At 41.9% G+C, this 116,984-nt stretch overlaps 2 protein-coding genes across 7 annotated transcripts in view; both read left to right on the plus strand.

Annotated features, from left to right (window-relative positions):
* The first annotated feature begins 3,097 nt into the window (after positions 1-3,097).
* Positions 3,098-65,934, plus strand: septin9a (septin 9a). 5 transcript variants are annotated; one of them, XM_080487547.1, is made up of 12 exons: positions 3,098-3,461; positions 12,074-12,136; positions 33,528-34,268; positions 57,551-57,760; positions 59,117-59,245; positions 59,421-59,502; positions 60,236-60,373; positions 61,860-61,977; positions 62,437-62,532; positions 62,634-62,730; positions 63,809-63,860; positions 64,568-65,934. In XM_080487547.1, exons 1-12 carry the CDS (start codon positions 3,440-3,442, stop codon positions 64,707-64,709), a joined length of 1,890 nt encoding a protein of 629 aa, XP_080343673.1. In that variant the 5' UTR covers positions 3,098-3,439; the 3' UTR covers positions 64,710-65,934. The 5 variants fall into 5 exon arrangements, with proteins under 5 accessions (XP_080343673.1, XP_080343675.1, XP_080343674.1 ...); XM_080487549.1 differs by lacking the exons at positions 3,098-3,461; positions 12,074-12,136 and adding an exon at positions 16,024-16,426; XM_080487548.1 differs by lacking the exons at positions 3,098-3,461; positions 12,074-12,136 and adding an exon at positions 24,565-24,918 and having other exon boundaries at positions 64,568-65,928.
* A 30,896-nt stretch (positions 65,935-96,830) lies between these two features.
* tnrc6c1 (trinucleotide repeat containing adaptor 6C1) overlaps positions 96,831-116,984 on the plus strand; it is a 40,285-nt gene continuing 20,131 nt past the window's right edge. For both annotated transcript variants that reach the window (XM_080488044.1, XM_080488045.1), the window contains exons 1-3: positions 96,831-96,931; positions 102,736-102,839; positions 104,045-104,066. In XM_080488044.1, coding sequence (XP_080344170.1) covers positions 102,777-102,839; positions 104,045-104,066 — 85 coding nt within the window. In that variant the 5' untranslated portion in view covers positions 96,831-96,931; positions 102,736-102,776. The remainder of the gene's footprint in view (positions 96,932-102,735; positions 102,840-104,044; positions 104,067-116,984) is intronic.

Consider the following 116,984-nt stretch of genomic DNA (forward strand, 5'->3'; position numbering starts at 1 on the left):
GATTTTGTCACTGTGAAAAAGCCTCGCTTTTAGTTCTTCCTTCACTTGTGTCTTTGCGCAAGCAGAGAAAACGCTTGACTGCAGCAGTTTCCAAACATGTCAAAACATGTAGCAGGAAACATCAAATCGTATGTGGTTAAGAGCCCGAGCTACAAAAATAGCGTGTAACAGTAAGAGGTAATAATCTGCTGAAGTTTTACACAGCCAGTAATTCTGATGAGGCCCTTCTATGTCTGTTTAACACGACCTCTGGCAATCAGCTTTGACGCCTCATACTAATAGTTGCACTTGATCAAAGATTAAAAGGTTCTGTTCTTGACACGTAGCTGCATTTCTTTGTCGGAGGATGTTTTCGTAACACTGTTATTCTGAAAAAGAAAAAAGAGAGTGTCACACTTTTCAGAAGTGTGGGCAGGTGTCAGGTGAGAGGCTTACTTTCTGCTTTCATAATTACTGTCTGAATGATGTTTTGAATAACTTTCAGAATCGGTCTCTGTCTTGTGCACATAATTGTTTTTCTCCTTTCTGATTAGCGTTCATAAGGGCTACACTGACGGTCACAGGATGTGGTTGCAGCTTGTTGCTTTGCACAGGTCTCACAAACACAAAGGTAAACATGGTCAGTTTTGAGGAGTTTTTAATCTTCATTATCATGTTAATCCTTTTAAATAGACGATTTTTCCAGAGCTGTGCAAACGTATACTAGATTTAAGAAAAAGGAATATATTTAAAAATCAGCACTGATAACTTTTGGGTGTTGAAACACGCAACTTCTTATCTGCTGCAGAGAAACCATAAAACCATGCTACGATATTGGCGTGGGTAATGCGGTGGAGATGTTGTGTAATTATTGCACTGTGACTATAGCCAGAGTATCCTGTACCAGACACCGCCAAAGCCACTATCCTAACATTTGTGCCATTGTTTATCTGGGTGAGCAACTTTAAATGGATTTTGTTTTTGAAAATCAAGAAGCTGCAGGGTGAATATAATTAGGTGTGTAATTTGATATTTATTCCCACGTAAAATGGCCATGCATGATCATCACGATATTACAAATTACAGCGATCCTAACCACCATATAAATTTGTAACAAATGGGACTAACTGTGTAAATTTTCCAAATATTGCCAGGCACATTGGTTAAAGTATGTATACGCACAGAAGAATTGATTTGAGACCGTTTGAATCGTTTTTGTCCTTAACCATCCATGCTCAGATGAACCAGAGAGGCGTGACCAGGCTTGAGGTGGTTTTGCAGTGAAACTTTTCAGGCTGGCAAAGGAAACAGCAGGACAAAAGTGGATTATGCAGATGTGATGGATGCAGACTGAAAGACTTGAGGACCTCTGCTGGCCGGAAGGAGTGGTGCACAGAAACTAGAAACAGGACTTGGAGCTGAGCTGTGAAAAGGAGTCCAGGCTCAAGGTATTAACCCACTCTCGCGTCAAGTCTCGCAATGGGTGAGGCAATTAGATTGAAAATGATGAGCTCAGGGGTCAACGTGATGTAATACATGAGGAAAATAATGCTTTACAATGCTTTGGCCTCATTTTCAAAACATTAAAAAGCTCCAGTTAATGTACGTGAGCCATGCTCCACACACATGCATGTATTTATCATAAGCCCATATATATAATCTATGAACGGATAATTTATCTTTGTTCATCATAGCCTGCCTTGGTGTGGCATAACCGGCCTCTCTGTCTGGGTAAATTCATAACTTCCAAGAATTATCTGTATTTTTCTGTATTGTGTTATCACAGCGCATACACTCAGTCGATATTATTACTGACACAGCTTCTTCCTTGTGTTTTTTTGGGTCATGCAGCTTGCCGTTCTACCCACAGATGACGTCCCTGATGTGCTTCAGTCAACTTTCAGTGTCAACAAAATGTGAGATGTCAGCGGGCTGCCGCTGCTGCTGTAGGTTGCCTCAGGAAATGATGAAGCTTGTAGACAAGCGAATTTTGCTTGATTTGAAAAAACAAAACAAAAAAACAACAGCTATTTTTTTTTTATTTGGTATTTTGTTATTTATCATTTTATGTTGAGAGGAAATATGTATACATGTATTGAAGATTTACCCATATCCTTTAGTATATTTTGTCGGGTATCCTTTTAAATATACTGTACATGTAGCCTGGACATACAGAATGCTTTATGGCACGAAGGGACTCTGTTTGTTGGGCTAGAAATATTTTGAAATACATGCACTTGTAATTGTTTCGACTCCTGGTTGTGTCAAGACTCTTCCCAGTTAGAATATTGTACTGTTTAGATTCTCTGTCCAGTAATGGAGGTTCCCCCTACAATGTGATTGGCCACTCTGTGTGCTGACCCAGTTGTCAACAGTTAAGTGAGGTCAATCATTGCGAAAAGTTCCCACCAATATTCAGGATATAAATCTCAAACCGGAACGTTAGTTGGACAGGAAACGTAGACCTAGAATAATATGTCACTGATTTTACTTTGAATAATGCATCACACTCTTACGTAAAACAAAACCTGCCCAGAGAACTTTGCATGAACTGCTGCGCCCGTTGTTTTGGCAGAGAGCACTTTGCTCTGAGTCCTCAAACATCTCCTCAGAGCTGATGTTGAACTGCCGATTGCATCAGAGCAGTGAGGAGCCAGGATGAGGACGACGAGGAGGAGAAAGAGAAGGAGCCACCACAAGAGTCACTGAACTGCACCTCTGTGGCAGTATGTGGATTTTGGGATTCTTGTAAACTTGAAGCAGGTCGCCACAGTTGACATTTGAGACCTTTGAAACATTAAAGGCTGTGCGAAACGTTCTGATAGAATATCTGGATAGATGTGGGCTCACCCTGTACGCGGTTCCACCCAGACACTGACAGTGAATATGACAGTTATCCACATGCGCGCAAAACCTCCCTAAACGTTGTGCAACAGAGCAAAGCGCAAAACTGAACACTAAGATCACCCAGCTTCAAAAATAGATCAATTTTGCTTAAAAAGATTACCCACTAAGTGCACTTTAAATATCACTCAAAGACTTAAATCCATTCCTGAGCTTTAATAGGTGAACCCCCCCACTGTTACTGTAAACCACTCCCGCTCCTCCTGGATTGGGCGTGCGTAAGGAGCGCAGGTGTGATTGTTTCCATTTCCAGCGGAGAGTCTCCTCAAGTAGTTCGAAGTCGGGATAAAAGAGGAGATTATACTCAGGAAGATCAAATAAGACAGTGTGTTGACCTTTGCCAGGTGCGTTTTGAAAGTGAATAGCCCAGAAGTGCAAAAAGAGGAAAGGCGCGTCAAGAGAAACATACGCTGGAAAAGTCACGGATACAAACGTCAGTTTGACACACACAAACACACGCGCGCACTTGAGAAAAAAAAAAGAGCGTATCATCCAGAGTTTACACTTCCAAAGTCAAGTCCCACTTCACTGCTAGGAGGAAACGACAGCAAAAGCCATGAAGAAGTCTTCATATACAGGTAAGCCAGTTACGTTGAGAGAATATGGATATGATTAAGCTTGCGTAATCTTGGAAAGTGTAATATTGTTCTAGTCTGAAAAAGCAAAGTGGGTGGCTGTGTAACCATGGTCTAAACAGTGGGAAAATGATTGTCAGAAGTGGATTTTATAGCATGATTAATTACATTTTTATTTAACTACAGCAGGAGTGAACATTTTTTATTGGCATTTTGTTAAATTTCCCTTATTCAGACATGCAGACAACTCATGGAGCAGTGGGTGTGGTTGAGAAACTTTTTTTTTGTTGTCTCAGGTTTGGATTCTCTGATTGACTCTGACATCATGACAGAAAGTGGCCACTAAAAGCTGAGCTTCTTTATTTTATTACGGGAATAAAGGCCAAAATGTTGCCATCAGGTCTTCTCATTTCTGTTTTCAAATTGAACAAGATGTGTATGTGCAAATATGTGTGCCACAGTAGAAGACAGTGAGCTGCTAAATCAGTGGAGATTGACAGACTTGCAGTTGCTCTAGTCTGCCAACACATACTTAAATAATGACCTGACTTACATCACTACAAAAAGTAGCTGGATTTGATTCTGGATGCCAGATGAGTACATGCTGGTGTAGAGGTGATCAAGTAATGGGACTGCTTGTTGTGCTTAAAAAATCTGATAATTCATTCATCTTTTATAACGTATTATCCCGTTGAACGATTGTTGTTCCATTAAAAATTGTACAATTAAATTTGGCAAAACCCGATGCATATAATTGAATTGGTATGACTGCATTATGATGACAATTGCTGTTTCCCAAACTAAAAAAAAACTCCTCAGCAATTCAGGTTACAACCAAGGTTGTTTGTGTAAAGAACACAGTCTCCACTGCACTGTGGACGTGTCCATGTGACATCATTGGATCTCCTCTTCCTGCTGTCATTTTTATTCTTTCCCTTGTCATTTTGCCCTCTTTCATGTCCACCATATTTGTTTTTTTCCATCTCTGCTCACTATCATCTGCATCCTCCTGAAAAACCTCCTTCCCCTCTGTCTCTCCCTCTCTCTAAGCTCTGGGCTCACTCCAGTGTACACAACCCTATCCCGCTGGAATGCCGGCTTTCCCGGCTCCTCTTCCCAGAGCCTTTATGCGATGGAGCGTCCGCTGGTTTTCCATTAGAGCCGAGCACATGTCGGGTCATGCCGCCGCTCTCTTCCTGCGTGTGTGTGTGTGTGTGTGTGTGTGTGTGTGTATGTGCGTGCTGTGCGACGTGTGTGGAGCTGTCACATTCTTTGTCAGAGCTTCCACTTTTGGAATAGTCTAATAACAAAGTGTGTATGTCGTCTGATGTATGTGTGCGTTGTGAAAGGCCTTCCTCTCAAAGGCGTAGGGGTGTTTGGACAAGCATCAGAGATGTGGAGGGGTGACTTTCACAGAGGAAGGTCGGCTCTTGTATCAGCATGTGTGTGTATGTGTGTGTGTGTGTGTGTGTGGCCGTGTATATAGTACGCAAATGTCATTGCAGGTACACATACACAAACAAGGAGGCGCTGCATCTGACTCTCTTGAAGACTAAGCTTCATGTGCAGAAATGTGTACGTAGCACATTGGGATGGATGGTTAGTTGTTTATGCCGTCTGATGTGCTGATGTGTGTGTGTGTGCCTGTGTTCACTCACGCAACCCCTCACCACTGAACCCCGCCGTCGGAGCCCATCCCTGCCTTGCACACCACTCCCTCAAGTCGTTTGGATCAATGAGTAACCCGCATGAATAATAGCCCACTCAAACACACTCACACACACACACACGCACGTACCCACACAGGCACGCACATACAGAGTCACTATTTTCAAAGTAGCTCCATTCCTCCTGGTATGTGCTTTTATGTCCCACTCAAAAAACACACACACACACACACACACTTTATTCCGCTACTCAAACTTGTGTGACAAATGTTTCACTCTGCGCCCCACTATGACTTTTTAGCCTGTTTATACCGGAGAGTCAGAGAGGCTTTCATTCAGAGCCTAAAGCTATTGTTGGATGGTAACTTGAAAGTCAAGCAATAAACTGTGTTGAGACATATTTGCCCTGTCATCTCGCAGAGCATGCCGAGGATGGTCTACCCCTCAATTTGGCTTCTTTAAAGCCTGTGAATAATGGACTAATAACGTATTGGTACACGTGGACATGCATGCACGGTGTGTTTTTCAGTGAGCCAGAGATTTGACTTAGAGTCTCGTCATTGCAAATGGCTTCACAGATCAGCGATGAAGGTTTTTGAGAAAAGCAGATGGAAGACAAAAATGTTGGTTTATTTCTCTGAGATAAATTAAACCATAACGTTCCATTCTCCTTCATCACAGTTGGCCTGTCCATCTTTGATCTTCCTTACATCCTTGTGCGGCGTGCATTGTCCACATCAAAAGAGCAAACCATGCATGAGACCAGTGCTACTTCCCAAAGCAAGGAACACGCTCTAATACCTACTTCTTGTTTGCACATTGTGTTAAAAGATTTATTTCCCCCTTTTCAATGATTTCTTAATGTGCTCTGCGCACAAACCTTGCGATTTCAACACAACTTCTCTCTGTTAGACTTAACCACAACCTAAGATGTAACCACAACTCTTGAAGAAGGTTGGAAAACATACTTCAATTCCAACCACTCAAAGGAAAATGTACTCGGATATCATGCTAGAATACTAGACCAGAGTGCAGGCTGACCAAAACAGACGTGTGCTGCTCTGTAATGGATTTGGGGAGGTGTGTGTGTGTGTGAGACATGAAAGTAACCATCGGCTGCACCATAACACGGTGTCACTGAGATCCTCCGCAGTGTGGAGTCCTTCTGACAACAGGAGCCCCGCAGTCTGCGCCTTGTCTCTGTGCTGTGTGCACGGACCTCCCCTTTCGGAGCCTGCTCTGAAGTGTCCACTTTGCCCTGTGTTTATTATCTGCAGTCAAGAATGCACCTCTGAGATGCTGGCTGCTGTTGGGGGTGTCAACTGATACGACAGACCTGCCTGCACTGTAGGCCCGAAGGCCGGGAGAGCGCCCGTAAAAAAAAAAACGATAATGGCAGGCTCCCGAGAAGTTCTGACGTGTGGTAGAACATGTGCACTGACATCTACGGGTCGGAGAATGATGAAGTGCAGACACACAGGCATTTGTTCAGCAGTGTCAGACCCGGGAGCCTGGTGTTGTTATCTCATAAACTTTCAGACTTTTAGAAATATCTGCAGGAAAAGAAAAAAAAGGTGAAGTGTTTCTGTAAAGTGGAGCCAGAACCCACGCAAAATAAATAGAAAGTCCATTGTTAGGCAGGAGCAGCCTCATCCTGTCATGACATGAATAAATGTTTTATTGCAAGCAGAAATCAGTTTCAGTGTTGGTGATTCATATCAGTGAGAAGAAGGTGTTGGGGAGGTAAAGTTTCCCCAAATTAGCGAGAGAATGTCTAAAAGCCCCGCTCAGTATAAATCTCTCGTTGCGCTGCTCCTTTTTTGTATTGCAACAAACTGGAAGTTCGTTTAAAGTGCTTTGCATCGGCGCGTCTAATCTGTATACTTTTCTTAGCTTGTTTGCTGACTTCAGAAACAAGAGAAGTGACGAAAAGGAGCTCAATATCGTAAAAGGAGAAGAAAAACACAAACTTTGTCCAAACAAGTATCTGTACATGCTTCAGTGTTAAGGTGGAATGGTGCTGTTTGCTTAGCTGTCTGCCCCCATGTCCTCCATGCAAATGAAAAAAAAAAAAAAGAAAGAAATCTCTGCAAACATGTGGATGTTAATACCCTTAAACTCTGTGGTAAGCCCAGGATCTCTTTGCTCCTGTCAGCACATCCACACAGTCAGTCACTCATTCGGTTGTTCACCTGTGACATACAGTAACTGCACATTTCCTGGGGGAGGTTTCAACTCATAAAGCACTCTGGGCAATTTAAGTGACTCTGTGGGATTTAACAACCTCCCAAGAAGGAAGGCTGATCCTTATCTACCACACCAGCATTGTTTTATTGACTCCGGTAGTATCCTGTCTGACGCGGCCCGAAGCACTTTTATATGCTTTAATGTGAACCTGTGTCGGCTCTGGGAAGAGCGCAGCAGGATAATGTGTGTTTTAGCAAAGCTGTGTTGGTTTTCAATGAGCACGATGAGTGAGGAACAGGTAGGAAAAGGTGGAGCCGGCCTATTCCTTCGGCGCCAGAACTGCAGCTATTCATTTGGGAGGAGTGCAGTTCAAGGTCACGGCCAGTTTTCTTCCCCAAACCACGTGTGTCCACATGCGCAGGCGAACCTGTCGGTGTGTGGGTGGGTTCGGCGCGGTCCCCCACTCCGGCGCTGCTGCCAGGTAAAAGTCTTATCGGGGCTGTAAAAACAATCTTGAAAAATGGCTGTCTCGTCAGTCAGTCTATCTCGCTGTCGTTCGCTCTTTCATTCACTCGCCCTCTTTCTCTTCACCCACCCCCCACCCCCGCCCCCCCGGCTCGTTCGCGGGCGGAGTTGTGAAACGCCGCGTTTGCACCGTGTCCTTAAAAATGTGTAATGAGGGCCGTAAAAACACAATGGAACAGATGTGTAAAAGATAAAAACGTTCGGGGAAACAGGTTGGAGTGATGTTAAGCCTTCATATAATTCCAACTCAGAATTGTCTATAGTTGAAACAGCTTTAGATTCCTGAAAGGAACACTTACTATACTTACTATAAACATGTAGCTCAAAAGATAAACAGGGATATATATAGCTGATTACAAGATGTCCTTCAAGTTTTTCAGAATCCTACTAAAGGAATTCATAGATTGCAAATCTTAATTATGTACATAATTTGTATTGCAATATTAATTGAAATTGTGATATTAGATATTTTTAGGGCAGTGCAGGTTAGATAGATAGAAAATGTTCATCAATACGAAGTTTTCTACACCCCCAATGTTTTCTTTTTCATTATTTTGAGTTAAAAACAAGGTTAAAAGACAACATTTATCAGAAAACGTTCTTTTTTTTTACATTGCATTGTCGTAGATACGCTTCAACAGTATCTGATTAATGTCTGAATCAAAACATAATCTGTTGCTAAAGGGAAGGGGTGGAAGTAAAAGAAGACAGGGGGAAAGGGAGGGGAGAGAAAGAGGGAGGGAGGGAGGGTTGGGGGGTTGAGCGTTCCTTCACCTCCTCTGTCCTCCAGCTCAAACATGGAAATCGTGGCCTCCTTCAGCAAACACATAGATCTCAGGTGTGTCCAAATAAGCCAGAGCGTGCATTAAAGCGTATGTCTTGTAAATCATTTCACCCTATCTCTTTGTAGGCTGTCATTTGTGTGTGCGTGTGTGTGTGTGTGTGTGTGTGTGTGTGTGTGTGTGTGTGTGTGTGTGTGTGTGTGTGTGTGTGTGTGTGTGTGTGTGTGTGTGTGTGTGTGTGTGTGTGTGTGTGTGTGATTGATGTTGCGATTCGAGGTGTGTTTAAGTGCAGCACCCTCTTCTCTGTGTTTACCGTCTCTAGTCATTTGACACCAATAACTAATCAGTTCACATATTTGTCCAGGCAGAGCCATGCACTTTACCGGTCATGGTACATGTGCGCTGACACAAGCACATACTCGGCCCCACTAAACATGGCAATTGACATCAATCAGTTGAGGCCTACAGCAAATACACAGGCAGCTTTTAACCGGGTCCACAATATGACTCACAACGGCACTGGGAGCAGTTTTTTTCCATCGGCCGCCACGCTGATCTCATTCTTATGTATCATATGCATGTAATGTCCTCTGTTGCACACAGTACTGCCATAAGGCAAACATAACCTCGGAAGATTACAAATCACCCTGAAGGGATAAAAGACATGGATGATAGTTGTACGTGTGCATGTGTGCACATATACTTTTGTGGCCCCAGACAAGACTGTGCAGGTGAGGTGAGCAGCAGCCCCAGCGCGTGCACACACACACACACACACACACACACACACACACACACACACACACACACACACACGTTTGTATCAACATACAGTTTAACTTTGCAGGTGTCACCCCTTTTTTCGGTTTGTATTCCGGCTTGCTGAGATTAGCTAATGCATATTTGCTTTATGTGTGTCAGCGCTGTGCCCTCACTTCACTTAAAGCCGCACACCACAGGCAACGCTGAAATTATATAGCCGCAGTGCCAAATATCAATTAATCAAGATTTTAGGCTTTCAGTGCTTCAATCGTTCACTTTGTTTAAATGGAAACATTTATTGGCTTCGAGCAGTTTGCCTTGCGATTGTGTGTGGGATTGTGCATGTACGTGCACGTGTGATGTGTGTGTGTGTCTTAGACTCGCATCTTTTGATTTTAGTTCCAGCTGGAGGGGAAAATAGTGTTGAAATATCTCTTTAGCCATGAGTCTCAATCGACTTGACTGCCTATTGTGGCAAAAAAACAAAACAAAGACACTTAAGTTTAAGTTAAATATTGAAGTAAAGACTTTCACTTTGAACTGTTGGTGAATCAGCTCAGTTGAGGACATCATTATAGTTGTAGTTTATTTGTTTGGTCCCAGTGGGTTAGTGCGCAATCAGATACACACTCTTATCAAAGAACTAGGCCACATACACACACCTACACAATCTTCTCACCCTCGGTCTGGATGATTAGTTTCAAGGCCTTATTTAAAATAACATCAGATTATTTAATTACCGACCGGTTTTATTCACTATGTTTCCTCCTACAAAACTTACAGAGGCCCTTGCAGGCCAGGGCAAGTACAATTGAATAAATGCTAACTGATTATGTTCAACAGAATCATTCATATTTTAATTGGATAACCCTCTGCACATCATTCCAGGCAGTTTATAAGTGCAACACCAATATAATCTGGTGAGAAGCAGTTGGGCTCGATGTTACTGTGAGAGCTAAATTAAGTGTTGTGGGAGATTGAGCTGAGGTTGCAGTTACAGTACGTCTTTATTTACTTTCCTCTCAGTGAAGAAAGGGAACCACTCCAAACTTCCAAAGCTGCTCTCTCTCTCACACTCTGCCATGTGTGTGTGTGTGTGTGTGTGTGTGTGTGTGTGTGTGTGTGTCTCTGACGAATCACACAAGCTTTACTCATGTCTTCCAGTCATATCGTGGCACATTCATTCCCCCACCGTCAAAGGTTTGCGGTAGGAAGTATTTCTAAGAACTTGAAAACAGGACGGGACAACTGACTCATCAGCCGCCGGATGAGCAACTTACCTCATCTGAGTGGCTCTGGCTGAGTCGATGCAGGGGAGGCCTTGGCGGTGTGCGTGCATGCAGAAGAAAAGAGCCAGTATGTGGCTGATCTATACGAGACGCGGCATCCCGTTAACAATACTCTGACGATGCATTATCAAGTCATTCTCACTATTAGGCCCATGTTGCTCAGTGTCTTTACATGAAATGTGTGTTTAAATTGAATTGAGCAAATTGATCCTCACCCTCAAAACCTCAGTTTGATTGGTTTTAAGTGGAAATATTTGCTGATATCAACCAAAAGATGTCACACAAACACAGCAAAGCAGTGTTTTGCTCACTGTGAGGAAATGCAGACCAAACGAAACACAGTCAGAAAGTCATGTTATGAGATTGTGGTATTTGAGGTGTGGGATGAGAATCTCTTGTTGTGCCACGTTGAGCTGCAGCAGCATGAAAAGTCAGGGGGTCAGAGGAATACCTTTCCTCAGCGTGAAATCTTCCAAAGAAAAAGGCGGAGGGTAAATCTATTGGCTCATTAAAACGCACCATTTTCAATTGTTGTAAATGTGGTGGAGACAAACTTTGAAATGACCTTTGAACCATTGGTGTAAGAATTGTGACTGTTCCAAATTAAAGCATCCGATCATGAGAAGAGTTTCACGTTCTATTGCCTTGGAATACCGATGGTCATTAACAATTAAAATCTCATGATGTGAAATACATGATATGAACCCGTCACGAGGTCTTGACCAATTCGAATTCCATTTCTTCTTGATCCTGTGAAGCAGAATTGTCTTAACGTGCCACCGTTCCTCCAATCTGAGTGAACGTGAGCTGAGGTCAGACCACCACGGGACAGGTTTGTTTTGCCCCACTAATGATGTGTTGTTGCAACAGTAATCCCTCAACAGTCATTTGCTCTGCGGTCGGACAATAACAGCAATCCTTCAAACACCGGCTCATTCTGTGTTTCCACGTTGTAGTGGTAGATTATTTAGCCTCTGGGAGAACGTGAAGTAATGGTTTTCCATCTGGCGCTGATATGTTTTGTTGCTTTGTTGACTTTACTGGATGGTCGTGTTCAGAGCGGCGCTGAACTGGCAGCAGGTGTTCCTCAAGGACGATTTGAATCCACTCGAATGTGTAATGTTGGACGTGGCCAGGGGACAGACATATACCAGGGTGGGCTGAACAGCTGATTTTCCCTTCAATGCTTTGCAACTATGAGAATCTTTCAGTTCAGTGCAAAACCAAAGCTGCCACCCAGGCTGCGGCAGAAAGTTACTCTTCATATACAGGTTATATATTTGCACTCCTCGAACATGACCTCAATTCATCCCAAAGAAACTCTTCTCAACTAATTCTCACATGGATCGATGATGTCACAGTCTGGTGAATGAATTGAACTCATTTTGTCTTTCTCTTTACAGCACGATCATCCAGCGCTCGAGTGAGAAGAACGGAAAGGGATGTGTCCAACATCACAAGTCCCAGTAAGTAAAATAAAAGTGCCCCAGAGTCATATTCTACCTCAAGGTTTTTAAACTGTGCAGGCGATTCAGACACTACAGGTAAAGGCTACAACTTCTTTGATTTATCAGTTAAAAACCTCTCAGCTGAGGTGCAGGCGCTCCACTTTTTTCCCCAAACAATGACTCCTAATGTAGAGCATTGGCATTAAGAATTCACACTTCTGCTTAAAAGTTAGTATGAGACAAGGTGCCCTTAAAGAAAATTAACCATCATTCTACGCCATGTTGGGGATAACTACCGTAGTTTTTAAATAACTGTAGTTTTTCTTGATTCGATTTCACATCATTTCCCGAGGTATTTGGCGGGTAGCTTGTGCCAGGCATCTTAAAGAGCCTACCAGAAATATTCTGTAAGTTAAGATCTTTTTACTAAGGTCCCACACTGATTCCAAGGTGTTGTCTATGTCTGTAGATTTAGTCTTTGTCACACTGGAGTACGATGTGTTTAGTTCCTCCATGTCTATAACGCAAATATTTATGTCTATATAGTTGTCATCCATCCATCCATCCATCCAGTTTGGGCCTTTGTCAAAGCCAAACACTCCCTCTCCCATCAAACGATCACTGTTTCTGAAGTGTTTCACATACGACAGTGTTTCGTGACCTGCAGCATTGATGAGGTAATGCCAAACAGCTGGGCAGGTACGGTTTCCTGCCCAGATAACAGCTGATTGCAGGCGACAGGACCAAAGTGTCAAAGTGTCTTACAAAGAAAGACGTGACCACGTCATTGTCACTTCACGTCTTGTTTACTCAATCTTATTCGAGTGAAAACGATTTCCTGCTTATATAAATTCACTATCTCGCATTTCAGTCTTTCTTTGTATATTTTCAAATTTTTCTATACCTGTATATAGGTTATAATCTTGTTCAATGACAGTATTTTTTAAATAGTTTACAAATAACCTGCCAATTTTTCAATATCCAATCCCTTTGTTGGGTAAAACCATAAACTGATCTTGTGATGGGCTTTGTGCCTTGTAATGGTGCGCTTAAACAAATTTCGCGTGATGCATGCTGTGTCTTGCAAGATGAGGTCATTTCCTCTTGCATTCATTTAAAACACCCCTGTCTAATGAAAACAAGCTCAGAGCTTGTGCATGTGTACAGACGAAAGAGCTGCGCAGTGACAGTTACTGGAGAAACTGGAGGGTGACACCTTTTGTGTGTATTCATCCAACAGATAGCGAGGAACAAAAGATAAGAAGAATACAGGCAGGGAACAGATTCTGACATGTAGTGCACTGAGACAGTGTGTGGGGGGGGGAAAAAAAAAGTGTCTGAAGATCGATCAGAACAAACGAACAAAGAGTGTGATGATTGATCTAAAGGCATATGTACAATATCATTTTTAGTTTTAATGGAACTGTATTACCTCTTCTGCTCAGTATTCCCAGAGCTGCTCACTATCAGTTTTGGATGTACGAGCAAAGGAAACTATTTGATCTGGCTTGCAAGTGGAACATCTGAATCTGCAGGAACACCTGGAGCAAAACGCAAAGTGGATTTTTAAAGCAAAGGCCCACAAATCAAAGAACATTAGCCTAAGTTCGTTTCAGGGTATGTTCGTGTATGTTCGTGTATGTTTCCATAATCTCACAGATTGTATGTGTGTTTTGCTTTTATTTTATCCGTCTTGTATTTTTGAGCTGCCGTCTTTTATCATCTGGGGATTGCAGAAAAAGACCAGCATGAGGGGAGCAGATGTACAGTCAGACACACACGTGCACGTCGACAAACACGCTGCCACAAGCTAATATTATACACACACGTACAAGACGCTGGGAATTGCTTAAGGCAGCTGATAAGGCCGGGCTGATCAGCAGACCTCCCTGATGTTGATACAGTTGCCACAGGGCATGTCCGGGTGTGTGTGTGTGTGTGTGTGTGTGTGTGTGTGTGTGGGTGTCCGTGTGTGTGTGTGTGTGTGTATATGTGTGTGTGTATGTGTGTGTGTGTGTGTGTGTGTGTGTGTGTGTGTGTGTGTGTGTGTGTGTGTGTGTGTGTGTGTGTGTGTGTGTGTGTGTGTGTGTGTGAGTTTACAGGGCGACGCTCCATACAAAACATCTGCCAACACAGCAGATTTACAAGTCAGCAGGCATTCGCTTTGGCCATTTCATTGGATGAATTACACACACACACATGCACGCACGCACGCACGCACACACACACACACACACACACATGCAATTTCAATAAATCCAATCTTATATGAACTTATAATAGATGAATATGTCCACCAGTGTTGTGCAAATTATTGTGAATGTGTGCCTGAAAACACAAGGTAACTTAAAAATCATCGAGTTACAGGGTTTTCTGGACTATAAGTGCACTTTCTTTCCCAGCTCTTTGGCTGGTCATGTGATTAATAGGTGTACATTTCTGTGACACACAATATATTCCATCATATGATCAACAGATATCACTAACTTCACGAAACTGTTGGAGTTCAGGCAGAGTCTTTCTGTGTGGAGTTTGCATGTTCTCACTGTGCATGTGCGGTTTATCTGGAATTCATGTGTTTCAAAATTGCCAAAATAGGAGTGAATGCGAGTGTGGTTGCCCGACTCTCTGTGTTTACCTAGTGGTGGACTGGGCTCTGTCCAGTGTGTACCCTGGCCTCACCCATAGTTAGCTGCGACTGGCTTCACCACCCTGGAATGGACAGAGCGATAGAGGAGAGACGGATCTTATGTGGGTGAAGCTCATATCTGAAATATACTGAATGTCATTCCAACTTTTATGGTTCCTGTAATACTGTTACTTTATAACAAGCTATGAATGACACTCATATCTAAATAATGAAATGACTCCTCCTTTGTAACAGTGATGAGATAAGATTATTATTGTTACCACAGCCACTTACAAGCAACATTTAAGTTATACATTTACGTTCCACTTAATGTTAATGTCACACACTTCACACTGAATATGTATCAAGCAAAACTATTGATATGACCTCATGGTTTTAGGTCATGTGTGTGTTATCTTTTCTCATTCCTGTAATATTTCATCTGGTGTAGCTGCTCATGCACACGCTTTCGCTTCACCCAGTTATCATGTGAGGCATAATAAAGATATGAGCAGAGTCATAGACGAGAATGAATGATATACAAAGGCACAAACACACTAAACTCCCAACTAACATACACAGACGCCGACAACATGCCCGGTCACTGGGATGGTGTGTGTTGCTCAAGACCATGGACTGACATGTCTGAGTGTGTTTGAGCTCTCTATCAGAACTCAGACGCTTGCCATGCGACCTCTGACCCCTGGCGCTGTGCGAGGGACGTGCCAACAGTCAGAGGTCATCTGAGTTTCCTGAGCACACATTTCAGAGAGCACACACACACACGCACGCATGCACGCACACACACACGCAAGCGAGTTTTCTCTTTGAGTCAACAGTGGTTTCTTTCTGTCCTCATACCGAGACACATTCTTGTCCCTCTTACATTTATGATAGTCCTGGCAACATGTTAGGGAAGTGTGTTTTGATTAGGGTTTTTTTTCCTTTGCTTCCGTGTCATGTTGTTTTTTGTACATCAGTGTTGTTTCAGCGGGCCATCACCCTTTCACCAACGCACAAAGGCAGAACTGTGTCTAATTCATCATGAGGAACTCTAAAGATAGTTAAAGGAGGACATTCACACCAACTTGATAAGATTACAGTTGGTATCAAATGAATCAATGCAGCAGGGCACGCACACACACACACACACAAGCTCGCGCGAGAGTGAGCGGTAGAGTTTTCAAGTCCGTCGGGTTATTTCTGTCTGTAAGGAGCCTGTCCATGTCACATGGTGGAGCTAATGGTTTCTATTTTCAAGATACAATGCTGCTACAGTCTTTTGGGGTGATCTGAAGAAAGAGACGGGAAGAGAGGGAGAGAAAGAGACAGGGAAAGAGGGAGCAGCGAGCGCAACATATGATAAGCACATGGGGATGTCGTAATTCTGAATTCATTAGCAAGACACACTGAAGGAATCAAAGTGGGCAGAGGGAGGGAGAACAGAGAGCCCAGAAGGAAAGAGAGAGTAAGAAGAGGAGGAAGAGGAACAGAGGGAGGGAAGGAGTGAGAGAGCCAGAGAAAAGGGAAGTCTAAAAAAAGGCAGAGAGAGAGGGAGGGAGAGAGAGAGAGAGAGAGAGAGAGAGTGTGTGTGTGTGTGTGTGTGTGGAGTCAAAGAGCAGATACTACATGTGGCTGTGGAGGGAGTGATCTGGTTATGGAGGGGGACAAATTCTCAGGTAAGATAAACCAGGGATCGCCCATCTTTTCTTGAGTGTGGCTCAACGTGTCACTCGGCTCTTTAACTGCGATTCAGTGTCTTTTTCAGTGTGAGCCTGAGTCCATTTTCCCCCTCTATGGTATTTTCCACTCTCTCATTCTGTCCTGTTTGCTGACTGCATGTTTTCTTTGGGGTTTGGAGCTGAAACTGGGAGCTCTGTGGGGGTTTGTGTAGCAGCTTTAGAGGACCTGTTTTGGTTTGTCTGTCTTTATCTGTCCAGTTCCTGTAGTGTTTGCACACTTATCTGTTTTTGGTCTGTCCCCAACATCTCCACCCGTCCTCTGGCTGATTGTCTCCTGTTAAAAGGCTTTTTTGTCCTTGCAGGTTGTCGGTCAATCTGCCTGTCTTTTCGCATTTGTCTGCTGCTTTAATTCTGCACTTGCAAACACTTTGAAGTCACTCAAAAGCAGCAGTTCTCTTTTTTGTGTTTTCCTCTTTTTCCTTTCTAAATTTTCTGCGTCTTCTTTGGCATAAAATCAGGAAAGAGCTCTGTCTGAACAGTACTACTCTTGTCCCCTGTGGCTTTAATCCTGCAATGACCATCAGTCAGTTTCTCCTTCAGTTAACAGGACGATGAAAGCCCTGACTCACTTCACTCGCACCACAGTAAGACTGACCATTAATAAAAACGCTCACATCTTCTGAACTGAGTCACTTGACTTTCCCTGTTTGATGCAGTTAACAATATACACACTGACACAACAGATTGTCCACCGGTGTGTGTGCATGTGGGGGTGTGTGTGTGTGTAAATATCCATGTGTGCTGCGCATTATGTTAAAGCCATCAGTGCAGTTCTGCTGTCTGCTTCTTAATAGTATTTTTATGAGTGAGAGTGTGAGTGTTGTAAAAAAAAAAAAAGCTCTTTGGATGTGAAGCTATCTTAGTGGAAATGGTCAGCTGCTGGCAGCAGCACGTGTTGTTTGTGCGCGTGTGGGCGTGTGTGTCGATGTGGGTGATGTGTGTTTGTAGCACCTACAATGTGTGTGAAATGCGCGTGTAGATGAGATCATTGACAAGCGAGTGTGTAGGTGATGGAGCTAATTTACCCTGCACTCCCCCTTGTCTCCAGGTGCTTCCTTCTCGGAGCTCCGACAGTCTCAACAGGACACACTCTGTATGTGTTTGTTTTATGTTTCACTGTCCACTCGAGTGTTTATGGATTTACATTTCCAAGTGTGCGTGTGCGTGTGTGCGTGTGTGTGTGTGTGTGTGTGTGTGTGTGTGTGTGTGTGTGTGTGTGTGTGTGTGTGTGTGTCCCAAATACAAATACTTACTATATTAACATACTTTATTATACATACTATACTAAACTTGATTTTCCATTTCGTATTTTTTTTTTAATAGATATTTTTGTTCTTCATCTTCTTCTTTCTCGCCCTCTACACGGTTTGTTATTAAGGCTCTTCTCTTTTTTCTTCCTCCTCTCTGACTGTCCGGGGAAATAGCACATAGAAAAGTAAGGCTTACTCTATCTATTGTCACAACTTGTGAATGGAAGACAAAGAAATAGTCATGTAAATACATGTAAGGCATTTGAATTGGATGAGGTGCACTTGACCTCATGCCTGCTTGTGTTTTCTGTTTCGAAGAGAACTGGTAGCCACGCAGAAGAATGATGATTTAGCAGATTGACCGGAAACAGCTTATCCAGCCACAGCCTTATTTACAGACAAACTCTGTAAGTTGTGACAACAGGGAAATACTTCACTGAAGAGGAACTATCACATGTAATAAAAGTATAAAAAGTAATCTAGAAAGTCTTTGGGGGGATTTTTCCATTTCATTTGGTAGTTCCTCTTCAGTAAAGTATTTCCCACAATTTGGAAAAAATGTTTCTTCTACCTCCTTAAAGCGAAGAATTACGGTACTTTTGCCAATTATGTTTCACCCACGGGCCATCTCAAACAATACCATCCAGGATAGGTTTACTGGTGGCCTCCCAGTCAGTTCACTTCTCACTGATCACTCATGGTCATCCCTCCCTGGTGTTCGTGCTGCAAGGCTGCCTTTGTTTCCTGCATTTTTCCCGCCCCACGTGAATCAACAGTGATGATACTCTGAGCGGAAACTCTCCGACAACCACAGAGGTTGTGAAAGCAGCATGACAAAGCAGATGTGTCCCATTAATTGCAGTCACAGTGAGGTCAGCTGATGAGGTTTGAGACTGAAATCTGTGAGACACAATTGTGGCCAGAACCACACTGAGCTCCCGGGATCAGAATATTTGGAATAAACACTCAACAACTTGTCAGAACATTATGCTGCCCTTTATTTAATCCACTGGAGGATGTCATTCTTCTTGAACTGGGACAGAAAAATTGTCTCTTCCAAATGTATTTAAAACTTCACCCACCAGGTGGCGGTGGAGAGGCGAGTAGGCCTTTGAATGTTCGCCTCTCATTTCAATATACAAAGTTATTATTTTGCTGTATTCTGTTTGGACATTTTTCACCAGCCTGCTCACTTTCACAATATCAATATTGATAGATTAAGCAAGAAGTAGGTTTTGTGAAAAAGAAAGTCCCCCATCCTTTATCCCAGTGAAACTCCATTGGTGTTTTGGGTAAGGTTGCCGAGGCAACATGCTGAGCAAAACAATATGGGCCCTGCAAAAGGAGGAGCAACAAAGATGGTGGTGACAATGCTGGGTTGTTGACGTACTAGAGGGAGAGAGACAGACAGAGAGAGAGAGAGAGAGAGAGAGAGAGAGAGAGAGAGAGAGAGAGAGGGAGAGATACCGACAGAGAGAGAGAGAGAGAACAAGAGAAAGAGGCCTATAGAGACTCCTCTGATGCAGGACAGCTGCTTTCAGTATTTACCAAGTCATCCCACCCCATGCATTAGGGAATGAGGGAACACACACACACACACACACACTCACACACACACACACACACACACACACACACACACACACACACACACACACACACACACACACACACACACACACACACACACACACACACACACACACACACACACACACACTCAAGCGCACGCGTAGGCAGCAGCATCTGTGTCGAGACGCAAAGAAAAGCACTGAGCAAAAGCAGTTGGGGAGATGTGTGTGTGTGTGTGTGTGTGTGTGTGTGTGTGTGTGTGTGTGTGTGTGTGTGTGTGTGTGTGTGTGTGTGTGTGTGTGTGTGTGTGTGTGTGTGTGTGTGTGGGTGTGTGTGCTTGTGTGCTTGTGCCATTGCTTGTGCCTGTGCTTGTGCTTGTGCTTGTGCTTGTGCTTGTGCTTGTGCTTGTGCGTACGCGTGTGTGCAGTGCAGGCAAGCCATGTTTCCAACAGGTGCTGTATTTGATTAAAGTTAGCGGAGCCTGGCTGGGTGCTGATGTTTAGCATTTGGTTAAGGGCAGCTGTTGTCACTACAGCTGTGCATATACTTTAGATTAAGCTACTTTACCATGTGCGCCCCGAGGCCTGCTGGAGGAGGGGTGCGGGGTTTATTTATGTGCACGTGTGCACAAAACTATGAAACTGTCCAACCTGCTGAGCTGAGTCTGTAATGCCCCAAATAATCCAGCTTTTTTCACCACGTATTTGAAAACATCTATTAAATTGAACATTTTACAAGCTTCTTGCTTGTTTTTTCGCTGCCATTCTTTCCCACATAAAGATGAAAACTGGGATTTATCTTGTGTAGATTGTGTAGAACTCGTTCTACTTCCTAGTTTCCATTGAGGTTCGGTGTCACCTCATACTGAAAATAACATATATTTTCCTATCTATTCTGCCTGTTGTAATGGCAGGCACACCTCTCCCCACTGCTTTCCTCTACCTATTGTCTGCCCCATCTCTATCTTCCTTAAGAAGCCAGGTAGAGCTTCAGATTGTCGAGGGTTGCTGTGTAAAATTGCTCTAAATACGAGTAGTGGACTCACAGCCGAACCAGCTTTCACCTCTTCCAGATGGCCTATTGGATACGGCCTGACTCATCGTCTGCATCGAGGCCAATAACTCGTTTGTTGTTTTAGGATGAACTCAGCAGGAAGCTGGAGTTTCCTATGTAGAGGGTACTGGTAATGTTTAAAATAACTATGATTGTCAAAACCTGACATGACCTGAAAATAATCGCATTCCATATAAAACTGGAATCCAAGCCTCGTTGATTCAGTGTTTTTGAACTTTTATTTAGGACTAAACTGATAAATAACCTCTGAAATAATCACATAATCGCAAACCTATGGTAACAGTTGGCATGTGCGGCGTTCACCCAAAAACAATTTGTGGGTTATGCCTTACTTAAGAAACATTCAGGCCTTTGGACAGGTAGAGATGGACATCAAATCCCCAACCTTGGTGTTGTAATGTAACCCGATTCACCATCTGAGATACAGAACTCCCCCAAAACTGGTTAAAACCAATTCTTTTTGCTTAAACAGATGATGACAAATGACAAGTGTATAAATTTAGTATTTCCATCATTCTGTGATTATTTTTGTTCTGCTGAATCCCCCCCAAAAAACTGCAGCAATGCAGTTGCGTCACAGACATCCCTGGATGGCTTTCAAATCCCAAGTTTGGTAGTTCATTTCCCCAACTCGCAGCTGTCCGTGTGTCAGAGTGTCCTCGAGCAAGACGCTGAACCCAAATTTGCTCCTAATGGTGTGCGAGCAAACGGCTGTTTGCGTGTGAACTTATGTGAATGTGAAGAAGGAATACGTTTCATTCCAGTAGAAATTCATTTACCACTGCCATCGATTGCCACCGGGGGTCTTGGTTGACCTCGCTGCAGTCTTTCAGGTACACCCGGAAATCAATCTTCCTGGCACCGAGGCGTGTTGATCTGTTGCTTTGTATGCGCGTGAGTGTGCATGGGAGCACTTGTCTCTGTGTCTGTTAAGGGGCTGCTGACATCCGCAATCTGTCGTGACACTGGCATTGCCCCAGCAACTGCCACGCTGGCCTGGCATCCGTTTATAGAAGGTATCTTCCTCTCCTCCCACTTTGCTCCTCTCATTTTTCAGCTCCGAGAAGGGCAGGACCCGCTTTAGAGCCATGGTGGTCTGGGTTTCTTTAAGCAGTTGGCGGCTGTCTCTGTCTTTCTTCATCTGTGCGCTGCAGTGCAATATAACACCGGCAGCTGCCTATACAAATACATTTTGTGTGTGACAAAGCCGACAAGGAATAAGGGCCATGTAGATTAATTATTGTGTATCGCAATCATACACCAAATAAATGTGCTATTGTAAATTGAAATGAGTTAATCTTGCTCTAATTCCTACTCTACTACTCAAAGACTTCCATGATGATGCAGCACGGTTTCAGAGCTGAAAAATACAAAACAATGTCTCATCATTACTGATCTGGCGTCAACGTGTCCTTCTAAAACCTCTCAGTCAGATAAACATTTTGGCGAGTGCACGTCACACCCAAGGTGTGTGTTCTGCAAATAGCAGGTACAGATTGTTTCTTAAGACCACTTGCACATGGCGGGAGTGACTGCACGGCTGCTATGATATGAATGAGGTGCTTCGCGGGGTGAAAAAACATTCTGGTCCTCTCCCTATGTGACAGTTGTTACAGCAGATTGGATTGGCGCTGTCTGGGCTTGCCGGGGCTCGCAACGACACGCAGCAGAGGGAAGTGTTCCTGTCTGTGTGTCTGTGTGTGTTTATCAGGATGTCCTTCTATCTCTGCGTGTGGACAAATATTTGTTTGAAACCTACTTGGCCCGTCACCACAGCTCCTCTGGTGGTTCGGACTGGGTTTCAAGACGCCGTGTTGAATCGGGTTTAATTCAGGGTGAGGGTGTTGGCTGAGGAAAGGCATTTTGTTGTGGTGAGTGGATCAGTGTGAGTGCTGGGGAATTCACTCTGTCAGTAAGGGCCTTCACAAAGACAGATAGATATACGTACGTGTCTTTCTCAGTGAGGGGGTTGGGTGCATGTGTGCGTGCTTGTTTGGATTGTGTCATGTGTCCGCTGGGCATAACATAAATTCTGGGATTTGTATGTTCATTTTAAAGAAATATTCAAATAGAAATAAAAATCACACACACACACACACACACACACACACACACACACACACACACACACACACACACACACACACACACATACACACACAGGAGTGTGTTCGGAATCTGCCACACAGGTGCTGGGGGCAGGACATGCTGTGTGGCTTGAGGGTGTGTCTAGGGCAGGAATCTCCCGGTGTCACGGCCTCTTATCTCCATACAGATTATATTACTGTAAACTAGTGACATGCTCCCTCCTACACTGTTGCCTAGGGTGACAGATTTTATTTATAAGTACAACGCTGACCTCTACTGGAAAGAAGTGACATATTGAGGGAGGCCTCAGAGCTCGAGGAGGTAGGCTGAGGCTTTAGATGTCGTGGATTGAATAGGACAGGAAGACAGGTTGCATATCTGTCACAGAGCTGGCAACACACACACACACACACACACACACACACACACACACACACACACACACACACACACACACACACACACACACACACACACACACACACACACACACACACACACACACGCAGAGCCGCATAGTTTTATCGTCTCCTTGCAAAGCTTAGTGACAATACATTCATTGTGTTGGAGCTGGGGTGTTTGAAAACATAATCACCTTGGTTGAATGTTTGTGAGTTTGTCTCAAACACAATGCAACTTGGATAGTTTGCACATTTCATATGTGGGGAATGTGGTGCATGATGTGGTATTTTTCAGGACTGTTAAGCCCCATTTGTTTCCAAAAAGCAATGTGCTAATGTGCATTCATGCACTTGAACACAACTGTGTTAGTGATCAGTCAAATTAACGAACTCAGCAGTAAGTATCCAAACTTTGATTCCAATGTAAGCAACCATTTGGCTTGCCAAAGGCTTTATGATGAACTGATGTGTCACAGCAGTCTTTGAAGGTTGTGCAGGTTTTCTTCTGCTTTCCAACTCCAATTATGTATTACAGCTTGAATCTGTTTCATATTTGACTTTATAATTTTCTTTATCTTAAAACACTTTTTTAATTTATAATTTCCTGCTATTATGTGATCGTCATCTTAAGACTGATTTGGTTCGAAAACAACACTTTTAATTGAGTTTAGAGTTCTGCAAGAAGTGGAATCTCCCCACATGCCCACACACACTTCTGCTACTATTTAGCTGTTAGTGTTTACAGTGTTTTACTAATGAAGGGTTCAGAGACCAGCAGCAGAGTTTTCCCACTGCAGGCCTGTGGCTGGGAAAAGCTGAATAGTTGCCTCAGGGGGGTGAAAACACTAAGGGTCACACTACTGAGTAACTCCAGAAGGTAAGAACTAAAGTCAAGGAAGATTTCAAATGGCACTTTTGGTTGGAACTGTAAAAAAACAAAAAAACAAAAACACCAGTTAACTGGTTATGAATGTACTCAACTGTTCACAATCATAATGCATTCATTGACGCACAGTCATCCCCCTAATACCACATCCGTCTCAGTTTTTACCCTTCGAGCAGACACACGCACACACACACACACACACACACACACACACACACACACACACACACACACACACACACACACACACACACACACACACACACACACACACACTGACTGATGCCCCTGACCACCCCTCCCCCTCCGCCCCCTGACACAGAGGCTCATTCACATGGTCATTAAGTCATTAGGCTACTTATTTATTGATGTCTGCTTCGAGAGCGACTGAGCATGTCAGACAATCTGCTAACGGCCCGTACGAGCCCGTCCTGACCATATTAGTGCATAGCGTGGACTGGATCTGTTTATCTACCTACTGTATAGCTTTACCACATCGCCGCTGAGACGGACTGAAATGAGAAGCCATACCATTCCCATGTGACTCTAAGGGAGTGTGCTGTGCTGAGCTGAGCTGTGCTGCTGTTATATTCTAAATCTCAGTGCTGGGCCTCACAGTCCAAGTGCAAATTTTGAATGCGAGCGTGTTCATAAGTTGACCAGCCTCAGTTTGGAAATGAGCGGTTTAACAGAGAGAAGCTCGTCTGGAAAGAGGTCTGCAAAAGGGAGGGAGATATGGAGGGAGGGGGAGGAAAGGCAGCGAGAGAGGGAGGGAAGGAGGGTAGGGGGTTGTCATTGCTCGCTCATTCCAAACTCTGGAAGTCGAGAAGGAGGAGAAGAGAAAAATAAGTTGCTGCTTTCATAAAGAGGAGAGATAGAGAGGGGGTTTGGATCACTGGGCTGCTCAACTCCGGTGTTTGGTGTTTTTTTTTTTTTTTTTCTCCTCCTTCCCCTCCTCTCTCTAACACGGGCTCCTAATTTGGGATTTGTTTGAGAGCGGGACTGCGCCTCAGGAAGACTTTTCCTTTGCTGGGGAAAGGGAACCCTGCTCCCTCTCTCTTGCGTGATCCTCATACGCACATACACACTTGTGTCTGATCAAAATGTCTGATTCCACTGTCAACGCTCACTTGGAAGGGATCATATCAGACTTTGAAGGTCAGTTTCTTTCTCTCGTGTGCTCTGTTGCTCCTTTGTTTTTCTTCTTCCTGTCACCCTGTGGAGTGAAGCTGTCTTTAACCCTGCCATGAGGACACTATAGATTGGTTCCACATGTTTGATTGGAATCAAAACGGATCTGGAAAAATGCAGAGTGTGAAGTGTGCGGTGACATCTGTGGTGAGCTGCAGTGTTTTGAAAGGGAAATCATGCTTAAAGTGTTGCTTTTTCTTTTCTTTTTTTTTTTACCCCTCTCCTTAACCGTTTGTTATTTACACCTTGCATGTGTGGAATGTGTGCCAGGGACCGACTGCAATCAGAGAAAAGTGTGCAACTGATTTGACTTTTTTCTTCTTTTTCAAACCAACCTGCGTCACAAAAGAACAAATTCTACTGTATTTTCCACATTTGGGAGGCAGCAATTGGCCATACGGCTGTAAGGTGAACACCTGGATCACTTCCCCCCCTCGTTTTCTTTTTATCTGTCTGCCCCTGGCCCACAGATTCCCCCTGTCATCCCTCTCCTCCCACTCCTCTCCCTCCTCCTCCTCCACCGCCCCGTCCTCTGGCTGTACTTCCCTTTTTCCTCTTTCAGCAGCTCGTCCATCCACAGGCCCCTGCTCCCTCTGGCCTTGCCGGTGGTGGATGCGAGAGGAGCGGGTGGATGTAGAGGTTGACAGGCCGACACTTCTCCCTCAGCCCCGTCTCTCTGTCTTGCTCTCTGTCTCCGGCCTCTCACAAACAGATACCCATTAGGAACGCATCCACACTTGTCCAGAGCCGCTCCTCTGTCAACACCAGTTTGTTTGTGGTATGTACGCTGGCTCTCTCTGCCTCCATCTGCCTCTTTATTCTGCCTTTAGGTCTTTTTAAAACCACCGGCTTTACAGGGTGCAGCAGAGCAGAAAGATAAGTGGCGCTCAGAAATGAGAGAGGCATCAGAGGCGAAGCGCTTGGGCGATGTGGCACCAAGTCACGCTTTTAGACACCCCGCGCTCATGTGTAACACCAACATAATGGGCCAGTGTTGTGATTGTCAATGGTGTGTGTTGCCCCTGGTTGGGCTGAGTGTGTGATAATACCTTTGTGTCACCACCATGCACCATAATGCATGGCCCTGGGGGGCTTAGTCAGTACAGCATGGCACAGATGGAGCCGAGGAGCCCCGTGGGAGTCAAAATGAATCGGGACTGGAAAGTTAATATCTACAAATTCTCATCTTATCGTAAGTGATTCGCTTTTTAATGAGTTCTTTTAACCTCATCTTTGTGTTGAAGCATAGCAACTACTCTTTGTCACATCGTATCAATATAAATATGACCCAGAGAGACCCCCCCCAAAGAAGTGTCTTTAAGGAAATTTTTTTTAATTGTGTTGGGACAGAAAATAACACTTTTTCTATTTTACAACTTTAGTTGAACTGCACAACCTTTTGTCAAAGATGTTAAATTTGGGCCGGTGTGATCAATCAACCAATCAGTCAGTCGGTCTTTATTTTCATAGCAGTTTTCAGCAGTTTCATACCTCTTTCGTGCAATTTAAAGTGCTTCACGAATGAAAGAAAATTACATACAAATCAAGTGAAGATAAGAAAACTAATACAAAACAATAGATGAAAAAAAAGAAGAATTGACATGTATACTGAGACTGATGGTACAAAGTAAGTGAAGTAAAGCTATCTTAAAATACCTTTAGGAAGAATAACAAATAAAGACGATAGTATTAAAAGGCTTCTCAAGTTTATTAGGCAATATCAGGGTCTTATCTCATGTTATTATTGCGTTTCTGAGAGATGTTGTTGAATAGTGGGCAATATTGATGTCGTTAAATTATTCTCACCTCTTACTCTTTTTGCTTGTTACATTTGTTTTAGTGTTGAACTCAATCTCTAAAGTTGACCCTTGTTTAACAAAACAGTCTGATAATAGTCGACTGGCGATTGACACAATGTGCCGCAAAACTGTTATTGAACTGTTGAGAAAACATTGAGACAGTTCTGCTCTTTCTATTAGGGTGTGCACACACAATGTTTGTCACTTTTTCTGTCTTAAGTGGTGTGTTAAGAGTGTTTCACACTATTTCCTGAATGTCCATGAATGTAATGCTTTAGCATGTGGAAGTTGGTGCTTTGAGTTTGTTTACAGTTATTGGATGTTGTCAGTTTTGTAATGGTGAAAGAAAGAAATCGTACAATGAGACTGAAAACAGTGTGGATTGGAGTGGAGTTCATACCATTGTTTGCTATATGGGATCAATATACTATTAATGCTCATCAATTACACCGTATCATATGAATACATTCATTGTTTTGCAGAACTGCAACTAACGCATTCAACTTGCAATATGTTATAGTTTTAAAGCTCTTAAAAGGCAACACAGGAATAAAAGGGACCATTCTATTCGTATAACACGCTGCAGGAAGTGTTTCCTGTGAGTATGAGTGTGTTTGCCACGTCACTGGTGTCTGACACAGAGGGATTCGCTCAGTCGTCCCCTTTGCTGATGTCAGAATGAAGCTGAAGGAGACACAAGGCAGGATTTTCTTGCCCATGAGGCCAGTGACCTCATCTGTGACCTCAGCCTCTGGAACTGACACAGATCATTGAGAAGGCCACCGGGACTGATGAACACGTACATACAGAACACACACACACACACACACACACACACACACACACACACACACACACACACACACACACACACACACACACTCATTCAGAGTTGTTAAAACAGATCATTAAAGGCATTCAATTTATCTTGCATGAAGCAATTTCTATCCAGTCCCACACCAAGGTATATGCATTAACATGAGTGCAAGAATGCAGATTAGACTGTTTTATTTGAAGGTTTGTTTTTTTTTGTTCAGCTGTACAACCAAGACTATTTTCCACTTCTTTTTCCTTTTCGCATCTCTAAACAGCATGTTAAGTGTATTTGCTGGTCCATTGAGAGGAAATTCCACCAGAGTAGATTTCTGTGGTGGGTGAAAATGTCGGGGTAGGCAGCAGAGGAGTGGATGGAAGCGTAGCGGGGCCTCTTTTTACAGATGAGGTTGGGGCACAGGCTGCATGGCACTCATCAACACGTCGCAACTTTCGACATCTAGTAAAAGAATTGTGTTTAAAATGTAATCAATGTGTAAGAAAATGGGCATGTGATTGATTTGATAAAGGAAATAATCTTAAAATTCACATGAAACGAACGCTTAAATGTATAGAATTTTTCATTTCCTCGCCGCAGCCACACTGACTGCTCTTTAATCATGTGTGAGGCCGTTTTTTTTTTGTTTTTTTTAACAATCTTCCCTAAAGTAGTACACCCACTTTTTTTTGTTTTTTTTTGTGGCACAACATTCGTTATTGGTGACCGAGAAAAATTTGATGAGCGTTCACTGTAAGAAACTTAAACTGCCTTTCAGGATGTGAACTGTTATTTCCAGCCAAGTGCCACTTAGCTGTGGCTTTTTTTTTTTTTTTTTTTTTTTTTCCTCAGAAATTCTTGTTAAGCTAGTTAGTGCTCCGTGACCCATAATGCACTGAAAGCGTGCTCTAAATATGTCCTTTCTTTAAAGATCAGATGGGTTTTTGTTAGTAATTGTGAACATTAGAAAGCAGTCGTGTGAAGAAAAAAACAAAAAACTCCACGGGAAGCGAAACTGATCGAGCATGTGAGAGGAAGTGACCTCCGACAGAGGACGACGAGCCGTCCATAGGAGTCTCCATCCTTATCGGCTCTATCAGACTTCTCTATACTCCAGCGAGGAAGGGTTTCCTGCTAATGACAGCAGCGACAGTGGCACTGTTGGGAAGCATTGAGGATCATGTTGCAGAATATAAATGTCCTTGTGAAGCTTTGTAAAATATTTGTGTCTGCATGGTTGACATATGGAGTCCAAATCTGCATCAGTAGCAACTCTGGGATAGACCGCATTGCTAAAATACAGCTGGTCAAAAGCATATTATGATATGAAGGTCCTTTCCTCAGAGTGGTATGAGTGACGTCACTCGTGGTGCAGTTTTGTGGTCTGGACCAAAGTTGAAAAGGAATAGAAAACGTTGCACTCTCATCTTGCTCACTCACAATGGCATTTTTACCATTGCCCCAAAAAGTGGTAAACAAGCACGGGAAAGCAGTGGTGACGTACATGCTGCATCACAACCTCCACAACAATGCCGTGTGCTGGGCCGAGTGCAATAAAGTGTAAGTTGAATCATCGTAGTGGTTTGTTTACCAGCCAAGAACTCACCAAAATGTTTAAATCCCCTTCATTGCGCTCATCAGTTTTGAAACTGCTTCAAGGATACAGGGGCTTTTGAAACTTGTCAAGTATTGTGTTTGGTCCATCCGGAGCTCTGCGGCCCGCTCAGCATTCACACTCCTCGCAAGCGTCTAGTGAGTCACACTAAAGTTCATCTGGACATTCATTTGTTTGACTGCACACATTTGGTGGCAGCTTTCATACTTATAGACTTGATTGAACTTAGGTTTACAGAAAACATTTGTGACGCAACTGCATAAACAGCAGGACAACTGGCATTTGTGCTTACAGTGAAGCCAAACAAACACATCTTAGGTACTTTTCTCAGTAATTTCACTTATACAGCCAGTTTCAGTCTTTCACAATGAGAGCCTCTTTTTTTTTTAGTGAAGTTGATTTCAGTTGGGTTTCTTGCGTGACTTTACCATAAAAGCAGTTACTTGTGAAACTGAAGTGTGCGATATAGTGATTGTCTCAATCTTGCGACGTTATGCATGAATTGAATTCAGAGGATTTATATAGTTTTTTTTCTCTTTCCACTGTCAAACGTACGAGACAAAACTAAATCCCGCTGACCCATTCCGCCCATCAAGTGTCATGCTCAGAGAGGCATAGCAAATGCGACGCTCAGTTGCTACATGCAACACTGGAGGAACTGCATCATGTGCTTTCCCTGGCAGTTTAACGATGTTTCAGCACAGGACAAGGATTCAGCCCATGCCTGCATGAGTGTTCATTAAAAAACATCATGCTTGACTCAGTGTCTTCCATATTTGGTGATTCAGTCTACCCGTACGTTTTGCAGTATTGTTTAGATGGAGCTCACGGTCACGGCGTTCAACAGTGCTGGCCAGATTCAGGTCCAATAGGAGGAAAGCCAGGTAGAAAAGGTTTCCGATGACATCAAATCTGCTGCTTATTTCTGTTGTTTTGGTTTGGCTTGAACATCCGTGCTCAATGCTTTCCACCAAATGGTTTTGACCTTGATGAGAAGCATACTGCACACACACACACACACACATATAGGCTTTGTTGCATAAACCGAGGGACATAAACAATCATGCACAGAGAGGATTAAGACCATCTTAATCATAAAAATGCACAAAAAGACAAATACAGGTATTAGTGTGTGATCTCGCTATCAACTCTCATTCATACATGAACACTGACGTTAACAGTGTTTGGCTCCATCCAGGAAAGATCCCTGTGTTTGCGTTTGCTCTACAGCTGTGTTTACACACTCACACACGTCCAGAGAGAAAGAGAGAGACAGTCACACTGACACGGCCAACGTCTCCACTGTGTCTGTGAGGACGTCACTGCGTCGGCCTTCTGTCACCACAGAGCCCAGTTTGCACCGTTCCAGGCAAACAACTCATTACATCCAATTTCCAGCGAAGGTCAGAGTTTTAAGTAGTCCCCCCCCCGTACTGTAGTTGCTCACTTTCACAGCTCGCCCTCTTTAATTAAAAGTGGAACGGTGCAAGAATAGTTTGTTTGAAGCATGTTGGCAATTCGGCTGCTTTATTAATGGTTAATTTGCTATTTTTGGAGGTTAAAGTTCACAATTCTGTTTTGGATATAATTTCATTGTGGTTAATGTTTCTGCTATTTGCGCAGACAATGTTAACTTTGTCTTGATGCACAAGGACACTTTTTCCACTTCTACATGCTCGTTTTGTCACAAGTTATCAACTATTCATTGTCGTTTCCTGTGATGCTAAAATAGATATAAAAAAAACAAAAAAACATCAGCATTTCAGTTTTGTGGGTATTTCTGGAGTTTATATGTCAAACTATTACACAAATGAACCAAATGATGTATAATGCTAGAAATTGAAGATAAACTTAAATGTTCTTGTTGATTGTTAACTGATGAGTTTAGGTCCGTTTGCTGTCTTAATGTTTAATCAGTATGATCTGGTATAGAAACAAAGCTTAAACAGTGGTGCCTTATCTCAGTATACACTGTGACATCTGACGTATAAAAGGTGCAGGAACATGTCAAGGAAAACACAGAGTTGCAGGAAGACGCTCTCGTCTCATGCTGATGCTTGGCTCGTCAGCCTTGATGCAGGCCAGATTCCTGCACAGGCCCGCTTGTTTATCTGGGACGGGGGGGCCGCGTTACTGCACATTTTGTAGCCGCGCTGGCCTCTGGACTGAGCTGAGGTGAGCCAGGTGTCACCCTCACATCTGACAGCGGACTGGACGTAAAGCCAGGAAGAAAGGAAAAAGCAATTTAGCAAACGGCAACAACAGCGTCAACAAAAAGGCCTCAGATAGGCTGAAAAATCCAAATGCTGTGGATCTCCTCACAACTTGGACAAAGAAATGCAACGAGATGGTGATATATTGCATCCGGAGTACATGTCAAACTAAATAATAGAACATAATATAGACCAAATATTATTTCCTTGTCATAATTGAGATATTGTCTTTTTTTTTTTTTTTTTTTTAAATACCTTGAGGATCCGAGGAAACTTGCTCTTCTGCTTCTCATCTGTCCATTTTGACATGGTACGGTCTGGCTGACTGGCTTTTCTCAAGACTTCTTCAGAGAATATGCCTTTCAAGTGGGCCAGTATGCCTCTATGGAGTCATCTAAAATATAATGCAGTTATGTTATCAGGCTCTTTTCAAAAAATGTAATTAGCTTTTTCTATGACTGCATGATTTGGAAATCGTCCCGTGTTGAGGAAAGCAAAGTTAACACATGTGGTCCAGGCTGAGAGGAGAAGGTAAGAAGCTTGTGTCTAGCCGACCTCAGAAACTCTCATATGAACAATCCCATGTTTCGCATTGTAGAATGTGTAGTTGTTTCCATCCATCTTCTAAATCGCTTTATTCCGTGGATTGTAGTGGGGCGCTGCACCCTACTTGTTACCAACAGTCAGAAAATACAGAGCTCAGCACTATAAATAGAACTGAGGCGGAGGTCTGTGTTTTAAAAATGTGAAAAATACATTTGATACCTTTCTTGAATGCCACAAATATTACATAGGCTGACATTAAGTGTGATAGTGAGAATGCCTCCAGTTCAACTCCCGGTTACCATGAAGCCTTTTCCGTGTGGCGTTTGGATGTTTGGCCAATTTGTCTTTTTTGAATTAAAGGAACTCAGGTTTCCTCTGAAACATTGTCAGTTGTTGACTCTAAAATATGCCAATGTGAGTGTGTTATCTCGCATAATAATGATTAAAAAAAGACTTATATGATTACGTAACAGAAATGATGCAATAAGGTTGAATACAATATAAACCGTAAGGTGGGTCACGTGATCAATTAGCGTCTCGAATCAGGCGCGTGCAGTGAACAGGTGAACAGGTGCGGCAGGGAGAGGATGCGGCTCACGTGGTGTGCTGTCACGACGTCTGATTAAACTCAAGTTTGTGGTTTAAGAAGTGAGGTTGTCCTGGACTTGGTGCTCAGCAGGAATAACGTGATATTATCGTGGAGTGGGTTAGACATGCCTTCTAAAATGCTTTCGGGATACATGAAGCGCGTGAAGACAGGTGAGGTTTGTTCCATCACCGCTGTGACTTTCACGTTTTTTTTTTTTGTTTTTTTTATGCAGTCTTTGTATATCTTATATATTTACTGAATGATAATGGCCCCGCTGCTGTTGTCTAATGTATTCACCTTTTTTTTTTTTTTTTTTTTTAAACTAAACTATTTTGGTCATATTACAGTTTTCTACACTTTAATGGAAAATGAAAATGTGAAAAATAACCTTCCTTTTCAAAATGGGAATTATAATACTTAAAAAAAAATTTCAGATACTAGCTTTATAAGTATCTGTTTTGTTTTCATTGTAATAATAAAGAAAATAAAACTGCATCACAAATAAGGATTTGTGATGTTTTGTTTGCATTTCAAACTAGTTTAACCATAAAAAAAAATTCTTTAATCCTTAAATGGGGAGTTTTCTTTTCAGCATTTCATTGAAAAGCAGACTTTGTCATTCTGGTATTTTGTGGGCAGATTAGTGGCAGTGCTGATCCAACTATATGATATATTGTTATCTGAGACTATGCACAAGGCAGCCTCTTTGTGATTACCATACTTTTGACATTTGTTCACTCTCCCCCAACAAAAAGAAAAAACCTCATGTTTATGACCTGTAAATGCATAATTGGTTTGGGCAGGTTGGTACACTGGCTTCACTGGTTAATTTCCTTGATGATTAAATGGAAGCAGATATAAAAATATATGTTTGTTGGTCTGAATCTGTGCCGGTGTCATCGGCTCCACCACTCTGTGTCCCTGAACTGGATGGAGTATTATAAAAGATGGACAGATGTCCAAGATTTCTTGTCATGACGACAAATATTCTGTGTTTTTGCAGCACTCAAACGGTCATTCGAGGTGGAGGAAACTGACACATCCACACATTCATCACCTCTGTCCCGCCGGACCACCATCCCCCTCCGGGCATCCACCTCCTCCACAACCAGCCAGCGGAGCTACAACTCTGACTACTCCTCATCCAGGGCAAGCACCGAGTCCTCCCATCTGCGCTCCCCAAAGACTGGCATGAGGCGCATTGAGTTGTCAGGGGGTCGGAATCTGGACACGGGATCTTCTCGTCGCACAGAAATGTCCATTGAGGTCTCTTCCAAGCAGATTGATAACTCACCCAGTGCTGGCATCGCCCGCTTTGGCCTCAAGCGACCAGAGGTCGGCCTCAACAGTCGGAGTACCCCTCTAGATGGCAACTCCAATTCAATCTCCAGTGCTGCAAGCAGGCGGGCGGAGCTCAGCGTGACCCGGCCTCATGAGCCCCCCACCCCTCCCAGAAGGATGGATACCCAGCTGTCCTCACCCACAGTCTCTAGGATCCCCGAGCCCCCTCAGAGGAGAGCAGACCCGCTGTCCACCAGCCCAGTGGATGGGACCTTTAAGAAACCAGAGATGCCGGTCTTCAAACAGCCAGACAGTTTGGTGCCAGCCAGCCCATTGGAGAACAACAACAACAACCACCACCACCCACCTGCCCCGGTCGCCCCCCTGCCCTCCCTGGTAGAGCCCCGCATGGAGAGGGTGCAGTCCCCCGTCAGGGAGCCAACCACAGCCCGGACCGCAGACCGTGAGTACCCACTGCGTGTTTTCTGACATCACTTCTATAAAACGGTTGCGATAGAGTGAGAAAGTCTTGCAATCCAACTCTCTCTGTTACTGGTAACTTGGTCGTGACCAGTTTCAACATGGCCTACCTTTTGTAATCCCAGTAACTTTCAACAGTTTGAGGAAGACCGACTGTATGAAGAAACCGTGACTCTTTTAGTTTGCACCTTTTGCTGCACTCTCTTAGGTGAGATGAGACGCAACTGTGGACCTTTTTTACTCAGTCAGTCAGGGTTTGTGCTATTAATATTCTGCTTAATGTTAGAAGTGAGGAGTCCGACGAAAAGGAACGCAAGCATGTGTCTTGTAGAGGTTGTCAGTCTAGACTCTGAATGTAGGTCAGCAAGGGTGATGATGAGAATCCCAGGGCCACTCCCAGGACAGCGGTTTAAAAAAACCCACACAGACTCACTTGAACTTTTTGGGGGGGGAGGGGCTTCTTATGACTTATATTTGTGGCTGAAGTCACTACAACGTCAGACAGGTTGGTTATTTTGGTCATCACTGATGTTTATTGTGAGGTTTGTACAGAATTTCCGTTCATGTGGTGAATTTCAGTGACATGAGATGTTGTTGTGAAAATGCGTGGAGGTGAAATTATCCTCGTCTAGACAATGCTGGGGTTTGACTTTTCAGCCCGTACTCTCTAACCTCACACACATATGGTTCAGAGATGAGGTCAAGCTCAAACTAAGCTCACAGGAAAGGTTTTTGGAGTAACTTGCGCCCCAAGCATTGAGACGAAATGTCCATAGCTGTGGTATGATACTGAATACCAGCGAGTCAATATTTTGTTCAGTTAACGTTTTCGACAGATCAGGTCAAGGGTGGAAGAATTCATCTACCGTTTGGTCAAGTCATCCCATGATAAAACCTTGTATAATTTAATGAATTTTCATCCAGCATGCCAATGATTTGTAGCTAAAGATATCATTACACAACCTCCAATAGTTTTCATGTGTGGGAGACGTTATGTTGTTACTGGGCTTGTTCATTGGAACCAATAGATTAGTTAAGCCCAGCTTTTTCAAATTCACCTATGACCTTCGCTCTAGTAGCACACTATTTTAGCTTTTCCTTTTAGCTGAATTAATACTGAAGATTTATTTGAGGTTTCAATATGCCTGTTTTATAATTTTCTGTTGAATTCCTGTCTATTGTTTCCAAGTTGTGTTTCATATTTGTTTTGTTTTTTTTTTAAATTCAAATGTAGACTTCAGCAGTGTTTGTGCTCAAACCTGGATTTTGTTATGTACGAAATCCCGTGCTTGTTTGCACAGGAGCTTGGAAGTTTCCATATTTGTCACAGATTATTTGCCTTTTTGTGTTTTCCACTCGCTTGTGCTTGCTCATCTATTCCCAAGTATGCATCCGCTATCTGCAGAGAGCTGTGCACTCACTAGTTTAGCAATATCCCAGCGTAGGCGGCTGGTAGGTGATGGATTCCAAGTCTGGAGACCTTGAAGCATCTTACACAAAAATAGCCACACATTTCCACTCATTTAAAAGAACTGAAGACAGGTAGGAGTTGTAATTTTCTCCACGCCTCTTTCTGAATATGTATTCGACTGCTTTTGAGATGCCAGCATTCCACTGCCGGTGAACCAGTAAAGCCATGCGCACTAAATATGAGATGTGACCTCGTGTAAGTCAAAGGGAAACAAACAAGGAAAGGGGAGGGGATTCAGTCTCAACCTCTGCCACATTTGGCTCAGATTACCACCTTCCTGCTCGGCCATGCAAGCAGACGGAGAACCTGCACGAAAGAAGCATGGGAAAAAGCAAGTGGCAGACAGGAGGGGGAGAGTTGGTGTGCAGAAGAGGAAAAAGGGAGCATGCGAATTGAGGAAAAAAAAATCTATTTTAACAAGCACTATAAATGGCGCCCCTCAATCCCCTCACTGAATTCAATGTTCATGTAAAAAGTGATTTCTCAATCAGGAAGAATTCATACGGATAACAAAATGACTATGTAAAGACAGCTACTGATAATTTATTTGCCTCCTTTGTATTTGTCCCACTGGATTCTTCCTTAATGGCTCTGAGAATATTTAAGTCCATATATATATTTAAGTCCAAAAATATATATATATATATATATATAGCCTCTAGGTAAAATGTTTCAGATTCTTGCTCCATGTGTGATGATGGACACCTCTCACCACTTTCAGCTGATATCTGAACCTGTTGCTGCTGCAGACGAGCACCAGCAAAGGTACATATGTAGAATTTATATGTGCAGAATTAGGAAACGCCTTCAAATAGACATTTGAAACAAATTAAGGCAGGGACTTTTCCAATTTTAATAATTGTTTTGGCACTTTTATGGTGAGATGCAGAGCATAGACACAATATGGCAACTGGGCAGTGTTTTTTTTTTTTTCAGGAAGATTTTAAAATGGGAAAAAAAAAAAATCCGTTTTCAGTTTATTTGTTGTTTTCAGTGTCCGTACTGATTCCAGTGGGACACTGACGGTGTGTTTTTATGTTGTCTGTTTGTCCCATGAGAATATTCTTTCTGGGCTTTTGGGATATGTAACCACAAAGTCCCGGTCTTTAACCTTTTTATTTGTTTTTGTCTTGAATGTGTGCTTCTATCTTCACTTTGATGAGAGACTGATAGGAGATGGGCTGTTTTTATGATCAGTTTAATGATTTGGCCGCTCTAATGAGGAGCAGCTGTGTGCGGCAGTGTGGAGATTCAACAGGATGTGATGTCGTGTATACACACACACACACACACACACACACACACACACACACACACACACACACACACACACACACACACACACACACGTTGTGGTTTCCTATTCTCTTACTTGAGCCTGATTTATTTTGTTAAGCTGCTAATGCATGTCCTCAAAGTCAGTAAATCTATTTTTGAAATAGATTTTTGAGATGTGTGAAGTTCAAATTATTGTGATATAATTTGGTTCCCAAGTATGAACCCCTGGCGGACACACACTTTTCAATGTACGTGGATTGTCTAAAAAGACACAGCAGAACCCTGCTAGTCAGAGGGTCTAAACTTTAAACTTCAAGGGATTTTTTGTATGAGTCTGGACAAACTAAATTAATCAAAATGATGCCATATAAATTAAAATGTGAGATTTTTAGGAATTTCAGGACTGTCTTTCATTTGAATTCCTATTTAGAAAATAATTCTCTATCTTATACCAATTATGACCGATTTGAATTGCACTCCAAACACCAAAGAAAGTCCATAATAAAACTAAATCGATACTTGGCTCGTGTTAATATTATGACTACTGATTCCTATGAGTGAAAGACTTATTAATTAAAATGAACCACGGTGTTTTGTGCTTAAGCATTACTTGAAATGATTTATACTGAAAATCACACCAGCTGCTAAACGTTTCAGTAGAAAGATGTTGCCTTGATTGCACATTTCCAATAAAATCTCTCCTGACGCTTTCCAGATGATTGTGTGGGTGTGCGGCTGCACTTTCAATATCGGGGATGTCGACATAATTCCATGCCATCGCCGTACTCCCGCTCATTAGTCACACAGATCTCTCTTGGACTGGGAAGTCTTTCAGGATATTCCTTCACTCTCCTAATAAATGTATCTTGCTCATTCCCCGGTAACTATACAGGAGTGCAAATTGAATTCAGGGAATGTCAAGAAGTCTGTAAAAGACATTCACGCATACAGTCACTAATCAACATGAAGCACATGTTTTTGGACCAAGAGATGAATATGAATTTAAACTGGACACAATTCAGCTTCAGCTTCATCTTGTATTAACATTTTTTTTTATTTTTTTTTATTTGGGGCTGTCATTTCTATCTATCAAAGCCAAACTCTTGGGAACTCTTTTTGAATACCAACAAACACACATATTTGATGCAATGTTTTTGAAATTATATGACTGCATCACTAATTCCTCAGGGTCATTTTACCTGTGTGACTCTGGACTCTTGTCTTTATTCCTAAAGCTGAGTCTGCAAGAACTCTAAATGATGATGACTATCTCATGATTCGTTTGGTCTGGTGTGTTGGCCTGCTGAGCACTGACCTACTCACCACGTTAAAAACTGAATTTATCTCTTTCATACAAACATAAAGGCCTCTTTGTGCTCCCGCCTGGGATTTGGCTGGGAACAAGAACTTGTGAAAGTCACAAGGGAGGGAAGGCATCTTTGATAAAAGCCCTTATCTGTGCGTAGGTGTGTGTGTGTGTGTGTGAAAACCAATCTGATGGTTGCTTTGCAAACGAACAGTTTACTTTGTTTGTTGTAGTGGAACGTCAAGGATTTTATGTGACAAACAAATCTCGCTTAATCATAGTTTCTTTATTAATGTTTTTTTCAATCCTTTCCACTTATCATTTGTAAGGAAACCTCCGGTTTGCGTTAAACTATTTGTGTTTTGGTTCTTATGATTGAAAAGAAAAATATTTTTTTTAAATTTGCAACCAGACACGAACATAGTTGATTTGAAAGCTTTTATTGAACAGATTTGAACACAATTGAAATTAAGAGAGATTGTCTTTATCTACATTGATTGATTGATTGATATGTTTTTTTCAAATAAGGTATGAAAACAAATAAGGAAAAAAAAAGAAAATTAACAACAAAGTTTTCCTCAAATAAATAACAGTAATAATAATAGAAAAATAAATCAAGAAAAATGTCGTCAGATGAGTATTCGAAAGGGAGTGAGAAGAAGTAAAACATATTTACTCTCACCCCTTGTCCCAAAGTAAATAACATAATTAACTTCCTTCCATCTCTTACATACACACACGCACACACACACACGTGTCCTGTGCAGTACATAGAATATATATACTTACACGTCCATTCATACATATCTACAGATAGACATAAACACCTATACTCACACACAAGAACACAGTGCAAGGAAAGAAACGAACAATAGAAATAACCTAAATCATACAAAGCAGTTTGACATTGATTCAAATCTGAGGAATGTATGTAAATGTTGACACAATACAAGGCACATTGTATAGATATGAAAGCAAGTAGGAATTTCTTCACCAACAGCAGCTGTATACTTGAGTACCATTTGGTTTTACCCATTATTTCTGAATGTTTAAAATGTCTCTAAAGCTTAAGAAAATCCCAAACTGAACACATCACCCATTATTCTAAACAAACTGTCATAATATTCACATTCCTTTATAACTCTTTAAATGCTTAATTTTGATTAAAAACAGAAATAAAATGTTGAACTGGAGGCAATTGCAAAGTTTCACATGTGTGATTTGTGCTTTTCAATCCAACCATGTAATGTTGAGCCTTTATCGCAATGTGAACAGAAAATCTTTACAATCAGGCGTCGGAGTCGAAAATTAACACTCAAAGCATGAAACAGAGAAATAAAATAATGATTTTCAGATACCGCAGTGGAGTAAATGCTGGATTCTCGATTGACTTTTTGTGATTGTTATCGTCATTGAGCCGCAGATTGTCGCAGTGCTCTTCAAACGATAACTTAGTATTTGTTCCTGTTGGCTAAAGCACCAAAAATGATCAGCATAATAAGTAAAAAGACGACAACTAGAAGACAATTTTTGATGCACTCACAGAAACCCGAAGTGTCTCTCTGAGGCTGAGACCAGTTGGACTGAAGACTTGATTGTTGTAGCACAGTGTGCGACTGGTTATTGAAGCGTATGTGTGGAACCACAATAAGCAACAACAATCCAAGACAAGCAAGATCATTCCACTGGTGTCGAATGTTCTGTAATTGGTTATCCTGAACATTCGGTCCGTACAGATCTCTGAGGTTCCTCAGTGAATTGTAGTCTCCCCTCATGGGAAACTGTCTGATCTGTCTTAAAAGGTTGGTGGTGATCCGATATGTATGTTGAGGATCATATAATGTTCCTTGTCCATGATGCTGTGTGATATAGACTTCATCTATTACCTGCCTAGTGCCTTGCCATCTCACATTCGGGTCTCGGACTCTGACTATAATCCGAGCACTGTTTCCACGTAATTCTGGGGTCCGGGGATTGAGGATGTGACTTGGCAGCTGCCGCTCTGTGTCTTCAAGAATATTACCAACAGTGTAATAGCAATATCTGTTGCTATTCAGTTTGTTTAACAGGCCTTCATAATTGCCGTAATGATGTGAGCCGAAATCACTGTTTGGGTCAAAGGTCAGGCGTATGACGTCATTATCGATGTCAACGGTGTTGGCAAACCAGTGGAGCAGCACAAGAGCCTGTTTGGATACAGCTTCGCCAAAGCCAATCAACTTCAGATCGTTGAGTGTATTGAGCGGTTGAACCGACGACACCGAGGGCAGAAGAAGGAGCAGAGTCCCACAGAAATTCACAACTCCTGCTGCCATCTTCACCATCCTGTAAAAATATTCAAAACATTACTGATTTCACTCTGCATCCTACTTTGCATCAGTCCTAGTGTGTTTTTCAGAACGGTGAGAATGTGTTGACTTTACGTTGCCATTATTTTATTAGTAACAAAATGTTTTATCGATGTGTCTTCAAAATGAACTGTTTAATATTTATTAGTTCAACACAAAATTAAATCTACCGTATATGCATAGATGTCAAGGTAGATCTTCAAGATGAGAAAAGTAGTTTTTAAATGGTATTTTTACTTTCTTTCTCATTTTGATAAGGTTTAAATATATTTTGGACCACACCATGTGCCCCATTCTTAGATGGCGAGTCTGTTTCAGTGGAACAGAGTGGAAATTCTTCACAGAAATTATTTTGTTTACCTATAATTACTGGCCTGGGAGCTTTTGTAAATTATTATGGTCCAACTATCCGAAGTCACTCACAGATGAGCGATCCTCTGAAGTGTCCTTGAATGCCTCTCACACTTTTCTCTTTTGTTACTGCTGCTGCTGGAGTATTTTCTTTTAAAGTTTAAAGTTTGTCACCGTATTTATATAGACAATATTTTATCAAATCTTATGATTATCAAACTCTCTTCAAACATGCGTCACCTCAGTTCACTCAAACATGCAACCAGGTTGTTGTTCTCTGTCAAGTTAAGCTGCTCATGTAGCTTAATGAATAACCTACTGCTTGTCATTTTTTCTTCTATGTGGCATTGGTCTTTGTTAAAACTAATACAGATCAAAGGTTAATACTCGTACTTGAACTGATCCTTTAAAAAAAAAAAAAAAGGTATTGGTGCATCCCTAGTTTAGTTAACCTTTTTTAGTTAAAAATTCTCCAATTGTGTTACTAATCTGAGGATTACAAAAAGGAGACACAATATCTACATAGTTTTTTCAAAGCTCAGATAAACCAGGAAATGGCAGTAGGGCGGGATCTTTTAATGATCATTATGAATAAGAGCATTTCAAGCAAACAAAACTGATTTCAGTGAAACTCATTATATAACAATTCAGTACAAAAGAAACTATTAGCTCACTGTTGGACATGATTATCACTTATGTTATCGCTTATGCAGCCAACAGCTGCCACAGGTTCAATCCAACAGGTAACAAATGTTATTTCTACCCATCTGAATATTTATTTGCTGCAAAACCCGTCACTTTGAAGAAGGAGACAAAGAAATCTCACCTGCCGGTTGAATAGAAGGCAAAAAAGAAAAATCGAGATCCTGGAAAGGGAAAACAACCGTATGTCTGCTCTCTCAAGATATCACACCCAACAACAGCAGACTGAGGCACAGTCACCTACTTAAGTTGTGTTTCATTGAAAGTGAAACTAAGAGCTATGTGCTGGGCTGTTTGAAAGGACTAGTTACCATAGAGCAGATTGGAATGGAAGAATACAAAGAATGTCGCCATCATTTGTTGGGCTGTGGCATTGGCCTTTGTTAAAGGCAAGACGAGGCAAGGCAAATGTATTTATAAAGCACCATGCAAACACAGGGCAATTCACAGTGCTTTACAAAGAAATAAAAGGAATTAAAGAAAGACAGAAAAAGTTTACATAGACATCAGAAATATATCAATAAAAGAAATACAGTACAGCTTTAAAGCTAATGCAGATCTTTATGAACAGACTGCTCAGTGTTTCCATCTATGAGGCTGACTTGTCACAGATCAATTTAAATATACTTTATATGCATGTATATCGTTGTATACATTTTTTAAGAGGGATGCAAAAGGTTTGTTTTCAATCATTTAATTTTTGAGGTTTTTGATGTTTTCTAGCTTTTACCTTTTTGTTAGCATTGCATTTTCTATTATTAGGGACATAGTTCCAGTATTTAATTTGTGATTAAATAAAATGCAATGACCCACAAAATTCCTGGATTTGAGAGAAGAATCTTATATACTGTTTTTACTGCATTGGATTACACACTTTTAAGGACTGATTGTGTACCACGGTCACTTCTGAGCTATATAACTGAAAGGGTTGGATATTCATTTGCATTATGTGGAATCGTAATCAATGTTGTCGAATATTGGAAAGTCAGTTTTGATACCCCTGCATCCACCTTTTGGGACTAAGAGTACATCTAATTTCTGCTCCCACTTTTTTGCTGTCATATTTCATTGGAGGCATAAGTGCTATTATTCTTGTTGTGTTTTCTCTGTTCTACCACTGTTGATCTGCATTTTGGAGTTCAGCCTCCAGCTTGAATTTATTATAGTATTGAATATAAGACAAGCCCACATTTTTGCCAGGCTCATATTTCTAAAAAGCACAAATCTAGTTTTATTAAGACATGATTTTCGTCAAGGTGAACATAAAAGAAGAAAAAAAGTTGATCGTTAGTCATCAGAGGAACCATAAATGGTGTGTTTTTATTATGTTTCACATTGTTGCTCAGCTGCCTGCTCTGCTGCAACCCTTCGAGTAACCAGCAGGAGGAGCTGTTACCTCATAGGTGTGAGGGTCAACTACCTGTGTATCAGGTATGGAGCGTTTTGTCTGTCCAAATCGACTGAACACCTTCTACACTCCACTGCAAACGTTCCAACAGGAAGAGAAACTGTTTGTACACAGACAAAACACAAACCACATCGGGGAGCAGTTCTGGGGCTGCAGATGCTGCATTCAGCACCGACTGGGGGTTCGTTTCAGTGTTCAACCTAAAGAAAAAACATCACCTTCCAGAAAACTCGATGTGATGTGATGCACACACACTTCTCCCTGTACTCGGGAGGACCCTCAATGCATCGCACACACACAGATGCTTCATATGGGTACACACTGAGCTTTCTCTTGACACTCTGTGGCGGCATCCTTTTGGTGAAAACAGAAAAGGAGCAACCAAAGATACACACAAAGGAAACATTTAAGTTCTCTGTGGTCACCACCCACATTTTTCACACGGCCAGCACAAGAGCATACAAGCAATAACGTTGCTATTGTTGCTGTTCCTCTAGATTTAGTGTGCAGTGGAGCTTTATATTACAGCCTACAATGTTTTTTTCTGCTAACCTCCACATTTGTTCACAAATAGGAGGCGTTTGCTATTTCTATTGAAGGGGGGAAAAGCCTGTCGTAGATTTCACATGATGCACTGTGCCGCTTCTGTTTATCGGCTTTCTGTGTAATGGAAGTCGTTGGGCAGCTGCGAGGAACGCTATCGGGGGTCAGCCAGGCAGTTCTGCACTGGGTCTGCCAATACATGACACCATTTTGGCACAGCGCGGCAAAGAAAAACTTCAGCCCCTGACATTGGCTTTCTGTCACTACCACCCCCATCTCCTCAAAGCCAATATATAGGCCATGCCCCTAGCAGGGGAGCAGCTCTGTAATAAAGAAGTATGCCAAGTTATGCGGGAGCCAACAAATGATGGTGGACTCACAGCATGCAGGGTTTTCAGAAGTGTCTGTTTCTTCAAGAAGACTTGAGGAAGTAGGAGCTTTTTAATGACGAGAAAAGAGATATATTCTATTCATACTGTGTGACGATTCATGTGTAAATGGACATTGATTTATAATTGAGTCAGACTGAAGAAACCCTGCCGGGGGATTGGAATAAAAAAACAAAAAAACAAGAAAAAAAGTTAGTGTGGCTCCAGAGGGGCGGTGACGTGGAAAAGGGGTAAGAGGGAAAGTTTTGTTTGAAGACCAGAGTTAGTGCTTCAAAAAAGAAAATACTACAAGAAAGCAGAGTGGCTTTTACATGATGCTACTGCATTGATTGCCCTAATTATAGCATGTTAATACCACACATTAAAAAAGGTTGCTGTGTGGTTATAAGATGTTATGTTGTTTTAAGTCAGGCAGTGTTGAAGTATTCCAGAAGTAATGTCTTTCTCTGTTCGTGTCAGAATTCACTATTGGTTTCAAACACAAGAGGAAGAGCTGTTGTGTACTTAAAACTAATGCCATTGGAAAAACTAGTGAGCAGAAAACACTTCCTAAACTCATGTTACGGTTTCATTTACATCTGCGCTGTCCTCAGTTTAAATGTTGGGTTTTTATTGGAGAGATACAGTCCAACTTCAGAGAGCGGGACATAAAAAGAAGGCCAAGATTGAAAGGTTGAAAGAGAAGGGGCCCTTGGTTTGGGGAAAATGTATGGTTGTTCCACATTGTAAAAAAACAAAACAAGCGAGGGTTTATTTTAACTCCTTATTTGGTAGGAGCTGCTTTTTCTCACACTTAAAAGGCGATCTGTGTTTTGTGCATTTGGTTTCATGTCAGAGTTTAGAACCGAGGAGACGCTGCTTCGGAGAGGTGTGCAGGTGAAGCAGACGCTCGGCACTGAGGTCCCACAGTGAACCGGAATTATCCAAGTCTGCAAAATTAGTTGAAATGATTCAAACTTTGCATCCTTTGGGTTCTTTTTTCTTTTCTTCTTCTTTTCTTCCAGGAACATGACTGCTCATTTCAAGGAATGCAGCCACACTCCCAAGTGTGTGTGTGTGTGTGGAGCTCTAACGTTGTATTCAAGCCAACGCACTGGTGTATAATTACACTTCCTGTGAGGCTGAAGACAGCTGTTTCCTTCGTCTTTAATCACACAAATATACATACTCCTTAAAAGTAGTAATCAGCCACAGCAATTGGTCGGTTGTCGGGCTTTAGAGAAACAAGAGGATGGTGTATTTCTGAGTGTTAAACACGGTTCATGTACTTGTAGGTTCTGGCCCGTGTTTACCTTTGCGATGCAGCCGAGGGTTGCATTTCGTTCTGACATGCATTTTTAGTATTGCGCCTAATTTTGTGAACACGATCTCTATTTTGCAACTGTCATGTTGTTTATTCTGCAGCATAACTACTATTGCAACGCTGAGCTGAATGTAACCCAAAGCTTGTTGGATTATTTCAGTGAAGTTTCGTCCAGAGTTCCCATGTTTGACTCGTTCTTTTTTCCATCAGATGCGTATGGTGATCTTCACATTTCCCCGGAGCAGTGGTCAGACCATTGTTGACACACTTACAGATAGTGGCTTTTTATTATTTTCTAAAATTCTCTAAAATATCCACCCATCTTCTGTAATCAGCTGGAATCGACTTTGGGTAATATCCAGTTACGAGTTCATCTCAAATGCATGTGGAGTATTTGCATTTTCTCCATAGTATAGTCATAGTATAATTTACTAACTACATTTTAGTTAGTTGGACTGTCTTTTTTTGACACTATGTTCTATTATCATTTCTGACAATATTGCAGTATTCAGGAGGCGTTTGTAGAACTTTGTTCTCCTCATTCATGGATGGCACTGAGCTCCCAAAAGTGCATCACAGTTTGTTTCCAGAAGGAGTAAAACAATAATCCTGGTCGTTTGTCCTGATGTGTGTCTGCTCTGCGAGAGGAATGAGAGGGATGTGATGAATGCAGACCCGAAGGAGCAGATGAGAGGGTTGAGCCGAGTAATTGGGGTTATAAATTATCCTGCAGCTTCAGAAGAGGGACACAAAGATGACCCTGAGATTCTGCTCCACTCGGTGAAGACGCAGACAAGCAGACGTTTTGTTGCTCAACCACACTCGTACTGTTTTACTGTCCACTCTGATCTCTAAAAGTCCAACTGAATACATTTGCTTATGTATTTAGGCGGAGAGGAGGGGGTCGTTTGAAGGAAGTGGGCGTCTCTTGTTGCTTTACATGCTGAGTCACATGACATGCACTGGGTGGGAGGGACAGCTGAGGGAGCTTCCAGCGCCACTGCAGAGTTTGGCCTCGTACTGGATCGCTGCACTTCGACTGGAGACGGCTCTCACACACACACACACACACACACACACACACACATACACGCACGCGTTACACACACGGTGAGTGTTCTGCATACCAGGAGAGTGCGTGCGTGTGAATGTATGAGTGTGTGAATGACAAGTATTTTTTTTTCCTCGGAACATGACTTGAGTTTTCCGTGGTAGTGACACACAAGGTTTTCCCTCAGGCTCTTGTGTGTTTTATAGTTATGGTTAATTGTCGGTGCTTCAGCCTCTAAATGTGTGACAAGCTGTGTATTTGTTTTTTGCATTGTACTTGGAAATGTGCGTTTATGTGTGGGCATCCAGAGAGGATGTTCATCATGTTTTCGACACTTCCTTGTTTAAGGTCAGACGTCTGTTTCACTTCTTCCCTCCCTATTGACATTGTCCACATACTGGATGTGTTCTGCTGTTTCTGACAGTGACAAACTACCAGATAAACTAGTGGGCTCTCAGAAGCAAGTGTGCAGTGTTAAAGGTTAGTGCCACACATGAGGTTAGGAGCCTTCAGTGTGGCAGAAGGAAAACTTTCAAGTTTTGTTTCTGCTTTGGAAAGTACAGTGAATGAATCCTCTTAGCTCACGGTACTCAGTGGGAAGTAGTTCTTATTCCAGTCCAGTTAAGAAATGATTGGTATTTAATGAATATAAAATATATAACAAAAATTTCCCTGTTGAACCAGTTTTGTTACAGATCAAGGGTCTTTATAATTTTCTTTAGTCTCTCCTGTGTCCCACTGTGTTGACACAGTTGAAACATGGATGCGGGAGCGTTTGATTTGCCGGCGATGTGGCAGCAGCGTGGACAAAGCTGAGAGTCAGCATTTTATTGTGCCGGCATTGTTGTGTTGAGCTGACCTGGAGAAAACCAAGCACTGCTCTCTGATCATAGCAAACCAGTGGAAAACACCACCCACCCCTTCACCTTTTTAGAGAGTCACCCGCCTCTGCTTCGACACACACGCACACACGCACACACACTTTTACTCACACGGAGCTGTTGAAAGGAGCTCTGTTGTGGCCCCTGTGAATTGCTGAGCAAGAACAGACACTGGCCTTTTACCAGTCTTTAATGGGACACTGAAAAGGTCACCGATACCTTCTGTTCCTTGCTTGTCTCCTGGTGAGTCGCTGCACTGAGATTCTGTATCTTTCATGGAATTTAGTGTCATACCTCTGAAATGTGAAACATTTCATGAATGTAACCGGAGCTTTCCAGTGTAAAATTAATAATGTTTAATCTCTGTGGCTTGACAATATGTACATTCTCTGAATAGCAACTGAGCCTTTTTTTTTTTTTTTCCTGTGTGTTCAACCTTTTTTCAGTGGGAGTATTGACTGTAGACCTACTCCTGAAGAATGTGAATGTAAATGAACTATAAAATGGAGGAAATTGTACCATTACCAATTTATGGGAATTTAATCCCAGAGGGTATTGGGCAATGCAAACAGTGTTAAAATATTAAAAGAACAAATTTTCCAAAAAGAAAGCGCAGTGTTGAACATACATTCAGTGTCTGTTTCATGCAACCCTAATGTGTCGCAATGGCGCACTTACAACGTATAAAGAAGTACCACCAGGTCTTATCAGGCTATGGTGTGAAGCTCCAACATTTAACACCTATTATGACGTTGTAAAGATGTTAAAAGTGAAGTAGATTATTATTTACTGATTGTAACTTTCAAGCGTGTAGTTTTACTATTACAGAAGTGGTGCAGTACTAAACGGGGAATCTGATTGTCGACAGTTGTTGCATGCAATCAAGTCCTAATGTTTTTGGAACTAAGCAAATTATCACCCTGTTGTTTGTTCTTCTGAAGATAGTACCTCTTATTGTGCTACTGAGTTTTATATGTGGGTCAGTGACTGTCCATAATTGCAGCTCCTGAGGCCTGGAGAGGACCCAAATGACAGACAGCCTTTATGTTGCACACATTGTGTTGTTGGGAAAATAGTAGGCGTGCACACTGAAACCATTTTTCCTTTATCTGTGGCCTTAGAGGCCTCAAGCCTTTCTGAATGACCTGAGCACATGTAAAATATCATATGAATCAAGATATGAATTATATGTGATTGAAGCCAATTTTGAACCGGACACGTAACTGAAATTTCTGATGCGTCTAAAGTGAGGAAAAGTTAATTTTGGGGGGAATGAATGAATAAATAAATCTTTTTTTTTTTGGAGTGGCTCTTTTAAGGCCATTTGCCAAAAATCTTTTTTCCTTCACACTGCTATAGCCACTACTCTTCATCTCAAGTAGCACTTACAGACTTGAGTGTTTTGTCTTGATTCCTATCTGTATACTGACGGATTGGATTTTACAAAAGAGCTTGTCCATATGTCATTCAGAGCTTCATGTCTTCAACAATGTTTCTTAAAACATTGCAAATCACCTCATGTTGCATTTGATGATGCCACGTTTACTCATGTGAACATTAGTTGCAGGAAACTGGAAATATAAATGTGTCTCAAGTGTTTAACTGTGAAAGATTTATGGTGAGATTTGTCAAAATATCCAGCATATCCACTTCTCGGCTGAAACGACCTGTGCATTGAAGTGCAATTTGCTATTTTAGTAAAGATAGAATATTGGCAAATTTTGATTCATCCAGCTGTGAAATGTATATAGTATTGTTAAATAAGATTGTTTCCATTTAAATGTGATTGGATTTAACTAAGAAGGTTGTTGCTGGTGTTTATTGTGCTCTCTATGACGACTGCCATTAATGGAATGTTTTACGAGACCTCTACGGATGGTTGTTGTGTCTGAGGTGAAGCATGTGTGAGGACAGAGGTCAGATTCCAAAAGCTCTCCTTTCGGCCCTGCAGACCCACGCTTCAGCCAACGATTTCACTGATAACACTTTGACCTGCTCACTGAGATAAAGAACAATTCTGTCTAATGACTCTTAACGACTCCCGTCATTGAGCTGCAGGTAATGGCTCCCCAATTCATTATTTATTATTAGGCCTCTTTGCAGATGATTGGCAACTTCCGGCTTCATTAAGCTATTGTGTAAACACAAGAATGGGGTGAGCATGTAACACTTCAGACAGAATAGTATTTTAGTTGGTTGTACAAATGATCAATTTTCTGTAATAAATGTCGTGCTGTGGTTAAATTGCTTTTCTTGATTGCAGATGTTTGGTTGGAAATTAAATAAATGAGGTTTGGATTGGTAAGTTGTGAAAGCGGCACGTGGACCCACATTTTTAGTATTTGTAAAACACACGAAGTTGCAGTGGAGTTGCAGTGATCTGCTTCAGAGGACCTATAAAGACAACAGTCCTCTTGTGCACCACCACAGTGTGGAGACGCATTCCTCTGGCAGTCCGGACAAACCTGTGGGCTTCTACTGTCATTACAGCAATTTACATTTTTTCGACTGTCAAAGCAATGCTCGATGTTGATGCCACTTGCACTTCCATGCATGCAGCCTTTGGTCGTGTCGGCTAAAAGCATCCAAAGATGCATCACGAAAATTAAATGCCACTGGTTTGCCATCATGGTTTGTACGTGTAAAAGATACGATGGTGTCCAAATAAAATGTTTGTCCGGCTAGCAGACGCCCGCCTGTGCCAGGTGACATGATGAGCGAGCCAGACCCCGCAGGGGTCAAAGGGCACATTTCTCCTGAGAACTGAATGATGAGGACTATGGGAACTCGGCCTAGCTGCACAAACAATCTGACTTTAATAACACAACAAGCCATGTTTGCACTGCCACCACACCAATTTCCCCCTTTTATTAACGGATTGACTGTCAGAGGGTGGGAAAATGTGTTTGTGTGTGCATACATGCTTGTTTATGTCTGTCGTAAACCCAAGTGGTCTGGGGTATTGAATTGATTCTGTGCTTGAGGGCTGCTGGAACACCCCGTTGAAAATAATTGAATGCATTTTTAGTCCTTCTGCAGAAGTTTCTCAGCTGTGTTTGCACTATCTCTTCCTCCTATGGGACATCAGCTGAATAAAAGCGAGCTTGAGAATCGTTCAGGAACAAGCAGGAATTTTTCTAGATTTCATGTTGTTGAATTCAATTTTCGGCCCACACTCTCCTCAAGAAGTATCAGGTTACCATCTAAAGATTTCCAGCACTGTTAAGATGAGACACGACTACAAACCTTGTTTGTCCTGTCCGGGAATGTAAATAAAGTAAAAATGGAACAGATGTTTTCAAATAGGGTCCATAAAGCTTTTTTTTTATTTATTTATTTTTTTTTATAACTACAGCAAAGAGCTAAAATCCCATTAAGTGGATTAGTTCACTAAATGTGCTGTATAAATAAACTTTAGAAGCACTTAAAGTACAATGCATGAGCTCAGGCTGCCCTCTCATTTGAAGGGATTGTGTACATTTTCCAAGACAGCAAGACTTTCTGTTATATTTTGAGTACTGTACAAAATATTTCTTCCATACAAGCTTGCAGGCTGTTTTTGAAGGAAGTGTGCAGACAGATTGTCTAAAACATCTTTCAGAATGAAGCACATATCTTCTGTGGATGGAGGCTGGCTCACATTTTCCTGTCTCTGCATGTAATCTCAAACAGACTCTGCAGTTTTTAGACGAGGGCTGTGCGGGGGCCACTACATTACATCCAGTACTGCTAATTCACTTTCATACCATAAGATGGTATTTAATTACATATACAACATATATATTGCATAAGTGGGCTGTATGTTTGAGATTATTGTACTCTGCTGTGGAATAAATCTGAAGCCATTATGAGGTTTTCTTGATGCCATTACATGTTGGAACAGTGCCATTTCTTTCAGACATGCCTCAGACTTTTGCAGAGTCTTGTTTACAGTTGTATTTTAGAAATGCGATCTGTCAACTTTAATTTTATGTTTTTAACCTTAATATATGAAATACAAAATGTAATAAGTATTTCCATCAAATTTGTTTTGGCAATCACTCAAATCAACATAATCAACAGTGTAATATACTACATGATATTTCTGAATAAATATAGTCAGACCTGATACAATAATTTCCCTGGTCCTGTTGCCCCTTGCTATGTTTACATACTGATATTTTATCCAATCTAATCTCTGAACAATATTTGTGGAACAGGGTGCTGTTCTGGCAAAACAAACGCATACCTTATTTTTTGTCTTTACGGCAAAATGTATTGAGGAAAAAAACAAAACAAAAGCGAAGATTTCATGGAATTGAAGTTTTATGGGTCCAGTGAGGGAATTACTGTTTGAGATAACAAACACGGTCCTCTCGGTCCAAGTTTCCAGTCCCCCTCTCCCTGTCTCTCTGGATTCCTCTTGTGTGAGTCAAGTCAGTTTGTACAGAGGGTCAAACCACTGGTTTGTCATAAGCGGACTAACCTCAGCACAGCTCTTTTCCAACCTAAACTGGGAATGAGACCTCTGACCTGCTCACCACGCTGTCAAGATCAACACCCTGGACAGCTGAAGCACGGCTCAGTGGTTCAGACCATGTCACCACTAAACATAGACGACTCTGTGGTTCTTCCTCGTTTGAGTGTCTCTCGCAAAGACAATGAAAAGATCGGGGGCATGTTTAGCTGGTCTCAAATGTTATTCACATCCTACTTCAGAGGAATGAGTGTAGCTATTGAGGAATGTCAGGACTGGAAGTGGAAATAAATCAGTAACTGTCCATGCTGTTTCTTCCCTCCCTCTTAACCTGCCTCCTCCTCCTTCTCCTCTGCCTCCGATCTACATGCCTTCCTCTGTCCCCCTTTCCCTGACCTTATCCCCGCTCCTATTCCTTTTCACTCATCATTATCTCACAATCAACCTCCACATTACTGCCCTCCTTTCTCAGTACTTCTTTCTCCCCACTGCTCTTTTTCCTCCTTTCTGGAAAACTTTGTGGTGTAAGAACACTACCAGTCATATTTACAAAAAGCAAAGCAATCTGTTACGGGGGGAGGGGGCTGTAATTGAAAACAGCATCATGGGAGTCTAGTGAGTCATTCTCTGCCTTTCAATTGGTGATTTATTTATTTATTTTTTTTTTTTTCATAAAACCTTAGAAAATGCATTCTGCATAATCTCTAATAAGTGCATGTAGTACAGCCAAAAGCTTCTAAAATAGCACGGATTTGGCAGAATGAGCTCATGAATTTACAATGTATGGTGTAAGTGTAAGCTTTCTAGCAGTTTCTATTCACTTTAGGCTGTTGGTCATTGTCACACACACCAGTGAGAATGGCTGTCATGCAGAGTGCTTGCACACCATTGGGAGGAAGCCTTTGGTTCAGTGCACTGCCCAGGGGAAAATTGACATTAAGCTCATAGCCAAAGCTACCCCCAAAATGAGAAAACCGTCATGCTCGAAGTTCTGGTATATTAATTCAGTTGAAAAATTCTCTTGATCTGTTTAGTCATCGCTGTGCACATTTGTTTTATGTCAAATGTGCACAATTATCCGACAACTGGTATTACAATTCCGTTCAAATGTTGACAATGTGTGATTGATAATCCATCCCTTCAGTCTTCCATTATTGAAGCCAAAGCACAAATTACCGAGTTGACAAACGGAAATATTGTTTCAAAAACTGGAGCCAGTTAACCGATAGCATTTAGTATTGACACTGAAACCGGATCACAGATCAATTCACATGAAACTTTACAGACAAATTTTGAGTTTGTTTTTTTTCTTCCACACTGTCATCTGTCACATCCTCATTTGACCTGCCGTGAACTGGTATTCTTGTGCTGTTGGGAAGAATGTTTGGAAGAATTGGGTTAATGTCCACCAGCTGGTAAACCACCAGAACCAGACTTTTTTACAGATGGAGGTCAAATGTTTGAACATTTATAGGGGCCTAATCCCTCTAGTTGTCTCCCGATGCTCGTATTTACTAGCTATGAACTGTTTGGAGTCTGTCTGCAGCATGTTGAAAGGACGTCCTGGAGGAGCTGAAGGCACCTCTGATAAATGGTCCGTGTATCCAAATGTTGGCTAATCTGAGGTCTTTCACTCCTCTGGTTCGACTCATTCTCAAAATGGCATCACCGACGGGGGTAGGGGTGGGGTGAGGTGGTGGGGGTGTCTGCTTCGCTCTAGGTTTGACAGTCTTGCATCAACATTGTTACGTTGTGGGATTTACTGTTTACTGAAGTCGATGACTGGGATCTAAACTGTTTACTACCTGTAGTGAAAGTGATTTATTCTCATTGTTGGACAGAGCTGGGTTTTCCACAGTCGTGCTCCAGGACTTTGTGCTTCCCCTACATGTTGTATGTTTGCCAAGTTGTTTACAGCGTTGGACGCTGCTTGACTTGGAGAAAATTAGTGGTTTGCATTCATGAAGGACCGAAAGCTTTGAGGAGCTTCGCTGCTGCAGTCTTGGCAACTGGCAAGTTAGCGGCTACAACGCTTTATCGTGTCTCCTCCATTCATTCACTGTCTTCTTGCCTTTGGTGTTTTTTTCCATTCACACTGGAGATTAGTGTGTGTTTACTACCTGTAAATCAATGCAGACAGCTTGTTGATGCAATTGCATTGTTCTCCGAGTTGCAGCATTTGTTTGAGGAAGTCTTCAAATTAATTGTTTACTCTCCGACAGTTTTCAAACATTCTGACTCAAAACATGTTTTGGCTGGATGGATTTTAATTTTGGATTCATCCAACTACATCTTATCAATGTGGCTGCTTTGGAGAGCTGTAGCCGATCCCAACTGACGTCGGATGAAACGCAGGGTGCGTTTATAACGGACAGTCGTCCAAGCACACTTCCTCACACTTACCAGCTATTTAGAGTCACCAGTTCACCTCGCATGCATGTTATTGTGCTGTGGAAAGAAGCACAGACAAAGCAGAAAAGCCTCGGATCCAAAATTGAACTGGTCTTCACACTGTGAAGTTAAAGTGCTCATCCATGCCAACCTTGAAAGAAAATTTTCTTTGGTTGTTGAGTTGCGGATTTCACATGAGGGTTTTATCTGCAACATAGTTTTCTTTCAGCTCACTGAAGTCCAAATGGTTTGAATGCTATTTTGTTCAACAATGGACACAATGACACTCTCCTCATGACTAAAGGATGAAAAAGAAACGATCTTCTCAATCGTTGAACAAACACAAATCACAAATAGATATTTTGACTTTTCAACTTTCTCAGATAAACTGCTTTCTCAATTGAGAACCACGAAGTTATTATATTATAGCGTTATGCAGGTGCAGCTGCTGTTGAAGGCTATTGGAGTACACCAAGGTTGATAATGCAGCTCGAGTGTCTTTTAACTTTGTTCATTTTATGTTGGTTGCCTTTGATGCTGTCCTGGTGTCGAGTCTCAGGTGCAGATCAGTGGTTACCTGTCAACCTGTGCTTGCCCCCTGGCCAACGTCTCTATTTCCAGCACTTCACTGCCACAAAGGGAGAGAAAAATAAGGATTCACATCGGCAGCAGTGAGGAGATGATACGCACAGTGAGTGCAGTTAACAAATAGACCAAACAACAAAGTTTGGGGGAGTCTAGGAGCTTAATTACAGGTTAGTTATAGAAAGAGAAGAACGCCAGAAAAAGACAGTGGAGTGGAGCAGGAGAGACAACAGAGGACTACCAGATGGAGTGGGGAGGGGAAACTGATGACAGGAGAGCAGAGTCAGTGTGTGGAGGGAGGAAAGGGTGAGGCGAAAATGACACCAGCAAAGCAGAGGTATGGGGACGTGGGAGGCGCAGAGGGGAGCTGGAGGGCAACGAGTCGGAGTAAGTTGCTGACTGACTGCTGGAACAGGATGGGGAAGTGGTGAAGGAGGCCAGGAGAGCTGCTTCCATAGGTGGGTCTCTATGACACATGGATACACACACAATGAAGCACATTATGAGTAAGAGTAGATGTTAATATGAGCTACTTTTGACTTTTTCCACAGCAGTGTTATTCTTCAATGAGTTTTTTTCTTCTTGTTCTTTCATTAATCAGCGCAGTGCCAGTTTAAAGTGTGCGGGCCTTTCTCCAGCTGCAGTGCCGGTGCTCGTAAATTGAATTCCCTCATGTGATACCAGGGAACTGGCATGTTGTCTGGGTTTCTTCTCTTTGCAGTTGATCAAGTGTTTAGCTGGAATCCAAAAAAGCTCTTAAACTTCTCGCAGGCAGGCTGGCGTGTGTGTCCATGCACGTGTACACCTAAAGGTCAGATGTGTGATGAAACGAAGGAAAGACCGAGAGTGTGAGATCCTGTGTATGAGAAAGGGAGAAGGAGAAGGACGCTGGCGGTGTGTGGCTCATGTTTCAACCTGAGCAGCAGCCTCTCTTTTCTCCACTCTCACATTAACAGGACAGTAACGCTGTGCTGCATAGTGCGAGTGAAAGGGAGGCCCCGCGAGGGGCAGCAGCTCCATGACCTGCTGTACTTTCATACATAAACGCCACAGTAATACTGTCAATTCTCCACCTATTCTGACTGAGCACATTGCTACAGACAGGTACAGCCACTTGTTGTATGTTCAGTGAGCATATTGAATGTTTGTGCTGCGATTAGACACACACACACATTTGTAGGCATTCCTTAGAAGGACATTAAACTAATCATTATCCAAACAAACCACTTGAGCCAAGTCCAAAGTACCTTAGTACTACAGAGTGTATTTTCTAATAGTTTTCTGTTGAGTCAAGAGACTCTTGGCATGAGACCAGAATTTCTCTCTGTTTTGAGACTCAGGAGTTTTCGCAGTCTTAGCAGCAGCATCGTGTTGCACCACAGTTGCCCCAGAGTAATTTACAACAACAGCCATCAACAGAAAATCCCATTTTATTGCCCAGAGGGTGGATCTGACTGACTTGTGTGATTTTTGGACATTTTGCAAAACTATGAGTTTTATTGCTGAAATGTATTCCATCTGGTAAAGGATGGCTCTGAAAATCTGTCCAGTAGTATTAACATTCACATTATGTTTAACATAGCACAACCATTAGAATGGAAACAACAGAATTGCGTTGTGGTTCAGTTTGTCTTGTGTTCACTCATCAATCCGCTAAAAAGTACAAACATATGAGGAATCTGTTTCTCTGACGTATGATATATAGAGCATTGTTAACTTTGACACCACTAGTGTGTGCTTGGTTAAATACCCTCATGGGATTATTGCAGTGTTATTGTTACCATCTGAGAACTCTTCATGAGCTCAAACTGTTTAAAGGAGTCAAAACAGCAGTAAGAAATCCTCCGTCACACCTACCATCATTGATTTTCTGCAAGAATCCTGACCTGTGATTAATCTCTCAAGCTTTGTTTATATAGCGCCTTCAAGACCCTAAAACATGTTATAGTGCTGGAAAAAAGACACTAAACAGAGGAATGGGTGCAAATTTATACAGACACTTCTAAACGTGGGACAAAACGTAAAGAAAATCATGTTGGGTATGTTATTTCTTTGTTGTTAACAGTACTTTTGACACTAAAGATATTACTATTTATTTTGCATTTTAATGTTGCAGTCGAGGTGAGCAAAATCTCCTGTCGATGCCAAACAGCTCATTCTGCTCTTTAACTCTTATGAAACATGACATATTGGCAATTGAAGCATTTTTTTCACTTGACAAAGAAGCCTCATAGTGTGTAGAAGAACCATACATGTCCTGGCCTCTCCTCTCCTCATGATGCTCCTCAGCCTGCTCATGCTTCAACCAGGATTGGTCAAACACATACTCACTTCTCACAAAGACACGGGCATTATAAATGTTTCACCATTGAAATAAGAACAAACTTTTTTGTCTGTGTGTAACGGTTACAAACAAGCAACAAAACTAACTAAACAATTTAAAGGTTGTCTTACTTTTGATACTAAGTATATACGTATAGTTATTTTCATATATACTTACATGCATTTACAAAGGTACATGGATACATATAAATATTTAATGCAATATAGGTACAATGGACTTAAAGTTTAATTTGAAGCAGTGCAAAGCCATTTTTTCTATGCATCTCATGCTGCTTGTTACATTCACTCAAAGATTAAGACATTTATGCTTCCATGAACAAAGCAACATTTCTCGCTTTATTTCAGCTTTATTAATCGTTGTGTATCTGTGTCTTTATACAGTTGTAAAGTCCCTTCTTGATTACATGGCAGTTTTGTCCCAATAACCTTTCCCCTTTCTCTCTTTGTTTGTCAACTCAGGACCAGAAGTGTTTTCCAGCTACAGCAGCAGTGCCATGTCTGAGGCAGCAGTGCCCGATGCCCTGGTGCCCCCAGCAGTGAGCGGTCTGTACGGGGAAAAGGCCGGCGGCCCCACGGTGGACTTCAGCTATGTTGGTATTGATGCCATTCTGGAACAGATGAGGAGGAAAGCCATGAAACAGGGTTTTGAGCTCAACATTATGGTAGTAGGTGAGTGGAACATGTATACACTCAGCAGTGAAGTGTACTTTCAGCAGAGATGGGGGAGTTTTTTCCCTCTCACTCTTCTTTTCTCAGCTTTGTCATTATGTTTTATAAGTAGTATCAACTCAGTCAACTCTTTGGAGTCCTGTTATTCAGATAAGATATGTTTCTCTCTAATCAAGTTCTGCCACAAATCAGAAGCTGCAAGCCGTTTTTTTTTTGTTTTTTGTTTTTTTAAGCAGCCACACACAGTTTGACTTAAAAACTCTCTTTTTCTTTGAGTCCTGTGATCAGACACCTTTTAAAATGGGAGCTAATTACATGCCACCGGAGAGTAGACAGGTCACCATAAAACCCAGCCAGTGTCTCATCTGGATGATGTCGCGACAGTTGGTCTGTGTCTCATGCTCAATTAAAACAGCCTTTTGGAGGAGCAGCCTCGGGGCGGAGGGTTGCTTTCTTAATGCTGGGCTTAAACAAGCTTGGTTTCCATGCTTTTTTACATTCACATGAATTACATTTAACCACAAACAAGAGCAAAATGAAAAAGGATTGTGGATGATTCTGTTGTTATATGGTTACACCAAACTTTGACAGTCTGAGCAAAATTTGTGCTCCACGGGTCAAATACAGAGGGAAAGTGTGGGGTTTTGGCACCAGCTCGCTGTAGTCATGGTTGCTCTTGGTAGTAGGCTGGATTAAGGCTCTCACAGCTGCTCCACAGTGTGTTGAAAGTAAAATTTGCCTTTTGGACATGGGAAGCCCTTTAAACCCTCCAGCTGCTGGGGTTTTGTGTTTAACATATAGATCCATCTTTCCATGTAGTGTGCGCTGCTGACAGCCTGTGCATGCGACTTTGTTTGAGAAGCCCATTTCCATAAATCAGCGAAGTTCTGGATGTTGACCTAACCTGAAGTTGAACTGTGAACGGTCTCTTCCCAGCGGGCCCCTCCAAACTCCTCGTCATTAACCCTTGGCAAAGTCAGCATGGCATGCGAAGGTCACAGATGGTCTCCGCCATGTAGACGCACAACTGACGAGTATGACATAACTCAGGTTTTATCCAGATGAAGAGCTTTCTGTCAACTCTCCTAAAAACACAAGTCATTTATCAAATCATCTCATCAAGAAGTGTGTTGGTCATTTATATTTTCGGCTACATGTGTTAGAAAAACGGATCTGGCTTTGTTTGTGCCGACCACTACAGCTGGTCGAAGCTTCAGCCAAACATGTAACCGCCATGGAAAGCTGGCATCGATTCTCATTTGGCTTCACTGTGGCACCAGCGTGTAAACTGTTGGGTAGTGCAAGCTGGCACTGTTGAGGAGTTTTGTCTCATTGGTTCTGCCTCTCCGCCTACAGGACAGAGTGGCCTGGGAAAGTCGACACTGATGAACACGCTGTTCAAGTCCAAAGTCAGCCGCAAGTCGGTGTTGGCTACAGCCCAGGAGAAGATCCCCAAAACAATTGAAATCAAGTCCATCAGTCATGGTATGGCTCAGCTCAGCTCATCCCTTTGTGCCACTTTTTGGACTTTTTTGATTCCATCTGTGCTTTTAATGTCACCAAACTCCTTTACTGAGGGTTTTATTCCCTCTGGTTGTCTTTTTATAATGGATGAATATCAGTTTCCACAATTGATTTGCATGCATTTATTTTTTTGTAGACATCGAGGAAAAGGGAGTGAGGATGAAGCTGACAGTCATTGATACACCAGGCTTCGGAGACCAGATCAACAATGAGAACTGGTATGTCCCAAATTTACACTCACTGCATCAGTTTTACAAGAAAATGATATACAAGAATCAAAAATATATAATATCAATGTGCAACTTTTTAATCTTTTGTAATGGGACAAACCAAGACAAAAAATCTCTCCACGTTTGTGTTTTTTTTTTTTTTAACAAAATTTAAAACATTCATATTTGGATTTTTCCTTTGAAAAACATTTACAAAAGGTTTTGACTTTAGTGGAATTTTAAAGCATACTCGCATAAATGTGATGTTCAATAGTAGCTCACTAATGAAGACTTTTTTTATTTGACTATCCCCCTACTTGAAATCAGACTTCAAAGTGAAGGTAAGATAAAATAACAGGAGAATGCTGATGTGAGAAATTTGTAGTTTGAAATCATTTCACGTTTTTGCCAGAATTACTGTAGGTTTGTTTTTTAAATTATATCAATATTCGATGAAACAATTCTCCATCAATACCACTAGTGGGAGAAAAACAAACTCTGCCTAACAAATACATTTGTGTTGACCTCAGCATCTCACCACACATTCCCCCCCTTTTACCCTCATTTTTCCTGTTGTCTCATGTTTCCTGTTCTTTTTTGTCCTGATCTCCTTATCTGGCTTCCTCGTTTCTGCGAGTTCCTCCCTCTTCCTCTTTGAACCCATCTGCCTATTGTCTCTCTTTCTTACCCCTGCATTGCAGCTCCCCTTCCTCTAACCATCTTCTTAATTCCTGCTACCCAGCTGGCAGCCCATCATGAAGTTCATTAACGACCAGTACGAGGCGTACCTGCAGGAGGAAATCAACATCAACAGAAAGAAAAGGATTCCAGACTCCAGAGTCCACTGCTGCATATACTTCATCCCACCAACCGGGCACTGGTAGGGGCAAATATGAGCATGGGCATGCTCAAAAACACACACAAAATAACATGCATTTCTTAGAAATGTGCAGATTTATTCTCGTTCCCTCGTTGGCACACGAAAAGACGACATCCACGCCTAAAAGAGAATCTGACGACATGTCTCAACCGGGTTACCCGTAACAAGTCTGCAAACACAAATGTAATAGAAAGTGATAGGATAAACAATATACAATTTCTGGACTGCACACTTAGACTTGTAATAATACAGAAAGCCTTTGTTCATTCTTTGGCGTTTCAGTGTGAAGCAGAGTCAGATATCTGACTTATTACTCCTCAAATTGAGCAAACTCCTCCACCCCTCCACTTTTCAGCTCAATGCATGGCAACATATCCCAGAGCTCTCTCTCTCTCTCTCTCTCTCACACACACACACACACACACACACACACACACACACACACACACACACACACACACACACACACACACACACAGAGGAGAGACAGATCTAACTTGCCAGGCCCTGAAGCAGCACAATGTCCCCAGTTTTTTCTTTTCTTTTTTTTTTAACAAAACGCACATCTGGCTCTGATCAAAGTGCCTAATCTACCCTCCCTCCCTGAACTCTCATGATTCAGCCTCTCACCGATCGAAGCTCAGGGGGTCGGGGGCGTGCTCGCAGAAGGAATTAGAGGGAGGGTTCACAGGCGGTCTCGTGTGTCTATCAAGTGATGGATTCACCATGCAATCCTATGCTCATTTTTCCATTTGTGTAACTCTAGTAAACTACAGCAATTGTTTTTTTTGGAAACTGAAGCAGCTGCAGATGATCTGCGTCTTTCGAGCGTGCACACAAAGGCACAGTTGATAATGGAGCGTCGCTCCAGACCTGCACCTCAATTAATTTTTGTGTCATGGCCTGTCCTGTCCTGTCCTGTCCTGTCCTGTAGTGGGGCAGAGGGCTGGTGTGAAACGACCCCCCCCACCCCACCCCACCCTCCCGGCTCCAACCAACAGTGTCTCATGTTGATCCAACATTGCAGATGTCACATGGCCTGGCCAGCAGCTGCTTGAGGTTTGCCTTAAAAAGCCTAATGAGACAGGGACCAGGAAGGATGAGGGAGACGGAGAGTTTGCATGCATGCGTTTAATCAATTTAGCACTTTCTGCCTTTATTCAGTGCAGTCTTGCTTGAGTGCGCAAGACATGTTGACGATCGGTCTTTAGCCAGACTACGATTCATGGCTCCGAGCACATGCAGATGCTTTGTGAAAGTCAATTAAAGTCCTTGGCTTTTAAACAGGCCATCAGCCCTTTCAAACTCATCAGCAGCTTTTCACACAACGGTTCATATGATTAGGTCACAAGGCAAACATTGGAACTAGAGAATACTGGGAGGGAATTCTTGGGAACATCTGCCCCCTGCTGTGCAAATCTTGTCCTACAGTTTCATGTTTATACACGTAACGTCTGCCTTTCTATTGTGTCTCTCGCTCTTTCAGTCTGCGGCCTCTTGATGTCGAGTTCATGAGACGTCTCAGTAAGGTGGTCAACATCGTCCCAGTCATCGCAAAGGCGGACACACTGACGCTGGAGGAGAGGGACTTTTTCAAAAAGAAGGTTGCTGTTTGTTTTTGTTTTTCTATATATATATATATATATATATATATTTGTATATATATATATTTGTATCTTGTCACTCAGACACTGGTCTGCCTCTGAAGATGAGCATTTCTCTCTCCCTTGTATAGTTCTGGCCAGGAGCTTCTCCACTCAATACTGCTGCTCCTTTCATTGTTATGTCTTTCTTATCCCCTCTTTAGCTCTTTAAGCATGTCTATATTTTGTGAGATTTGCTTTGTATACAGACAGTAGACTAATCCCAAACTTTCAGAGCAGATCAGCTATAAAACCACCCTAATTTGTAGACTGTGTAGCTTTGTCTGCTGTCTCTCCAGACTGGAGCAAACATGTTCACATAATTACTCCTGACATTAAAAAGCTTAGTTTGTATCCTCTAAAAACAGTGGTGTGGCTAAAGATTTGCTCCGTGCTCCTGTTTGAACTTGCTCTCCACAGATCAGAGAAGAGCTGCGTGCCAATGGGATTGACGTCTATCCACAGAAGGAATTTGACGAGGACGCAGAGGACAGGATGATTAATGAAAAAATCAGGGTGAGGAAATCTTACTTTAGGGTTCAATCAGTCATGTGGTAACTGTACCTCACTGGAATGATTTCAACTCTGCTCTCTGTTGACCTTTGAACCCGGAGCAGGAAATGATCCCATTTGCTGTGGTGGGCAGTGATCAGGAGTACCAGGTCAATGGCAGGAGGCTGCTGGGGAGGAAGACCAAGTGGGGTACCATTGAAGGTAAAACTTTTTTTTCTATATATATTTCATATTAGCACTCTCACGTTGATCATTAACTTGAAAGTGTATTCATCAGTGAGCAGGCAAACGAGGGGAGGAGGTCACAGCCGCGGTCCGCTCTATAAACAATCCTCCTTTCAGTTTCCAGACAGCTGCCGTGTGCCATGCAGCTGGCTTTGCCCTCAAGCAGACACAGCGTGTTTGTCAGAGGGCAAAGCCAGCTGCCTGGGCTGTTGACTTGATGTCCTAATGTCACACTTGCCCTTTTGTATCACTGGGAATGATAACGTAAGAAACAAGACATTTTAAAGAAGGAAAGCATTTATCATAGTTGCTGTTCTTTGTTCGTTTTTATAAACTGTAGTAAAGCAACTTAAGCCACAGATTCATGATTTTGTGAATTGTTTTATGTTAGTTTTGAACTGATGAATCTTCATTTGTCAGCATTAAAATTACATTCCTCCTTTTTTTTTTTTTTTTTTTTCCCTTCTGTCGGATCACACTTTCGAAATGTAATTACGTTATCCACTCCACATGGGAGACGCCACCCTCAATTGAGAATCTTATAGAGGAGGTTTCATTTCCTGCAAGTTCTTAGCGCACACACACACACACACACACACACACACACACACACACACACACACACACACACACACACACACACACACACACCCACACACCAAATCTCTGCACAGTCGGTTTTATCTCCGCAGTCAGATTTGAAGTAGATTAAGTTAGTCACAGTTTCCTCCTCTGAGTGTTTGAACATAGAAACATTACCTGTGTGTTGGGAGCAACATCTCACTACTAGAATCACTGCCTCCACCTAGTGGACTGTCCAGGAAGCTCAACACACACCCTTCACCTCTGTTTATGCTCATCACTGATGCACTGCTTGTGTCCAATCTGGGATTGATGCACTGCTTGTGTCCAATCTGGGATTGAACACAAGCAGTGCATCAGTGATGAGCATAAACAGAGGTGAAGGGTGTGCTCATCACTGATGCACTGCTTGTGTTCAATCCCAGATTGGATGTATTTGTAATAATTCAACACGTCACTCTGTTTCTTGCAGTTGAGAACATCGCCCACTGTGAGTTTGCCTATTTACGAGACCTCCTCATCAGGTTTGTGAATTTTGTCTCTTATCAATGCCTCTTCAGCTGACATTCTTTCAGCTTTTTGTGCATTTTCATAGTTTCAAATACTTTTTTATACTTTGACAATAAAGTATTGTTGATGATCGATTTTTTAATATGTTGATTTTTGTTTGTAATAGAAATTGTATTCCAATTCATCAGTTATTAAATTTTACAAACAGACTTTCTGATTGCTGGGTAAAAGATGTGCATCATGTTATTTTCCGACTGTGAGTCAGTGTCTATACTGAAGGCAACGTGTGAACAGCAGCTCTTTTCCACTTTTAGTGTCCACACACAAAGCATTCAGTCACAGGGTTCGGTTGAAGGTAATCTATGTCCTGGAAACCCATCAGATCCTATTGAAATATCTCAATAAAAAACCATAATATGAACGTAGAGGAAAAATGCGTTTGGTACACATTGACAAGCGTATAGTGTAGATAAAACACGTACTTTACAAGCACCTGTATGGGGGCGGACCTGCTCTGTCATGCATGTTCGTTGGTGATTACATTTGTACCGTGGTTCACTGCTCCCAACCAAAGTTGAAAAGAAAAAAAAAACTTTTAAAATTTGGTTTGCCTTACATTCACAGTCATTCAAAGGGAGATATATACACATTCTAGTGGAGGATGATCTGTAAACATACACATTCTGTTCTTTAAGTTGCGTCTGTTTGTTTGTTTGCGTAGGACCCATATGCAGAACATTAAAGACATCACCAGCAGCATCCATTATGAAATGTACCGCGTGAGGCGCCTCAACGAGAACAACACAATGGTGGCTCACGCCAACGGTATCCCAGAGCATCATCTTTCCGCCCACGAAATGTAGACGCCACCTGCTCGCTCTCCATGAGACTTTGGTCTTCAGTGAGTCCTCCCACCACTCCGGCCCTCCACTCCAGCCCTCCGTCTCACCGGTGGGAGAGAAACGTAGAAGCCTGCCAGAGGGACTTTATTTTTCAGCGACGATTGGCGGCTACATGGACTGTTCTTGTCGGGTTATTTCCTCTTTAACAAACCTTACCCTCTCAATATTGCTGACAAAGAGTGACGAGAAGTATATTTCCTCATTGTGTGCCGCAGCTTGAATTTACCCGCTTCCAGATCTTATGCTTAATATTTGGTGCCAAAAGTTTAGTCTATACAAAGATTGCTTAAATAGTGACATATTATTCTCATCCACTTTACTTTTTTTTCCAAGTTTGATGCATTGTTGTGTTTTTTTAGCAGTCATTATATGAACTTGTGCCACAACAGAAAGCACATTTTTTCTTCCCTCATGCACAGACCGAAACCAACATGTGTCTGTGATAAAGCATGTTGGAAGAGCGCGGCACTTTGCCAACGTGTGACACAGACGCAGTTGAGCCATTGAACCAAAAACAAATAGCACATCATACTTTAAAATTTTGTCGTCTTTTCCTCAGCCTGTGTCTTGCTTTACCTGTTCTGCCTTAATGTCCTGTTGAGTTCAGACGCCGGGTCCTCGACGTCTTTTAAAATTCCCATTTATACGCGTCGTTTATTAATAAAAAGTATCTTAAGAGTGATTTAAGGTGAAAAGTATTTATGCACGGTATAAAAAAAAAATGTGAATGTTTATCATGAATCGTGGTCCATTCATTCAAATTAGTCCCACACTTGCTCACAGAAATGCGTGTACACAGTCACACTCACGTTTGTCCTGCTTTTGGGCCCATCAAAGTGCCTTATTTATTGAATAAAGTTTTGCTCGTGTGTTGGCTGAAACTGGAAAGAGAGCAGGTTAGTTGTTGCCAAGTTGCCTATATTTAGATATTTTTCCGACCCTTTTCAACAACTATCAGGAAGATAAATGGTTTTCCGTTGACCAGCCCGCTTTTTTTTTCCCCCTCTTTTTATATTTTACATAATGTACCGCGGTTGTTTGTCTTTTCTGAACCATATATAATTCCCTAAACTGTCACGGTCGTGTATATTGTCTGTGTTCTGATAAATTTTTGTACTTGTATTATTAATAACAAATTTTCCTTTATCTTATTTCAAAGAAATAAAGATTGAAGTTGTAAATATTTACTTAATTTTTTTTCTTATTGTTGCCGTTTTACAATTCTCCGGTAAACGGCTACTACTCCGTGCAGGCTCGGCTATGAAAGCAGACGGTATATCCTTTGAAAGACAACGTTTTAGTTAATGTTCCACGACAGTGAATCCCCATAGCATTTAATTGCAGGTGTAATTCACTTACTGGAGCACTTTAATTGCTATGTCATTAAGTTTTTCCTTGATTGGTCTCTGAAATCAATATGGCTGCCTACTAGGTCAGTGCATAGCTGATTAGCACTAATTACTGGAATGCATGAGTGGCTCCTTTCTTCTCCAGTGAGGGAGATTAGAAGGAAATAAATAAATCGCGAGGTCAAGACAATCTCATTCGGTGTGAGATGCTCAGACATCCATGCTCAAATGCTTGTGATCGGATCACACAGCTTATATGAAAGCTTTTGTTTTGTCGTTGGTGTCGGAAATGTTTTCATATTTCCAGAAAGTGTCACTACGTGATGGCATACTTCTCATTGTAGCTGTTCTCTATACATACAGTTCAAGATGAATTCGCATCAATTTTAGTGCTTTTGTCCACCATGCTGTACATTCTACTGACTTTGATTTTTATTATTCTCTTTAAAAAAAAAAAAAAAAAAAACTTGCATTCTTCAAACCAGCCCACTGGGAATTTACAGAAATGGTGAAGCCCGAGGATGCCTTTGTTCGGTGGCTGCCAATGTACATTAGACATGGAAGTTTCATTTAGTGACTGAGAGGAATGACAGAAGTAACATCTGAATGAATCTTTCAAATTTCAAACCCACGTCTGTATATGTATAAATTCCATCACTGGGATGTTTGAGTTTCAGTTATTCTGAAATATTGATTGTATTGCACCTTCATTTGGCATATGTGGGCTAGACTTTAACTTCTGAAAAGCACTGATCGTAAAGATCCCACATATCTGCCTGCTTTGACAGCGAGTTCACTATTTTGGATTTACCAAGTGTAAATTAAACTAATTAGATTTATTGACCATTCATCTAAAAAATAAATAAATAAATAAAAACTTGCACAATGGAAAAACTTAGAGGGCTACAAGGGAATGTTTAAGAATTAAGAGCAATCTAACATTATTGCATAGTAATAAGTAATGAAAATACATAAAACCATAGAAATGAATACAATCAACTAGTAATTCTGATTTGTACCCTGAAATAGACTCGTGATCTGTCAGGTGTGAACACCTGAGCGGCTCTCACAAAAAAACTGAGATCAGACCAACATCTGATCAAATGAATGTAAAGCACATCAACACATTACAAGCGCTGCATGTGTACTCTGCTGTGCTGCTTTCTGTCGGAGCGAAGGAGAAGCGTGTGTGAGTGACGCGGAGCAAAGAAAAACAACTATGACTCAGGTCGTCTGTGTGAAGGAGCTGTTCAATAGGTTCAAATCGCTTGCAAATTTCGCATCTCCGATGGACATGCGTCATCCCATTGTTAACCTGTCACACGTTTTAGCATCACGAATGTTCGCAAGCAATGAATCATTGGGTGTCTTGAATTTAATGTTTTAGAGAAGGATTGGATTCATAAATACCTTGTGTACAGGAGAATGAAGTTAGTGACACGAGTTGAACATGTGAGCGATTTGAATTCAAATCTGTTTTCATTGGTGGTTAATCAACCTTTGCCTTGTATATTCGTTTTAGTTTAAAGTGGCTTTTACCTGCTCACTTCAAAAAAAAAGAAAAGTTTTGGTTGTAATTTTTTAATTTTTTTTTATACCAACAATTCCAGAAAGTACAGAATGATTCACGTGTGGCGCCACACCATCAGTCTAAACATGAACTTTCCCCTACGAGGAATCATCAGTTGAACCCCGCCTGTGTATCAAGGCTTCCCTCTCCATGCATTAAGTGAAATATGTTGTTGGCTGCAAACAGTCTTAAAAACTCCCCACGCAGAAAGCTTTTCTTCTGTTTCAAGAGGCATTAGAAAATACTGAGCTTAATAGTGAGCTTTGTTTTGATTTACACTTGTCAGGTGGTTGGAGAAATTGAGTTCTTTAAACTTTGGCACTTTTAATGGCTTCTGTGGCTTCTCCTGCTTGCTTGGAAGGAAATGATTGTAAATATTTCATCAATAATTGAAACACAAAAAGCTCAAACTACAGTAATGAAATATCCACTCGTAAGAAGTTGGAGAGCCAGGTTTGAAAAACCCACTAAAGGTTCTTCAGGAAGGGAACCTTGTTATATTTGAGAAACATCTGAAAGAAGACAAAAGCGCATCAGTGCCTCAGTTGTCATCGTTCATCTGCTCCAGTGATGGATCTGCCCTCTCACAGTGTCCAAACCTCCATTTGGTTCAAATGTCTTCTGTAATTTGACTATTTAGTTTGTATAATTTTGATCATTCCCATTTACTCCACGCAGAGCGATCCAAAATGGTGACTCCCTGCATTGCTCTCCAAAATGGCGTCTGCCGTGCCCCGTCTTCCACGATAGCGCCCGCCAGCGACACCCACCACCTCGGCACCATAGCAAGCTCGAACCCTCGTCTCTTTTCGCTTTTACTGCTGCCGTGTCCCCCGGGAACACACTGGGAGTGAACCAGCTGCATCTTCACTCGCGCCGGGCCGTGGCTCGTCCCCTCCCCGCGTGTCGCCCAGCAGTCGTCTTCTTGGCACCCACCCAGCGCTCCGCCGCCCGTTTTAATGACATTCCTTAATGAGCTGCATGCTTTATGGATACTAATGAAGATGGCACCTCGAAGGAGAGGATGATGGGGTTTTGTTTTTACGGACTGCATGCATGCCGACTTGTAGGTTGGACGCTTATGTGACACAGATTGTGACGATGTGTCGACTTGAAGTTACCTTGAGTGTAAACACAAAGCATACCAGCACATGTACAAACTCCAGATTGCGTCATGGCAGCTGCTTTAACGCTCAGGGACAACATAACAGATTTTCCAGATTGCAGTGCATATGCAGGCACGTCATACAACATCTCACAATATTTTAAGCCAACGGACTCCAGTAAGCATCGTAGGGCGGGCATTTATACATACGGGCATGTCCACTGGACAGACTTGGCACAGTGTGATGGATGGCACCTATCAGATCAGAACGAGCCCTCTGGACAGGAAGCATTTTGACGAATGCTCATGCTGGTTAATGCTTGAATGCATTAATATGCAAAAGATCGCCCCAGCAATGCATCAGTGTATTAGTAAGAGAACCGCCACTGTCAGATACTTAATACTGAATACGGAGATTAACATTTAAAAAAGGCATCGAGTTCTCCTGTAGTATTTTGTACATCCATTTGCTTTGCACTTCCTCTGCATTGAGCCAATGTGCCACCAATTAGCACCTGTTTGTAAGTTGAGTTTTTTTTATTTTCTTTTACCTTTGATTTATTAATTAGGTGGCTTGATCGCACAATCTGTGGCCATGTTTGTGGAAAAAAAAAAAATGTGATGGCATGTGGGTGATCATGTTTGTGTGTCTCTGCATGCGCAACTGTGAATTTCCATGCATACGCTCACAGTCTCCTGGCGTGAGTTGTTGCTGTTTGCCCCCATTTGTCTCTTCCTTCTCCCCCATCTGCTGTTTCTCCTTTGTTATCTAGACGCCTCACCTTATCCTCCTCCATCCATCCCTTCCTCCCTTATTCCTCTCTCTCTCTCTCTCGCTCTCCCTCGCCAATGTCTGCTTCCGCCCTTGCACTTGGCTCCATGCCAGGCGCTCAGATATGGGCGGGTGGGGGGGGGAGGGTCTGCCGCCATATGCAAATGATCTGACTTTATGCAAATCAGCTCTGCTGTTAATTAAAAGTCAGCTGCAAATTCAATTAGCAGACAGAACCGAGAGGGAGGAAACAGGTTTGCTTGGATAGATGTGCTGCGGATCTGAAAGGAGAAAATTCACAATATGGCTGGTGCAGGCGACGACTTGGAAAACAAAGAGGGCATTGTTGGGGGGTGAATTCAAGAGGGAGGAATTTTAAAATGGGTTATGTACAAGGTTCAAGGGGTCAATTTCTTGTGGGAAAACACTTCACGATCCAACGACGGCTGTGACTGTGGCCATGACATCAAAAATAGTGGCACTCGATACACAACGTTGGTCGACATAGCCACTGGTAGCAAGCACGTGAGACAGAGAGAGGAAAAAAAAAAAGATTCAGACAGAGCAGGTGAGAGGGAGACGAGGGTGTCGTTTGGTTGCTCCTGCCTGTGGCTAATTACTGTAAGTAATTAGAATAGTCACTGATGTATCTCAGCGTTTATGTTATGGAAATGAATGCGAGCAAGCATGTGTGTCTGTGCCTGTTTGTGTCATTGTAACTATGCATGCTCATGTGATGTATGTCTCTCTGCAATGCTTTTTGAAATGTGCCCTTCCTCCCTTCAGCTGCTGTCGACTAAGCAGATTATCGACACTTTGTACCTGGAGGAAACTGCACAAGTGAGCCAATTTAAGTGCTTCTGTTTCATGTTTGGCTGGTAAAGTTATTTTTCTTTTCTAATCAAAGTGAAACTTATCATCAGGACATCACACGGAAACCCAATTGCAGGCAGCAAAACGTGGTTTGCTGACGCGAGCCGACTTAGTTTGGAGTCGCGGTGACCCAACAAAAGGCTCTTCAAATGTGTCGAGAGAAAAGATGAAGGTGGAGGATGGGTGGATGGGTGACTTGTCCTCCCCAAGGGGAGTGCTGTGGCTCGCTGCCAAGAGCCAACTATCAGCAGTGATGGATGGAAGTAAGTTTGAGATGAACAGAGTGTGAGAGAAGATGGATGTGGAGAGATGAGGGAGGAAAGCAGTGGGAGATGACAGAGGAGCACCTTAACCGGGATTGGGTGGGACAAACAAATCGAGAGGTAGGAGGAGGGAGTGTGGAGGTGTGTGTCTTCTCGGGGAATTTCCGATCTGTTAACAGAAGACAAAGACCGGGCAGTGAAGTGAGACAAGATATGTCCTATAATTGTGTCCTGATTTGACTCATTCTTCAAGATCCCCCATCACTGCATTGCACCACACTTGGGCCACTCGTTTTATTATTTTCTGATAAAAGTATATTTTTTCCAGTACAGATGAGCCTTACATATATGATAGTGCATTCATTGTCTGTTTCAGAGCTACTCCACTACTACATCCAAACTTTGGCTTTGAATAACTTTTCTCCTTTTTTATGTGGATGCAGTGGTACAGTTAAATTTGTCCTCTACAGTCGACCCTTGTAAAAGCAGCACTTGGGGACTATTCAGGTGCTGACTCAAGGGCCCACTGCAGTGAATTATGGCGGTGACAGACCACAGCCTCTGTGGGACTAACAACAGTGGTTAAAATGGAAGTAAAATCACTTCTAAGACCAGCTTAACCATATTTGCTCCCAAATGTGTTTTACTTACAGTGGTTTGCAAAAGTATTCATGCCCCTTGTACCTTTCCACAGTTTATTAAATTACAACCACAAATGTAAGTATATTTTATTGGGATTTTATGTGATCGACCAGACAATACAAAAAAAGTATTCATACTCCTTCTCTCTGATCCACTGAATAAAATCCATAAAACAAGGGCCTTCATAAGTTCCATCATTAGTTAATACACTCCACCCCTGTGCAATCTAATCGAAAGTATAAAATCAGCTGTTCTATGTAGGCCTCAGACGTTCATTAGAGAACATTCATGAACAAACGGCATCATGACGACCAAATAACACACCAGACAGGTCAGAGATAAAGTTGTGGAGACTTTTGCAGCGTTGAGATAAAAAAAAAAAAAAAAAAAAAAAAAACTACCAAGACAAGGCCTTTCAGCTAAACTGTCAGGAAAGGCAAGGAGAGCTTTGATCAGAGAAGCAGTGGAGAGGGTTATGGTTAGAGTCTGCAAAAGACTTAAGACCGTGGTGGAGGGTCACTTTCCAGAAGGACAATGACCTGAAACATACAGCCAGAGCTGCAATGGAACCACTTAGATCAATGCTAATTCCAACCACGCTGAAGTCCAGACTGCCATCCAACTGAAAAAGACAAACAAACATCACTTCGAATGACACCCTGATTATTCGACCAAACACATATTTTTTGACGTTGCTGGTATAAAGAAGTTTAGAGGAGTCAATGGGGAAAGTAAAGTCTTAGTTTGGCTTTTATGAGCTCATCTGTTGTGCAGCCTGTTTCATCTGCATGCAGGACTGACTGCACATCAGACGATCCAATCAGCGTGCACGCACCGGGGGAAAATCCTAAATGTGCTGGTGTAGGAAGGAAAACACGCTTGTCAGATTGGTGTTTGAGTCCCCTGCTGGAACCTCATGACAGCCTGCAAATTCCATCGCAGACGGGATGAATAAAAACCAGCCACCTGTCTGGAGAAGAGCTTTTTTAAAGCTAGTTTTGCAGCCATGTGAATAGAAATGGGGATTAAGGGCATACAAAATGTGTTCCTGAGCAGAAAGCGTGTTGATACATGGAGTGAGGTGGAGAGAGAGTGTGTACATATCAACGTTAGAAGCTGTCACAATACACAGGCTAATGGGAAGAAGCAGGTTTGAGAGGAGGGTCACGTAATTAGAAATTAATTTTCCTCATGGTTGCACACTGGGTGATGCGGATACGTGAATGGACCACACATACAGTGGCACAAATACCTTAATTACCCTGAAATAACCCCTCCTGCTGCAGATAATTGGAGAAAGTGGATGTCCGTGTAAAAAGAAGAATGCAGGAATGGTAGGAGTGATTGCAAAATTAGCCCATCATGTGCGTGCAGAGGCTATATTGAGTCAAAATAAAATAAAATTATAAAAACAAGTGGGCTGGAGCTAAATGATGCAAATTAACTTTAGAAATTGACTGAATTTGGAAAAACAGTACATTTGGTAAAAAATCTTTCCAAACCTGAAAAATCTCAAGAAAAATAGTCCTTATCACTATAAGGACCATTTTTATGAAAATGAATGAAACTGTGGCAAAGACTGATGAGCCGGTGTCCAAGCATGAAGCCGCTCAAACAGCGACACAAACGTTTTGGGTGGTTATTTAAGTTGGTGAGTATTGGGGAACAAAAAAACAAAATCACCGGATGCTGGAGACGAGGTAGGATTTAACGGGCTTATACTTCCTCCTGCTCCTTTTCAAGCATGGTCAGCTTTTGTTTTTGTTTTTATTTTTGTATTGTTCGATATGAAAATGGAACAAACAAACGTGGCGACCAAAGTTCGTCTCACCTTGACACAATATTTAACACAACTGGTCTGAAGCAGGTGTGGAAAACTGTGGAAAATATTGTGAGGATTGGTTCAGCCTCATTTGAACCAGATATCAATGTTCCACTCTGTGAATATTGAGGATGTTCTTCAATAATTTCCCTGTTGACTAACCCTTGAATTAAGATTAGTCTAACCGTTAGAGAACAAACTTTTACCACATACTCTCTTGACTTCGTGAAATCTTTACCTTCAACAAAGTTTTGTGGAAGCAGAAACACAATTATCTACTCCTGCTTCAGGAGTAATAACACATTCTTTTGAAAGAAGCCATCTGTCCTTGTCTATGTTATTTTTTGTGGCCTTCCTGGAGATTTAAAAAGTCATAAAGTGGGAAACACTGAGTAGAGAAACTCCCTCATCTAATTTCCAAACCGCTGACCCCGAAACTGGGAACAACCCAGGTTCTGCCCCTGAGTTTTTTACACATCTTATCTTGCTTGACTGTGGTGTCCATGTCTTTGTCACTCAGGTTATGGAACTGCCAGCGGGCGTCTGCAGAGACGAGCTCATCTCCAACAGCACGCCGCAGGTAGGTGTTTCCGAGTGCGTGTATGTGTGTGTGCACTCTTAATTGCCTTTTATTTCCCCGTTGGTTGTCACTCATAACCGTCAGTGTGATTGGCATGATAAATCCCCTTCACATACGATCCTCATTAAGCGAATCGTACACCAGGAAGCCACGGGGGGATATCAAAGCAGACGGGTCAAACCTCAAGCTAAGCCAGCTTCACCTCTTGGATCCGATTTATGTCAAAGATGCTTTAATATGAAACTGAAAAACTAAACTCCTTCTATTGTGTACATGTGTCCTCTGGGCCCTTTTTTCTTCCTCTCCATCAACTTGCTTCCCTTCTCTTTGTCTGAAAGGTTCGATATTGTGAGGGTTTAATATTGTGTGAGTGCTGACCGTAACCACACACACACACACACACACACAAAGGCCCCTGTGGCTGCAGCAGCCGGTCGGATATGAACCAATAAAGCAGGCTTCCGTAATCTTGCAGTACGAGGCAGAGGAAGAACGTGGTTTTTATTAGAGGAGAAATGTTGGCACAAAGTCCCTCAGTAAATTCACTCTGCGCTGCTCCACTGATACTCCGCCCTCCATCCATATCTGCACAGCACCTCCTTTGCTCCTGTCTCACGTCTGATACGCTCAGTATTGTTAGGCCTGGTGGTTTTGAGATTTATTCCTCTGTGGTGGGTAGAAAGCTGGCATATACAGAGTGACAGAAAGATACTGAATATTATGCAGACATTGGACTTACGAGTCATGTGGAATTTGCATGTTCTACCTTTACGGGTTCTACGGCTACCTGATGATTCCAAATTGTTTGTCTTGTGATGGACTGGTGACCCGACCAGGTGTGTCCCATGACCCTGAGCTAGATAAAGCAGGATAGAAGAAGGATGGATGTCCTTCTCACAATAAAGAGAGAGCATCTGTGTCCAGCTCTGTCTATAAAAGTGACAGAAACACATGTGCAGATGAAAAATTCATCCAGACTTCTGGACTTGGTGTTGCTGTCACTGCACAATTTTATAGTGTGCTTTTTAAACTGTGGGCAGATGTATCATTAAAGTTTTTTTATTTTATACACAGGAAGGAATGATGTCCTTTCTGGCTACCAACTGCTGCCAGCAGTCTCCTCTATATCTTGAAACCTAATTACACTAAAATTAGCCTTATTACTTGATTAAAAATCATATTTTTGATTATTTCCTCCCTTGGAGTGTCTCCGGATAAGCTTCTCGTCTGTCTATATTTGTTTGAAGGGGATATACTAATATGTCATTACTCATTTACTTTATTACTCATTTTAATTAAAGGTTTAAATATCAAGCAGAAGAAATGTCTCCAAGCCCGGGGAATACTGAAGTCCAGGCTTATTTAAGAACAATAAAATATTAAACCATGTTGTGACCGAGTGTGGCAGCCACGCAGACCTGTGCAGATGAGATTATAGGTGGACATATTTCTACCAGCTGGTTTTCCTGGTTGGTAGAAAGTTGAGTCAATGATGCACAAAGCTCAAAATAGAAGTAAAATATCATCTTACATGATTACCTTGTTTATTATCACAGTTGACTTACAACCTTCACATTCATAACGAAATGGTCCAAAATACAGTCAAGGTATTCTCCTTCTGTCAAAAATGGGGAAATGAGTGAAGTTTGAGTTGCTCTCAAGGCGAGGTCGAGCTCTTTGCATCGGTCGACACTGCAATGGGCGTGTGAATGTGTGAATGTGACTCACAGTGAAAAGCACTTTAAGAATGCAGAAGTGGAGAACAGACACTAAATACAAAAAAACCTGTTTACCACTGCAGATGGGAAAATCCAAGTTCAACACATGTGAATAGATGCAATAATACTCACATTCTTTGCAAACGTTGAAGTCAAAAACTCTTCAGTAAAAGTATCAATTTAAGTAAATGAAAGTACTGAAGGAGTGAAAGTAATAGTCATAGAACATATGCATGCACACGCCTATTTGTGGCTTAACCATTAGCAATAAAATGGACCACAGTTCAACCTGTATTATATTTTTGAGTCAGAAACTAATTAACTTTTGACATTTAAATGGTTATCTCTGTGGTACTCTTGTAGAGTTGCTCTTGTGGAGTACAGATACCTGAAAGAAAATCTCCTAAGGTCCAGTAACAAAGTGCAAATACTTAATTACTTCCCACCTTTGCTAATTTCCTTTAAATTAAAGTCACTTGCAATTTGTATTTTGAGCCCATGTTAGTAACATGTAAACATGTGATGAATTATGTAATATGTGGGACAAAAAACACGTGGACCCACCTGAATTTAGAGCCTGTACATTTAGCTTTTTTTTTTAAGAATAAAAATGTTCTTATTTCTAACTGTGTCATGTTTTCTTAAACTTCGCTATACACAGCAGAACCTAGTGTGTAGAGCCCACAAGTGTGTGTGTGTGTGTGTGTGTGTGTGTGTGTGTGTGTGTGTGTGTGTGTGTGTGTGTGTGTGTGTGTGTGTGTGTGTGTGTGTGTGTGTGTGTGTGTGTGTGTGTGTGTGTGTGTGTGTGTGTGCGCGTGCGCGCGCGTGTGTGTGTCTGTTCCGGTCTATGTAACTGCGTTTTGTATATTTAGCCCAAAATCCAAATTCTGTGTTAATATGTGAGGGGTTTTCCGCCTCACCTCAACGCTGCAAGCGCCTGTAAACATCCACTTCCTTTTCATCGCCTCAATCGAAGCTGAAAACACAACCTTGTTTGCCTGTTTTCTTCTCAGTGAGGCTTTTACAGCCGCACTAATGACATAGACAACATGGAGAAGGGGGGGGGGGGGGGGGGGGAAACGCCACTGTCCCTGTAATCCCTTTAAACCTCCAAATGAGACAGTTTCATTAAGGAAGTTTGTGGTTTTATAATTTCGACTATTTACAGCTCTACAACACAGGGTCCATTCATTACAGGGGACCCCTGGAAAGTTTCTTTCACTAAGTGGACCAGCTGAGTTCAAAGAGAGAGAAGAGGAGACTGCATCATGCTTTCAACATTACAGAGATTATTGCAGTGATGCTGTGACGCAAACAACGGCAGCAAGAGGCCTCGCATCGTTTTGTGCGTGAATGGAAACCTACATGCCATTCCCTTCAACTAAAAGCACGCTGCTTCTGAAAACACCCACACACTGAATCGCCCCACTTTCAACTGTAATTATGGCGTTGAAGAGTTTTAATGCTGAGAGGGCATGATGAAGGTCACACAAACTAAATAATGCATCAATGCATACGCTCAGTTCATTGTGTGCGAGTTCAGACGAAAGCCGAGAATTCCTCCTCCTTTTTTAATGAGACCATACTCATACTCATAACTCAGATGATATTTCATCATTTTGAGGAAAAGAAACTCTCGTCAGCATCAGACCAGGAGCGTTGCATTCAAGGACTGTCAGATAATCAAACCCTGGAGGCATGCGAGGAAGAAACACGGTTGTGAAAAGGTTAATGTGAATTTAATTGTTTCCTGCATTGCACTTGCTTTTTTCTGCAGCAAATTTTGAAGAAATGAATTAACATTTCCATGACACAATTATTCAGCCTCTCCGCCTGAAGCGAGATGAGAAGAATGATGCTGCTCTCGCGTCTGTGCCATCTCTTCACCACAGTACATCATGCCCAGCAGCTGGTTAGCTTAGCTTAGCATTGGAAACTAGTAAAACATGCACCCTTAATTTCTAATCCCTTAAAACTGATGTGCTGCTAAATTGCTGACTTCACCCTTTTACTTTTAATTAGTTTAGATTCTGTGATCATATTTGGCTGTTTGAAATCTGATGGCATGAACGTTTCCAGTATTATTCTGTTTGTTGCTTTAATTCTTATTTTTCATTTAATTCATTTTTCATACAGCTTTTTTTCTTTTGGTAAATGAAAAAAATATTCTTAATCGTTTTGAGGATTTTAGCCTTATCAAACTGAGAAATAGCAAGAATATGTCATTGTTCATGTCTAAGTAGTGCTGTTTAGTTCCCTTTGCCCTGTTCATGGCCAAAAATACCAGGTAATTACAGTCGATCATAATTCATTCTTGCATTTCTTCCATTCATATATGGGTTTATACATTTCATTATTGAAGCTGTTATTTTCTGCACATACATGTTTGAAACGAAGATAAGGAGAGGCCGATCAATTTGAGGAGGTTTTACTTTAAAGCAACTCCAGGTTCGATTGCATGCAGGAGTGATGCTGTGCAAATGCTGAATAAATAACAAAGTTGTGTTGTAGATAGTGAAGAAGGATGTTGTGGATAGTGGGAATACCAAATGCTCCATGATGTTTGGAACATGCATTTAGCATCCGAACTCTCCTGTGCACAGATTTAACCAGGGCTTCGGTGTAGATGGATGGACGGAGGGACGACAATCTTGAGACTCTGCTGCGTCCATAAAAATCTCACAAAGAAACAAAAAACAGAGAGAAATATGATCAGACTGAAGGGAAAAGCAATCTGCCCAGTCACTACACTTCCACAGGTTCCTCGTGTTTGTAGAATCTAATTCACATGTAATTATGTCCACCAAACTCTATTTGTAGTTATTTTGTTTATAAGTAGAGGTTTAAAGAAAACAATGTTTTGTAATTCAATATAATTTATTTATTCTACACGTTGTATTTTTTCAATCGATGCACAATCACAAGTTGATTTTTATGACTTTTTCACAATGTGGGGCCGCTTTTAGTTCTGTCTCACTTCACTTTCCAGTTTTTTTTTTTAAACTTAGGTGCTTTTCAGCATCTGTCCAACAGGACCTCAAGAAAGTAGTCGGGCTCAAAGAGCTTTGATGGCTACAAATCTTTCTACATGCAGAGAGGGGTTTGCATTGCACTCCTGTCTTTATGTGGATTTATCCAGGATTTGTGAATCTTGTAAAGAATGAGAGAGGATTTTCTGATTGAGATGGCTCTTGAACAGAAAGTTTTTACGTACTTTCTTTTTCCTTCTTATCTATCAGTACTTTATTCTCTCTGCTCCTGCATCACAGACCGGAGGAGAACTTCTGCCAAGCACTTACACTTGAGTTAATAAAAGGCAATAGAAACTTTATTGGATTGTGCCACAGGGGTACACATATATAAACATTTAAACACAGCATCAGTAAAACCTTAACGTACAGACTCCTGTGTTGTAATTGTAAAATGGCCCAACAAACTGAAAGAAGATAAATCGAAGTGTTTCATCTCCTGAGCTTCAAGAAATTTTTTTTTTTTTTAAATTCCATGGCAAAAAGTTTGATTAAAACTCCACTCTTCTTTTTGTCTGTTAAATGCACAGAAAACAGAAAAGGTTTTAAGAGCAGCAAACTCTGAAGATCTCTATCTATCACATAATATAGTTTGTTTAATGCAATAGTTATATGTAGTTTAGGCTTAGAGAACCTGTGGTTCATTATGAGCTACAATCATTCTGATGGAGGAGACGGGACTGATTTGTCAATAAGGGTCAAGGGTCTCCCCTAGTGGAAGTTGGATGCAGGTGTGTTTTGCTGCATCAAGAAGGCTGTGATTCAAGAGAAGAGAGCAATGGAGTCCAAATAGCTTTAAATATAAATACATTACATACCTACTATATGATGCTAAAATACCTGATGGATGGATGGAAATTATCCTGGAAATTAATACAGACAGAAACTTCGACTAATCAGCATTTGATGCTGTTAATTCTTCACACGATTCTTCACCAGTAGTGTCGTTTACAGCCAAGCATTTTTCATGTTGCTGTCAGAAGCATGAGTTAGTACATAACACATGAGGCTCTCCTTGTCTTGCAAACGGTTCACTAAAATAATAGAAAAGCTGATTCTTATTGGAAACAACAGCTTATTGCCAATGTGAAAGCTGATATTCAACTCCATAACAATTCTCCAGATCAACAAAAGTAAAAAGCAGCAAAACATACTGGAAAAGTATTTGAGAATTGTGTGCTGTCTTATGTCTTCTTTAATTACCTCGAATTTAAATTTTTTTTTTTCAAATCAGTCTGGAAACAACACTAATGTATGATGCGCTATTATTAAAATCAATGAATACAATTTCTCTGTCACACTAATTAATAATGATACATAAAAACAGATACATTCTCAGTGTTTGCTGCTTCATATAAAATCTTTTTTTTTCCTTTATTATGGCACTTTTTACACCAATAAGAACTCAATGTGAGAAAAGTTTCAGTTAGTACCATTATATTTCCTCAGCTGACGTGTATAATAGTTACTGTACGATCGCACCTCGATAATTAGCCGTGAATCACGTAGAGCTGCAGACACTATGGCACAACATGGATGGTGTACGCTTTTACAGTATATACAGGGAAAAGTAACCTTTACCCTCTGCCTCTGAAGAGACAGGGAGGGGTCAGCTTCTTGGAAAATGCCAGGGCAGAAGACAAGATGAGCACGCACACGCACACTCAATGTACATACAGACGTACACCTCTGCAACCAAGGTGTAACTCAAATTCTCCGGCTTAATTAAGTGCAGCCCACTCTGGAGCTGCCATCTCGTTTAGCTAATTAGTCATGAATATGAAATGCCAGGATTTTAATTAGCTTGCCATTGTCAAAGAGGGAGAGGGAGAAATATCAGACTAATTTTCCCTCCTCACTCGGCCACGCTTTGTGATATAAAGACCTGGTAGGAATGTGATTGGATTCCATGGTACAAATCAGTGAGTTGTAGGCGAGCGAATGCGAGCTCATTTTCACTTTCTTGCGACGTATTGATAACAAGTGCTAAGTATTTCAAATTAACAGCAATATTTGTCCAACGTTCTTGTTTGAATTCACATGCGGTAATTGAAGGCTGATGTATATTTAATGAATTTGAAGAGAAATGTGCGGAGAAGCTTAATATTAGCTTTTCCTGACATTCCGTGAATATATGTCTATATTAAGCATTCAGCGAAGCTATAAACACGTCATATGGTGTTTATTTAAGACTCACGGGGCCATGTATATGAAAAAAGTGATTTACTTAATCTATGTAAGAGATATCTACAAACAGCGGTTTGGATCAAGAATTTGTGAAGTGTTTGCCTCCAAATGGAAAGTAATCATTTTTTTATATATATATATGTATATAAATTTTGCATAATTGCTCCAATATAAATGTGTTGATGATGGAGTTATAAAAACACATGAATGTGATCAAATCCACTTACTAAACTGACATGTCCGCCCACTTTCTTTGTTTTACTGCAAACCGTCAAATCAAGTACCTTTTAATCAAGCTCCACCAGGAAGCTGGCAAGTCGACAGCAAACAGCAAAGAGCAGGCTCTGCAAGGTTTAGCAGACATGGGTGGACAGCTAGAAGGGTCTGGGGTCTATTCTGTGGTTGGTAATTAGATTGATTAAGGCTGAGCTGGTGCTGGAGACACGACGACAGGCAGCGGGAAATGGAGATGGATGAGCCTGTGGGGCTGCCGCTACGAGATAGGAATGGTGAATAGAGCTCATCTCGGCCGGCTGGCTGGCTGCTGCAGGGAGAAGAATAGGTCACCGGGCTGTAATCCTCCTCTCCGTCCCCCTGCTCTGTGTCTGGATGAAGCCGGGCACAGATTCACTCCCACGGGAGGCAGTGGGCAATGTGATTGCGAGATTGGTCTTTTCTTTTGATTAGTGGATGGACTCCTCCGAGTCTGCTTTGTCTTTGTGTGCTCTGTCGTGATACAGTTTGCTGCTCTCGCTGCCTTGATTGCAGAGGCAAGCAGGAGTTCAGCATCATAACAAGCTCACACAAACACAGCTGTGTGTGTGTGTGTGTGTGTGTGTGTGTGTGTGTTGTAGAGAACAGGTGGGCTCTGTGTGTGTCTATCGCTTCCCGTGGAGTTAATGTTTGATCAAGGACAAGAACGCCAAAGAGAAACAGAGAGTGAGAGATGAAGTAAAACTCACCTTGATTGCTTCCTGTCTAGAGGCAGCGCCGACACCAAACCGCAGCCGATATCGAGTTTCAGGCCTGCGACTGCTGGGTGTTTTCCACACATTCCGCATCGTCGCACTCATGACAATTCTTGAAGACAGAAACCATCAAACTCTTGTTAGCTGTCAGACAAAGCGTGGATTAAAGTCTTCAAAAAAAAAAAAAAAGCTACACTGGTGTTTTATGTGTGTTGTCAAGGAAACGGCTCTTTTTAACAGGCAGCCTCCATTGTCGTGTCGAATGAAATGGCAGTTAACTCACTGCCCACCCAGACCTCTTTACATGAGGGGCTCGGGAGAGTGCTGGGATCATGGATTCTGCTGCAAATTCATTAGCAGAAGTGAAGAATTTCACTCGATGTGATTAAAAGTTTTGGAAGCTTTTTTTTTTTTTCCATCTTGGCATGCTGGTGTTTTGGATCAAACTGTCGATGGATCAGAAAAACTGAATACAAAACTGTCGATGTGGTGAAAGATTGACCTGGCACTGACGTTACACTGAAAATGTTAAAACAGTCAAATCAGAAAATACAGTTTAGGGCAAAGGTGGTCAGTAGGTTAGAGGAGCGGATTTGGGATTGGGAGTTGACAGGTTTGAATCTCAGCTGACGTGTCACCACTGTTCTGTCCTGGGTCCCTGAGCAAGACCATTGACTCCCAATACCCCCCCCCCCTCTTTAAATATGTGGGATTGTTTCTTCCTTCATTTTATTCCCATCCCCTGTTTCTATTGAAGAACAACACTGTTGAAGGATTGGTGTCTTCAAGTCCAGGCAGCATGTTTTTTTTCTCCTGCCAACCGAAGAGGCGTGATATCAATCTAGGGAGTAGGAACTCTTATTCAATCACCTGAGAGAGCGCTGATTTAATAGCAAGACCTCAGCCTTTCATTTATCACCACAATGAAAGGTTGTGCAGAAGTGAAAATTAATACAACTGTATGGGTGTGTGTGTGTGTGTATGTGTGTGTGTGCGTGCGTGTGTGTATTATCTGGGAGGAAAAATGATCTAAATATTCTTTCTCCGTCCCCCACCTGCCTTTCTATCCGCATCGTGCCCTTTGCCACACAGACACACGCATGCACAAAATGCAACAAAATTAAAATCGTAATGGTTATTGATCTACAGTTTATAGATAACCCCCCCCCCCCCCCCCCAGGGCTTCGTCCTCTTACGACTCTGCCGTGCAGTATGCCATGAAATCAAATATCAGTAGTCAGAAACACCTGAAACTACAAACTGGATGTTAGATGGTTACCAGGCTTTCTGTTTATTTGAAGAAAATTGTTTTCCAAGTGACACTCAAGCCATTAAAGAGACAAAAATGTCTTTTGTTCCATAAATCTTGTCAACTCTTAGAATTACAGCAAACCGATATTATAAATTTTAGGACTGTGTTTTGCCTTTGGAAGTGGCCAAAGACTGGTGAGTATCCAAATTTGTTATTGATTGGCTGAAGTGAAGGTTGTAATTTTAAGGGTCATGTCTGGGCTGGCCTGTCTGAAGCCCTGACCTCCAACCTTTCCGAGGGTTCCCAGGGGAGTCTGAAACCGAAAAGGAGCAAAGAGCATCTTATTGACCTATACTCTGAAAAATTGTATCTTTAATAAATAGCTGATTTTATTTCGGATTTTATGTGTTTGCTTGTGAGGTTAGTTTTTTGTGGAGACTCATACCACGGTCTGTCTGTCTGTTCATTATATACGTGAATAAGGTTTCAGCCAAGTGCCAGTTTGTTTAATTTAGAAACTGACAATTGAAAAACCCACAAACCAGTTATATTTTCTTTGTTTAATTCCCGAGCAAAACTAATATTTAGTGTTTCATAAAGGGAGTTGTGAGTCAGAATGGGAACTTCCCGCAGTCTACCAGGAAGAACAAAGCCAAAGTCTGATATTTGGTGTTTGTGCAAAGGCTGATAACATTTCGGGATTTTCAGAAAACCAAGCACGATTTCTCACATTTGCATTAATCAAGTGTTTGTTTTTCATGCCGCCTCGGAAGGAAGTGGTTGCCAGAATCACCGGTTGCTTATTATTCCTTTGCAGAGTCACTCCATTTTCTTCTCGTTCCTTTATGAGGCAGATTCATACAGACGGCAGTATTGATCTTTACATGTAACTCCCACTCCTCGAGAATTGAAGTCGTCCTTCTGTACGTGGCTGTGAAGGGGATTTGTTTATTCTTTCTAAACAACGACCCATGAGATTATAAATGTTCTATACATGCGAGCAGGAGTGTTGTTTCTATGACTCCATATCATGCACACACACACACACACACACACACACACACACACACACACACACACACACACACACACACACACACACACACACACACACACACACACACACACACACACACACACACACACACACACACACACACACACACACACACACACACACACACACACACACACACACCTGTGTTTGTCCCTGCTGCTACATGAGGAAGCTGTGATAAGGGAGCATCCTTGCAGAAGACGAAGCACAAATCAGTGTACTGCTGGAAACTTGTGCTCATTGTCAATTTATGGTCCCGGGACTTAAAGGTCATGTCATCAAATAAAGCTCCCCGAAGCAGATTACAGTGAAATGAGTAAAGACTGTGGAACAAAGAGCAGACCCGTCTCCCCTCGCTCCTCTCTTTCTGCTGTTCCTCCGTCTCCTCCACTTTTTATCTGTTAATGAAGCACAATCCTCTCAAGAGCAGTAGCGCGGGGATTTGTCAAGTTATCACAGGCTTGGTTCGACTACTCAGCTCTACTCTACTACTCTTTTATATTGCTGCTTCTGTGTTTCAGGCTGACTCTCCATCTGTTAGAATTGTAGGGTTATTTTAATTTAATTATTTTTTTACTGTCATTTGTTGTGTATTTTTGTCTCTCCTTCAGAACACAGTTTTATTTTCTTCAGGTAGGCTCATCCTCTTTCCCTTCTACTTTGACCTCCTTTCTCTTCCTGTCTCTGCTGCAGTTGCTCCTGCTGAAGCTCAGATGGGATGGCCTGGATCCCACCATCAGGGACAATTCCATTCTCTGTACACAAACACAAACTACAGTCTTGAGCATCTTGTGTTTTTTCTGTCCCAAGAAGAACTCACAGTATGAGTTTCCACAGAAATCCGATGCATTGTATTTGCAAATAGTATTAACTCTGCTGTGTGATGATGTCTAATCACAGAAATGTGGTTTTCATGAGCTTATTTCCATAAATATAATCTACTCTGCCTTTGCACCTCACACACCTCATGAATTTGATAGAAGCTGGAACAGTGTAATTTCCAGCAGATATTAAAAGATGCTAAATTGTGTAATTGCATTGCCTGTGTAACAATGGTTTTGGCCCAGAATGACAATATTACCACTGGTGCAATCCACCTCAGGTCTCCCCTCACCCACTGCAATACAGTATGCTAATGAGGCCACGCTAACAGCCACAATAAAAATAATGATGATTACCAAGGAGATGTGGGTAGTAACAATAACAAACCCTGTGATGTATAGTAAATTATAAAAAGCCTCCTTGTTGTAATTTCATACCTAATTCATATCTTCACTCTGTGTTGGCAATATTGTCTTTGCGTGTGTGTGTGTGTGTGTGTGTGTGTGTGTGTGTGTGTGTGTGTGTGTGTGTGTGTGTGTGTGTGTGCGTGTGCGTGTGTGCGTGTGACCGCAAATAGGCTCAATGTATGAAGTATACAGTTTATAATTTTCAATGCATGGCTTAATCTTATACACTGTGTCTGAATGAGTGGAATATCTGTGTGTTTGTGTTTATGTATGCCTTCTGGATAAGAGTATTACTCTAACCAGTGAGTATTTGAGTTGTCAGGATTTGGGATAATCTCTGCATCCAAGCCCACAAACATGTGAAAGCTTACCTGCAGATGGCAGTGTATCTCACTGTGTAACGTGTATGTAAAGTACAGTCTGTGAGTAGCAAAGTGACAAAGTGTGAATGCGTCTTCATTTGTGTGTGTGTGTGTGTGTGTGTGTGTGTGTGTGTGTGTGTGTGTGTGTGTGTGTGTGTGTGTGTGTGTGTGTGTGTGTGTGTGAGAGCGATGACAGCATATGCCACAACTACAACTTCTCCCGGCGTCTGTTTGAACACTGATGCAGCACACTGACGGTTTTGACACATTAAAACGTCCAAAGTGTCTCCAGAGGAAAGCTCACATGACAGCCACCGAGGGCTGTCCAGTTGACTGATCTGTGCTGGGACACACTCACTACCACACACTCACTACCACACACTCACTACCACACACACACACACACACACACACACACACACACACACACACACACACACACACACACACACACACACACACACACACACACACACACACAGCAGAGAAAAGCATGCGTACATGTGCACACTGCCTCGCCTGAGGGTGTGTCACAGTCCCCCAGAGAGGCTGCCGGGTTGGGTTTTATTGCCTGTATTGATCGTGGCTCGGGCCCAGTGAAGGGATCAATATGTGGATTATAGAGAGGAGTTAACTCCTCAGTGCTGCCCCAGAACCCCTCCTTGTTTCTCCCATATCTCTCACAACCGCGTTCGGCACCTAATCACAACTGTGCAAGACATGAAGGACAGAAATACACACACATTAATCCCCTGGCTCTGTACATCTGTGTGTGAGTGTGAGACAGAGGATGGAAATAGATATGAATGTGCAGTGTGGCCAGAACACCTCGAGTCAGCCTCCCCTCACAGCCACTCCGCCCCACCCGGACACCCTACACTCCTGACTTATATCTACATATCTGCAGTAATTGACATTTTCCATTTGACAGGTTCTGTATCTCCTTCCTGTTATTTCTATGGCAACCAGCGGTGGGGGCCTTAGCACAGTGAGTAAACTGACTCCCATTGGGCCAAGGTGTCCAGCCGGCTGCCTGTTTCTAAAAGAATGCACATGGGATTATTTTACTGTCCCTTTAATAAAGTAAATACTCAAACACTTGAAAAAAAACTAAATATAGGAATTACAAATGTACACACTGGAAGGAGGAGGAGCACTAATTCCCCAAATATTTAAACAGTATGACTGTATGAGTTTGTTCCAAGAAAAAACAAAACAAAACAGAAATTAAACTAACTCATTAAAAATACTCACATAATTGTAATTATTGGGGCATTTATGAGTAACTGGTAAATGGGAACGGAGGATTTAGAGAGCAGCTAGAATTGGATCCAAAGTGATTAACGTGTCAGCGATTTTAGTGAAAGCTGAGAAATAAATTAGCTTATCAGGAACATTTTTGCCTGGGGTTTCTAGTTTTTAACTATAAGGCTTTATAGCAACGTTGCAATTATTGCTATATATGTTCAACAAGGAAATCCAATTTTTCGAGCTTGTATGTAAATAGTATGGTCCCATATTGTCTCACTTCAATTATTTTAAAGACATAATCACACATTTATTTTCCAAAATCTTTCTGTATTGAGTTCTCCTGTTTGTTTTTTTTTTGTTCTGAGATTTTCAGCACTCTCTTCATTGCCTCTCAAGTACTATTTTTTTTTTCAACCCTCCTTCTTTCCCCTTCTTTCATCTCACTGTCACGTATCCGCCTCACTGCCGTCTCCCTCTTTCCCACCTTCGTTGAAAAAAGGGGTGAAAACAGGGTGTGTGTAGAGGGTCTTCCTTCACAGCTTCTCCTGTAGTGCAGCAATTAGGAGCTGAAGAGGCACTACCGGGATAACAGTGGGGTTGATACACACATACAGAAACACACAGGGATACACACTCTGTGCCCAGTCGATGCCCACTGAAGACATCAAAGACACTGTATGTGGGAACCGTTGGAGAGGAAGGGTTGAGCTCTTGGTGAGTGGATGCATTAGCAGAAAAGACGGAGGCTTCTTGAGATTGGAAATAAAAGCTTTTCTAGGGAGCGTAAAATGAGGGATAGCTGAATAGACTCACTATTATTTGTGGAACTTGTGATGTATAATGAGGATTGCCACATTGTGGCCTTTTGTGGCGTGATGAATATAATTGTCTGTGGATATCACTTTTCATAGCAGGATACAGCATAACAAGATGCCTCTCTCTTTCAACTCAAGTTTTTAGGTTGCGGAGTGGCCGCATGGTGCTCATCATCACCAGTTAGATTTCCTCTTGTTTGTTTGTTCCACAAACACGGAAGGTGCATGTGTTTGAGTTTCCCTTTGTAATTCTCTGGTACTTTCCGACATGAATCAGGTCCTGCCTGTCTTACAAGCTGCTGGATTTCCCTCAGGATTAAATTGACGATTATGTGCTGTGTACAGATAAACGAATGCAGTGCTTGAATATGACAGCTCATACAGATTTACAGCTCATTGTCTTACAGCGAATACATGTGCCAGTAAATGCAGTATACACTTGTGTGATAGATGTGTTGGTTTTCCTCCCTGTGGAGTGACCATATCTCAGCATATGATAAGAGACCATAAAGAGATGGATGACCTGTTGGGCTGATGCCGGAACACCTCTTATAGGGTTGTTTCAATTTCTTCTTTTCGTAATGTTTTATTCCAACAAAACACTGCAGCAGGTGATTAACCTGGCCTGAGGGGAATTAGCTGCTGCATCTGTAATGTTTTACAGTAAACCAAAAAGAAAAACGGTTTTATTTTTCAGTGGTAAATAAGGGTAGGAGAGGAACGGTGGATAGTAAATGAGGAGGGGCTGAAGAGCAGGAGGGTTGCTACACAGGGGAAATGGAAAATCCATACAGAGGCTTTAACATGCTTTATCCTCTCCTCCCCCGTCTGCCTCCAGCTTCTAAACGCAGCACTCCTGCTGCTGATAATATCACCTATACCGGTGATAGATTTGCTTTCAAAAAACATCAGGACCTTCCTGTGAGGATGTGTGGCTGCATTCGCTCTGTCAGTGAGCATTTGTGCAACATCTCACTCCCTCCTGTTGCCCCACACGGGGCGATCTCAAGACACAGCAAAGTGTATTACGAGCCGTATGATTTAGAGGCTTGTTGACCACAGTTAGAGAAACAGATATCATCAGGCTGCACTCAGCAGATCCTGCTGTGGACTGATGTGCTTCCTGTCCACCATCCTCGATCCATACTGCTATGTTTACACTCACTGCATGGCATTAGTGTGGTTTACTAGGAAAGAATTTTTAGACTGATTTTTAAAAAAAGAAATTGACAGAATATAGTCAATATGTTTGGAATCCACCCTATAACACAGCTCATTCCACTCAAATGTTGTTTTTTATTCTCCCAAAACCATCTGTTTTTATTGACGATACTATATATTACTGTGTCCCAGTGAAACAAGTAAAGGGAATAAATTTATTGAGCAGATCTACAAAACATGCTCTAACACTGGTAGTTTTATTCAACCTTCAACACATTGCTATTACTGTGTCTGTGATTTTGTCTGTCTCACTGTGTTAGCCCTGAAATTTACCTGCAATCTGGCCAGAGAGTTTCCTGTCTCTCGGCTCTAATCACAACTCGACCAGCAAGCCTAACTTGGATGAAGAATTTTTATTAGATGGATGGATGGAGATCTATTCTACATCATACATTTTAACCATAGCAAGTGAAGCCTGTTTACGCAATTTACAGTCACCATTTAACACCGAAACTCTTGCACACACGGGGAGAACATGCAAACTCCTCAGAGAAGGGCCCCATAACTCTTCCCATGAGGTCATAGCTTTAAGTACGACTCCACTATACCTCCTCACATATTTCTAAAATGGCTTTATTTAGCTTAATCCATTTATAATCATCTCAGGAAATTCCAACAGCTTTAAACTTAATCCATTCTTGAACAATACAGCAGTCATCAATTCAGGAAAAGGAAAGTGCCTGCCTTGAGTCATTATTAAAAACATGTAAAAAAAAAAAAGGAAAATACATCAGCCCTACGCATTATCTAAAAATTATCTGTATCTGCAAGCCAGACGTTGTTAAATTGTCAAATATCTAAACCAGCCTCCTCACTGCATGCTTCTTATCTCACACATCTGTTTAATCTATTTTGCACTCTTATTGTCTCAAATCGTTTCATTTGGAGCTTCTTCTTTATCGGTCTGCCTCTGTCTCTTCTTGTCCCGCTGTCTTTCTGTCTGCCTCTCTCAGCTCTTGGAGAGCTGAGGGCATTATGTGCTGCTATGAATGATTCATGGCTCTGTGTGGTGTATGTGCCCGGACTAGAAAACGAGGAGGGAAAGAGAGGGTCAGGTGCAGCAGGAAAGGGGAGATGAGGTGACACCAGAACAAGAAAGATAGAGAGTACAGCCAGAGGATGGCTGTAAAGATTTGTTGTTGTTCTTTTAAGTTGGAATAATCTACCCCTGCACACTCAGCAGCCCGTTTTAACTTTCTGTGACAGAAGATATCTGAAATTAATGTTCTCATTACGGCTTAAGAGTTCACAGTCCTTGGGGTACTAATTGTAATTCATCATCCTTTTCTAACTGCTTCTTATTGTGCCATTAATCTGAATGCATCTCTGCTCTTAGGTTCTTTCTCTGATTTACTAAATAATCCTTACTCTCTTTCGATTTTGCTCCCAAAACACCCCTGCATCCACAAAGTCTCATAAATCCATAACGACTGGAGCAGAAAATGCTGCACACTTGCCTCAAGTAGGTGAGACCCTTGAAACAATGTTATCTTTCCTTATCTAATTTTCCAAGACCTGGAATAGATTATCTGCTGGATAATTAAGACCTGATGAATAATTAAGTGGACAATAATGCTAATTCATGAATAATATATCTGTTTATGATGGCGAGGCGTAGATAGTGGCTGCCGTGATGCTGACAGGAAGATTGATGCTGTGGCCTAGATAGGATCTCTCCAGTGAGAGGATGCTGCTGACTGCAAAGCTGCCCATATTCATTAGGCCACTGTCATTGGCTTCTACATGTAATGACATACTTATGTATAATTTACATGCACATCCTAAGACATAGGTGGCATACATGAAGCAGGAGGCATATGGAGTTTTGTTTTATGGAGATACAGTCAGTTCCTACTGGTTGCGACTTCCCACTATATTTTCATGTTATACCCCTCTGTGTCTCTCTCTAAGTGTTTGTATTCAGGTGTGGAGAGAGTGTAATATGGTTTCATAAATACATTTATGCGTGCAGTCTCCTGAACTGCCGTCTGTCACACAGGCAGATGGTGGACTTGACAGTAATGTCATTGTAGTGGCCAGTATCATGATGCGGAGTATGAAAGGTCGCAAAAGAATGTGTGTTAGTTCTCTACACGCAGATTCAGTTAATATGCATATGCTTCATCAGGCACATTTGTTTACAGATGTCACTCTCGCCTGAAAAACACAGAATCCCTCTTCATCCTTTCAGCCCACTCCTCCTCGCTGTAGTCTAGTGCAGCAAAGGCTGCAGAATCCCAGCCAGCTTGATTACGTTTGTGATTAAATCTGTGGCCAAGCAAAGCTGGGACGGTTGAATTATGCCCAAGCCGTTACCTGGCTGTTGCTGCCGGGGAAATGAGGCAGCCGGCTGCATTTTTCCCTCCTCTGCTGACCTTGGAGGTCGCTCACTGGAAGGAGGCATTCATTATTCCTCACGCGTGGAGGGGAGAGGAGTTGTGTGTGTGTGTGTGTGTGTGTGTGTGTGTGTGTGTGTGTGTGTGTGTGTGTGTGTGTGTGTGTGTGTGTGTGTGTGTGTGTTCTTATTCTTTTATACTGATTGGGACATAAACTGAAATGAACACCTCCCTGTGGGGACTTGTATAACCATGGGGACAAAGTCTGAAGTACACGTTAAAAAAATTTTTTTTTATTTTTTTTTATAACTTTTAGGAAATTATATTTTAAAGTTAGACACTGGTTAGTATTCATTACACTCAGGCAAGTTTTAGTTATAGTTTGAGTTTATAATGAGTCTGCAGAAAACTTATGAACGTGTCCCTGGAAAATATATAAATAGGAATCCACTTGACACCTTCATGCTCTGATGAAACATTTTTAAAATGTGTACATCTCTTTTGTTGTGTTCTAACTTACTGCAATCAATTTAAAAAATAGTCAAAATATCATTATTCACTAACACCTAGTTGAAACAATGCTTCCCCTCTGTCATTATGAGCAATCTTTTTGTCAAACTGTTTTTCTCCTGCTTTGTCTGCATAAAATCATGAGTGGTAGTGGACAAATATCGACCATGGCCCACGTGTCCGTTTACTCACTAGAAAAGGCTCATTATATTACAACAGATAGATATCTTTGCCTCCAAGGACTTTAATCTCATTCCAAATGAAAACAGAAACAATCAGAGCTGTTGGTGGGGTGTTACTATTAACGCGCGCCATCCCTCACTCCACCCCCGTGTCAAACAGCGGCAGAGTGACCTTGGCAGGTACAGTCAGCAATGGGATGTAATAACTTTGAAGGATGATGAGCAGGCGAGCTTTCACGGCATATCTCTACAGCACCTTTTCTGCTCTTTTCTTCTGCCTGTAGCAGAAAGACTGCTTCATATGAAACTACTAATCTGAAATAGGAAGGACGGAAAAGAAAGATCTGAGTTACTTTGCAGAGAGAAAATCACCAGAAAGAAAAGAAAGCATTAAAGAAAATTACATTTTCAAAACTCAACTTATTCAAGAGAATTATTTGAAACTATAAAGACACACAATTATGTTTATGCATTCCATAGATCTGATTAGTGTAGAGTGGCACTTTGCAAATGCAATGCTGTCTGCGCTTAGAGGGTTAATGCCCTTCCACATGTCTCATGTCTGATTAGCCTCAAAGCAAAATCACTTATCTCCCTTTTCAATTACAGTCGATGAACTTAAGTATAAATTTCCCCCCAAATTAATAGCGCAGCTTTCTCTTTTTTGGGCCACTGACATCACTGATAGACGCATCAAGATGACAGACAGCATTTCAGTGTCTTACTTGCACAAGTTCTCCATAATGTGGTTTGGCGGAAGTAGTTCTTAAAATGTTCGATTTTTCTTTATGACCGTGGCATTAATTCATCTAGAGAAATCCAAAGTGCAGGTAGAAGTAATAAATAACACCAACAACAAAGGTGAATTTTCTTAACTGTTTTGTAGAACATGAGAATAAAACGGACCACATGGTGGTTTGCACTAGGCTTTTCTGTACGTGCGTAGGTTTTCGCCTGGTATTCTGGTTTTACCCCCACAGTCCGAAAACATACTTATGAGGTTAAATTGTGACTCCAAATTGTCTGTACGTGTGAATGTATGTGTGTTTGTCCTCTGAGGCAGTGGTGACATGTCCATCACAAGGCATATATATCTCATAGAGAGCAGGCAAACGCCACCAGCTGTATATGAGTCCATAATGAGTGGAGATTCCGAGCTTTAAATGAATCAATACAACTCTCTCACCCTATTCCCAGGAGGTCTCAGAGTTCTGCCTCCTCTTCAGTTGGAAATGACACTTTGATTGACCCTTGCTTCATTTCCCACAGGAGCAAGCTGGTAACAATCTGACCACTGAACTTTACCCTCAGCCAGACGGGTCAGCAGGACGGAGTCATAATTGAATTTCTCACACACATGCATCGACTGGCCGTGTGTAATGATCAATGAAGCCAGCATCCAATCCGGTGGCAGCAAGGTCAGGTTCTCTCGTCTGCACCGGCGTGCTTCTCGACATTTCTAATTCTGCTTATTAAACTGAATGTACAGACAGCTTCAATGTTTATGACTGAAGGCTGAGTGGTTTCACACAGTTTTCTATGCAGGCCTGAGTTATACTTCGCTAACATGACATCAATTACGTGTGAATGAAGGTGGGTGGTGGACCATTAAGCCATACGAGCGTTCGCGATGCTATAATAAGATCGAGGGAAGAGAGCGAAAGCAGCAAATATTCTAACAGGCTTTTTGTCAAACCCGTAAACTGTACTAACAGACTGTGCAGCAATGCATCATTAGTTATAACCATGTATACCATCCCTTGTCACTGTACTGTAATGGACAATGTTTTTCCTTCTTATTGAAGTGTTTGTCGCTGTTCAGTGTGAAAGGGAACAAATAGCTCGGTGTACAACTGAACTGCACTGACAAAGAGTATTACCAAACAAATCTTCTTCTGCTATACAGTCTCACCTAATGACAGTTTGTGCCATGATGGTGATTATTGAGCTCAAGGTCAACTTCACTGTCTTCACTGTCAGAAACTAATTTGCATTCTAAATGATAATAAGAAAAAAAACAGAAAACTGATCATTAAAACATGTGTTATTTAATATTACTTTGGATTTGGGAGAAAATCATTTGTTGATGTCATTTGATCACTTTTAAATTCTTTAGGATGTGTGCCTTAATGAACTTGAAACATCTACTCAAGTACAGTAATAAAGTACAAAGACCTTTTTACTTGTGACTGTCTGTCAAATAGTTGAGTCACTGCAGATTCCTTTCTAACATTGAACTAGACTAGCTATCATTTCAGGTGAGTGCACAGCATTAGCAGTGGAGACAGAAAGCTGCATTAGACCAGACACCTACAACTTTGTTGGAGATATTTCTTTCATCATTATTGTGAAGAACCATTTGCAAATATTTTCTCTATGTAAACCATTTTTTTTTTTTTTTGCGAGATCATTTGAACGATGTCATCTGTGTAATACTGTTTAAAATAAACTGGAAAATGTATGATTATGTGTATGGATATACATAGGCAAAACATGAAATTTTTAAAGGTAGATCTATTGCTATGACAGCGAAGATTCATCACCATGCTGTGTCATTAGTACCCCCCCTCCTCTCCTCTACACACACTTCTTCTCTTACACTCCATCATCTTGTGAACTGACTAATTGTGTATTGCCACCGTCACTGCGATGCATATTTCTCCCATTATCCAGATGTGGGAGACACCATCATCTATATGCTCAAGACAGCAAGTACAGATGGTTCTGTAATTGCGAGCACACGGTGGTGATCATCCCGCTTCATAATCACATTCATGGTTGGTTCTTGTGGCCGTTCACCGAACTATATCTTTCAGATTCCTCTGAAGCGCCACTGGAGTCATATTTGAAGTGAACCTCAATGGCTGCGTTTGAAAAACAGACAAGCGAATGTATTCAGCTTCAGATCTGGTTCACTGAGTAGTGACAAATTGGCTTAGTCAGTTCTACAGTCATATTTGTCTCTCCTTGTTGTGATGGCGGAGATGAAATTTCCACTGAATCATGCACTGGAGGGATTTCTCAGTGTGGGATGACCAAAATATTGACTGGTTTCACCACCAGTGAAGTGAAAGCACATCTAGCTTTGTCAGCAGACACATGTCACCATCAGTGTCATTCACCTCAAACACCGTGGGTGTAATGAACCTTGCTTTCAATCAGCTGCACAAGAAGTATCTGTCTGGAATGATGGCAGATCTGTTTTAAAATACATGAGTGACATTTAAAACATATAATGGAAATAAACAAGGCTTTAAATACGAAACATAAATAATACATGTAAAGCTTATAAATGGCAACAAAATCTACCAAATCTATACATAATAAGGAAAATAGCATCACGCTATTAAATATAGCAGTACAATTTGTGTGAAAAGTAACATTTATAAAATAAATGAAAAAATGAAATATTTGTTTTGCAAAAAAAAACAGCTTACAATACAGTAAAAAATTCAGTGATTGAGCTGTTTAACATTAAGCAGTTCAGTTAAGAGTAGCATTAAAAATAGGCTTGTTGCATTGAAAACATGGTTTATCTAACAGACATTTACCTTTCTATTGATTGTATAAATTGTATTGCATTGTAATGATTTACTCCTAGGGCTACTCGCATGCCAGTTTTAGAAATGCTGGTGCTGACATGAAAAGTTGTAAATGATCAATATAGCACAGCAAACAGTCACGTGTAGACTCCACAGTACTTGACTAAATGAGCCTCCCGTCACATCAATATTCCACATTACAGAAGAAGGAAGAACATTGGTTGATTGTATTGCAGTGCATTTGTGTTTGTGCTCATCTCCAGACCCACTAATGCACGAGCTGTAGACCAAGTAGACCACGGTCAGGTGACTTAACCAAATGGTTTAGCAAATGGTTACCTTTTATCATGGTCCTTTTTAAAGCATGTGCATCCTGAATACTCAAAGACCAAACCATGTGCTTGCTCAAAGAGCGAGTGAAGTTCATCCATCCAATGAGCTATTGTATGGACATAGCTCAAGGGTGAAGTAACAGATAACAAATATATAACTGTAATTCTGCAATATGTGTGTGAATTTGTAGTGTTGTGAGCATATTTTTAATATATGTGATCATACTCATACTTAATCAGTTAACACTATGGAACCTAAATTACATGTTAGGAAAATAATAATACTCCACTCAGTACACCCCAATTTGAATAAATTAAGTATACTCTGTTGACACACACACACACACACACACACACACACACACACACACACACACACACACACACACACGCACACACACACACACACACACACACACACACACACACGCACGTGCGCGTCTGCAATTTGCTGCCATAGTGTATTTTTATTTACTTTATATTATTCTCCTATTCACAATGTAATAACATACTGTTTTTCTGTTAAAAAAGTAATTGAGTACCAAGGATCATTTGTACTTTTTTTTTTGTATTTTTGAGTACTGTTTAAGCAAGGTAATGGTAGTTGTACTTGAGATCAAACTTCCACCGTTTGCCATTCTGGCATAGATACAGTGTTATAATGATTAAAATAAATAGATAAATAAATACATATAGCTAACATGGTCGATAAATATAAACGTGATTGCATTACACTGATTTGTAATAGATATTGTGCCCTCTGTTGGTGTACAGAGAGACTACAGGTTCCTGGCTTTAACTTGCAAGCGCAGCTGAAAGCTCCTCGGTTTCCTCCCCACAGGACACATCACTTTTCACAGGAAGTTTGTTCACTTTTTTACTCGTTCGCTCTCCTCTCCAGCTCCACTCTGCTGAGGACGGACGGGGGGAGGTGAGCCCGCATACGCAGCTGCTGTAAAAGCCGGAGTGCATCAGCAGCGCGGAGGGAGGGTGGCAGTGATGGAGGGGCTGCAGTTGTCATGGAGACCGTAGGGGGCGGGGCGCTGTGAAGTGGGCCTAGTTTGTTTTGTTATTGAAGGTCACGTGGCGGCGCCACGCTCCGCCCCCCTTCCCCCGTTACCACCGATTCAACCGTCTCGAGCTCCTGCTCCGGTCAGTTACTACAAAATGGCTGCAGAGGCTCCGTCGCCGATGAGAACCTACTGAACGCTTCATGGTAGGCTTTATTTATCACTCTGACCCTTTGAGCGTGTCACATTTGCACCTCCTCGCTTTCCAAATTCGGAAATATACGGCATCTCGAAGTTAAACATGGCAGCTGCGGAGTGGGAATGGAAATATTTTCAGCACAGCCTACTTTGACATCAGTGTTGTCTTCGTCGCGAGCGCTGGTCATGGCAGCGCGGGCTTTATTTTTGGTGAATGCCCGGCTGCTGCTGAGGTTAGCACGGAGGTTATTTTTCCTCACAAGCGGGTGTCCTGGGATCGGCTGGCCTTACCGAGCCCCGAGGCTGCACGGCTAGGACGAACCCAGGGCGCCCCGTCTTGTTGCTGGTCGAGTTGTCGTTTCTGAGGCAGACATTGGTGGGACGCCAGCTTGCTGCTGCGCTGCCGTGCAGGAGAGTTGATACGGACACTGCTGCTGCTCTCAAAAAAGAAAAAAAGATTTGTGTTGCACAGAGAGCCCCTTCAGATCTAATATGCATCACCCGGCTGGCTTTGAACGCATTAGCAAGCCTAGTTTACCAACTGTACTCTTGGATACGTGCCACTACATCTTGCCTATACGTCCTTGTTATAGGCTCGCTAATCCCTAAGTTTTGTTTGCATTCAACTTACTTCATAATGCATGTCTCTTCCTCTCTCTTGAAATAAACCCTTGCATAGTGTTTGAAATTATACTTTCATGCTTCATAAATTGCATCCGCTTGATCTCAAACTTCTCTGTTTGCACAGTGAGAGCATCAGAGAGGAATGCATCAATCCCCCTCAGCACAGATCCTGCCGGGTGGCTTTTGCAGCTTTGACATCCTGCAGTGACAACACTCGCACTCCTCATGAGAGGGGTGTGTGTGTGTGTGTGTGTGTGAGAGAGAGTGTGTGTGTGTGTGCAGACTGGGAATGCCTGCACCCTGATGCATGTAGAGGGCAGGCTGACGTAAGCTTTGAGGTCCTGCTGTTTTTACTAATGGGCTGGGAGTCCCTAATTTGGGCCTGGACTTGGCAAACGATGAAGGGATGGTGGTTGTATGGAGAAAAGGGGGAGGTTTGAGGAGGGGTCTTTTCTGTCCATTGCCGGGTTAGGGGCCCCGGTCAGCACCCAAGCCTCTGAAAGCCTCTGGTGTGTATTCACAGTGAGGCGCCAAAGGGGGCTTGATAACAAAAACAGGCCACTAAATGCTGCAATTACTATACAGCTTAGGTCAGAGCCTAACTTTCGGTTCTAAACTTCTTGCTGGAGGACTGAAGGGGCTTTTTAAAATTTTTTTCAGATTTTGTCTTTCAGCTTTGTTGATTGCTTTGTGTCAGTGATCAGATACTTAGTTGGCGTCTTAAGTGGAAATAATGAGACCACATCCATTGAAAAGCAGTTGAAAAACTATTTATAGATTCCTCCTGTTTTATCAATTTGATACACGTACTTCCTCCAAGTACTTATATGAAGTTCAGATTTTTGGAAAAATCTAATTTTTAGGCATTTTGTCAATACCTATCCAGGTACTAACTAAAGCAGCAATTCATCAAATTGGAGTTGTGTGACCACTTTTCAGAAATATTGCACGAGTTGCCTGATTAGATCTTAATAAGACTTAAGTGATAGATGTTCTTTTGATTTGCTGGACCAATGCATGGTAAACCTGCTCATGGAGCTCCACAGCTGACATTGGGACTGGAGGAGGAGTTTTTGGAGTGTGTCCACACAAGTTATTTTGGGACCTGTTCACAGTGCCACCAGTGTAGCATAAGTTTCTCTTTTCCTTGTCATTAGTCTGGGTCAGAAAGCATTAACATGTACACACTGAGAATAGCTTCAAGTAGTTTACTGAGTGCAATCCTCTTTGCAGAGCACAGGGACTTTGGCAGTGCTTACCAAGCAGTTTTTTTTTTCTTTTTAAACCTTCTCACAATCTGAAGTTAGTCATGACTGATTTGCCCCTTTTGTTTGTTGAATTTCTGTTTCTCCTTTATGATGACTTGGAGGTTTTGCATTTGAAAACCTGCCAAACCCTGTGCCGAATGAGCAAGTTTTAGGAGCTGTGATGCCCTACAGTGCAGATGAGCGCAGGGCACTGCACGTTTTGCCATTACTGTGGCTGCTGTGTGGCGGCGAGCCTTCTCCCGAGTGCTCGCCGTCCTCTTGTTTGGCTTGCAGCGATGGCATTCCTGGCTCTGTGCCCAGCGACTGCCGTCTAGCACCCCTTCCCCCCATCTCTCACACATACACACAAACCGGCCCCATCATTTGCAGCCCCCTCATCTTCATTTCTCCAATGTGGGGCAGCGAGGCATTTGCATGTCCAACAGCACCACGAGTGGCTTTGATTGTTCATCCTGCACATGATGACTCTCCTCTTCCTCTCCACCTCCACTCGATTTTGAACCAATTTTACACTTGCTTTTATTACACCGTCCTTGGTCTCACACCAGCCTGGGTTTGCTTTTTCTGCCGTTCTTTTGTCAGCTGAGTGAGCGTCTGGTTTTAAGAGGGACACTGAGCTCTAATCCTGTTGTTCTGACAGGAGGGTGTAATTCCACAACAGAGCTGAGCTCATTGACCTGTGTCCTTCATACCCACACAAGCCGTGCTTCCCCACTACAAACTTGTACTGCACTAGTGATGTAGCGCTCGTAGCATGCATCTGCAAGTAAACATCAAATCAAAGGTGTTCTATTCTGTATTCCCCTTTGTGATTTTAATCATTTATGGAATTGACTTTATCATCATTAATGTTCCGATTTCCATTTAATGAAATGGTAAAAATCGCCTGTTTTTGAACCCCTCAATATTCAGCTTATTATATTTGTCCTCTTGTCTTGTTTTATTGCCAGAGGAGCTTCAACTTCCCAGTGGGCAGAAGTGTGTTTTTCATCCTGCCATAGTCGGTCTCCCCTTTCAATCCAAGGGATGCACATCTGTCCAGGCCAGGCAGATGTTTGCATATGAAACAGCAGCTCTCATTCAGGGAGGCTTCCCGTGTCCTGCTCAGAGACCGACTGTTTCTTAAACTGAAATCATTTTGACGCTTTGCTTGGCACTCGCTCTCCTCATCCGGGTCGGAGGTCGACAGCAGCTCACATTAACTGGAGCATCTCTCTTATCCTCTGATGCTACATGACACAAGCTCCACTGATGCCTTTGAAAGGAGCAGCACCAGCTATATTTAGCATGGCAGCTGCACCAGCAGAGTCTATATTATTCTGATTGCAGAAAAAAAAAGTTTACAGTTTAAATTGGTAGCTGGGAGGGCAAATCACTTTATTTGTATTGTAGCTCCTTTTCTGTTGCTGATCCTTTGAACTATTGAGCATGGAGCGTGGCAGTGTCAGCTGATGGCAGGTTCTGAGCTTGCTAATGGATCCATTGTGCCTTTCAGTGTTTACTGATCATATTCTCTTTTAAAAAGACTAATAATTAGTCATTAATGTGACTTGGGATGCTTCCACACGGGTTGTATTTAGGTTGGCGTAGTTTGAAAGTAAAAGAAAACTCTGGGCCACACCAAAGCAGTCACTCAGAGAGGAGCCTGAAGAGACGGTCTGTTCATGTTTACATGATGAAGACCGACTGGACTTTTGGAAATGATCACTTAAATGGAAATGCTGAAAGCACAAATCGTTTGCTTGCGAGGCTACTAGTTGGTTGTTTTTCTTGTAGTACAACCACCTACACATGCACAAAGTGAACAGTCTGATGCGAACATTCAAGCTCCTTTAAACGGCTTTCAATCTTTTGCTGCAAGAGTAGAACAAATCTTTTTTTTTCAGAGTCATGATTGTTGCCAGTTTGACACCAAATTACATAAAAATATTTTTCTGTCAAAAAATTTTAATTTAAGAAAAAAAAAGTAAGTCAAATGTTTCCAAACTTTTAATTTCTATAATCACTGGTCATGTTCTCAAGCTGATTTCAGGAGTGTTTGTTTATCGAACGGTTTGCTTGCTTAGCTGCATGGGAGCATATCAATGATCATCTGCATTTCAAAGTGGTGCTGTGACAACTTTCATATTAAATGCTGACTTCTCAGACCTGCTCTCTCTTAAAATCCATTTTGAAAGCCACCAAAGTGAACCTCCTCCATCTCCAATCTCAATTTTTGTAGTATTCGGAGGATGTACAACACACCTGCGGTCCAACTATCCTAAACATTGGTCATTCGTATGAGATTAGTGAAACATTAAACCTGTTAACGTCACTGTTAAAACTGCATAAAACAACCCACGATAGCAACATTTAGAGTCCTTGTAGATTACTTCTCTCAAGCTCTAATTGCAACATATTTCGATGTAATTGATATGATGGAAAGAGTTCTGAAGCTAATTATTTTACATTCATGTGGTTCATGACGATCAGATCCACCGGCATTTCGTTGGAATCCCCTATGAAACATGTTTTGTTCCTCATGTGGCCCATATGAAGCACAAACTGTTGCCTTTTTAAAAACGAACATTTCCATGTTCTTTTCATTTGTGGTGTGAAAGAATATCTCCTTAAAGGGATGGTGTATTTTTGTTGTTTTTTTATTTTTATAAAAGGGGAGGAAGTGCATTAAAAATAAATAAGTAGGAAAACAATAAACCACGAGAAGTAATTAACTCAGTTCTTTACTTCTCGTGGTTTATTGTTTTCCTACTTATTTATTTTTTTTACTTTTTCTTTTAACAATCAGGAAATGGAATAAGGAGGTTTTTAAAAAAAAAAAAAAAAAAGTCCAACTTCTCTCCAACACATAGTCTCATTATGTTCTTCATAGTCCATGCTCAGTTTCCTAATTGGAACTTGAGATTTGTACTTTTTAATGTATTACTCGCCCAATCTGTCTTCTGGTTTTTCCATTTCCTTTTATTGAGCCACCACAACCAAACGGATTTCAGTGCTGTGCTTAAGGGCGCTGTCTGTCTTCACCTGACTGCTCACCAGGGCCTCGGGGAGCGCTTGTTGCCAGGCAATGGCACACATCGCTGTCGCCTGCAGCAGCATACGCTTGGCAGGAGAAAAAGATGATGTTTTATGTACTATTCCACATTTAAGGTTCAAGGAACTGGGTTCAAATGTATGTATTTTTCCGGGCGAATTCCTCTGTCCTCAAGAACTGGGCTGCTGGCTTTCATTTATTTATTCATTTTTCTGTGTAGGTTGGATATAAAGTAGCTCCCAGCTGGATGAATTTGTATCTTGAAACAATGGGGCATTGTCAGCTGCTTTTCAGCCCGAGTGTGTGGCTGCTGTCAACAGGACTGGATGCTAAAGGTGTACGACATCACCGGTAACGTTTAGCCACTTTGTCAACAGCGCTGAAAGTCAACTATGATCCAGGATACAGTCATGAACTGTGTTTTTATAATCTGCCCACACATAAGTTGTGTTGTACGGACCAAAGCTTGGGTGCCACATCTCCAGGAGCCCCTGGACTGACAAGGCCTCTCTAATAGCGTCCAGAAGCAACCCTCCACCAAAAAACCCCACCATAATAAAACATGCAGACTAACACAGTTTGCCCACTTAAAAAGATCAGTTTGTCAAGAAGTAAGCTGCTAAGAAAAGAAGTGAACTGACAAACACACCTACATTTTTCTGTCTGGATGTGTCAGTGTTACACTTATGTGTCACAACTGCAGTCACTTACACACTGATTTTCCCAGGAGAACAGAAATTGAACAGAGTGGCTAAATGAATGACAAATTATTCTTGCGAGTGTTCACCTACAGAACCAAAGTACTCCTCTCTTCAGTTTGTGCTTGTGATTAAAAAAAAAAAAAAAAACACTTTTTTTTCTCTCTATCTCTCTTTTTATGTTAAAGCTGTGAAAAGAAGCAAAAAAACACAAGAAGAGAACCATTTGATGGAAGATAAAAAAAAGAAAAAACAGGAAGAGAAGAAAAAGAAAGAAGCTACTCAGAAAAAGGTAAGCCTCAGTGGATGCCTTCTTGACATTGGATCATCTTTTAGTTGTAAATAAATCTGCCTCTTTAAATCCAACATAATACAATATTTAAAATCCCAGTGTAGTACGTTGTTGCACTGAGATATCCCATGATGCAGCTCTCCCTAATCTTTCCAGATGTATGATCCAGAAAAACATGGCATTTTAAATATTATGTACTATTACGTATTTTAACAGTTATCATCTCACCACTGGAGGGATTTGACATACTTACTTTTTATTAACATATTAGTTTATATAGATAATTCACAATGTACCAGAAAGCTTAGAAATAAAATGTCGTTGCCACTGACAGACAAGATTCACCGAAAAAGGAGCAGAAGTACTCATCCATTGCGCAATGTTTGACAATTCTAAAAGTATTAAATCATCAAAATAAATCCAGACAGACTGAAAGTAATTATGATCGGAAGGTTTTGTCATTTTACTCACTAATTTCTGGCATTCTGTTGTTCAAACGGTTCATGTTTAAAAGCAATCAAAGTACTTAAGTAGTATTTGCTTGAATAAAATACAGGCTTTTTGGTGGTTTTCTATTTTTCTATGTTATGCAGTGCCACACCAGGCAAAGCTCCACCGTGTGCACAGGTGCTTTTGCTGCAGTTACTACAGACCGCACACTGAGCACAGGGGTTCGGTCCAGTGTTTTTCAGGAAGCAGCTTTATGTAGTCGTCTTCCACTGCCTCCAACATTCAGCCGCTTGTTTTTTGCTTCACTGGTCATCAGCTTTAAGTGTTAGCTCAACGTAGTCACTTGCCAACCTTCGTGGTACCCTTGACCCTTTCTGTCTGTGCCGATGAAAGTCTGTGTGTGCGTGTATCTGTTGGTGTGTGTATGTGTGTGTGTTGCTGTACGGGAGGAGCGTTGCGTTGCCTGTTTTGCGTTGCCTCTCTCTCTCTCTCTCCAGCTGCAAGTCCACTAAACCCTTTCACCCCTGTCGAGCAGTAAGAATGAACATAAAGCTTTTAGCATTTCAATACATTAACAAAACCAGCCCCCTGAACATTTTGTTCCAGTCCCCCTGGCTGGTGGCTCCAGTGCTGTTGTGCAACGTTCAAGTTAATTCAAAGCTTGGCAGCTTTAACATCACTTTTGTTAAATGCATGTTTATTGTGACATTTAAAGTACTTCTATTGTTCATGTCCATATTTCTTTTTCTTTTTAGGCCACAGAACAGATAACCAAAGGTGAGTTGTGACTGCTTGTGTCTAGCTTATTGAATTATTGTAGTTATCCCCACTAATGTAAAATACATTTGTCGAAAAGTGTACATCTGCTGTGCATTAAAAAAAAAACACACAAAGATCCTCTGTGCAGGCTGAAGTATAGCTTGCCATGTTAGTCTGCTGTGATCTTTCCAGTATCCTGTGGTGTTGTTAAACTGTGCATTGTCCAAATTGGATAGATTATTAACAGGATTGCTTTTTAGCGACTTGAGTTCCAGTTTGTGATTGGTTCACTACAGTGTAATATGGATGTGAAACATTAGCTTTTGGTAAGGCAAAACGTTTTTCGCTGAAAACATTAGCAGCAGCCAGGTGGTCCATGCTACCTGAGCCGACATAGAAGCCAGGTGCCTGTACAAAAGTAATAGGGAGCGTGGGGATGATGCAGCATCTCCAAGGACCTCCCCGCCGTCTCCTCAGGCATACCTGGGAGTTTAGAGGTGAGGAGGAATCGCAGAGAAGCACAAAAACTGTGCAAAATAGCCAACAAACAAACCTGGGCAAGTCATGAACGAAGGCCGGCTAAAAGGTGGCTTCTGTAGTGAAAAGCAGGCCATCGCTTGCAGGTGTTGAGCTCCTGATCCGTAGCCCGGCAGCTGCAGATCGCTGTTTACTCTGTCTGAAGTCAGTGACCCTGACGCCCAGAGAAAAGACGGTGGGAAGGCAGTGATGGACAGTCAGTTAGCACAGGAGCAGGTCTCTTTGTTGAAGGGAGCAAGCAGATGGGAGAAGGACTTAATGTCTCGTGAGATACGCGGGGCAGAATCTGATTAGAACGTCTGGTGGACACAGGCTGCGTAGTCTAAATGGTTGCCGGAGAACGAATGCCCAATAATGAGTGTGTGCTTCTGTGTTTCGATAGCGAGTTTGGTTTAGATTAGTAAACACAGGAAGCTAACTTGCGCTCACCTTTTTTTGGGGGGGCGCTGACAACTGTGAACTGTTGTCAGGGGTCAGCTTCTTGACCTCCACCTCTCTCCCCGCAGAATGAGTTAATGAGGCTGTAACATCACAGGCGTGCACCCGTTCACCTCTTCCTCTTCTCGCCTGAGCCGCCCTCAACCCCCGCAGCACTCGAGTGATCTGCGATCGCTGTGTTAACATTTACTTTGTCCTTTACTTTCTTTGAGTTGACCTATAAATGCACACTTTTTGTTGCAGCAACTTAGTGTGGCCTCTTTACTACAGTTGTCACCCGCCTTTAATGTCACATTATACAACTTTTTAACGCATTGAATTTATTTGCAAGCCCCAGTAAACATCTATTCATTTTGAACACTTGATTAAATAATGACAATCCGAAGCTTGCCTAAAAGTTTTTTTTTTAATACCTTCGTGAAATAATGAGTAAAAGAGACAAGAAATAACAAACTGACTGAAATGTCCCAATTTTGACACGTGATTATTTCACTAATCCTCTAGGAGTAGCAGATTGCCTATGATCGTAATGCAAGGTGTATTGGGAGCTAATTAGGAGAACAGGTCCAGTGTGGAGGATGAATAAATAGACATCCATACACAAGAGATTTTCAGGAAGACCCCCAGCACCATAGTAACACTACACCACCTCCTGTCTGGTCTCGCAGAGAGGCCCACCCTGGGACCAGTGAAGTAGGAGGAAGGAGCAGAGGAAGAAGGTGGGCAGCCAGGAATGAGAAGGAGTGATCTGTTGCGGTTATAGTTCTATATATGAAAAGCAGGGAGCTGACTGATGAAACTTAGCGCCTCGGGTTGATTCAAAGAACTGGAAAGTAACATGCGAGAGCAAAAGAAACAGACGGAGTCATGTGAAACTGTGAGAATGCACTCCGGTTTCCTGTTTGCAGGCACAGCTGAGGGGGCCCTTTGTAGGATATTTCTGCTGGCCCATTTCTTTGACACACACACTCGCTGTGACAGGCAAACACTTGCACCATATGTACATTTTAGAACTCCGAACATGCACTAATACAGGTTTTAATCACAGAATTGTACAGTTCGGGTTGAATTAAAACAGTCACTGATGTATTTGCTTGATATCTCGGCGTGGTGGGAAAGTTGGCTGATGACCTCTCCGGCAGACTAAACAGCTGGTCTGCCTGGAAAGCAAAGTTTGTCTGTTAGGTTGATTCTTTTTTTGGTTACAAAGCAAAACAAACCTACTACATCAGCATTCCATGGTGCACGTTTTATCATTTATATAATTAGAAGAAAAGTTCAACTTTTGTGCAAAAATGAAGAACAGTAATAAGCGTCCTTCCTTCGTTTTGGAAGATAATTGGAGTTACCACCACTGACTAACCTTCCCTTCCATTACTATCCTAAAATATATTTTGTCCCACTCGTTTATTTATCATAGTCATAGTTAATTCATAAGGTAAGTTCAGCCTGTCATGACGGCTTTGAACACCTGCTTCCCACATAGCGTCCGATCAGTCAAAAATACCGGATAGATGAGCGTAAGAGTAATAAGCGTTTGCTGCGTCATAGCTACAAAACAGCAGAGGCCTTCTGCTATCAACACACTACGCCAGACTTCATTTCTAGAGGTTAATGAGCTATTGTGTTTCTATTTATGATGTACATCCTTTATCCCTATCAAATGACAACATACCTACACATCAAGGCGCCCATTTCCATTGAGCAATAAAAGATAACATTATTATAAAAGTAGTGTCACGGCAGTAATTTCATAACAGATTAATTTGTCAATGCACATTGGCTTGATTATGCCCAGTGCTTTGTGGTAAAGAGCAATAAATTGCGGTCTAATCATTGGGAGCGAATTTCCACCAGTGTGCTGGTTGTCATCGTTGTTGCCGCCTCTTCTACACGTCTTTTTTCCAAGAGGCACAGTTTAAGTGGTTGCAGAGGCCATAATGGTAAACTACGTTTACAAGAAGCAGCAGCTGGCTTTATCTGCTGTTACACTCTAAATAGTGCATGTGGGGTTACCGTCACAATACATATTGTCACTTTTGTCGTTAACGTCATGGTTACTGTAACTGACAGGTGCACCTGGTTCTCGCATACAGTCTACAGGAGGAGCAGTATAAACCGAAAATTTGCTTTTGTTCTTAGGATTGTTATTTAGGATTGACAAATAATGTATTTTATAAGACTCTGTAAGGTTGAAATATGTACCATAATGATGGAGGAAGGACGCAAATCTTCAGCAAAACCTTTCTGTTGAATGCACAATTGGTAAATGTCTTTAGCTGCAGGATGAGTCATCAGTCATTTGACACTGTTGTACAGTAAGAAAAAAGCAAATTTAGTTTTGTAAATTACTATTAGATTTTGTTAGACATATATTTGTCACAATCAAGAGATAAATTAACACTAAGCCAATAAACACAAAATAGGTTCGTGTGGTGTTTAATTTGCTCCCCCCCAAAAAATCAAGAGGATTTTCAGTTCGGCAATAGTGAGTCATGTTCTTCTGTCTTTTTCAGTAACTTCAGGAGCTGACTGTTAAGTGAGCTGCAATGTGTTGCAAAGAGCAAGTCTTTTGGTTTTGGGTGATCGTTCTGGACACACTGAAAATCTATCTATCTATAATAAATGCAAAAGTGGCATTTCTCCTTCAAACAACTTCACAGCTTCTTAGTTTCAGTATGTAGTGATAATTGCATTCTGAATGGTTATTTTCAGTGGATTGTGTCAGCTGAGCAGGCGATGCACGGGTCAAGAGGACAGGACGTTCTTCCCTTTCACACTCCACTTGCTCTAAATCATAACAGACAGTGGAATCTGGTCTGCCAGCAGCACAAAAGACCAAGGACAGAAGAGTGACGAGTCCGTGGAAACTGTTTGGCTCCTTCCTTCACCTGTCTTCTGAATACAAGGCCAACCCTCCTCGACTTGTGAAGCTCCTCCGGATTGAGAATCAGCATAGACAGAAACACTTATTAAAAAACCGGAGTGACTGTAGATGGCGAGAGTCACCAGTGTTGCCTTATAGTGTATTAAATCACTCAGGTGTGTGATTGTGTTGCACCATTCAGATATTTAGTTATCATTTGATTAATTCTGTGACCTATATAGCTTTCACTTCTCTGCACTGTGCTTTCAGACAGTAAGTGCTTTTAAATAGCATTTTCTCTCTATGTGGAATGTGGTGCGGGGAGGGGTTTCCCTCTTAACTACCGTGTCGTATTTATTCACTACTAATTAAACCCTTTAATCTTCTCTCTTGTGAGGCTCACTGCTCGCATTTTAAAGCCCACAGGAGGAATGAGAGGGAGACCCCTAAGACATGCCTCTCTTTCTCTGCTCAGGATCTGCACAGACTATTTCGGCTACATTTTATTGAACATCTGATAAAGATTTAGTGATGTTCTCATTCCTTTCTTTTTCGCCTCAGTTAAAGCGGTTCGGCTGTGATAGTTTAACAGGAAATGCAGCAAAAAAAGTGCACTTAAAATCCAATGAGATGACAGGCGTGCGAGAGAATTTCTGAAAAAGGAATAAGCTTGGACAATGCATCTAATATTTCAAAGATTGTTTTTTCAAAGAGCAGTATTAGCCTGAGCCAATGAGCAACCGTAGTTACAGTTTAGTGTTTGTGAAAGCTTTCTATATGCCTTTTGCCTTAACTTATGTGATTGAAGTCTCATGTACCCAAACATGCTTCATCAACAGTGTGTTATTTTGCATGTCTGTCGGAGGTAATCCTCAGTTAGTCTTGTTAGTAGGTCACGTGCGTGCACGCAGTATCACATTTATGCCTGTTTGTGTGCAAATCTAAATGGTATACCCAAAGCATGAGCTGGTAATTTGGTCTGGAAAAATCCATGTCAATACAACGCTATCCATTTTACTGTTGTGTTTTATAGATTAGAGATAGACATCAATTTTCAAAGAAATTCACATTTCTAGCCAAGAAAACAAAACGAGGTAGACCTACATATAGAAACTATTATGTCCCAAAAAGTTACATTGAAACACATTACTAAAGCTGGATACAATAAAAATATCTTTTGCATACAGATATATACAAAAGAAATAGCTACTCGATCTACTTTTAGAAAATGATTTGGTTTCATTTTGTTAGCTGTCATCACTGCTTTTATATGAAGTATATTTTATTTTCAAGGTCATGTGGCCCTTTTTTAGCTTTCACCCATGAGAAAGGACTGACTGTCGATGCGTTCCTCCATCCTCTCCTTTCCTTTCACCCATCTCTTTGATATCCCTCCACACCCCCAAACCACAACCTCTAGGACCCAAACAGTCAGGCAAGCATGCTATCATCTTTTCTCTCAGAAAATTAAAAGCCCTTTTAAGGTGGAAAATGGCTTGTCTACCTCTGCATGAAGCACAACCAGCCCCAAGGCCAAGGTTTGATGTGCATCTTTGATGAACTGGGAATTCTCCTGTGCAGCCCAGCTGAGAACTGTGTTTTGGCAAATAGGCTGCCAGGGAGAGTGACTCTGATCTGGTTTTACTCTGCTTCACTTTTTTTATTTTCTGTGAAGCAAAGTCTTGTGAGACACATGCTCAGTAAGCCACACCTCCCAGAAGCTTTTTAAAAAATTTTTTTTTTTATTATTATTCATTTGCTCCTGATGGCTTTCCTGAGCCACGCACACGTTTTGAGTTTCATGATCCACCCAGAAGCACAACAATGATAAGTCTGGTATTATTGGTGTTGCTCAAACATGCTGGACACGCATTGTTTTTTTTCACCCAGAGCAGCCTGACATACTATGAGCAAAATGCTCTTCTAATTGTAAGAGGATTTGGTCTCAAGCGGGTTTCAGACAGTGAGACTGGAGCGCACAAAGGGGTGGAGACTTTCTTGCATGCACACTCTATTCTCTTCATCACCTACCCTGCGTGCTTTGCCTCGTTCCCTTCCTCTTGTACGTCGGCTCTCTCTCCGGCTCCCTCTCCCTCCCCGTCTCCTCGTTTCTTTCCTCTTATTGGCTGAGAGAGCAGCTTGCTATCTTCCCCCTTCCCCCAGCTTCCAGAAAAATCGACGTCACACATCAGAGTCCCAACTGTGTAACACTCGCCTCCGTAACTATGATTATACATTGTGGCGCGACAGCAAAGTCGTCGCTTTTTTTTTTTTAAAGAGGAAATTACCACTTAAAATCAGCAGGGAGAATTGGCCGAGATTTATTGTGTCCATCTGCTGCCCTCAATACAGTAATGATGACAAGAGGATAATAGTAGATCACTGGAAGGAGAGAGGGAGGGGGGGGGGGGCGCAGGAAAGTGGGGAGGAATGAAGCACAAGACCAGAGAGGAAATAGAGCAGATGTAGAGAAATCTGATGAGAGGCAACTCCTGCACTAGAGCCCCCCCTCCTTCCCTAGTTGCTGAGCTGCAGGGAGAGGGAGACACGGGGAGCAAATCTGAGTGAAACTGGATCACACCAGGCAAGCAGTGGTTGTCACCCATGGATTAGCAATGGTGCTGTGAGCAAAAATTACATCACGAACACCCCCATGTACACTTCAGCAGTCCAGACAGACACAAACATACACAGAGAAACCAGCAAAGGAAGCACTAGGTTGTGAGCTGTGAGCCAACATGCCTGTTGGTATTTACAAGACTGTGTGGCTGCGTAGTCCATGACACCATCTTGCCCTCTCCCCTCAGTGTGGGCCTCAGCATTACATAACTCTTTGTTTTTGTGTGTGACAGGCTGGCCGCATGTGTGCGGGTTATTCGCTGCTTCAGTGCACACACTTGGGATGGCAGCCAATGGCGAAGCGCTGCTCTTTATAACTCGTTTAAGCCACACAAAGATTTTCTTTCTCTTTTTGTCGCTGGTTTTACAAGGACCCCCCCCCCTTCACTTCCCCCCCAAGAAAGAACTAAAATACCATTTTGCCGCCTCCCCCCAAACTGATCATTCTGTTTGACTTAGCGGTGTCCCCCAGCATTTTACTTCCACATTCAGCTTCTGTAAATCAGCCACTTTAATTATACACTCTGCAGGTCACAGTAAACTGCGAAAAATGTTTGTGTGTGTGTGTGTCTGTGTCTGTGTGTGTGTTTGCGATTGTTTATCTCTCTGTGTTGGCCCTGTGATGGATGAGCGACGTGCTATTTGCCCAAAAGCAGCTGGGATAAGCTATAGTTATCATGGACGGATTAACTGAGGAGGAAGGATGTTTGACAACATGTTTGAAGGTATCACTTGAAGTCATGAGCATACAGGGATTTATTACCTTACTTTTTGCAGCTCTCCTTAGATTCTTAAGCTTCAGATTGAGGTTTACCTCATTTTTAAAGTGTTCAGTCTCACTGCTCTCTTAGTTTTGTGTTGGGCCACAATGGGCAGCTAATAGTTTTGTGTTAATCTTTTGCCACTAAACCCAGATCAGACATGTGATTTGCTCGTCAGGACCACTACATGCCTCCACCAGAGTTTAGTTTTGCTTCACCTTGCCAAATCATTGTTTACCGTCTTTTGGGTCCTATTAGATATGCTCAAACTCCATCACACCAGGGATATTCACAGTTGACAGCTACCTTGTAAGCATAGTGGAGCATTTAAAATCAAAAGGTGATATGTAAGAAGAGATGAAAGAGTGTAACGGCACACCTGACATTGTAAAATTCACTGTGTGTAACAAATACCACTTCAAAAGATATTTCCCAGTAGTCTTTTATATATATATATATATAATCTGACTATGTTAAATTGAGACATAAGAAGATGATTTACATTACTAAAATGAATTAAATGGAATAAAATTATTCTTTTACATTCACATCTTTGTGCCACATAATCAGAAGTTTGACCTTAAGAACTCAAATATTGTGCTTTGTTGCCAATCATTTTCTTGACCTCTTAACTTTCACTTTTGGAAAACTTCTGGCAAATAATAGAAAAATTTCAGATCTGCAAATATGTTGATCCAAAGGGTAAACATGTGACAATAGCGTGCAAACCTTGTCCTGGCTCAAGCACTTTTCTGGTTAGTGCTCATTGAGATATTTTTCAGAACCTTTGCAATAGCCTATTACATAATTAATGAGCAGAAAGGGAAAATCTTGTGTTGATATGTCCTTTGTGCTCATATGTGGTTATGTGGCAGCATTAATGTTATATAGGAAAATGGTGCTTTTGCAACAGTACATCACATGACATGTTGTGGTATAATATAAAAATAATGCTAAGAAATGCATTTATCAGACAGTTAATGTGCAATGTATTACTTGTCAGAGTAATAATGAGCATAAACTAAACTAATCAATTTCAACTACTTTGAAATCACCAAACACATTTATGAATGAGTCTTTCACTGTAGCTGCTGAGCTGAAACATTGCAAAGAGATAGCATACAAGACGAAAGATATGAAAAGGTTGGAAAGAGCTGAAAGAGAGATTTCCACTCTGTTGCTAAGGGTTACCAAAGCTAGCGGGACATTAGCACTTGGCTTGAGAAGCAGTGCGAGCAGTTATTAACTAACAGCTTTAGTGTTGCACTAAGAGGTGATCATTTCAGGGGCCATAACCTGCCACAAAGCATGAACAGCTTATGTTGATGGGGCTGAACACTCCTTACTGCACCATTCTGATGGAAACAATAGCCCACAATAATGCAGCAGCTCGGGCCGAGTCCATTATCTGCTGCTTTAGCCCTTCATCACTTCCAATTCAGCATTATCACCATGGTAGACCGTGAGAGAGTTGTGTGTCTTGGCCACCCCTGAAGGCAATTTTTTTTACTTTATTTCTTTTATAACAGTGCCACCATGAGATTATTACAGCCCTCTGGTGCTCCAACTGCTCCAGCCTTGTGTTTAGACTGACCACTGCTGAGAATCATAGTTCAAGCACCCGGGAGACACGGCACATCTTGTGCTTTTATAGTCCTCTCCTCGTTTGCCTTTCTGAATTTAACATCATGGTCCACTACCAAAAGTGGCTATGGCTTTGAAAAGAAGCAGTGGATGAAACACTCGACCACAGCAGCTTTCCAGTAAAGACTTGAGCTAAACTGGTGATTATTTGTGTGCTCCTCCAGCAACAAATGAATCTGTATTTACCACTACATCTGTTGGTTTTTAAAATTAGGAATATACATTTTTAACCAATCATGCAGCATTTTTGGGGTGTATTATACACACAACAACTCGGCTTTTTCCTAATCCTTCGTTACCTCCTTGCATTTCTGCTTTCTCCTCATCACAACCCCCACCCCCACCCCACCCCACCCTATCCACTCTGCAGTGCCAGACTCTGCCAAGCTCGACCCCGCCCCTCCTCTTCCCCCTGTCAACCCCAGCGCAACCCCATCTGTACCCCAAAGCAGTGGAAATGGCAAGCGCCCCCCCTCCGGAGGTCAGCCACAGACAGCACAGCAGCCTCAGACTCCGCTCCAGCAGCGCTACCCACCCAGAGAGGTGCCCCCTCGCTTCCGCCAACAGGAGCACAAGCAGCTGCTAAAGAGGGGCCAGCCTCTGCCCTCCGGGACCCTGCCTGTCATCACCACGGGACGTCCAACCACTACTGAACCTGCAGCAGCAGTAGCCATACACTCCTCTCCCTCCTGCTCCTCATCCTCCACAGCCAGCTTGCCCACAGGTCAGCCTAGACACTTTGTTGGCAAGTCGCATTATCTCTTGTTTCCTTTCTTTGTGGTCTCTACGTTCAAAGGATCAGCTGTTTCTGTGGATACGAGAGTTGTTTGTCTGTCACATATAGATACATGACCTTACTTCTGAATGGCTTTTCAAGTGGAACTTCCTCAACTGCAACACAGTCCACTTGACTTAATGATGTGTCTGTCAATATTATTGATCATTCCATTCAAGCAATTGAAAAAGGATTATTATGTCTTTTATCTCTCACATCAGATTTAAAGTTTCCCGAAACAAAATGCAGAAATAAATCTGGCAAATTCTTTCATAAGAATTCCATAGCTGGTAATTTCATCCCAAGCAAAAAGTGGATTGAACTCCAACTGTTCACAATCAATTTCTGGTACAAACATTTCAATGACATATTGATAAGGAGTTAAACAGTCATTCTTTATGTAGATAAAGTTTCTGTTTGCGCTAAGTTTGGAGTGTTTTCTCTTGCATTCTTTTTTTTTTTTGCATGGTTTTGGATTACATGTTGAAACTGGAACACCATGAGAAAACCCAGACACAGGGAGAACATGCAAACTCCAAACCACTTCCCAAAATAAGCTCATACACATTCCTTTTTTTTAATTATCTTCCGTGAAGCTGTGCCTATACTCACCAAGTTTCTCCTAAGCAGCATGTATAACATCTACAGTACCTTTTCCACCTTATGTACTACTGTACATTCACATTCTGTCAACTTGGTTCAAGTTTTATCAACAAGTGTGCGTTATTAGGACCTACTAATTGACTTCCCTCATATTTGTCAAAGACTGGTTTGGGTTTGCATAAACTATCATTTATTGTTCATAAAGTGTGGCTTTATCTACTCCTTGTTTGTGTGGTGCTTTGATTGTAACTGTGTTGGGTATACCTGTGGAGCAGTACAAAAGCTCCTGGATCACAGGTGCTGCTTGCTGTTGTTTATTTTCTCTCTGCATGGCTGGGAATTGGAAACGGGGATGGAGGAATACTGGGGTGGAGGATTGAGAGTAAACACAGCTGGCTATCTTTCCATGTGTGTTTTCCTTCCCGCGGCTATGGCGATAAACCAGACTCTTATGCGTTTTTAAGTGGCGACGGTCTCCCATTTCCTAATAAAGTATCATCTGTGCTTTGAAGATGACGGTGTTTTAGGGCACTTGGCACTTTCGCATTGTGTATGAATGGAAACCAGTTTTAGTGGTGTGTTTGAATGTCGTCCAACCCCTACGATGCTGTTTGAAAGCGGTTTCATAACCATGGTGATGTGACGTTTGTCCCGTCTTCACTTTTCCTTCTTCCTCCTCCTCCACCTCATCATCATCATCATCATCATCATCATCATCATCCCGCGACTCTGTGTTGACCGTTGCCGACCAGCACTTCAGTGTTTCCTGTTTTTGGAGGAGGAGCAACAAGGAGCTCGCTAGTTGGCTGGCCGCCCCTGTAGGGCTGACCTGGCATAGATAGAAAGACAGAGCGAGAGAAAAGGAAAGAAAGAAAGAAATAGAGAGCGAGAGAGAGCAAGCATGGCAGAGGTCCAGTTCTGTGGGCTGAAGTGACTCATGGCTTACGGTAAAAGCTGCTACTTCTCTCCGCCCCTCTTTGGCAGACCAGCTTGACTCTGCTTCTGCTCTCCGTGCATCTTTGAACCGTCTGATTACATTAGGACAGACGTACAGGAGGACCCTCCAGACTGAAGGGCAGATAGCAGTACAGTGGGAGGGTTTCCTTTCCTATATGCAATAAGAGACTGCGTACTGAAGACTACAAATCAGAGATCTACCAAAAAGTTGACTCCAAGTTCTGTTGCACTTTCTCTTTCTTTCTGTGACTTATTCCCGGTCTTACGTTTAAGACCAAACACCTTTTGTAAAAAAAAATATAAATAATGCACCGCTATTTTTGATGTACCTTCATCAATCATATGCTCAACTCAGTGTTGATTGCTGAGAGAATGAACACCTCTTTCTACTTGCATGGCTTGCTGATAGCTAACAGTAGAAGCACACTAGCGGTATTCATCGCCTTTCCTTCCCCCTCTCCTCTCCATCCGCCAACTCCATCTTACCTCTCCCCATATTTCATTACCCAGTCACATGTGGGCTCTCTAGAAAAGCCGGAGCTGATAACCGTGTTCTGTGTGCACGTCCGTACAGTATGTATGCATGTGCATGTGTGTAAATATAAACATTCCTCTGCAGTTTTACTTTATGTGTCCCTGCTCAACTTAACACACACACAGCGTTATTCTGCTGTGAGAGGCATGTTAACACAGGAGCGCTGGTGTTTTTGAAAGGTCACAGATTAAAGCAAAAGGTCGGGATTCTTGATAATAATGATGTGAAATTATGTAGTATCTTATTCAAATGATAGATTACAACAAAACAAAAGACGTATGCAAGCACAACATTCATTGACCTGTTTAATCTGACTGTCAATGAATGTAAAATTTCACTAGGATTTCTAATGTGATATCACTCAATAGTGTTCATAGTTTTATTTGCCAGAGGAGAGTCTTGCAACTATACAACTTGATATTGCGTACAATAGAATCAAGCCTGGATCAACACAAGTATGCAAAAGGGCCAAATTTGGCCAAGTATGAATGAAAACATTTTGCTGCACTAAATAAACAAGAGGAATGCTGAGAGTGTGTTTTAGTGTCTGATAACCTGAATAACTCATTCAGCACCATCTGAGAGGCATTCGTTCAGATTGTTGGTCATATTGTACTTTGACTACTTTGGAGAGGTGTTCAAGGATGCTATAGAATCTAAGGCATTTGAAATTTGAGTGATTTGAGAGATATCTTTAAGTTAGTTCTGAACATTGTTCATCTGTAACAGACAAGCTTAGAGCCCAGTATAAAGCTATTAGTTTATAGGGGGGGGGGTTTGTAGATGTAGCTAAAGAGTCTTAAAACTTGAGTCTAATATCAACAGCAACATTTTAAACAAAACATTTTTGAAATAATGGCTATCTGGAAAATACCTTCAAATATAGTGACGTTACATTAGTGTCATATAACCATCCTATAATAGACAGGAGTCATCACCAACAATATAAACATGTTTTGTCAAGTGATAGAACAATGCAACTGAGAGAAAGTACATGCACACTAGATCTGCTCTTCAAGGTCTGCTGATGATGCTGTAAAAGAGCCTTGGGATTCCCCTCAAAGACGACTGGGATGTCTTGTGATGTGATTAAACATCAGCTCTCTGTTAACCACACCACAAATGTTCATCTCTCTCTCTCTCTCTCTCTCTCTCTTCTCTCTCTCTCTCTCTCTCTCTCTCTCTCTCTCTCTCTCTCTCT

This window comes from Lipophrys pholis (assembly GCF_963383615.2).
Source record: "Lipophrys pholis genome assembly, chromosome: 19".
NCBI lineage: Eukaryota > Metazoa > Chordata > Actinopteri > Blenniiformes > Blenniidae > Lipophrys > Lipophrys pholis.

Bases quoted from the DNA above. Each gene is read 5' to 3' on its own strand.
- septin9a (XM_080487547.1), top strand. From the start codon at position 3,440: ATGAAGAAGTCTTCATATACAG. The intron at 60,374-61,859 runs GTAGGGGCAAAT...TCGCTCTTTCAG, and splicing joins ATCCCACCAACCGGGCACTG to TCTGCGGCCTCTTGATGTCG. The intron at 61,978-62,436 runs GTTGCTGTTTGT...TGCTCTCCACAG, and splicing joins GGGACTTTTTCAAAAAGAAG to ATCAGAGAAGAGCTGCGTGC.